The sequence below is a fragment of the Urtica dioica genome, chromosome 11 (genome assembly GCF_054948205.1).
Source record: "Urtica dioica subsp. dioica isolate 48M chromosome 11, U.dioica_male_clone48M_v1_H2, whole genome shotgun sequence".
Lineage (NCBI taxonomy): Eukaryota > Viridiplantae > Streptophyta > Magnoliopsida > Rosales > Urticaceae > Urtica > Urtica dioica.
In genome coordinates, this window is record NC_142766.1 from 12,802,467 (window position 1) to 12,944,819 (window position 142,353).

Sequence of the window (142,353 nt, forward strand, 5' to 3'; positions counted from 1 at the left end):
TAGTTCTAAACTCGTTAATGAAATTAGAGTGTTTCTCCAAAACTCGGACTACCCTCTTTGTTTGACTCCAAGAAGTGGATAGGCAACCTCGCATTAACAATCCACGATAAGCCGAGGCGTGGAGCAATAGTCTCTGCTTCTTTGACTATGAAACTGCTTGGAAGGTTTCCAGCCAAGACCGCCATAACAAAATCAGTCGAGTCGCGGATGATAGCTCCAATGCCGTTACAATTTGAGTCACATGGAAGGGAAGCATCGATATTAAGCTTGTAGTGGTGAGGCGGGGGCGGTTCCAATCGAATTTAGGAGCGATCCTGTTTAAAAGCAGAAGTCCTCAGAGGGTCGGAGAAAGCTGCAATTTTCACTTGAGAAGATTTATAGTCTTGGAAGTGTCTTTCTCCCCAAGCAGTAACTTGTTCCGCTGGCTCGCTCTTGCTCTCGCAAATTCTTTTGTTTGGATCATTCCAAATGCACCAAGAAATACAAAGAAACATAGAGAAAACATCAATGCTTAGTGCGGCATATATTGAGTTAATGGTGTCCGCAAAGTTTAGTTTGTAAATATATCTTGAAACGTAGTTTAATCCGGGAAGCTTTCCATATTTCTTTTGTAATTTTGCATTGTATAAGGACATGACTCACTAACTCCCATAGTGCTGAGCATAAATTGCAAGTTATTGTTTGTGTAATTTTCCTTATGTATAATTCAATTGATGTGGGTAGTACTTCGTGGTAGGCTAATGAGAAGAAAAATAATGTTAGTAGTGGTAACTAAACTATAAAATATATATATATATATATATATATATATGTATAAATAAAAAAAATATTATAAAGATAAGTCTTAGCATAAAGGAAACTATTAGCTAATATAACTTATCGAGCCATGCAGTGTTTCAATAATGATTTCCTTTAAGATAGTATATAATGTAAATGAGTAAAAATAATAAAATTTGACGCAAATCACAACAGAACACCACTATTATGCAACCGTGTTGATGTTATTCAAGTAGTCAGTAATACACTTTAAATTTTGTCTTAGAAATAACAGCATATATTTGGGAGCAATATCTGTGCTTTGCATTTAATACAAAATAACACAATTATAGTTGAAACAAAGAAAAACTGTTTTATAAGAAGTTCCATTAACGAAAGGGCAAGAAATACTTCAATGAAAAAAATATTGCTCATTCTACGGTAGACTTGAACTTGCAAAACTTTAAGTGTTTGATATAATTCACATAATTGATACTAAGAAAGAGAGATACCAAGGTATCAAGAAAGATTTGTATAACATTGTACAAGATATCAAAAAGCGTTTGACATAATTGATGAGACGTTATTTTGACATCCAATTAAAGATAACGCCCATTGTACTATAATGAGATTAATCAAATCAAGGTATCAAAAAACAAGAATTAGAGTTTGCAAGGGTTTTTTTTTTTTTTTTTTTTGAGAAAAACACTCCTTATTACCTTTAACATTCAAAAACGTAAATTGAGGACAACCTTCTTTATTAGTGTCATTTATTTTCTCACTGCAATCATACACAAATAGAAAAAATGAAAAGAACAAAAATTGAAATAGACAAATCGTTTCTCAATAGATGATGGACAATAAGAAAAAGTGCCAAAAAGATTTATAAAAAAAAAAAAAAATAATAATAATAATAATAACACTTTGGATTTGCAAATAATTTTCGGTACACCAGAGAGAGAGAGAGAGAGAGAGAGAGAGAGAGAGAGAGAGTTAAATTACTGTATAATAATTGCTTTTGATCATAGTTCAAACAACAGCAAAACTTCCATCCATATTTACAAGTTACAACTCAACGAGAAACAAGTAATTAAATTGCTCTCAGAAACAAATAACTTCCATCCACCAACAAAATGAAGTTCGAATAGAAAACTAGCAAGTGATGTCTAAAGCCCTCAGAAAGTCATTAAAACATACGCCTAAACTCATAATCCAACCAATTACCATAAAGTTATAAAACCTACAATAATCATTATATGGAAGTTTAGGAATTAAATAGTTGTGTAATATAATTTGAAATTCATTGTACAATGTGTTCCTCATCACAACAAAAAGGTTTGAACACGACGGTTTTTAAGCAAACCATCGTAAAACCTTTGAATTTTTATCTTACATGATGGTTTTTTACAACCGACATGTAAGATCTACGGTGTAAAGTAATGAAACTTAAACTTATAACAATATCATTATAAGGTACTCAATTAATAACAGTAACATAAAGTTAGTGATAAATTAAAAATATCCAAAATAAAACGTATTGATATTTTGATTTATTTCTTTGTCATTTGTGAATGTTGTGCCCAATTTGTAACGATATATAATATTGTATTATTGTTCTTCTTTTTAGTTTTTATTATTTTCATCGATTTTTCTTCTACCAAAATGTGGTAATGTTGTATTTCAAAACTATTATTGTTTTATGACAACCTTGTTATAAAATGATATTAGTTTTGGAAGAGAAAAACAAGTTTATACGTTTTGGTATGAAAATAATTTTTTGAAGAGAGGGCTAGAATACTTTTCATGTCCATTTTATTAATTATTTGAATGTACCTGTACATAAATTATTTGATGAGAGGGCTAGATCTGTTTTTGTATTTTTTTTTTTTTTTCATTTCCCTTGAATAAACGTGGTCATGGTTTTAGGGAAGAATGAGGAAAGAGAATTACCTTCTCTTTGCATTAAAGGGAAGAGAAGAGAACCCCAAAAAGCATTCTCTTATCGCTCTTCTCCTCAAAAAACCGTAGATTTTTTTTTTTTTTTTAAATCTGAGTCATTGGATTGTTGACCGTTGGAGATCCAATGGCTCAGATTTTTTTACCGTTACAGCCCAAATATTACCGTTTTATATCCGTTGGAACCCCAAAAAATTTTAAAAAAATTCATTTTTAACCCCCTCATTTCTTTCTCTATAAATACACACATATATCTCCAATCTTTTTTCACAAAACACTCTCAAATTCTCTCATTCTTCTACATCTCTCTCAAAATTCATTTTCCATAGTTATAAATTTTATCATATAGTAATAATTTTATCATACACTTCAATATCCCGTAAATCGTCTAACTCGTCCCGATCCCATCATCCACCTCCTCTACCCAAAACACACCTCACACAATTCCTCCACCACCCCAAGATTCCCCGACCATCCAATTTCCTCAAAATTGGTTAGGATTAAACCAAATTCCTAATTTTGAAAACACCGAGTTTGACCCGACTCCATTACCTTCATCTTCTTACCAACCTCCATCATTCAACATAACCCAATATGAAACCGAGTGTAACCCAAATCCCCCTTATGTTCAACCACCTAGTCAAATCCAATTTCAAGTCCAAAATTCCCAACAAGCTCGAATACCACAAGAGGATGATGATGAAATCCAAGATCTTTATATAGTATATCGACACTATGAAAGTCAACATTACAACCCCGAGGAGGAGGAGGAGGAGGCCAATGAGGAGGAAGAAGATGAGGAGGAGACCGAAGAGGTGCAACCACATCATCCTCCAATCCAAATACCACAACCAAGACAACAAGAGCAAAGGCCCTGAAAAAAAAAAAAAAAAAAAAAAAAAAAAAAAAAAAAAGAGAGCTCGATCCCACGTATGGCAATTCTTCGAGCAAATAGGCGAAGGCTCTACCCGTCGAGGAAAATGTCTAGCATGTGGAAATGTCATCATAGCTCAAAATGGCGTGCAAGGAACTTCTTGTCTAAAACACCACTACAAGAAGTATTCATCGATCAATTCTTCAAGTAATGTAAGTATTCACGATCCCTTAAAACATAAGTAACATTTAGTTGAGTATATCATTTCGACGAACCAATCGTTCTGCCACTTCCTTAATATTGGTACACTTTATAAATGCCAAGTTTATGTATCCTTCAAGGCCCTTGAAGGATTAGCAAAACGAAAAAAAAAACCGTGCCTAAACTTGGCGTTTATAAAGTGTACCAATATTCCTTCAAAGATAAAAATAAAGTATACCAATATTAAGGAAGTGGCAGACACAACAGTTAAAGATCATTATTAATAAATGTTATCTTTTATCTTTTTAGTAAAGCTTGCACGTGATCTCCTCGTCATCCATGCAATTTAAAATCATCAACCGGGGAAAGTAAATACGAGTGATTAAAATTTAAAAGTATATTCTTTCTCACCAAAATTAACAGAGCGTAACTTCCCAAGTCCCAACTGTGTATATTAAATTGCTTTCATATTCTTAACCCCAAAATTAACAACCCAAGCACAAGTAATTTCAACTTTTCCGTGCCTTCCCATAACAATTAAATCCAGTAATAACTCAGTTTGTTCTTTTTTTTTTTTTGTTCTCTCCTTGAACTCATTCCAATATCACAACACCGCCACAAACGTATTATTAACGTAGGAAACATATGTAGTCCACATGATTTTATTTATATAGAGAAAACCCAGCAGTTTTAGTAATATTGGACATAATTAATATTAGAAATACGTATTACAGGATATTTTAAGAACATATACATTATCACAACACACTTTATAATACAATATAGAAGTTGTCTTATAACTCTCAAGGGTTGTGTTGCTGAGTATAGATGTAGTCCAAATGAGCCTCTGAAATCAGCCTTCTCTTCAAGCACTCCTCGTCTTCTTTTCCACACTTTTCTAATCCCGTCAACTCCTATAATGCAATATTATAATAACTTTATAATTGTAGATAATCATTGTATATTATATATATATATTACATGAAGAAAAAAAAAGGAGAAAATAAGTCATTTCCAACAGAAAACATACATCAATAGGCTCAACGCCTTCAAACTTGTTGCCAAGAGAAACTTCATTTCTTTCTCCTGGACCTAATGAACCAAATCATGTCAACAAAAATAAAATGATAGTATGAGTTAGAATAATCAATAAGATCAAACGAAGAAAATAAAATAAAATAGAGAAGGAATAAGTGTATATATTTATATACATATATCTATATAAATTCACCATGTTTGGCCATCACGGAAGTGGAAGATAACTTTGAGGAAGAAATCAATAGGAGGAGGAACGAGAAGAGAAGGAGATGGGAAAAATATTGAGAGCCTTGCCTCATCATCACCATGGTTTCAAGTTTCAAGTTTCAAATATAAAATGTTAGAGCTATATGGGGTAATAATGAGTTGGTTTTATACGGAGGTAAGAGAGGGTTTGGACTTTGGGGTGGTGGGAAAGAAACAGATGGAGAAATGAAAAATAAATAGGTACATGCAAAACCATAATAATAATAAAAAGGAAACATAGAGTGTGACTATATATGTTGTGACATAAATGTCCACTCTAAACAAGGCAATAGATAGATGACCTCATGAAGTTGGGCAATAATATTTGAATTATAATACGACGCCGTCCATTCATATCTTAAAAATTATAACGTGAAGAGAGATAAAGCTTTGGTCACTGTCTTGGCATTATATATAGATATAGTGAGTGGTCCAGACTCCAGAGATTCCAGAAGAAGGCAGAGAGAGAAGCAAAGTCCAAAGTATGCTTCAAAAACCAATGTAATGTGGTGTAGTCATTGACAGCGTCAAACTAGTCAACCATGTGACAGCTGTTGCACATGATCAGTCTAACATGGTAATATAGATGCACTAGTCGAGTGCAGAAGATACTAAAATATATTATGATCGATTTAATCATCTATAAATTTAAACATTAGATATATAATTATATGGTTGTTAATCAAAGTTATATATGGTATATACTATTTGTTTGTGTTAGGAAATTGCGGAACAGTCAAACAAATAACGATCGGCCAAACACACAGGGACGGAACGAAAAGGAGCAAGAAAAGAAAACGACACAGGCAAATTTTACCGTGCTTCGGTGTAAAACACACCTACGTGCACGTTGAGCTCCGGCGGAGGAACTCGCTCACTAGTATCGGCAAATCTTACTCTCAGACCAAGTTTCTCAGTACACAATGAAAACAACAAAGAAGAGAGACCCCAGAAGATTACAGTAATCAAGAACACACAAGAACACTCAACCGTGTTTCACTCTCACCGATTACAACTTCACGCTCTCAATGTTTTCACTCAGAGAAACCCTAACGCCGCTCAAGATGGAGACTAAAGAGATTAATGGATCTCTGCCTTGATTCGTCCTTTATATGTGAATCTGAGGTGCTTTAATCCTGACCGTCAGATGTCAAACCCTTTCAACGGCTCAGCTTCTGCGGCACATGAAACGACTTCAACTGAGCGTCAGTTGGTGAACGACACTCTAAGCTTTGTCGTTTCTCCACCTGCAGTCAAACTCGCTGATGGGCTTACTCAACTGGGCCGGGACGTAGCATTATGGGCTTCACATATTCTCAACAAATCTCCACCTTGAAGTCTGAATGCTCGTCTACTCGATACTAGCTACATTCGCTCAACTCCGCCTTCATTGCTCACCCACCTGTGACTATCCAACAAACAACAAGTTCAAGCAATGCTCGAACTTAATGTTTGTGACAATCTTTGTTCCCATGTCCGCCGGGTTATCCTTCGTCGGAACCTTCTTTACCTCCACCTCACCTTCAGCTATCCGATCGCGCACAAAGTGGAACCTGACATCGACATGCTTCGTTCTCTCGTGATACACCGGATTTTTACTGAGGTGTATTGCACTTTGACTGTCAGAGAACACTGTCACTCTCCCATCCAGCAGCTTTGTTTCCCGGAGAAGTCCTTGAAGCCATATAGCCTCCTTTACTGCGTCGGCGAGGGCAACATATTATGCCTCAGTTGTAGACAGGGCCACCAGAGGTTGCAATTGTGACTTCCAACTCACACAATTCCCACCTAGTGTAAAATAGTATGCTGTAGTTGACTTCCGAGAGTCTCTGTCTCCTGCAAAATCTGAATCCACATACCCTACAAGATCAAGTGTGTCATATATGCGTTTATAGATCAAACCCATTGAAGGGCCTTCCAATGTTCATGACCAGGATTTGACATAAACCGACTCAATAAAGATATAGCAAAAGACAAATCAGGACGAGTACTAATCATAGAGTACATCACAGAACCAATCACATTAGAGTAAGGTACATTTTCCATTTTTGCAGATTCTGACAAAGAATTTGGGCACTGATGTTTACCTAGCAAGAAATGACCAGCCAAAGGAACCTTGACGGGTTTCTGATTCAAATGCCCAAATTTTTCTATCAGCTTTGTTAAGTAAGAAGTTTGATGAATTTTCAAAACAGATTTACTTCTATCACGATCAACAAACATCCCTAATATTTTCCTAACAGCCCCAAGGTCTTTCATATCAAACTCAGAACTTAGCTTATTTTTCAGCTCATTTATTTTAGACCTAGACTTGCTAATTAAAAGCATATCATCAACATATAGGAGCAAATATACGGGGATATTATCATGACAGACATAAAAACACGAATCAAACTGACTTCTACAGAACCCGATACTAATCACAAAATTATCAAACCTTTTGTACCACTGCCGTGGTGACTGTGACCATACAAGGATTTCTGTAACAAACAGACACAATCAGCAGATTTGCTTTCTACAAACCCCTCAGGTTGAACCATATATATGGTTTCATCAAGGTCACCATGAAGAAAAGCTGTCTTAACATCCATCTGTTCAATCTCAAGATCAAAGTGAGCAGCAATAGACAACATGATTCGAATAGTCTTATATTTAACCACAGGCGAAAAAATTTCATTGAAATCTATTCCCTCTCTTTGAGTGAAGCCTTTTGCAACCAACCTAGCTTTGTACCTAGGGGGTTCACTGGGGGTCATACCCTCCTTTATCTTATACAACCATCTACACTCAACAACTTTTCTATCCTTAGGTTTAAGGACAAGTTTCCAGGTGTTATTAACCCTAAGGGATTGCATCTCCTCCTTCATGGCATCAAGCCACTTACCTTTGTCTTTGGACCTGATGGCTTCTTGATAGCAGCTCGGTTCCACCACTTGGATCTCATGAGCTGCCACCAAAGCCGTGAAGACAAGGTCGGCATAGGAGAACCTAGTGGGAGGTCTAATTTCCCGTCTATTTCTATCACGGGCAAGCTGGTAGTTTTCTAGGGCTTCCTGGTCAGTTGGTTCAAGGTGGTCAACATGAACATGTTCTTCTTCACCATCTTGAATACCTATAGGATCAGCATGTTCATATTGAGGGTTTGGATCGGGTTGGGGCTGTATGGGGTCAGGTTCAATCTCCACCTCAAGGTTAGCTCTCACCGGCTGGTTATGCTCACTGGTGGTTTGGTTCTCAGGGTCTCCTAGGGTTTTACAAGGAAAAACACTCTCATTAAACACAACGTCCCGGCTGACAATGATTTTTACCCCTCTTGAACCTAGCTCCCATAACCTATAGCCTTTGGTGCCTAAAGGGTAACCTAGGAAAACACACTTAATGGACCGAGGATCCAGTTTTCCTTCTCTGGTGTGTGCATATGCAGCATAACCAAACACCCTAAGGTGACTTATACTAGGACTCCTACCAGACCACACTTCTAGGGGACACTTGAACTCTATAGAACTGGAGGGGCTAAGGTTGATAAGGTACGTGGCAGTTGCAAGAGCTTCACCCCAAAAAGACTTAGACAAACCAGAAGTGAAAAGAAGACATCTTACCTTTTCCAGGATGGTTCGGTTCATGCGCTCAGCTACCCCATTCTGTTGTGGTGTGAGACGAATCGTGTGATGTCTTGTAATCCCCTTCTCACTGCAGTACTTGTCAAAGAAATCATTGCAGAATTCTAGGCCATTATCAGTTCTAAGGGTTTTAACATGCTTATCAGTTTGGTTTTCAACTAAGACTTGCCATTTTTTAAACTGTTCAAAAGCTTCATCCTTAGATTTCAACAAACAAGTCCAAACCATTCTACTATGATCATCAACAATAGACATGAAGTACCTAAAACCACCATGTGTGGTAGTTTTATCAGGACCCCACAAGTCAGCATGCATGTATTCTAAAACCTGTGTAGAACAATGATTTCCTTTTGAGAACTTTTGCCTATGTTGCTTACCCATGATGCAAGTCTCACAAAAACTAATGTTATGAAACTGGTCCTTACCAAACTTACATTGCTTACCTAAGATGTCTAGACCTTCCTGACTCATGTGGCCGAGCCTCAGGTGCCATTTGTCGGGACCTGCATGGTTAGTACTAACAAGAGCAGCAGAGGTAACACATGAGCAATGAGCACCACTAAGAACATAAAGGCCATTCTGTTTCACACAGGTCAAGATGGGTTTGCCATATTTCCTGATAGTGGCTACACCATTTTCCAGACTGGTAGAGCAACCAAGATCATCAAGCCAACCAATAGAGATCAAATTTCGTTTCAAACAAGGAATTAAACGAACATCAGTTAGGACAACTTTCGTGTCATTCTCGAGTTTGAAAATAATGGACCCAATACCTTCAATCTTACAAGGATGGTTATTACCCATATACACAAGACCAGAATCAACAGGTTTCAAACCAACAAACCATTCTTTGTAAGGACACATGTGAAAAGTACAACCAGAGTCAATAATCCACTCCCTAGACCTAATCTGATCACTAACATTCAACACATCACAGCCAACAGACTCAACAGCATGATTCACAGCAACATTAGTTTCATGGGTAGTGTTTTTCTGTTTAGCAAGCCACTTATAACGGTCCTTTTTCACATGACCCACTTTCTTGCAGTAAAAACACTTCCTACCTTCAGATTTATCAGAGGAGTTATTATTAGCATATTTGTTCTTCTTTTTGTTTTTAGCAGGGTTATTAGAAGAAGAACAATCACTCTTTTCTTTCACAAACAGGTTAGAACCAGAACTTCTCTTTTGGTTTTTCAGATCAATCTCCCTAGTTTTCAAACCAGATATAACCAACTCAAGAGAAGGAACAGTGCCAGTATATTGAAGAGAATCTTTCACAACAGTATAAGAATCAGGCAAAGAATTCAACAAGATAAAAGCAAGACTTGTATCATCAAGGGATTGTTTAGACCCTTTCAACAACTGATTCATTTTCAAGAACTCGTCAAGATTTTCATCAATAGACTTAGTAGCATCCATTTTATAATTGAAAATAGCCCCTTTCAAGAAAGCAAGGTTTGGGGCAGATTGATCAGAATAAATGGATTTGAGTTTGTCACATACCTCAGTGGCCGATTCTAGCCCATCAACCTTGCGAAGCACGGCGTCTGAAAGGTTCAGAATCAGGAGGTTGTACGCTTCCTCCAGTATCTCCGGCTTCTTCTTGAGGGCTTCTTCGGGCCACTTCTTTCATCTGCTTCCAGGGCCACCAAAACTTTATTGTGCGACAGCAGAGCGCGAATTCTCTTTGACCAACTGTTGAAGTCGCCTTTTCCGTCGAACACGGAAAACTCCAGCTTGAACGAACCCATTTTTTCGTGAACCAAGGCGGTGCAACGAACAGATCACACGTGTGTTTCCCGACCTTCTCCAACAACCACTTCTCAGAACAAGAACCACCCTCACAAGACCGAAACCCCCAAAAGACTCGAAGAACACAAACCCAGGGTACAGGAACCAGAAACCCTAGATCAAGTGGATAAGAGAGAAATTTAGGGAAAAGAGGGAACGAGAGAGAAAAGGATCGGAGATAACTATTGACCAGAAAGGCTCTGATACCACTGTTAGGAAATTGCGGAACAGTCAAACAAATAACGATCGGCCAAACACACAAGGACGGAACGAAAAGGAGCAAGAAAAGAAAACGACACATGCAAATTTTACTGTGCTTCGGTGTAAAACACACCTACGTGCACGTTGAGCTCCGGCGGAGGAACTCGCTCACTAGTATCGGCAAATCTTACTCCCAGACCAAGTTTCTCAGTACACAATGAAAACAACAAAGAAGAGAGACCCCAGAAGATTACAGTAATCAAGAACACACAAGAACACTCAACCGTGTGTCACTCTCACCGATTACAACTTCACGCTCTCAATGTTTTCACTCAGAGAAACCCTAACGCCGCTCAAGATGGAGACTAAAGAGATTAATGGATCTCTGCCTTGATTCGTCCTTTATATGTGAATCTGAGGTGCTTTAATCCTGACCGTCAGATGTCAAACCCTTTCAACGGCTCAGCTTCTGCGGCACATGAAACGACTTCAACTGAGCGTCAGTTGGTGAACGACACTCTAAGCTTTGTCGTTTCTCCACCTGCAGTCAAACTCGCTGATGGGCTTACTCAACTGGGCCGGGACGTAGCATTCTGGGCTTCACATATTCTCAACAGTTTGTTTGTTATATCTAAATATTTTGTTCGTGTATTTAATGTTTCCTAAGATATATATATATATATATATATATATATATATATATTATACTACAAATTCATTTTAATTAGTGTTTTTTATATTCATTGCTGATTTGATTTATTTTATACTACGTAAGAAAAGGATTACAAATTCATAGGGCTAGTATATTATATTGATTGCTATTTGTTATATGTTGCAAGATTCTTTTAGAATGTAAGAAAGCAAAGCTATGTAAGACTTTGCAAGAGACTTACTTAGACTTTGTTTGAGACAAAAAAAGAAGGTGAAACGAAGTGTCTTAATCGGGAAAAAGACTGACGGTGTAAGCGTTTTCAAATGAATTTAAAAAAAAAAAAAAAAAAACTAGTTAACCGGACTTGAGTTGTGGTTAGTGGTGGTGAAATGTTATTGCAACATTGTGAGCACTTTGTCATAACATATTCTTTAACCCTAACGTGGACTTGAGTTGTGGTTAGGGGTTAAATGTTTATTGCAAGTTGCAACCATCTATTATTGTCTTGCACTTTTGGTTTTACTAGTTAAGCGCATACCGTCCGTGAGATATTATGATATTTCGCTGAAATTACAGATAATTGCTATAGCATGATAAATTATTAAGGTAAAGATAAACCAAAAAAAAAAAAAGTTAACGGTAAAGTATTCAAAAATAAATAACATAAAAAGAGTTTTTATACATATAATAAAATTACTCAAATCACATACAAATTAATATTAATGTGTAATTCGTTACATAAAATCAAATGCAAATCAATAATAATTTAGATTAAATTCAACGTAAACTAAAATAAACTCCAAATCAATCAAATCAAGTCAAAATCAACCAAAATAAACTGTTTGTGCAAGATTAATACACACCCCTCTCTCTCTCCCTTTGCGGTTATGCATCCTTGACTCTCTCTCTCCCTTTGCGGTTATGCATCCTTGACTACGTTGTTGTGAATTCATTGGTATATCTCTTTAACTAATAACACATTGTGTTGCCAATGGGATATGACTGTTGACTTTTCTTTTTAATCTAACATAAACTTCAAGCTAAGTAAAATTATTTCATATTGGACGTACATAACTATATGAAGGCAATATTGTGGTAGTTAGTTTGGTCTAGCGGTAATCCCACACACACCTCGACGGAGAGGTCATGGGTTCAAGCTCCCATGTGATGCAGAAATGCATGCCCCTAGGATTTATTCTAAAAAATTATGTAATCTTGACCGATAGTATCACATGCGCTTTGCACTGTTAATATATCATGTAATCCTGGCCGATAGTGCCCCTACTAAAAAAAAAAAAACTATATGAGGGCAATATAGTACTTTAAATGCCTCAAATAACAAGAACAAAGTTATTGTTGAAAATTTGTGTGTTTTAATGATATTAAAGAGTATTTAATATCATTGTATGGGCTGATTTGTGACAAATATTCAAGTGGGATCCACACATCGAAACTGGAATGTTATGACTGATTTTTATTCCTCATTGCGAGAGGTATAAGATCAAGTATTTATTTGCCAAAATCGAAGCTAAATGAATGAGAAATTGATGCTCAAAATGCGTTGAAAAAAATAGGATTTTGTCTGTTTTTTGAAACTGTTTCACAAATGGGCTGATAATTAGCTTTAATGGGCTATTACTTTGGTGCTCTTAAATGAGCATAACTGAATGTTTTTCTTCCTTAAGGCTGATTTAAGTGCTATTTAATTGCATCAGTTTTATGTACAAAAACGGTCAAGTTGGTGCCTATAAAAGGCTTAATAGTTTTCTCATTCAAGAAGCGAAAAAGAAACTTTGCCATGGCTGAAAGTAGGGGTGAAACTGGGTCGGTTCGATTCGGTTTTTGACATTTTTAGTATCCGAATCCGAATTTTCGGTTTTTAAAAACTCGGTCCAGTATCCGGTCCAATTTAGTCTAAAACCGAAATTCGGTTATCCGAATATTCGGTTATCCGATTTCTTAAATCCAGTATCCAATCCAGTATCCAATTTTTAAAATTCGGTTCTCCACTTGTAAAATTTCAGATCCAGTTTTATAAAATGATATCAAGTTTCTAAAATACAAATCCGGTTTGTAAAAATTCAAAAAACGAGTACAAACGACTCTTATAAAGCTCCAAAATGACAATACATAATCTAAAACTGAGTAAAATAAATAAATTCAAAAGGACATTCGTCTCCAACTACATGCACATGTAAATATCGTAACATAAAATTAAAATTACAACTCTAATGATCATAATAAACCATACAACAATTGAATTTGTATGTTACCTTTATATATCACATAATCAAGTTGTAGTAGCAGTAGGAGTTGATATATGAGAAGTTTGTTCTTCTATGACAACTTGACCATCATCTGTTAATAATAATGACATAAATTTAAAATAAATTTGTTTTAATAAGCAAACAACAAATGAATATGTCAAATAACAATATCAAATTAATTATCTTACCCGAAACAACTTGTTTAGAATCATTTAGTGCTTCCACTTCATCCATGTATTCTCGCAATACAACATGATCTTTGTACGAGCTGAACCAACTTTCACTGTAAATCAATGCTTCCACCATTCTCGGAGACAAAGAACTTCGAAAAGGATCTAGAATGTGACCATTCTCTTAAAATATATATATATATATATATATATATATATATATATATTAATTAAAAAAAATGGTTAAATAACCGATATTCAGATTTTCCCAAAATCAAATCCGATATCCGGTCCAGTTTTGTAAACCGGATCGGTTATCCGAATCCGAATTTCGGTTAGCTGACGTGGCTCCAAATTTCGGTTTCGGTTCGGTTTGGATATCGGTTTTATCCGATTTTCGGTTCGGTTTTGTACAGCCCTGGCTGAAAGGCTGATTAGAAAACACACAACATATAGCTCTTTTCTTGAATTTTTTTTTTAATTTTTCCAATTTTTCTCTCAATTTTCTCGGTGGTAGTAGTTTTCTGGCATACGTTCAAGTTCGCCGGAGTTGAACACGGTGATGCTTTGTTCATCTCGTACGTCGTTGTACCATGTGAGACAGTTGCTCATGTTATTCCAACACTCGGTGGGAGAGTAATAACACTTTAAGGAAATTGTCAAAAAAGCCTCAACGTGTTCTTCATTTCTCTTCTTTACCAGTTTCTTGGTGATATTCGGTTTAATTATTTTATTTTGTTCTCTTGTCTATACTTTTATATATTAATTTCGTTGTTTTTTTATTTAATAAAATTTTATTACGACGCCTATTATTAGCAATATGGAGGACCGTTATTACATATTATTTTCACCATACTAATAGTAGCGGCATAGCTCGCTGTTTCAAAATACTCGCATCTAATTGTCTCAACCATTCACCATTGATCTTGTGATAGGGATTGACCATCTCCCCAAATGAGCTGTATAGTTTATGCACTGAATAACACCTCGTCCTGCGGGACCATCGGGAAAATCAACGACCGTGATACTCCCGGCATCAAGATGAAATGATCCCATCCGTTCCTTTTGCAAGCTAAGGCATTGTCCCATCAGCGCTACGTGAATCGCCGGATCACCGACCACCACAACAACTTTCTCGGTCTCTGCAGATTCGCTACCAAGCTCTTCCAGTAGATACTGCCAACCCTTCTCCGACTGATCCCACAGCTCCGATAAAACTGTGTGCTCGAGGGAATTTATCCAACCAGGCTTAGTTATCGGGAGCGAACTCGAATCCTGTGGGTCAAAAGAAAAGTGAATCAAGTCGTGTTTGGCGATTTTTTTTCCCTGCTTGGTATGTCTTGCCTTGTTTTGTTTCTGAAGAATGTGTTCCACGTCAAGATTCTGAGTCTGCTTCATCTTCACATAGCGTGGCACACTATCAGCGCCCAAACAATCAGCGGCTTCTTGTACCTACACTCACCACAATGTCTTCAAGCCAATCTAACGCAAGAATATCTGATATTCACTTGCGACATAAATGATGATCGACTTACTTTGGAGATAGCCGATGCGGTATCGATACAAGCTTTCTTTCCACTGCTAACTATGGAAGTAACTCTTAAATCAAGAAGCAGCTCGGCAGTCTTTTGAGACTGCAATAAGTCCATGGTAGCACATCAGATTCTGACGTCAGTTAAATAACGCAGATAAACCATTCACCTGTATAACCCCAAGCATGTTCAGCGTTCGATCCCCAGACAGAGCCGCGTCAGACTGTTGGTAATTGGCAGAAATCTTAGTCCCATATGAATGCTAATCATCATCGTGCGTACCCAAAAAAGCTTCATATCCTTACAAACCTCTGTGTTTATATTCGTTGATCCATGACACACCAGTACAATCCTGTTGCTGGCTTTCCTTCCGGCAGAACTTCCACCAGAAACAGGTGAGTTCGGTGTCTGCGTACCGTAAATTATTACGGACAAGTACATCAGCAAGTCGAAATTTGATACTGAAATCAACGTACGGTATGCTTTAAATAGCAATCCTAGCACAATTGATCAAGAACTAAACCAACTACTCTCAAATACCAAATGATAGTATAATTCTCCCCACAGTTTCAAAGTTAAACCGCTACTCTCGAATTATTTCACCTGATTTAAACGGTTGAGACAAATATATGGCGATCCATCCTCAATTTGGGGAGTGAAATCCAGCACACTCACTCCGCAATTGCTCTGTAGCAAAACCCTAAAATACTCCGTCCCTAGTCCTAATTATTGAAAAATAGTAGAGCCACGTAACCCGATGTGAGAAAAAACACATAAATGTTTTGATGATAAGAGAGAGGAACAGTACCAATAGCAGTAGCGATGAGAGCCTGATTGACAGCATTATGAGCAACCACGAGAACGGAGCGGCCTTCTTGAGCAAGTATTTTGTTCCAGCAATTTCGAGCCCGGTCCCATAACTCTCTCACCGGATAATGACCGTCGATACTGAAATTCGGAGCGTCTATCTGCCATTCCCGATAAGCCTCTCCGAACCTTTCTTTCCCTTCAAGTTTTAAGAGCCCCTAAACATACAAAAAGCACTGTTATAATAATATCGACCACCAATACACAAACCTTTTTCACAGTAAGCACAAAAAAAGCTTCACCTGAAATGAATACAAGTCGATTTCTCTCAAATCAGAGTCCGTGATGATGTCCTCCTCGCGACTATTCCATATTATCTCAGCAGTTCTCTTTGATCTTCTCAGAGGACTAAAGCAAAAATGTCAAAAAATGACAACAAATACTATTGACCAAAAATTGTAAAGGAATCATTCATTACAAGTATAAAAAAAAATAATAAAAAAAAAAAAACACTCTATTCAAGTCCTGAATCTCACAAAATTTCTCATTCTTTACCTGAGTAATTAGCTAATATAAGTAGTCACACATCATCTACATTGACTCAAATTGAACACGGATTAAGAATGGTAAAGAAAGACCTTGAAAAGCAAATGTCGAAGGAATCTTGGATGAGCATTTGGCGAGAAGTTTGGGCCTGAGTCTCGCCTTTGTTGGTGAGGACCGAGAAGTCTGAGCTTCCCTGAATCCTTCCCTCCTCGTTCCACGTGCTTTGCCCATGTCTCACCAGAACTACTCGCTTCGCTGTCTTTATCTCCGGCAGCGATGATCGGACCGAGAAGCTACGCTTCGATCGGCTATGGTTAGTAGTTTTAAAGACGAAGAAGCATGGGAGAGACTGAGTGGACCAAGAAGAAGCAAGTGATATCATTTTTGTTTTTTTAATTCACTTTTTTTGTGTTTCGCGGTATCAGTTTGTTAAGATGATGATCGAATAAAAACGTTTGTGTTTTTTTAGAAGACTCAGTCGAATGCTATATTTTTTTAAGAAAGTGGTTTATCATAAATTAAATTAACTCAAACAAATTACACCAGTGTAAAGAGCAAATTTTTGTATTATCATAGTGAATGAGCTTTTGAAAAACGAGCTTCCGTTGTTGAAAATGAATCTCTTGATTTCCGAGAAATGATCCAATGAGTTTATTGAAATTAGTTAAAATATATTTAAACTTATATAAAAATCTTGGAACGAACGAATGAAGTTTCGAGTTTGTCTCAAACGAAAATTATTTTCGAATGAAAATTTCGAAATAAGTACCCGAATAAATAAGTTCTCAAGAGTGAGAATAAACTCCGAGGCGCCTTGAGCATATTTAAATTAATTAAAATCGAATGAGAAAATTCTTGGTTTTACTCTATAATTATTTTCCATTTAGTTATGGATAGAATATGAAGGTATTTATATAAGAGGACCTAATTTGCAACAAGAAAAGAAAAGAAACAATGCTTTGTGGTAGAAGTTAAAAGAGCCAACGTGAAGAAGGACTCTTTAGCAATTATTTTCATATTTATCCACTCCACCGCCCTAAGCTATCTTCATCTAACCTCATCAACGCATGAAATAAGAGAAGCAAAGGAAATAAAAATAAAATAAAAAAAAAAAAAAAAAAAAAGAACGTAGAACCATAAAAGAGAAGAAAAGAGACGCGTGCAGAAGGAGAGAGAAAGAGAAAATAAGCGTTTTCTCACTGGAGAAGAAAGGAAATGGATGCCTGAACTTCGTGTTGGGGTGGGTAACGTTTCTTCTCATTCTCTTCTTCTCTTCTTCTTTGGATGTTGCTCTGATACCACTTTGTCACGCCCCACCGAGTCTTTTATTAAATACGAAATTTTATTATCAACTTTTTTTTTTCTTTTTACAAAACGATCAACGACTCGACGCCGCAACTAACTTGATTACATAACAAGTGAAAAATTTATAATAAAAAAAAATTAAAAAAATTAAAAAAGGTTTCAAAACTTGATATCGAATTTTAAGAAAACAAAACTGAAACTGCGCACACAGTTTTCAGAAACGTTTATTATAAACAACGTAGGCCCGACGGGTCAAAAGGTCCCATATACAAGTTCTCGTGGGCGTGGAGACATGCATTAGTCAACAGTCTAGCATATCAACTATGCTTGTTCGCATCAGTCCAGGTCCGGCCCAAACTCACGGGGGCTCCATGGGTTGCAGGTTGCAGGCTATTCAATATTTTAGGCTCCTATAATACTAATAAAAATTTAAATTTTCAGGGTAAAAATGTAAATTTTTTAAAAAATGAGTCAAAAGTATAAATTTTTAGAATAAAAAATGTAATTTTTTTAAAAATAAGTAAAAAATGTAAATTTTTGGGGGCCCTGGGCCTAGCCCGCCTTTGCCCAAGGCCAGCAGTGCATCGGTCACCTGCGTCACAAAAACGGGTGAGTCAACTCCCAGTAAGTAGAAACATCTCAAGTGTATCACAAAAATAATATGGTGTGTGCTTGCATTTATGTGACATTGTACTTGATGTTTGTATTCACGTGACATTATGCATTTGGGTGTGCATAGCGGCATTTGCATTCATATACATCATATCTAAAAAGAGAAAAGAGATTCTATACGAGAAACAAGGTTTATTAAAATAGGTATTGTTGTGGGTTCCCATGGATGGTTCGGCTGAATTCGGATCACGAAATGGGCGCACCTTTCGTGGTCAGGGCTCGTGAGTGGGAGCGCCCTCACGATGCTCGCGGAATCAGTTTCATTGACTCCTGGGTATGGGGGGGTCAGTCCTAGGTTCATGCGATGGGAGCGCCTCTTATGATCGGGGCTCGTGAGTGAAAGTGCCCTCACGATGCGAGAATGGCCGAAGTGGAGACTTACAACAGTATTGGGCGCGCGATTAAGCAAGAATTTTATCTCAACTCTGGTGATCTCGACCAATGGAGTGCTCTCGACTTAGGAAAAGTATTTTTTATCTTTATTTTCTTCTTTATATTTTGCTTTTTATTTTAATTATGTTTCAATAATTCAGACTTATCAGATCTGGTTTTTGTACCGTCCGATCTTTAATTGGAGTGATTTTGAATTTTCTTCAAATATGAATATCAGATATAAGATATGGTTTTCCTTTTGCGTGGATCACAATCGGGCAAGACCCCTAAAACCGCAATTTTCAACAGGCGAAGACGGGCATATCCGCTCGTGATTCGTGTAGTAATTTGATAATGACGAGTTACCTGAATAGACGGTAACCCATAAATTATTTTGTTGTATTTATGAATGTTTGTAGTCCATTTTTCATATTTTATTGTAGAAGTTTTTGAATTTCCTTTGCGTTATGCTTGTAATCTAAGACTTTGGTTTATATATATAAATATATATATATATATATATATATATATATATATAATTACTTAAACTAAAGGAATTTTGTATGAAGAAGCCAATTTAAACTAATTCCTTAGCAAAATGGTCAAGGCTTCATAGATTATTGCATAGTAGTCACTTATAATGTAGAAATACTAAGATACTCACTCATGTTTAGGTATATATTATTTTATTTTGAAAAAAAAAAAACAAATCGCAAGTGATTTTGATGAATTTCTTTAGCTCTCAAACCCAATTTCGGTCCATCAATCATTCGAAATTATCTGTTTTGATTTTCATCAAAATTTCTCAAGTTTTATATTTTTGGTCTTTATGTTCGTGCTCACGTTTGTGAACCAGTATTTCCGGGATTTCAAAATAATTAATCCAGTGTCCAAAATTTTAATTCATTGTTTTTTGTTTAGTTGAGTTGTTTGAATGATTTCATTTTGAAAAAGAAATCGTACGCACTAGAACAAATATAGGCATCCAGTGCGACGATTGTCGCACCAAATACCTCAAAAGTTGCACCTAATAGTTTATTAGGTGCGATAAAGTCGCACCTAAAAGTCCGTCGCTAAAGGTATTAGGTGCGACATGTCGCACCTAATGGTATCCATATTAAAACCTTTAAAATTAATATGACAAAGTCCGTCGCTAAAGGTATTAGGTGCGATAAAGTCGCACCTAAAAGTTCGGGGGAATTTTCCTGACCGTTTTAAATTTTAAAACCTTTAGGTGCGACACGCATCGCACCTAAAAGTATTAGGTGCGACAAGCGTCGCATCTAAAAGTATTAGGTGCGACAGACTCATATCCGGTGCGACACTGTCGCACCGGATACCACTAAACATTACCAAGATATTTAGTCATCTGGATGAGTATCCGGTGCGACATGTCGCACCTAATATGTGCTTAGGTGCGACATTTAGGTGTGACATGTCGCACCTAATACCATTCCGCATCAGAAATGTGAATTTGTAGTAGTGACGTGATTTTGATCAATTTCTTCAGCTCACAAACTCAATTTCAGTCCATTAATCGATTTTGAAATTGTATGTTTTAATTTTCATAAGAATTTCTTAATTTTTAAATTTCTGTTTTTTATGTTCACGTTCATGTTCGTCAACCAACTTTCTCATTATTTTAAAGTAATTATTTTGTGTCCAAACTTCTTATCCATTTTTTTTTTTTTTTTGTGAAGTTGAGTTGTTTGGAGCCATCGGTTATGTAGATAATTGTGCATCTTTATATAGTAATTAGAACAAGAAAAATTTGTAGATGAAATTGAATTCTTTAATTTCCCTTAAAACAAGCCACGGCCATCTTTGATTACTAGTACACGTCAAACAAGTCTTCCATTTGTATGTTCAAGATCTAAAATATTAATCTATCTTTCCAAAATATTAAGTGTTTGGTAGTTAACTCAAAAAGTTTTTGTTTTCTATTTTCTAATTTTTGTACTTAAACTGAAAAATTATTTTGCAGTTGTTTTCAAAAAGTTGTTTGGTACAGTTTTCATTTTTGTTTTTGAGAAAGTGAAAAAACTGAAAAAAGTGTTTGGTATAGTTTTCATTTTTGTTTTTGAAAGAATGAAAAGAGAAGATGAGGAGAAAGAGGAGAGAAGAGAAGAAATTTTTTTTCAAAAACACCTTTTATTTGTTTTCAGTTTTCTTTACTTTTTTCCAAAACAACTTCAAAATTTTTTGAAATTTTTTTCCGAAAACACTTTACCAAACACATTTTCCAGTTTTGTTTCCTATTTTCACTTCTTGAAAACTCAAAAACAGTTTTTGAGTTGATAACCAAACGCATAATCTTTTGGTCAATAGCACACAAACAACCAACAACCATCTTTGATTACTAATACACAACAAACAAGTCAATGTGAAAACTCTAATGAATGAAACAAGTCTTCTTTCCGTGTTATACTTTGCTCGTAGAACGCATCTTATTTTTCATAAGCCTTCCAAGAAGTGTCTTTATAGTAGGAGTTTGAATAGAACTCTCACGAGCGAAAAGAACCGAAGGCCTCAAACAAGTCAATAACACACAAAAACAGTGGATTAAAATTTTGGACACCTGAATTAATTATTTTGAAATCCCGGGAGAACTAGTTCACCAACATGAACACGAACATAAAGACCGACCAACCGAAATTTACCTTGATTAACCTAGTTCGACGGCGATGGTGATAGAGATTAATGGTGAAGGTGACAAAGACCGAAGGCGATGGCATCGGAGATCGAAGGTAAGATCGAGGATACTCGAGGTACGGTGGTGGCGACGGAGATCCACAACGAGGGTGAGTTCAACTACGACAAAGACGACGGCATTTGGGCTAGGGTTTTTAGCTTCGTATTTTAGGTGTATTTGGCGTTTTAGGTTATAGTGCAATGATGAGATTGGTATTGGAGAGTACCTGAAAATGTATTTTGGTGATTTTTAATATTTTTGGGTTGTTTACCTCAACTTTAAAAATTTTGACTATTTTGGTAAACCTAAACTATAAATTTGCTAGATAGTCACATCACCATGTCTTATTTGGAACCGGAATTAAATATGAGAGATAAGTACGTGTCCATGGATTCAAAATCAAAACATGTATCGAGACACGAGTCTGAACAATGTCCTGTAAAAACACAAGCAACTAATCCTCCTAATAGAAGCTTCAAAAGAACCGAAAAAGCGCATTCAAAGCATTAATGTCCACGGTCCAAATGCAAAAGATGAACATAGGAAATAAACACAACTACGAGAAGAGTCTGAGCTCTCCGAGCCTTGGCAACCGTTACCTGTTACCCTGGTCACGTCTCCTTTTGTTTGTTCAAACTTCAAAGTCACCAAGTCAAGAAAATCAGAGTATAAATAATGCAACTAGATTCTAATTTCGAAAATTTGGAAAAATTAATCAACAATAGAAGAAAAAATACTATTTGACACGTTAAATTCTATCCAGCGTGGTGTTGAGGAATCTGTATTTACAAACTCAAAACTCTACAACACGTATTATGAATTGTCATTGTTGTGGTCGTTGTCATTGTCGCCATCATAAAACTCGTCTTCACGTTGGATTTGCTTGTCCCGTGTGTGCTCTGCACATCAAAAATTCATAAATATCAGAACTAAAAAAAATTACGCAAAGACAAAAAAAGGCTTACGATCCACGCGCTCGTCGGGGTTTTGCTCATCTTCATTGAAATCAGGGATGTAGAAGTCCGGCGGAACCTAGGGATTCGAATTCACTAATCATTAGCACGAACATGAATCACTACATGTTTCTGTGTCACTGACTCACCTCTTGCATTTGCACACTCGGAGCATGTTGAATGTATCGGAGATTTTCCAAAACCTGAACTTTTATCGTGCTCAGGTACGATTTGCTATTGAAGTTCTCCTGCACCATCGAAAAAAATGTTGTATAAAAATAATCACAGAAGCAAAAAAATGGAATACGGATGCAAAAATGACGTACTATGTGGCCGTGTGGGATCTTTAATGAATATTCTGGCCCAAAGTACTTGATATACTCGTTGTCTGGGATTTCTGCAAAAAAAATAAAAATAAATAAATAAATAAATTGATAACGTAGTTGATTTAGGAGAGAGATGGGCTATTTGTTGGAATACCATTGGGAAGTACGGTGTCGAGAAGAACCCCCGTTTCAACAGTCCAACACCGAGCAACGTTCTCTTTGGTGTATCCCCCGCCTCCTGTTACCTACAAATGATGTGATTTTATGATGTTGTGATTATGATTATGATTATGATTATGATTATGATTATGATTATGATTATGATTGTGATTGTGATTATGTTCATACCAGTAAGGGCAAATTGAATTTCTTCACAAACCCGACACATTCCGCATGACCTGAAACAAATTTCCGCTCAGAATAACCAACTATTAGGCTCCGCTTGGAACCCGGAAAACGCGACGAAAAAGGAAAATGGATGGGGAAAATAGGAGGGTATATCAAAATTCTATATTGAATTTACAAGTCATGGAAAATGAGAGAGAAAAAAGGGGAAACTGAGGATACGGACACAAATGTGGGCCCTACATGTACGAATTTGGATGGATTTCATTTTCCACCCAATTTTTAAATGAAAATGGAATCCACTTATTAGTAATTCTCCTACTTTCCTTTCTATTTTCCTTCATCCAAACAAAAGAAAAATGGGAGGGATTTCCTTTTTGTTTCCTTTATTACTGAAAAAACACAAAAACAGATTGTACCGTCAATGGATAGATTGAAGCAGCCCAAGCGGTCCCCGGCTAGTGAATCTGCTCCGCATTGGAGAACTATGGCTCCGGGGAGATATGTTTCCACAACCTTGGAAATAATCTGCAAGCAAGGACCGAAAAAAAAAACGGTTAACAAGCATACAAGACATCCTAACATCACATAACAAAACTTACGGTTTTGAAAAGTCGGGTGAAGCTTGGGTCATCGATTCCGTCTTTGAGTGGAACGTTGATGGCATAAAACTTTCCTTCTCTTTCTCCTATTTCCTTTTTCAACGATTATAAAAAAAAAAAAAAAAAAAAAAAAAAAAAAAAAAAAAAGCAAGAGCAATGAGCAATCGAGCAGTCAGACAAAACAAAGCGTGGGTGGGTCGAAAAGTGAGTCACCTTAACATCCCCTGTTCCGGGGAAAAACATGTCTCCGAACTTGTGAAAACTCACAGTCATAACCCTGACACGACACGTTCGATATCAAGTGCGGAGATTATATCAGAGAGTTCAAAGGCATTGCAAGAGTGTTATATCATATCTTTATATAACCCACCTGTCGGTAAGATAGAATGCTTCTTCGACGCCATCACCGTGATGCACGTCGATGTCGATGTACAAAACCCGAGCATGGTGTTTCAGAAGCTCCAAGATCCCCAAGACAAGGTCATTTATGTAGCAAAAACCGGACGCTTCGCACTTCTTGGCATGGTGTAATCCGCCCGCCCAATTTATGGCAATGTCGCAAAGCTGGTTGTTCAATCTCCGTGCACCATCTGCTTCCAAATCACCCGATTCATTTTCTACTTAGTAAAAAAAAAAAGTGTGCTATCCTAGATTAGAGCTAGGCCAATCAATCACCTAACGTTCCACCGGCATAAATTTGACAAAACTCAAACATGTTGTCAAACACGGGGCAGTCTTCTCCGAGATTGTCTGGGAAAAGCGAGAGATATGACGAGTCATAAGTTGTGATAAGAACTAACAAGCAAGGTCAAGTGTTATGATGATGATGATACATTTAGCGAGCTCGTTGGAGAACAAGTGTTGAGTGTCGGGCGTGATCCGATGTAGAAATTCGACGTAGTCATCGGAGTGGAATTGAGCGAGCTCCGCAGGGTATGCCTTGTGTGGCCGCTGATGAAACCAAATGAAGTGCTTAGTTTATTATCTCGAAAAAAACAGCAAAGGGAACAACACACTTTGTATGAGAAAGAGAGTGAAGTGATGTGATGTGATGAGAGCACCAAACAGTACATAAATTTGCATCTTGGAGTGGAGATCGTAGGAGAGGACGAGATGGTGAGTCATACAGAGACGGTGCGGTTTCATTGGATGGTTTGGTCCGAAGTAAACATTGCCCACATCCCCTGCAAACCCAAACCCGACAATAAAACTTCCATTTCTAGTCTGCCCAGAAGTTTTCTTGGCATATAAACGCCAAGTACAATGCGAATCATAATAAGAGGTGAACCATATTCTTTGGGTAGAAGATTAAAGCAAGTTGAAATGAGAAAGCAATAGACGGAGAGGTAGTGGGAGACAAACCGTCGTAGAAGTAAGATATTCTGTCTTTGGAGCGCATTGTACCGAGTGAGAGAGAGTGCGCGCGCGAAGAAGAAGAAGAAGAAGAAGATTGGTTGGGTCAGTGGGAACGTTGAGCTTCATCTTTCGCCATTCTGAGAGAGAGAGAGAGAGCGCACCGTATGGGTTACGGTGTAGCGGCACATTTCACGGCCCAATACTACGCCCCCAGCCCTCGGGGTGTCTGGGCCTCATAAGGTTTCAGTTTGACCTCTTAAAATAGACGGGAATTCTACAAATATGTCTTTCGAAGATGTTAATGTTTACAAAATTCCATATTTTCAGACCTTCTTTCTATACCTCGTTTTTTAAAAAATTTCAGACAATTTTTCCCTATTTTAAATGCACTGTGAACATGAAAAGAAAAAAAAAAAAAAAAAAAAAAAAAACCCTAAAATGAAACAGTAAATAAAATAGGTACAATAAAAGTGTAAATAACAAAAAATACTAAAAAAAAAAGTATTTATGTTAGGGAGAATATGAAAATAAAAAATAAATGAAATTGTAAACCGTAAAAAATAATAAGTAAAATCGAAAAAGTAGATCTAGTGTTTATCGTGATGTTTCTAAAGATGTAAAACACGTAATGACACGACTTAGCAGTTTTAGCAAAATATCAAAAGCAAATAAATTGTAAGTAAAGAAACAAGAGAGTTGGTAACTCAATTCGGCCAATCGTTCCTACTTTGTAAGGATAATACTCTCAATGAAAAGATAACTACACTAAATGGTAGAATAAATACAGCGTCGGACAATCATGGATGATCAACTTACAGGTTTTCGAGACTTCAAACTACACTATAGATTTCTAACTCAAACTCTCCTTATGTTTGAGCTCCATCACTTTTACTCACACTCTCCAAGTGTTTTCAACAATGTTGATAACAATATGTGTTTTACAATATTCTGAATAAACAAAAACAACAACTTTGTGACAAAACTCTAACAACGACTGTCAACTATAGAGTATAAAATCACACCTAGGACTTGTATTTTGGCGATGGCGAGAGCAGGGAAAATACCTAGAGGTATTGCCTAACTAAAGAGGGAAAACGTCCCTTATATATGACACATTCCAGCGTAGTGTCATTGGTTAGGGTTTCCCAATGCAAATGGTGAACGCTCATTAGACGATCAGCAAAATCGCGGAAGCAAATCAGACAAAAAAACCGTCTGCAAAAATCCACGTCACTATACTGGCGTGTAAAACAAATGTCTCATGTTGTAGACTGATGTTTTTCAACATCATGTAGAACAACAGTTTTTCCATAACATAAACAGCAAACTCAAAGTAACAACAAATATAACAAAACGTTCGCCTCTAAAGACAAAGGCGAAGAACACACCGCTTCAAAAATATTAGGATAAAGTGAATGAAAAAAGACGCGTAAAAAAGTGTCAGCCTTTGTGAAGTAAATGTTGTCACAAGAAATACATCGCTCATAGCATCAAAGGAAAGTAATTTAGGTCTTAATTTCTTTGGTTAATTGCTTTTAATTCGATATTATGGTCTTCATGGTATAAAATTATTATTTAATTAAATTTTATGCCCACATGCAATCCCAGAGTCAAGAATTGCAGTCAGAGGGAAAATTTTGAAAGAAAAAATAATTGTTGATAAATATATTATATAATTTTGAATCTATAAATTGATAAAATTTTATGATAAAAATTACAATTTTTAAAAGTTCAGAAAAAATTGTGATTTTTTTATTTAAAGAAATTACTATAATATTTTTTTTTTAGTGTGCAATCCGAAGGAAAAAAAACAACAACAAAAAACTGGCATAAATGCATGTTCTACTAATTTGGCAAGTTTTTAAAGATTTATCGGCAATCGCATCAAATAAATTTCACAATTGTCATCATCTTTAATTAAATCTTCAAAGATGGCTATAGCATTGATGTTGGACATGTGGCCTTCGAGGATGGTAGCGGCTTCAGCGATGTCTGGTTGTAGAACCTTCATCGGAACAATTCGGGAAGCAATGATACTTCCCTCTAAGGAGACTAGTTTAAAAAACGCGCTACGCGCGAGTCAGCAATATTTAAAAAAAAAAAGTGAAAAAGAAAAATAAGTAAAATAAAGTAAGTTTAGACTTTTAATTGTATTAAATATAATATACATTAAAAAATTATACAAAATATATTGATAAGAGAGGGATGAAAGAAATTAATATACATATAAAAATTATACAAAATATATTTATGAAAGAAGGAAAAAAAAATTCAAAATCGGAAGTAAAAAAAAATCAAAACCGGAAGGGAAAAAAAATGGCTCCGCGTGTCGTTGCCTGGCGGCACCAGAATTGAAGTTGAAATAAAAATATATACAAAATATATTGATGAGAGAGGGGAAAAAAATTAAAGGTCGGGAAAAAAAATAAATGTTAATAGATGTTATTGATATAGTATAATATAGTATTAGTAATTATGATTATAATATACATAAAAAAAAAGATACAAAATATATTGATGTTTGGAAGGGTAAAAAAATCAAAATTGGAAAGCAAAAAAAAAAATCAAAATCGGAAGTAAAAAAAAAATCAAAATCGGAAGGAAAAAAAATGGCTTCCACGTGTCACTGCCTGGCGGCACCAGGATTCAAGTTGGGAAAAAAAAATACAAAATATATTGATGACAGAGGGAAAAAAATTAAAGGTCGGAAAAAAAATAAATGATAATATATGTTATTGATATAATATAATATATTATTAGTAATTATGATTATAATATACATAAAAAAAATATAAAAAAATCAAATTGGAAAGAAAAAAAAAAATCAAAATCGGAAGTAAAAAAAAAATCAAAATCGGAAGGAAAAAAAAAATGGCTTCCACGTATCGCTGCCTGGCGGCACCAGGATTCAAGTTGAAATAAAAATATTACAAAATATATTGATGAGAGAGGGAAAAAAAATTAAAGATCGGGAAAAAAATAAATGAAAATATATGTTATTGATATAGTATTAGTAATTATGATTATAATATACATAAAAAAATTATACAAAATATATTGATATTTGGAAGGGAAAAAAATCAAAATTGAAAAAAAAAAAAAAAAAAAGAAGAAGAAGAAGAAGAAGAAGGAAGGCTCAGGCAAAAAAAAAAAAAAAAAAAAAAAAAACACCACGTGGCAGAACGTGGTTAAAAGTTGAAGAAGCTATACTTCTTATTAACTATGCTATGGATTCCTGAACTTCAATAATAGTTGTCTTTAGAACTTATCTCACTAATTTATTTTTAATTAGTTTAGGTCTTTTTTTTTTTTTTGTTAAATGTCCACTTAAGTTGTGTGTACATGTGAACATATAATTGGTCACGTTATATGTGCTTGAAGTTAATCCAAAACAAAGCATCCAAACTTTTCCTTTGCGTTATCCAGTTGACTTTTAAAACATTAGATTTTTCATATAAAGAGTAAAGCTGGAAAATATATAAATTTTTTATTGAAAAAAGGGTATTTGTTGGATGGATGTTAAAAACTTAAAATTAATTCACCTATATAAGTCAATACATCTAGAAATCGGTTTGGCTGGTCTTTGCGGAAAAAGACCAGTTTTTCTAGTAAACTGCTGATTGGGTTCACAACTTCACATATTGTTGGTAGAGTTATTGACTTTTTTTTTTTTTGGGTTAAAATCCTTGTCAGGAGCTCAGGACATCCTTTACATATAGTTGTCATACTAGTTTTCTAGTTTGAAAATAATAGTTTGAAAATAATATTCAAGATGTCAATGATAGATGATATTGTGATAGTACTCTCGGATTAAAAAAAATATATAAACGGAACATGCGAACGAATGTCGTTGAAAAAATAAATTTCTTACCAAAAAAAAGAAAAGAAAAAAAGAATCGACGAAATATAAAATAATAATTAATATAATAAAAAGAAATACGTATATATACAGATAAACATCATAATGTAGACTATAAAACTATTAAAAATGGACATCCTACTTGCAAAATATCGAAAACGAACTTTTGACTCCAAAACAGACAAAAATACTATTTCAAAGAATTTAAACTTAATTTTTATTTTATAAAAATTAATTTATGTTTAAATTTCTAGCCAAAGTTTAATTTTATTAAGAAAATAGTTCATCCGGCAGAAGTAAATTAATTAACTGTTTAGGTTAATTTGATTTACTTCGGCCTAGTGGACTATTTAATTAAGTAAATTAAATTAGTCTAAACAATTAATTAATTTAATTCGGCATATGGCTATTTTCTTAATAAAATAAAACTTTGACTATTTTTTTAAAAGCAAGGTGGGCTATTGGGCTACTTGTTTAATTGTTCAATTAATTAAAATTAAAGTAAATTGAGGAAACAACGACTCTTTTTTGCAACAACGATTACAAAAAGAGTCGTTGTCGCTTTTAAATCAAATTAAATTCAAAAAATTATGATAATGATATTTTTGCCGCGAAAAAAAAATATTTAAGTATATATTTCTGAAAATATTAGGACTTATACCGCCATTTTCTCAAGTAAAATTATACATCATCCTTATGTCCCATTTGACTTGCATCATATCTTAGATAAAATTTCACCATAAAAGTTATATAACATAGTTGAAGGCAATGCCTTGAAAAAATAAAATGTATCAATTTGATCTTACTTTCAATTAAATTATAATCTTATTATGTAAATATTAAATAAATAACTTTTTTTTTTTTTTTTTTATAAAAGTGGACGGCACCACGAGAATTTTATTGATAAGCCCTCACTTGTGGCGGAGGAAAACCGTGGTTACAATATAAGAATTTTAACCGTGGTTACAATATAAGAATTTTAACCGTGGTTACAATATAAGAATTTTAACCGTGGTTACAATATAAGAATTCAAAGATACTGAAAAAGGATAAATAAGAAGGCAAAAGGCATAGATTACACAATTTTTTTATGATATCTATATCCCGTGCAATCTTTTACAATTAAAGAACGAATATGAACGGGTAAACTATCAAAATCAAAAATTGTAAAACAAGGTAGAGAAAAACCAAACTTGCTAAGAGAGTCAGCCACCATGTTCTCCTCCCGATACACATGGCTAATATCAATGTTCATTATAGCCCCCCTAATCATGTTCCAACGACACTCGATGTACCAAGGCGTTTTAGTTTTCCCAACCAGAGAATCAACAAGGATTTTTGAATCACTCTCAATGCTAGTGATATCTGGCCAAAGATCCGAGAGATTAAGAATGCTAGTAACGAGACTTTCTGTCTCCGCGGCCAGGCTATTTATTACCTTGGCAGGACCTGCAAATCCACAAATAAATTTACCTCTTGTGTCTCGGATGACTCCTCCAACAGCCCCGCATCCATTACGAAAAGCACCATCAATGTTCAGTTTAAGGCCCTCCTTTGGTGGCTTCCAGCAAAGCCATGCATCGCTACGGATTTTCTTATCAGTTCCCTTCGGATTAGCCAGAAGTAGAAGAGAAATATATTGCTCAACGCTGCGCTGGGTTTTGTCCCTACTCATGACTCCATCGTCAAAGTGGCTAAGGCATCGTGCCTTCCAAATTTCCCATAACGTCACACATGCTCCCTGAATTTTGCTTTTAACCTCTTGATTCTTTACATTGCCCATGAACCAGTTTTCAAAAAAGTGGGGAATAGTAATCTCTTTGTTCAGATGTTTAAAAATCCCACTAAAAACTTGCCATAACTTCTCCGCAAACTCGCTAGTAAAGAAAAGATGATTAATCGTTTCAGTCTCATGTGTCTCACAACAATGACATTTAGAGGCCAGCGGAATCCCCAATTTATTAATTCTATCATCCGTAGGAATGGCATGGTACCACAATTTCCAAACAAAGAAGCAAATTTTCGTCGGGGTATGTGATTTCCAGAGTTTGACATTCCACGCGAAGCTACTCAGATCTGTTCTCGGATAGAACTTCCAGTAATAATATTTGGAGGCGGAAAATTTCCCAGTCTCGTGAGGTTTCCAAATAAGATTATCACATTTATCAGAAAGACGCGTACACTGGATTTGCAACCAAATATCAAAAGGGACAAAAGACTTTACCCGATCTAGTAAGGGTTGATCTTGGAGTCCATCCGACACGGTGAGCTTAAGATTATCAGAGTCCGCAGTCAGAAACTTGAGAGTTAATCCACACCAATTGTCCATCCAAAAGAGGGAGTTTCCACACCCAATATTCCACTGAGAATTATCCAACAAATCAGGGATAATATTCTTAATTTTCTTCCAAAGACTAGAGCCACCGTGTCGGATTTTAGTCACACCCTCTGCATGGTTAATATTTTCATATTTATTCCTCATATAGTTAGTCCACAAGCTCTTCTCTGTAATATATTTCCACGCCATTTTTGCTAGAAGAGACTCAGCCATATCACATGTTCTCCTAATATTCAATCCACCATAGGATAAAGGTCTACAAATTTTGTCCCAAGCCACCCAGTGGTGTCTATTGCTATCTTTGTCATTCCACAAGAACTTTGCATAAAGTCTATCAAGCTCGTAATGGACTGATTTAGGGACAGGGAGAATGGCAAGAGTGTAGATGGGAATATAGCGTATATTTTTTTATCTTAAAGGTAATTAGGCCAATAGCTTAATAGCTCACACTTTTTTTAAAAAATAGCTCATGTTTCTTTTTATTAAGAAAAGAATTCACCAAACCGAAGTTGATTAAATTAATTATATAGTTAATTTAATTAATTTCGGATTGATAGATAATTTTCTTAATGAAATGAAATTTGAGCTAAATCTTAAAAAAAAAAGGTTAATGATTGACTAGTTGTATTGTATCGTATACTTGTTATCTTAATTCAGACTATTTTTTTAGTTTTTAAATAATGAAAGTAGATTTTTAACTTGGGAGATTTAAAGAAAAACTTGTAGTTGCCAGAGTTGGCCTAAGCCGTAGTATAATCATGACTACGATTAGCCATTTGATCATGGAGACCATTCGATATGAATTCAGTACTATTTTAACGGTATCTTTTTGTTATATGCTTTATTATATACCTATGCTACAGATTGTGGTTAATTAAAACTTATATAATAATAATAATAACCACGTGCATGTATATGTTGGCAACTTAGGCATATTATCTATCCGACTATTAGAGCATCTTCAATGGTTAGCTAATGTCAAATTAGCTTACCATGCCACATAAGCAATTCAAGCTACAACAATATTCTTCTCCATTGGTAAGTCAATTACTCTCCTAGCTAAGCCATCCGGATGGGTAACTTTAAAAAAAAAAAAAATGCTAAAAATATCAAATCATGGTTGTTGCTCAAATTCACTTCCAAAACTAGAGAGTGAGATACACTCACATGGAGAAAGTGGAGTGTGATATACACTTGCTACATTTCTCATTTGTTTAAAAAAGAGTGGGACCCATTTGTTTTGCTAGAGCAATTGGCTCCATTGAGCTACTTTGCTTAACTAAGCAAATGAAAAAAAAGTGCAACAATGGTAAGCAACTAGCTTTAATTTTTCTAAAATTGCTAGCAAGTCCTTTATTTGCACCGTTAAAGTTGCTCTAAGGTCAAGTACCTCGGATTGGAGCAGACATATTATATATATACTACTTATAGATACGCGTTACACGCGTAGTTATATAATTTTTGTTTTAATAATTTATTTCATATTTTGTTTTAATAATTAAGAAAAATTGTATGAATTAGTCGATGCAAACTATGAATTTTGCAAAATAGCCATAATTTTATTAGGTATAGCAAAATAACCAATTGCTCGGATTTATTCTCGCGTTCCTTCAGTTTCGAATTCCTATGTTTTTTCCTCGATCGTCAATTTCAGTTTCGACGTCCCTTCTCGTCGTCGACGAATTGCTCCGATTCTCGCATTCCTTCTCCGAGTTTGCGTTGATTCTCAGTCGTCGGCAAATTCATTAACGAATTCCTACAGCGATCTTCATTAATACAGCTGAATTCAAAGTTCGTTCGTTTTTTTTCTCTGTTTTTCTGATCTCCTATATTGCTGAGGATTTTTTTATTTTATTTTGTTGTATTGAATCTGTTATTCAGGCGATTTTCAATGACATTGGTGCCGAGTTCTATTTCTCTACCAGATTTTGCAAAAACAGATCAGTTGTGTTCTTAGATTGAATTTTTCCAAGTTGTTTTTGTTTTTGTTTTGTATTCAGTGTTTATGAATTGTATTTTCCAGTTTTCATTAAATTTAATCATGCCTCGATTAATTTTAATTCAGCATTCATAAAGCTTACATTTTGCCATTAATTATATTCCAGGCTATTTTTTTTTTAATGTTTTTGACCTTTGTCTATACGAGATAGAGAGAGAGAGAGAGAGAGAGAGGGAGAGAGTGAACGTGAAAATAGAGAGAGAGAGAGATATATATATATATATATATATATATATATATATGAGATCCTAATAATTAGGGATTTTGAATAATAAATTAGATTTTATTAATTTCGAAAATAAATTATATTAACTAATTAATAAGGGTAAAAATGGTATAAACAATGTGCCACATAAGCAGAATGACTAAAAATCAAAATAATCTAAGCAGAATGACTAGAAATCAAAATAATCTGAAATGTATGACAAAATGAAATTCTTAAATTTGAATAAGCTTAGTCAACTACAAATCTCTTTATTTATTTCATAGAATATGGATTAAGCCTTAATGTTGTTGTCTATATTATGAATATATTATTGACAAAAAAAGAATTCTTGGGTATAAAAAAGAAGTTCATTTTTGTTAAACAATGAATAATTGTAAAAGAATACCATATTTTGAGTGTTATTTAGTTAGTCTCGGCTATTTAGTCTCTTAATATTTGTCTTTTTTATCTTTGGAATGAAATATCTATATATCATAAAATTGTGACTTAGAATTTATTATTAATAATGGACACGCTCCCTGTGTCTCGTCGTAGTCACAGTCACAGATACTATCCTTAGGCCTTGTTTGGTATGAGAGAAAATATGAGGGATGGATTATATAGGAGGGATTTGGAGGGATGGATTATGCATTTTCTTTGTTTGGTAGGAAGAGAAAAAAATGGAGGGATGGATTTGTATCCGTGGGACCCACCAAAAAACTTTCCCCTCCATTTTGGAAGAATTGTAGAAATCCATTCATGAAAATTACATTTATAATATTTATTGATGCAATTTCATAGTATCTAATTATTTTATACACAATTTATTTTCTAAATTATTTTGGATGTGAAACAAAAATGAGTAAAAATTAAACATAATTTTAAAATTAATGTTATATACTTTTATTTATGTACCTTGATTATATATTTGATATGTAGACAATATAATTATTTTACTCACATATTTTATAATATATAAATATTAATATATATATATATATATATAAATATATATTATATTGTTCAAATTATTTTTGGATAAATTACACAATTTGGTCTCATATAATAAAAGAGTTATTAATGTCATTAGTATAATAAAAAATAGTCATGTTTTTCTTTATTATTTATACCAAACAACAAGTGGATGGATTTTAATCTTTCCTCTTAACATACCAATCAAGTTTTTGGAAAGATACAATCCATCCATTTCTTTTCCTTCCATTTCCTTAGTGTTTCTTTAATGGTATCTCTCTTATGAGATGTAAATGAAAGAGCTACGAATTTCAAGCATCAACGTTTGTAAAAAAAAAAAAAAAATGATAACTATTAATATTTATTATGAATAGTCTGCTATCAAGCCATGAATTCCACTCGTTTCCTCTAATGATCTTTCTCTCCTCTAAGAAGTAAATGAAAGAGCTATAAATTATAATTATTAATTACTTTCAATATTTATTAGCAATTTGTTTGCAATGAATATGAATTCCAATCGTTACTAATATTATAGACTAATAATAATAATTAGTAATTGTTTAAAAAATCTATAACATAGATAATAAAGAGGAACTCCACTTCCCTCTTTCATTCTGGGGCCGTCACGTGTTATCGCCAGGAGGCGACACGTGGCGACCTTTTTTTTTGCTTTTCGGGGGTTTTTTTTTTTTTTTTTCCCTTTGCTTTTGCCTTTGCCTTTGCCTTTGTTGTTCAGGTTTTTTTTTCTTTGTCTTTGTCTCTTCGTTTTTTTTTTTTTGCCTTTCGGTTGGTTTTTTTTTTCAATCTATTTTGTAAAAAAAAAAAAAATTATGTATATTGTCTTTTTTCTCCCTCTCTCATCAATATATTTTGTATAATTTTATTTATTTATTTTATAATCATAATTACTGATGCTATATTATACTATATAAATAACATACATTATTTTGAGTGTACGTTAGTTTTATATTTTCTTTATTAGATTCTCTTTCTTTTTCTCTTTGATATTTATTTCCCTTCACCTTATATGTGTCTCCATATTTAATAGGTTCGTTTTTTTTTAAATTTTTTTCCAATCTATTTTGTAAATTTTATTTTTTATATATATTGTTTTTTTTCCTCCCTCTCTCATCAATATATTTTGTATAATTTTTTTAATGTATTTTATAATCATAATTACTGATGCTATATTATACTATGGCCCCGTTTGATATAACTTTGTTTTTAAAAAATTTTTATAAAAAACATTTTTTTTCAAAAAATAACAAAGTGTTTGGTAAACTGTTTATAAAACAGTTGTTGCTAATAACAAAAACTGATTTAGCGTTTGGTAAAATAAATATATTATAGTAAAAAGACTAAAATAGACATGTTCTTAATAATTAAAAAATAATTGTTGATATGCTTTTTATATACATATATATAAATAATATTTTGTACGATGATATTACAGTAATTTATATAGCAAACTTAAAAACACTTTTTCTAAAAGCTAAGAATCCTAGCTTTTCCATCTCATGTACAAAATCTAAAAACGTTTTTGAAATTTTTTGTAAAAACAGTTTTGCCAATCACCGGATAAACAGTTTAGTTTTTTCTAAAAACAAAATCAAGACTTTTTAATCTCAACAAAACGTAACCTATATCAATAACATACATTATTTTGAGTGCATGTTAGTTTTATATTTTCTTTATTAAATTCTTTTTCTTTTTCTCTTTGATATTTATTTTCATTCACCTTATATGTGTCTCCATATTTCATTGGAAAGCGAACGCAAGTCTTATTTACCCATGAAAGTCTAATTAATGTACAAAATACATTTTTTACATTTTATTATTCGCTCATGATTTTTAAGGGTTTTTTCTTAATTGTCGGTTTCTTTGGTGCCCATTGTTTACAAATCTTGATAACACAAATTAACTTCTACAAATTTTACTTTCTATTATCATTTATAATATGCTAAAATCATTCGCGCGTAGCGCGATGCTAAAACTAGTCAAGTTAATAAAACACCACATGCCATATCACACGAATACACATGTAGTAGCAAAAAATGAATGGGCTTAAGTTCTTATTAACTATGTTACATGGATATATATATATATATATGGACGAACCAGAAATTCAAGTTATGAGGCTAATATGCGAAGAAAAAAAATCGAGGGGTGATTGATTTGTAAATTTTTAAAGTAAAAATACGTATTAAAAAAAAAGCTATATATAATGACGAAGCTACAGCCTGCCTTCAAAAAAAATTTGGTACTTTTTCATTTTCATAAAATTTTTTATTTTACCTTAATAATTTATAAATTAGCCACCTCTGAACTTTTTTTTTCATATTAACCCCTTAGATCTAAATTCTCGGCTTCGTGTGTGTGTGTATATATATATATATATATATATATATATATATATATATATATATATATATACATATATCATTAACTTGGGACAGTTAAAAATCAATTATATTCTTGAACTACTTGGCAAGTCTGGGTTGTCACACTGAAGCCAATTTTCCACAAATGGAAAATGGCATTTTTCTTTATTTTGGTAGATCCCACCTTATACGAAAATAAATAATAAGTTAATTGGAAACTTGCTGGCGAATAATTCAGAAGACCATCTAGATGAAAAACGTACGTGACCGGCGGAACCCTGTATATATATTATACGGTCAAACTTGGCCTAATCAAGTACCTAAGAAAAATATAAAGGAATTCCTAAAAATAAATTATACGATAAGGTTTACTAAAAGACATTCTAATAATTTGAATAGACATTGATAACTGCACTGGTATCAAAATTCTTCTAAATTTTACAGCACTTTTTTGGCACATCGGTGTTTCTTTTTCTTTCTTTAAATCTTGGCACTACTAGTTCTTGAACTTTGAAAATTAGGCACTTGCTAATATACTTGCCTAACTTTTGCAAATTTTTATAGGAACTGAGAGTTTTAATAACTATATTTAAGTTATTATTATCAGATTTATAAGTCGAGATTTTCATTCAAAAATTCATTTTTCGCGTTACAAAAATTGGTTTTCATTCTTTTTTCCTCCAATTTCTCATTTGATCGGTGATGGAATGTCGTTCTGAAGTAAAAAAAAAAAAATTAAAAAAAAAACTCTTTCAGGATGTAACAGTGATGATTGATCCCAAAAAAACGTAATCTAAATATCGAATACACGTATATTTATCTACAATAGCAATATGTGGTACCTAGCATAGTCTAGTGGTAATTCCACACCAGCTCTTGTGTGAAGGTCGTGGGTTCAATCCCCTGAAAAAAAAAAAAAAAAAATCTACAATAACAATATAACTGATCGCAATCATGGAGTGAAAAAAAAAGAGCCACAATTTGCAAAATACGTACGATGAGGGGTAACGTAAAATCCTTGCCAACCGGTCTATTTCTGCTTTCTAGAACGTGTTGAAAATTTCACTCGAGGCTTTCGCTGTTTTCAATTTCTCTTAAAATAAATAAAAGTTAACTTTCTTCCATACTTTGAAATATCCGCAAAGAAAATGTTTGTGCTGAACATCGAGTCTCAAGACTCTCAACGTAAACTTTGTATTACAGGTTAATAATAGCATGATTTCTCCACAAAAAATAAGCTAATAATACCACGATTCCAATAAATGTTTGTCAGAAGGATATTACGTCTACAAGTAATCTTTGTTTGTTTTGATCTTTTGTCACATTGTGGAAACTTGATAAACTCTCTCTAATTTTGATTTGCTCTCATTACAAGTTAAAGCCTTTACAGCAACGAAATGTCTTCATTAAAAATAGTTATTCTTTAATTGAGTTTCATAACTTTACAGAGGAAAAAATAATGACATATAGAGTGGTATGTCCACTTATATATATATACATAATGGGTCGACTTCCAACTGAACAAACTTCAAATGATAGCTTTATTTTTTTAAAACTCAATTTGCATAAATATAATGTAATAAATCTGTAAAGCAAAAAAAAACTATATAATAAATACAGCACTTGTATTCTCTTTATGCAAACGAGTCTTAAATTCCAGAGGCATAATAAGTTGACCTAAAAACATAAGAAAACGCAAAATGAACATTCATAAAAAAGTTTAAATCAAACGGTCAAAAAAGCAAGACTTCGCCAAGCCAAAAAACACTAGCGAAACGCGCCAAGCAATTGTTAAAGAGATATCTGCGTCTTCTATTCACGTTTAAAAAGTTAAAACAATTCACTCAGCGCTCTCATTTTGACCAAACGATTTCTAGAAGGAAATGTGGACCCAAATAAAATAGTCTGTTAACAAAGCACACGTTTATTCATACTTTTATGATTACAACTATCATTTCTAATTAGGTCCCTTGTCCACTACAAAACTTTCCGGATTCCTTCCTCTCTAATCACTGAAACTCTACTCATCTATAAATAAACAAACCCTTTTTTCCCATTCCAATCCTCACCTGAAAGTGAAACACCTCTCTCTCCCTCTCTGTCTCAACTCTCAACAAAACAAAGAAACAAATAAACAAGTAGAGTCTGTGTGAAGAAGAGAAAGTAATATTAATAATTATTAATGTCGGCGGCGGCTGCGTTGGCCGGGGATGACCTGGCGCGGCAGACGAGCAGCCGGAGCTGGCGGTCGGGCAGCGTGCGGGAGATGTGGAGCGCGGGCCCGGACGCGTTCACACGCGGCAGCGCCCGCGAAGACAACGACGAGGAGGAGCTGCGGTGGGCCGCCATCGAGCGCCTCCCGACCCACCACCGGATGCGGCGCGGCATGCTCCTGTCCGAGACCGGCGCCGTCCGCGAGGAGGTCGACGTCTCCAAACTCGGGCCCCGCGACAAGAAGCACCTCATGGACAGCATCCTCAAAGTCGTCGAAGACGACAACGAGACCTTCCTCAAGAAGCTCCGCGGAAGGTCCGACCGCGTCGGGATCGAGGTCCCCAAAGTCGAAGTCCGCTTCGAAGGGCTCACCGTCGAAGGCGACGCGTACGAGGGCTCGCGGGCTTTGCCGACCCTCATCAACTCGTCCCTCAACATGGCCGAGTCGGCGCTCTCGCTGGTCGGGCTCGCTCCGTCCAAGAGACGGCCCGTTCGGATCCTGAAAGACGTCTCGGGGGTCGTGAAGCCGTCGAGGCTGACTCTCCTCCTCGGCCCGCCCGCCTCCGGGAAGACCACTCTCCTTCGAGCCCTCGCGGCGAAGCTCGACGACGATCTCCGGCTCGAGGGTAAAGTCACGTACTGCGGCCACGATTTCGGGGAGTTTGTGCCGCAGAGGACGTCAGCGTACATAAGCCAGCACGACCTCCACCACGGGGAGATGACGGTGCGAGAGACCCTCGACTTCTCGGGGCGGTGCCTCGGGGTCGGGACCCGCTACGACTTGCTGGTGGAGCTTTCCCGGCGGGAAAAGGCCGCCGGGATCAAGCCGGACCCAGAGATCGACGCGTTCATGAAGGCCACTGCGGTGGAGGGCCAGGAGACGAGCCTGATCACCGACTACGCGCTCAAGATCCTGGGGCTCGACATCTGCGCCGACACGATGGTCGGGGACGACATGAGGCGCGGGATCTCGGGGGGGCAGAAGAAGCGAGTCACGACCGGGGAGATGCTGGTGGGGCCCGCGAAGGCGTTCTTCATGGACGAGATCTCGACGGGGCTGGACAGCTCGACGACTTTTCAGATCGTGAAGTTCATGAGGCAGATGGTCCACGTGATGGACGTGACGATGCTGATCTCGCTCCTCCAGCCCGCCCCGGAGACCTACGACCTCTTCGACGACATCATATTGCTGTCGGAGGGCCACATCGTGTACCAAGGGCCGCGCGAGAACGTGCTCGGGTTCTTCGAGCACATGGGATTCCGGTGCCCGCCGAGGAAGGGCGTGGCGGACTTTCTCCAGGAAGTGACCTCGAAAAAGGACCAAGGGCAGTACTGGCACGACCGCGACCGGCCTTACAGGTACGTCTCGGTGGAGGACTTCGTGCGGGGATTCAAGTCCTTCCACGTGGGCCAGAGCGTGAGCGAGGAGCTGAGAGTGGCGTTCGACAAGGCGTCGGCGCACCCGGCGGCGCTGGTCAAGGAGAAGTACGGCCTGTCGAACAAGGAGCTCTTCAAGGCCGGGTTCGCGCGGGAATGGCTGCTCATGAAGCGGAACTCGTTCATCTACATCTTCAAGACGGTGCAGATCACGATCATGGCCATCATCGCGCTCACGGTGTTCCTGAGGACGGAGATGAAAGTGGGGACCGTGGAGGACGGAGGCAAGTTCTGGGGAGCGCTCTTCTTCAGTCTCATAAACGTGATGTTCAACGGGATGGCTGAGCTGGCGATGACCATCTTCAGGCTTCCCGTGTTCTACAAGCAAAGGGACAACTTTTTCTTCCCAGCCTGGGCTTTTGCCTTGCCCATCTGGGTCACCAGGATTCCCATCTCCGTTCTCGAGTCAGGGATTTGGATCATCCTCACCTATTACACCATCGGCTTCGCTCCTTCGCCCGCCAGGTTCTTCAAGCAGTTCTTGGCTTTCTTCGGAGTCAACCAGATGGCTCTCTCTCTCTTCCGTTTCATAGCCGCCCTCGGGAGGAACGAGATCGTCGCAAACACCATCGGATCTTTCACTTTGCTCTTGGTCTTTGTCCTCGGCGGTTACATCGTCGCCAAAGGTTTGATTTTATACTTTCTTCCGTTTGCAAAGATTACAAGCTGTATATATAGTATCTTAGCTCTTTTTTTTTTTTTTGTCTGAGCAGATGACATCAAACCGTGGATGATTTGGGGGTACTATGTGTCTCCTATGATGTACGGGCAAAACGCAATTGCCATAAATGAGTTTCTCGATGAAAGATGGAGCGCTGTAAGTTCTCTTAATGGACGGGAATTGATGTTTCCATTCTAATAATCTAAGCTAACTTCTTGTTAATGTTCTTTTCACGTCACAGCCCGCAGGCATAAACAGCACGGTGGGGAAGGTCCTTTTGGACCAGAGAGGATTGTTCAAAGAGGAATATTGGTACTGGATTTGCATCGGAGCTCTCATGGGATTTTCCGTTATCTTCAACGTCTTCTTCGTCCTCGCGCTCACCTATTTGAGCCGTAAGTATATAATACACAATATATTGTACTTTTTTTCTTCAAATGTTCATCCTCTTGACTTTTTCTTTCAAATGATAATCCTCAGCTTTCGGAGACACGAAGACTGTGATTACAGACGAGGAACCGAAGGAATCCGAGAAGAAAGAAGGGTCGGCGGTGCAGGGCAGGGTCGAGAAAGGGATGGTACTACCGTTCGAGCCCCTCTCGCTGGCGTTCGACCATGTGAACTACTACGTGGACATGCCCGCGGAGATGAAGGAGCAAGGCGATCGGCTCCAGCTCCTGAGGGACGTGAGCGGGGCGTTCCGGCCAGGTGTCCTCACGGCATTGGTGGGCGTGAGCGGCGCGGGAAAGACCACCCTGATGGACGTGCTGGCGGGTCGGAAGACCGGCGGGTACACCGAGGGGAACATAAGCATCTCGGGGCACCCGAAGAGGCAGGCCACGTTCGCCCGCGTGAGCGGCTACTGCGAGCAGACCGACATCCACTCGCCGCACGTCACGGTCCACGAGTCGCTCCTCTACTCCGCGTGGCTCCGACTCCCCTCGGACGTCTCGAACCAGACCCGAAAGATGTTCGTCGACGAGGTCATGGAGCTCGTGGAGCTCAAGGCCATCGGGAACGCCCTCGTGGGGCTCCCCGGAGTGGACGGCCTTTCCACCGAGCAGAGGAAGAGGGTCACCATCGCCGTCGAGCTCGTGGCCAACCCTTCCATCATTTTCATGGACGAGCCCACTTCGGGGCTCGACGCTCGGGCCGCGGCCATCGTGATGCGAACCGTCAGGAACACCGTCGACACCGGACGCACCGTCGTTTGCACCATCCACCAGCCCAGCATCGACATCTTCGAGGCCTTCGACGAGCTTTTGCTGATGAAGAGAGGAGGGCAGGTGATTTACGCCGGCGAGCTCGGACGCCGCTCCCACAAGCTTGTTGAGTATTTCGAGGCTATCCCCGGCGTCCCGCGAATCAAGGACGGCTATAACCCCGCCACCTGGATGCTCGAGGTCAGCTCCAACGCCATGGAGACTCAGCTCAACGTCGATTTTGCAGACATCTACGCCAACTCTGACCTCTACAGGTTGGTTGGAATGTTTCTTTGTTTCTTTTGTCTCTTTTTTGTTTTATGTGCATCATTACTGAATGGATGGTCTTGTTATGTTTTTTTTCAGGAGGAACCAAGAGCTGATAAAGGAGCTGAGCACCCCGAAACCGGGCTCAAAGGATCTATATTTCCCGACAAAGTACTCCACGAGCTTCGCGACTCAGTGCAAGGCTTGCTTCTGGAAGCAACACTGGTCTTACTGGAGGAACTCCAAATTCAACGCCATTCGGTTTTTCATGACAGTCATGATCGGTGTCTTGTTCGGAGTCATCTTCTGGGACAAAGGACAAAAAGTGTAAGGACTCTCTTCAGCATCACATCTCATCACACATATATGTACAAACAATCACCAGACTAATGGTAATAATTTGTGTTGACAGTGACACCCAGAAAGACCTGATCAATCTGTTGGGAGCGACGTACTCGGCCATTCTGTTCCTGGGAGCCAGCAACGCGTCGGCGGTGCAGCCCGTGGTTTCGGTGGAGAGAACGGTGTTCTACCGCGAGAGAGCGGCGGGGATGTACTCGGAGCTACCGTACGCCTTCGCACAGGTGGCGATAGAGACGATATACGTGCTCGTCCAGACGTTCGTGTACTCCATCATCCTCTACTCCATGATCGGCTACGAGTGGAAAGTCGAGAAGTTCTTCTACTTTTACTACTTCATCTTCATGTGCTTCACGTACTTTTCCATGTACGGAATGATGGTCGTCGCTCTCACCCCGGGCCACCAAATCGCCGCCATTGTCATGTCCTTCTTCCTCAGCTTCTGGAACTTGTTCTCCGGCTTCATGATTGCCCGCCCGGTACATACCATCACTTCTCTTTCTTCTCTTATTTAAATTTTAAACCACAGACACTAACGAAACCCAAAAATAATAATTTTTCAGATGATTCCGATCTGGTGGAGGTGGTACTACTGGGGATCGCCCATCGCGTGGACAATCTACGGAATCTTTGCGTCTCAGCTCGGCGATATAACGACCCGCGTTGAGCTCTCCGGCGGCGCTCAGAACCCGCAGGTGAATGAGTTCCTGAAGAACAGCTTGGGGTACGACCACGATTTCCTCATCCCGGTCGTCTTAGCTCACGTCGGTTGGGTTCTTCTCTTCTTCTTCGTCTTCGCGTACGGCATCAAGTTCCTCAACTTCCAAAGAAGATGATCTTCATCAACAGTTGTACTATACGGACAACAGAATAGCTGATGTCGTCGATTTTTTATTGTTCGTTTCGTAAATTTTGCTTGGATTGAATTTGTATTTAAATTTTGTCTCTGTACAGAACATCTACAGTTTTGTGTGAAAAAAAAATGCTTCGATATACCAAATATAATAATAAGAAATGCTTCAATAGTCACCAACTGTGTTCATCTTTATGTTCCCCTGAACTGATTCTTACCAGTAAAATGCTTGCTACTAAAGACCAGAAACGGAAAAGTCGTCTACAAAATCGAATCAAACAACATTGTTGTGAAAATTGAATCAATCCAAGCCTGTTACGCAAACAAAAGGCGTAGAAATAAAGGAAGGAGGTCTGGGAATGGCGATCTTGGTATTCATAATATCAAAATAGATGAACAAGTACAAGATGAGAGAGAGAGAGAGGTAGGGATTGCTTAATACTAGTACATGATGAGAGAGAGAGAGAGAGAGGGAGAGCTAGGGGTTGGAGGAGGAGGAGGAGCGAGAGAGGCGGAGGCACTCGGACTGGCAGCGGCGGAGGCAGATGTCGTTCCAGTTGGGGACCTGGTGGGGGATGAGGCAGACGCTGCGGGCGCAGGCGTCGGCGCAGGCGTCGAGGAGGGAGACGCCGCAGACGGTGGCGCAGGTGTCGGGGACGGGGTCCTTGGAGAACGACGACACCTTGTGGAGCATCCGCTTGGAGCTGCACACCCTCTCGCACACGAACGCCTCCTCCTTCTTCTCCCGACCTCCGCCGCCGCCCCTCTCCCTCTCCCCCTCCCCCTCCCCGGCCTCCTTCTTCCGCCTCCCCCGGGCCGCCTGCCCCGCCCACACCACCGCCGGTATCGCCGCCGCCAAACCCCACCACGCCTCCACCATCTTTTTTTCTTTCTTTTCTAACTTTACTCCACTTCACTCACCCACGCCCACCTTGTTTAATTTCATTTCTCTCCTTTCTCTTCTTTTTGCCCAATTTACACCTATATCCCTTGTCCCTAAACCTTTTTTTATTTTTTCCTTTTCTTTATTCAATCAAAATAGTTTCAGAACTTCTCTAAACATTTTCTCAGATAGCACTGTAAAGCATACTACTATTTGCAAAACACATGTGATACTTGTTAATCGCGTTTTTGAATTAACATGCAGAACCGTCCGTGGTTCAATATAGGGTCGGACTCTATGACCGCACGTAGGTTAGGTGTGGTGAAGTTCTTCTATTCTCGTCGTCTTTGTCTCACCGGAAAGTTGTTTCCGACTCCTCGCCACTTCGCCAATAGTCGGCCTTCGTGTTCTTCACTCTTTTCGTGTTCTTCACGTTCTTTGCATTCTTCGCGTTCTTCATGTTCTTCGCGTTCTTCGTGTTCTTCACGTTCTTTGTGTTATTCGCGTTCTTCGCGTTCTTGTTGAATTTTTCATCTTCTTTGTTGTTCTTGATCTTTTCCGATTTTTTTTTTGTGTTTTGAGAGCTTTTGGAAATTTTGGGAGATCTGAGAGTTTTGAGACCTTCTGGAGGTTTGTGAGATTTGAGAGCTTTTTGTTCTCTTGGAATTTTTTTGGCTCTTCTTTTCTGAAAATGTGAAGGGGTATTTATAAGATTTTGAATGTGCAAAGTTATGGAAGCTTGGTCGGAGGGATTCTCCGGTTTTGTGGATTTTACCGGAGGGATCCTCCGGTTTTGTAGGTTTTACTGGAGGGATCTTCCGGTTTTGTGGGTTCTACCGGAGGGATCCTCCGGTTTTGTGAGCTTTACCAGAGGGATCCTCTGGTTTTGTGAGTTTTACCGGAGGGATCCTATGGTTTTGTGAGCTTTACCGGAGGGATCCTCAGGTTTTGTGAGCTTTACCAGAGGGATCCTCTGGTTTTGTGAGTTTTACCGGAGGGATCCTATGGTTTTGTGAGCTTTACCGGAGGGATCCTCAGGTTTTGTGAGTTTTACCAGAGGTGTCCTTCGGTTTGGTGGGTTCTACCGGAGGGATCCTTCGGTTTTGTGAGTTTTACCGGAGGGATCCTCTGGTTTTGATGGTCCTGACGGAGGGGTCATCCGGTTTTGCATCGTTTTTGCATTTGGATTGTCGTTTTTCCCATACGAAAAATGACGCCATAACATTAACCCCTCAAGTTTTACGTGAGACTCGTCGTACGTGAAACTATAATTTTTCGGTACCATTTCAAACATTCCGGTGAACTTGGACGTGTAAGCTTTAATTACCCAGATCTTTTTCGAATTTTTGCTCACTCTTTTTTTTTAAACACAACTTCTGTGACTTGGCGAGGCGGGCCGAGACATCGTCCGAAACCCTCCACCTTGCGAGGCGAGGTCTCTTTTTTTTTGTGAGTCTCGACGGCGCGAGCTCTTTTAATTTTTTTTTTTTGTTAAAGTCTCGACGGCGCGATCTCTTAATAAACTTTTTTTTAATTTTTTTTTAGAGTCTCCACGACGCGAGGTCTCTCTTTTTTTGTGAGAGTCTCGACGACGCGAGCTCTTTTTTTTTGTTAAAGTCTCGACGGCCCGAGCTCTTTTTTTGTTAGAGTCTCGACGGCGTGAGCTCTTTTTTTGCGAGAGTCGACGGCGCGAGCTCTTTATATTTCTTTTTTTAATTAGAGTCTCGACGGCGCGAGCTCTTTTTTTAGTTAGAGTGTCGATGGCACGAGCTCTTTATATATTTTTTTTATTAGAGTCTCGACGGCGTGAGCTCTTTTATTTTATTTTTGTTAGAGTCTCGACGGCGCGAACTCTTTTATTTTTTTTGTTAGAGTCTCGACGGCGCGAGCTCTTTTTTTGTGAGAGTCGACGGCGCGAGCTCTTTTATGTTTTTTTAGAGTCTCGACGCCGCGAGCGCTCTCTTTTTTTGTTAGAATCTCGACGGCGCGAGCTCTCTTTATTTTTTTGTTATTAGAGTCTCGACGGCGCGAGCTTTTTTTTTTTTTTTTTTTTTAGAGTCTCGACGGCGCGAGCTCTTTATATATTTTTTTTATTAGAGTCTCGACTGCGCGAGCTCTTTATATATTTTTTTTATTAGAGTCTTGACGGTGCGAGCTCCCTTTTTTTGTTAGAGTCTCGACTGCGCGAGCTCTTTATATTTTTTTTATCAGAGTCTCGACGGCGCGAGCTCTTTTTTTTTTTAGAGTCTCGATGGCGCGAGCTCTTTATATATTCGGCTCTGAGCCCGTCGATGAAGGCGTAAATTGCATTGCTGTCATCATAATCGTCTACCTTGTTTGATTCTTCGATGAATTTGTTTAGGTAATGCTGAAGGGTCTCATGGCTTCCTTGTTTGACTGTTAGGATATGTGACTTATCTTTCTTTCGAACACATGATGTAGCGAACCGTGTTAGAAACGTTTCTTGAAGGTCCTCGAAAGATTTGACCGATCTTCGTGGTGCTCTCTGACCACGTCTTCGCGGTGCTCGCCAGCACGGGTTTTTGCTCGGCTCTCCGGACTGGTTTTCGCGGTGGTCTCCGATCACGTATTCGCGGTGCTCGCCAACCACGTCTTCGTGGTGGTCTCCGACCACATCTTCGCGATGATCGCCGGCACGGGTCTTCGCTAGGCTCTCCGGACCAGACTTCGTGGTGGTCACCGACCACGTCTTCGCTATGCTCGCCGGCACGGGTCTTCACTCGGCTCTCCGGACCGGACTTCGCGGTGGTCTCCGACCACGTCTTCGCGGTGCTCGCTGATCCCGTCTTCGCAGTGCTCGCCGACCCCGTCTTTGCGGTGCTCGCCGACCCCGTCTTTGTTGTGCTCGCCGACCCCGTCTTCGCTCGGCTCTCCGGACCGGACTTCGTGGTGGTCTCCGACCACGTCTTCGCGGTGCTCCCCAACCATGTCCTCGCAATGGTGGTCGACGGCGTGGCTTGGCCGTGTTGGTCGTTCGCCGGTGTGGAGCGAAATAAGATTTTTCTTGTTTTTTGGTTCTTTGGTTTTTTTGACGTGAGCATGGCTTTTTGGAGGAGAAGATATTTTATTTTCTTTTTTCTTGTCTGGCTGTTCAAGCAAGTGGGAGAAATAGGTGATGATGATGTTTTTTTTTTTTGTTTTTTTATTCCCACTTTGTTTGTGTAGCCGCGGGAATGGTTTGAGAAGGTGAAGATTTTTCTTTTTTGTGGCTTTTGGAGAAGAAGTGCTCGTAGGAAAATATTTTTCTTCTATTTTTTTTTTTGGTCTTTTCTTTGTACTCCAGACATTGAGTTGTATGAAGAAGAAAGACTTTTCTTCCTTCTTTTTTCCATTTTTGCTGTGGGAGTTGAATAGAGGAGATAGTTAAAGACCTTTTTTTTCTTGTTTTTTATTTGTGCGGCTGTCTCATTTCTTCCGCCCCTTGAGTTTAGGATTCCTAGGCGGATGTAGGCTTTTCTTTGGAAAAAGAGTTACTGGCGGGAATGTCGTGGTTGTTCTCGAGATCCCCTCCTTGTAGCGCCAAAATGTTAATCGCGTTTTTGGATTAGCATGCAAAACCGTCTGTGGTTCAATATAGGGTCGGACCCTATGACCGCACGTAGGTTAGGTGTGGTGAAGTTCTTCTATTCTCGTCGTCATTGTCTCACCGGAAAGTTGTTTCCGACTCCTCGCCACTTCGCCAATAGTCGCCCTTCGTGTTCTTCACGCTTTTCGTGTTCTTCACGTCCTTTGTGTTCTTCGCGTTCTTCATGTTCTTCGCGTTCTTCGTGTTCTTCACGTTCTTTGTGTTCTTCGCATTCTTTGCGTTCTTCGTGTTCTTTGCGTTCTTGTTGAATTTTTCATCTTCTTTGTTGTTCTTGATCTTTTCCGATTTTTTTTGGTGTTTTGAGAGCTTTTGGGAATTTTGGGAGATTTGAGAGTTTTGAGAGCTTCTGGAGGTTTGTGAGATTTGAGAGCTTTTTGTTCTCTTGGAATTTTTTTGGCTCTTCTTTTCTGAAAATGTGAAGGGGTATTTATAAGATTTTGAATGTGCAAAGTTATGGAAGCTTGGTCGGATGGATTCTCCGGTTTTGTGGATTTTACCGGAGGGATTTTCCGGTTTTGTAGATTTTACCGGAGGGATCTTCCGGTTTTGTGGGTTCTATCGGAGGGATCCTCCGGTTTTGTGAGCTTTACCAGATGGATCCTCTGGTTTTGTGAGTTTTACCGGAGGGATCCTCTGGTTTTGTGAGCTTTACCGGAGGGATCCTCAGGTTTTGTGAGTTTTACCAGAGGTGTCCTTCGGTTTGGTGGGTTCTACCGGAGGGATCCTCCGGTTTTGTGAGTTTTACCGGAGGGATCCTCTGGTTTCGATGGTCCTGACGGAGGGGTCCTCCGGTTTTGCATCGTTTTTGCATTTGGATTGTTGTTTTTCCCATACGAAAAATGACGCCATAACAATACTATTGATCAAGTATTATATAATTTATGATAAATTCTAAGAGGTATGCATTTTTGCAGCCTATGAAACTTGAACTCAGGACCTCTCGATCGAGATATGTATGAAATGACCACTATATCAAACTAGTCACCATCGGAGATATGTTTTTGTTTCTAAAATATATGCGGAAATATATATATATATATATAATTGTTCATTATTTTTAAGAAAACTGTTAAACTCAATCAATAAATACATAAATGTGTTAGCGTGTCATCATGAAAACCACAAACAACAACAAAGAAGGATGGCTTAAGCCCAAGAAAGTTTAAACAAAACCCATTTTCAGGCCAAAGACCCTCACTAAGAGACTCATGCCTCCCCATCAATCTGTTCACTCAAATAAAAAGAGCCTATGTGCATATGTGTCACGTCTCCCTATCTGCTCAAATGACATTCTCTCATTGAATGCCATGTCCCCGACAAAGTTAAAAGATCTCCACATATGCTAGTTACCCTCTTCTCGCCCACATGCACAAATTCTACATGCCTATGACAAAAATGCCCCTGCTTTAAAGAACCTCTCCGCCGATAGAGGATCAAACAAGACATGGAAAATTCTTCTCACGTGGACCGCGTGCCTAAGGATCTTTTGAGCCCATATTTGCTGGTACCCACAAGAAAACACCCTAGACCACTCATATAATACTAAAACGCTATAAATACTCCACTACATCAAGACATTCAAGGTAAGTCTCTCTCTCTCTCTCTAATTAGACTATATTAAATTTTTTACTCAACTATTTCTCCCATAAAAAACACTTTTGAGACTAAAATCAACTTAAATCAAGGTCATCTCCACTCAGACAAATGTCACCAAAACTAATGTTGAGTGTCGGAGCACGCGCCGAGGAGAAACCCTCCGCGTTCTTATATAACACGTTTTTCTCAATTTCGTAGGGTTCAAGGACGAAGAATGATCTCCCGATGAAGAACAACGCGAGAGACCATTTTTCACTCTGCAATTCTAAGATCATTTGATGCTCTCGGATGCTTTGGGCCTTGTCCTGAACTTCCTTTCGCCCTTTGAACTCTTGAAAAGTGATTATGGCCTATCCGATACTAGGCACGTGACCAATCCAAGCACGCAACGTGTCCACGAACGTTAAGTCCAAAAAAAGGCTTAACAATATGTAAATACAATTACAAATTTAAATAAATGGACGTAAATCTTTAGTCGTTGATGTTTGGTTGGGTATTAGTGATTTCGACTTGGCGAAGACTATAAGTCCCTCGCCGTCGGCTCTAGCTCTCGAAGGTGGCCCCCATCTTAGAATTATAAAATATCTTAAAAGTGGTTGATGTTTGAATTTTCTTAGAATTATACTTGTCTCCTAATTAAGCTCTCGTTAATTATTTCGTTAAAAATACTGGATATTTATTGGGAAAATTACATAATTATCTTAAAACGTGTGTCACTTTTCATATCTCACTCGTGTTTTCAAAACATATCGACAGTAACCGTTACTTTTTTATGCGGGAAAAAATATTTTTTTGTTCCAAATATGGTCAACATTTATTGAAACATGATTAACAGTTATTTAAATTTGGTTAAAAAATTTGATATATTGAAATCTGATTAACAGCTATTGGAATACTGTTAATAGTTATTGAAATTTGATTAACAGTTATTAAGAACAAAATTGACTCTTCAAAAATTAAAACGGTTATTTATAGAAATAAAAGGTTCAGCGGCTAATATTGAAATTTTTTAGGAAAAAGGCTATTAGAAGCTATTTTCGCAAATGTTGTTATTTTTTAGAGGATCTCCAATGCCAAGTTTGTTGGAGTGCTCCAATAAAATTTAAAGATAACAATGTACGTAGCTAATAAACATACATGGTTCTAAATGTTTTTATTTTTATATTCTGTAGTGTAGTGCAAAAAATACTCATTTATATCTGTTAATTAAATTTTATGAAATTTATTTTTTTATAAAATATTAATTTGCACATTTTTTAGTTTTTCCACATGTACAGCATATTTTATAATATATGTATTGTCATTGTTCTTAAGAAATACAACTAAAATAACTTTTTAGATCAAATAGATGGGAGTATAATTAATCCTAAAGAATAGTGTGGCCAAGAGAAAAGCGATATGATTACTTAAATTGTTTTATACTTAAACTAGCATCGATAAACCGTTACTTGTTTAAAGCTGTCTTTTTTAAACGTTACACCGATATTATTAGACCGTTGAATATATATAACGAACACTCAAAATTTAACTATAAAATTCCTACTTAAATTGTCTAATACTTGAATTAGTATCATCAAGCCGTTATCTGTAACTTCGTCTCTTTTAAATGTCACGTTGATATAATTAGACCGTTGACAAAAATATAACTACCATTCAAATTTAACTACATAATTTTCACTTTTGAACAAGCATCGTCAACTTGTTATTTGTTTAACGACTTTCTTTTAAACGTTACCGAAACAACTAGACCGTTGAAAAAAATATAGGTAATACTCAAAATTTAACTACAAGATCTTTACTTAAATTGTCTTATAATTGAATTAGCATCCCGTTATATGTTCAACGTCGTCTCTTTCAAATGTTACACCGTTACCACGAGACCGTTGAAAAAATATAACTAACATTCCAATTTTAACTACAAAATCTAGACTTAAAATTGTTTTATACCTTATATAGCATCATCATACCGTTAATTATTTTATGTTGTCTCTTTTAAGCGTTAAACCGATATTACTTCACCATTGAAAAAAATATAACTAACATTCAAAATTATTATTAGACCGTTAATTATTTTATACTTTAACTAACATTATCAAAACCATTAATTATTTTACGCCGTCTCTTTTAAACGTTACACCAATATTATTAGACCGCTGAAAAAATATAACTAACATTCAAAATTTAACTACAAAATCCAGGTCTCTTTTCAGAAATAAGAACAATGATAACCACATCCATTTCCAGGAATTTTTTTTTGGTCGTCATTATAAACAAAAATGGTGATTAATAATATTGCTTCATAATTCATAGAATAAGGTGTTATAATGCATAGGGATATGATAAAGCATAAGGTGTTATTTTTTTGGGGGGGGGGGGAAGAGATAGGAGTTACAAGTCATTGCTCTTATCACTTTATTTAAAGAAATACAACTAAAATAACTTTTTTTAAAATCAAATAGATGGGAGTATAATTAATCCTAAAGAATAGTGGGGCCAAGAGAAAAAGCGATATGATTACTTAAATTGTTTTATACTTAAACTAGCATCGACAAACCGTTACTTGTTTAAAGAGTTACAAGTCATTGCTCTTATCACTTTATTTAAAGAAATACAACTAAAATAACTTTTTTTTAAATCAAATAGATGGGAGTATAATTAATCCTAAAGAATAGTGGGGCCAAGAGAAAAAGCGATATGATTACTTAAATTGTTTTATACTTAAACTAGCATCGACAAACCGTTACTTGTTTAAAGCTGTCTTTTTTTAAACGTTTACACCGATATTATTAGACCGTTGAATATATATAACGAACACTCAAAATTTAACTATAAAATCCTTAAATAAATGGTCTAATACTTGAATTAGCATCATCAAGCCGTTATCTGCAACGTCGTCTCTTTTAAATGTCACATTGATATAATTAGACCGTTGACAAAAATATAACTACCATTCAAATTTAACTCCGTAATTTTCACTTTTTTGAACAAGCATCGTCAAATTGTTATTTGTTTAACGACTTTCTTTTAAACGTTACCGAAACAACTAGACCGTTGAAAAAAATATAGGTAATACTCAAAATTTAACTACAAGATCTTACTTGTAATTGAATTAGCATCCCGTTATATGTTCAACGTCGTCTCTTTCAAATGTTACACCATTACCACGAGACCATTGAAAAAAATATAACTAACATTCCAATTTCAACTACAAAATCTAGACTTAAAATTGTTTTATACCTTATATAGCATTATCATACCGTTAATTATTTTATGTTGTCTCTTTTAAGCGTTAAACCGATATTACTTCACCATTGAAAAAATATAACTAACATTCAAAATTATTATTAGACCGTTAATGATTGTATACTTTAACTAACATTATCAAAATCGTTAATTATTTTACGCCGTCTCTTTTAAACGTTACACCAATATTATTAGACCGCTGAAAAAATATAACTAACATTCAAAATTTAACTACAAAATCCAGGTCCCTTTTCAAAAATAAGAACAATGATAACCACATCCAGTTCAAGGAATTTTTTTTTTGGTCGTCATTATGAACAAAAATGGTGATTAATAATATTGCTTCATAATTCATAGAATAAGATGTTATAATGCATACAGATATGATAATTAAATGAATTTGATTTTAAGAAAATCTATAAAATTTTCACAAATTTTAGTTTGGCGCCAAGTAAATAGAAGTCTAAAAATCTAAAAACATCAACAAATCCAAAAATCTATTCAACTTCCCGCCACTAAACCCTCGTATCTCTTCATATACCCGCCTATTGGTGTCGAAAAAAGGAGAGAGAGTGAGAGAGAGAGAGAGAGAGAGAGAGAGAGAGAGAGAAGAGAAAACCCGTTTTGTTTTTCGTCGCTGGGACTGTTCATTCCAATCAGTTTCGTTCTAGGGTTCCGATTCCCTTTCCGATTCTAAGGGCGAAAATGGGATCCGCCGCTCTGTTGGAGTCTGACAAATCCTTGCCTTCAGGTATCAAATTTTCCGATCTTTTGTCATTTCTCAGATAATTTTTCTTCTGGTCTAGGGTATAGGATCCTAATCGACCATGCATGTTTGATATCATCTATACCTTTCATTTCGCCGATGTTATAACTTTTATCCATTTACATCTAACATAAAGGGCTTACTAGGACTGTTGGAAATTCAGTGATTGAGCTTTTGGGTGTTTTTTTTTTGGTGTGCTTTTGATATCCCGATTCAGATAGAATGGTATGATGAGCTTTATTCAGTTGATGGTGTTTCCGTTTGAACAGGGACAAAGAAAAAGGGAAAAGAGAAGATGGCGAAAAACGCCGGAAAAGGGAAAAAGCGCAGCCCACCTCAGAGCGATGACGCTTCGGGCGGTCGGAAAATGCCGAGACGAGCGGCGGCGTGCTCGGACTTCAAAGAGAAGTCGGCCATAAACCTGTCCGGAAAATCCTCGCGCGTGGAAACAAAGAAGGAGCAAATCGCAGAAGAAGAGATCGTCGCTCTGCACTTAACTCCGGGGCCGAACGACGGAGACCGATCCAACAGAAGGCTCAACGATTTCATCCTCCACGACGAGAACGGAGTCCCTCAGCCCCTCGAGATGTTGGAGGTCAACGACTTGTTCATCACCGGAAACATATTGCCTCTCGACGAGGCCTCCAACAAGGAAAAAGAGAAGGAAAAGGGCGTGCGGTGCGAGGGTTTCGGGCGCATAGAGTCATGGGACATCTCCGGATACGAGGACGGAGCTCCGGTGATATGGCTCTCCACCGAGGCCGCGGACTATCACTGCCTCAAGCCCGCCATTACGTACAAGAAATTTTACGACCTCTTCTTCGAGAAGGCCCGGGTCTGTGTCGAGGTTTACAAGCAAGCGTCCAAGTGCAGCGGAGGCAATCTCGATTGCAGCCTCGAGGAGCTTTTGGCGGGCGTTGCCCGGTCGATGAATGCCAGCAAGGCGTTCTCCGGCGGGGCTTCAGTCAAGGACTTTGTCATTTCACAGGGAGAGTTCATATACAACCAGCTGATCGGTTTGGACGAATCGCCCAAGAAGAACGAGAAGATGATCGCCAACTTGCCCGTCCTCGCTGCCCTCAGAGACGAGTGTTTGAAGCGTCGAGATTTTGTTCAGCCAAACGCCATTTCCTCCGGTGGAACTCTGCGGATAGGCGGTGCGGGGAATAGTTCCTCCGAGCCCGTGGCGGAAGAAGATGAGAACGTGAAGCTGGCGAAGCTGTTGCAAGAGGGAGAGTATTGGCAGTCGATGAAGCAGAAAAAGGGCCGGGGAACGGCGCCGGCTTCGAGCAAGTACTATGTGAAGATCAACGAAGATGAGATTGCGAATGACTACCCTCTGCCCGCTTACTACAAGAGCTCCACCGAAGAGACCGACGAGTTTGTGGTCTTTGACAACGATTTTGACATGTGCTATCCAGATGAGCTTCCCCGGAGCATGCTTCATAACTGGTCTCTCTACAATTCCGACCTGAGATTGGTCTCGCTGGAGCTTCTTCCGATGAAACCCTGTGCGGATATTGATGTCACCATCTTCGGGTCTGGAATTATGACCGCCGACGATGGAAGTGGTTTCTGTCTTGATGATGATTTGAGCCAGTCCTCGAGTGGTTCACAAGCCCTGAATGTTGATGGGATGCCGATATATTTGAGTGCGATAAAAGAGTGGATGATTGAATTTGGATCATCCATGGTTTTCATTTCAATCCGTACAGACATGGCTTGGTACATTAATTCTTTCGTGTGCTCATAATGATGTTGCTGCTGTTAGTTTATCTAGAAATTTAAGTATTTACAATGTGTATGTGTCTAAAAATCTTTTCAGGTATAGACTTGGGAAGCCATCAAAGCAATACGCACCGTGGTATGAAACAGTTCTGAAGACTGCAAGGCTTGGGATCAGCATCATTACTCTGTTGAAGGAGCAAAGCCGTATATCGCGACTCTCTTTCATGGATGTCATAAAGAGATTAGCAGAGTACAAAAAGGATGACCGTGCTTACATTTCTTCAGACCAGACATGGGTCGAGAGGTATGTCGTTGTTCATGGGCAAATCGTGCTCCAGTTGTTTGCAGAGTTTCCAGACGAAAATGTAAGAAAATCTGCATTTGCGGTGGGTCTTTCCAACAAAATGGAGGAGAGACACCACACTAAATGGCTAGTGAAGAAGAAAAAAGTTTTGCTGAAGAGCGAACTGAATTTGAATCCGAGAGCGGCCATGTCAGTGGTATCAAAGAGGAAGGCCATGCAAGCAACGACGACGAAGCTGATAAACAGAATCTGGGGCGAGTATTACTCGAATTACTCCCCTGAGGAAGCGAACAAAGAATCTCAAAACGAAGTGAAGGAAGAGGATGAAGCCGAGGAGCAGGAAGAAAACGAGGATGAAGACGTTGAAGAGGATTTGCAAGACGTCGAGAAAGTGGAGAAGCCTCGTTCGAGTCCGAGAAAGACTAGAACTGATTCCGACAGAAAGGAAATAATATGGGAGGGGAAGACCGTGGGCAAAACAAAGCTTGGACAAAAGCTCTACAGACAGGCTGTTCTTCGCGGAGAACCAGTTGTTGTGGGCGGTTCTGTTTTGGTGGAAGACGGAGAAGAGTCAGATGCCATATATTTGGTCGAGTACATGTTTGAAGCTTCTGACGGAACCAAAATGTTTCATGGGCGAATGATGGAGCGAGGCTCTGAGACCGTCCTTGGAAACACCGCCAATGAAAGGGAGGTTTTTCTGACGAATGACTGTTCGGACATGAAATTGGAGGACGTGACTCAGGGTGTCGTAGTGGACATCAAGTCAGTGGCGTGGGGACACGAGCACAGGAAGGCGAATGCAAATGCCGACAAGCTCGAGAGGGCAAAGGCGGAAGAAAGAAAGAAGAAAGGTTTGCCCATCGAGTATTACTGCAAGAGCTTGTATTGGCCCGAGAGAGGAGCTTTCTTTAGCATATCTTCTGACACAATCGGGCAGGGCACGGGTCTATGCCCCTCCTGCGAAACAAGGGAAGCCGAGGAAGAAAAACAAGCATTCAAAGTGGACTCGTCTAAGAGTAGCTTCGTCTACGATGGAACCACGTACTCTGTTTCCGATTTTGTCTACATAAGTCCCTACCATTTTGACAACGAGACGGAAGAAAACGGAGCACTTTTCAAGGGTGGCAGAAATGTGGGTCTACGAGCCTATGTTGTGTGCCAGGTGCTTGAAGTGATTGTCAAGAAAGAAACCAAACAGGCTGATATTAGGTCCACACAAGTTAAGTTGAGAAGATTTTACAGGCCAGAGGATATATCCGCTAACAAGGCACACATTTCTGATGTTCGAGAGGTAACATATTTGTGCTATTAGTTACCTCTACCAAAAGCTTCTTTTCTCTAATCCTATAAACATTAAAAGAAAAAAAAAAATCTGACCTGGATGGTGCCAATTTACAGGTGTATTACAGTGAAGAAACACAATGCTTGAGTGTTGACTGCATAGAAGGAAGGTGTGAAGTCAGGAAGAAGAATGATATTCCACCAGTGTCTAATGAACCTTCCACATTTGACCATATCTTCTTTTGTGAACGTTTGTATGATCCTTCTAAAGGATCGCTCAAGCAGGTACTTGTTTTTCCCTGAGTCTCACTCTCTCAATTCTCTTATCTATATTTTAGTTTTAACACTCCTGACATTTTTTTGGCAGTTGCCGGCAAATACCAAACTGAGGTATTCAAGCGGAAACACTGGGGATGCTGCGATTAGAAAGAAGAAAGGAAAGGGCAAAGAGGGAGAAGATGAAGATATGGAGATCAATAAGCAAAGAGAAGCGTCTCAGCAAAAGGGTTTGGCCACATTGGACATTTTTGCTGGTTGTGGTGGACTCTCAGAGGGTTTGCAAAAAGCTGGTTAGTTAGTTGCTACATTCTCTCTTGAATGTCTTTGTTTACCAATAATAATAGGCGTAATCATCATCATCCATTTGGTTTGTATTTATTTACAGGAGCTTCGGAAACAAAATGGGCCATTGAGTACGAAGAACCAGCTGGAGAAGCCTTCAGACTTAACCATCCAGAAACATCGGTGTTTGTTAATAACTGCAATGTCATCTTAAGGTAGCAGATTTCACAATGACATAAATCTCTCTTATTCCTGAATATCAACATGCTAATGGCATTGGTAATACTTGACACGCAGGGCTGTGATGGACAAGTGTGGGGACACTGACGATTGTATCGCAACATCTGAAGCAATAGAATTAGCTGCTTCGCTTGATGAGAAGGTGATAAATGATTTACCGATGCCCGGGCAAGTGGATTTCATCAACGGAGGACCTCCATGCCAGGTATGCCGATTCTCGATTTCCTTCCTTGGGTCACTCTAATATGGTGGATCTTGAATGAAGAAAAAAAATAAATTATTTGTTTGTTGTTCAGGGGTTTTCTGGGATGAACAGGTTCAACCAGAGCACTTGGAGTAAAGTCCAGTGTGAAATGATATTGGCGTTTTTATCATTCGCGGACTACTTCAGACCAAAGTATTTCCTGTTGGAGAATGTGAGGAACTTCGTTTCCTTCAATAAAGGGCAGACTTTCCGTTTGACGGTTGCTTCGCTTCTCGAGATGGGATACCAGGTTCTACACCAACTGATAATAATATACATTATCCATTGGTCTTGTAGTTCCTTAAAGTCAATGTATAATTCAAATGCAGGTGAGATTTGGGATATTGGAAGCTGGTGCGTTTGGGGTTTCACAGTCACGGAAGCGGGCATTCATTTGGGCGGCGGCCCCGAACAAGACACTGCCGGAATGGCCGGAGCCGATGCACGTGTTTTCGGCGCCGGAGCTGAAGGTGTCGTTGTCGGGGAACTCGCATTACGCAGCCGTTCGCAGCACTGCCGGTGGAGCTCCTTTCCGGGCAATCACCGTCAGAGACTCCATTGGCGATCTCCCACCTGTTCAAAACGGAGCCTCCAAAATTAATCTAGAGGTACTTGCTTGTTCATATCTCCTTTTTTAAAACTCGATTCGTATTATAATACTCATCACGTCTCTCTCTCTCTCTACAGTACCAAGAGGATCCTGTGTCATGGTTCCAGAAGAAAATAAGAGGGAACATGGCGGTTTTGACTGACCATGTGTCGAAGGAAATGAATGAGCTCAATCTCATCCGATGCCAAAAGATCCCCAAGCGAGCTGGCGCAGATTGGCATGATCTACCCGATGAAAAGGTACATGCACAATATAATAATAAAAAAAAATTATTTTAAATCTTTTATAAGATTGTAGTCTCATAATGAAAAAAAATATTTGTAGGTGAAATTGTCGAACGGGCAAGTGGTGGATTTGATACCGTGGTGCTTGCCAAACACAGCAAAGCGCCACAACCAATGGAAGGGTTTGTTTGGAAGGTTGGACTGGGAAGGGAATTTCCCAACTTCCATAACCGATCCCCAGCCGATGGGAAAGGTTGGAATGTGCTTTCACCCGGACCAGGACAGAATTCTCACCGTTCGAGAGTGTGCGAGATCTCAAGTATGTCCAATCCAATGCTTTTAATATATAGACTACAATAATATTGTAATGTCCATGTAATGTAAAGTGTTTGCTTAACATGAAAATCAATGCTCGCAGGGTTTCCCAGACAGCTACCAATTTTCGGGAACCATTCTTCACAAGCACAGGCAGATCGGAAACGCAGTGCCTCCTCCGCTGGCCTATGCTCTCGGCACAAAGCTCAAGCAGGCCATCCACGGAAACAACTCTACTTAAACTTGTTTATCTCTATCTATCTATTTTAATTTTATAAACTAAATCTGTACTTGGTCTTGAACCCTCGTATTTTCATTTCCTTGGAATTTAAAAAAAGAAAAATGTGAATTGGATTCCAATGCCTTGCTTACTTTCTCACATGATCATACCATCAATGCGTTACAAGTTTTTTGGAACATGAACTATGATTTGATGGGTAATGTGGTTGAAGAGTAGAAACAAATCAGAAAAATGTATCTTCAGATGCTTTTGGATTCAGCAAAAGGCATTAGGTCAGATGGTCTCAATTGTACACATAAAATCCATGCCAGATTGACCCAAAAAAGTGTGCAAGGAAAATCAAAGCGGGGGTGTAAAATATGCCTGCCAGCTCACATGTGTTCACAAAAGAGAAAGTTGGGAAATGACAAATAGGATAATGTAAAAAGTAAAGAATTTCTCGCTGGAAGAAGGAGGCAATTTCATGACGTCACAAAGTGTACTTACTATTCACTCCACGTAAAAAAAAAAGACTTGAATCCCAAGCACCTTACAAAACTCCATGAAAATGACAATAATTAGTAGTCACGAATACCCTTTTGGGACATACCAACAAATCATCTCTACAAATACAGTTATACAAACCTAAGTTATGTATGTACTTGACATTCGCATACGAAAGTTGTTGGCTGAATTTGCCAATATACCTAACGCCCTACGAAAAAAATTAGCTATCTAACCAACTTAAGATCCTTAGTAACAATGTATGTAAAAAAATTAAAAAACTTCCCACAGTACTAGATTTCATATTTATCTTCTGCATAGATTTATATAAATCTAATTGAGTGGTGGTGGTCTTCATTCTACCCTTTTTTGAACCTTTATTACCATAAAGGTGAGCGGCAATTTGGTCATTTCTGTTGTAAAGCAACTTCTTAAGCTTTTTAAAGCCAGCTTTTGTTTGTCATCAATCATTCTTTCAGAGAGAGAGAGAGAGAGAGAGGGAGAGAAAATGGCAACACCAAACAGACAACAGATTCAAAGAGCCAAGAATGACGAGAGAGAGGATGAAGAAGACCTATCGATGTCGACTTTGGCTATGTTTCGAGCCAAGGAAGAGGAGATCGAGAGGAAGAAAATGGAGGTCAGAGAAAAAGTCGAGGCTCAGATCGGCAGAGTTGAAGAAGCTACAAAGCGCTTGGCTGATATTCGAGAAGTAAGTCAAAACTCAAAACTAGACTAGACTAAACTTGTAGGCCAAGCAATGATTTAACAACGATTTTGTATTTTTCAGGAACTTGAAGCTCTGAATGATCCGATGAGGAAGGAGATTTCGATGATCCGAAAGAAGATAGACGTCCTTAACAAAGACTTGAAGCCTTTAGGACTCAGCTGCCACAAGAAGGTGACAATTCCACTTCGAAATAACACCTTTAAATTTCATCAAGTTGCTATATTATAATTATTTTATTTTCATTATTAATTCTATAATAATTATATTGTCCTGTCCACTACTAAGCTTGCTGTTGCTCACAGGAAAAGGAATACAGGGAAGCTGTTGAAGCTTTCAACGACAAGAACAAGGAAAAATCTCAACTACTCTCTAAATTAATGGAGGTAATGTTATATTCATTTTTATTCCTATTTTATTATATGGAAAGGTCACTTTGAAAAATAACAAATATCGCCCTTTTCCCTTGGCTAGATGGTGACTGAAAGTGAGAAATTGAGGCTGAAGAAGCTTGAAGATCTCAGCAAAAATATTGCATTTCTCACCTGAGACCGGTTATAAAAATGACAGGAGAGAAAAATAACCAGCTGGGTTTTGTGTGCTGTACTAATTTGGACTCACTTTTTACTTGATTGCGTTTGTTGTGCTCTATTATTATTATTTTTATTATTTTTTTAATTCAATATCCTGATTTGTTTCATTGTATGTGGGGGAATGAGAGCATATAATTCTCATATAGGAAGAGAAATGCAGTACAAAATTTGATATTCAGTAATTAACCACCTCAACCCTCAGGGCATTTAATGTTGATGTAAAGATTGATTGTATGTTTTTTTTATGTATGTAAAGATTGGTTTGTTTTTATTTTTATTTTTATTTTTGTATGTATCACTAAAAGATTGATGTGTTACAAAGAATTTAGTTGCCTTGATATTGATTCTTTATTTTTGAAAATTCAACCATTATGCATCATCATAATAAAGGAAGATTGAAATATTGAATCCCTCTTGCGTTATAGTTAATGAAAAAAGAAAAGAAAAGTAAATATAGAGAAGGAATCCCCCAATTAGTCATTCTTCCTTTTGAAAAGAAGAGCACCATAGTTTGTTGGGTGATTTGATTGCTTTTTTGACTCACATCTTTGATGAGCATCTAATAAAGAAACGGACAATTTTTTAACCAGCATATAATTTCCCTCATTAACCCTTAGTGATTCAAGAGGCGTATATAATAATAATAATAATAGTATTGTTGTATCAAAAGCAAATGTGCTAGTTATTAACACACACCAATGCAAAACACATTTGAACATAAAGGCGAACATAAAGGTTCCACAAATCCAAACTGTTAACAGTAAATAATGATCATTGAGCTCATCTTGCTTGGTGATCTGGAAAGTATAAAAGATTTGTCTCCAGACAATGAAGAGGTCCACTTCGCAGCTGTGGTTTGATGACAGGCTAAAAATGAAAGCAAAAAAAAAAAAAAAAAGAGCAAGCAGATGGAATGATCAATGCGTGAAAACGGTGTCGTGTCGCCTGGGCGGTCTGTCGGGGACGGAGCCGGGCTTGAACTTGGAAGCCTCGTGCTTGGCGAGCTCGTGAGGCACGGGGCTGTTACTGTGCACCAGCATCTGCTTGAGGTCGTAGAACACGTCCGTGTCGTGCATCGTGAGGAAAGTCGTGGCGAGCCCAGTTTTCCCGGCCCTTCCCGTGCGTCCGATCCTGTGAGTGTACATCTCGATGTTCCCGGGCATGTCGTAGTTGATCACGTGGGCCACGTCCGGGATATCAATCCCGCGCCCCGCCACGTCCGTTGCCACGAGCACATTGTACCTCTTCGATCTGAAACCCTCGAGGCTGATCTCTCTCTGCTCCTGCGATTTCCCTCCGTGCAGGCTCGTGACCCTGTACCCGCCCTTGTCGAGGCTCTTGGCCACGTAGTCCGCGTTCTTCTTCGTGTTCACGAACACGATCGCCGTCTTCTCGCCCACCTCGTCCAGGAGCCTCTGAAGCCGCCCGAACTTCTCCGACTCCTTCACCACCGACACGCTCTGCGTGATGAGCTCCGTGGCCTTCCCGGCGGTCCCGATCGTCACCACGACCGGGTTCCTCAGGTACTTCCTCGCCAGCCTCTCCACCGCCGGCGGCATCGTCGCGCTGAACATGTAGGTCGTCCGGTATATCCTCTTCTCGTCGAGCTCTTCGTCCTCGTTCTCGGGTTTGAGGTTGCTCGAGGGCATGGCGTCGAGCACGCCCATGACCTGGGGCTCGAACCCCATGTCGATCATCCGGTCCGCCTCGTCGAGCACCACGTAGTTGCACTGGTTCAGCACCGCGTACCGCCTCTCGAGGCAGTCGATGAGCCGCCCCGGGGTGGCGATCACGACCTCGCACCCTTGCCTGATCTTGAAGCCCTGCTCTTCGATCGACTGACCGCCCACGATCGACACCACTCTGATGCCGAGGTAGTGCGCGAACTTGATGGTCTCGTCTTCGATCTGCTGGGCGAGCTCGCGGGTCGGCGCCATCACCACCGCGTACGGCCCCTCCGCCTCGTTCTCCTCGCTGATCAGCGGAAGCCGAGATATGTACGTCAGCATGGGAAGAACGAACGCGGCCGTCTTTCCCGACCCGGTCTCGGCGATTCCGATCACGTCTCGCTGCTGCAATCCCAGCGGGATCGCCGCCATCTGAATCGGGGACGGTTCTTTGTAACCCGCTCTCTCCACGGCTTTCAGGATCTCCGGGGTCAGCTTGCTCTCCTCCCACTTCCTCATCGGCCGAGGGATCTTCGAGCCTTTGTACGAGATGTTGAAGTCCTCGCGGAAGATCCGCCAGTCGCGCTCGCTCATCTCCTCGAGCTTCTTGTCGCTCCAGTGGCGGTCGATCCTCATGTCGAACGTGTCGTACATGTCCGCGGCCTTTTCCTTGAGCTTCTGCGCGGCGGCTTCCTCGGGAGCCTCTTCGACGCCGTCCTTGCGGCGTATCTCATCTCTCATGTCCTTCTCGTTCTTCGCCGCCAGCTTCTTCTGCTCGCGCCGGTCCATCCCAGCGCGGAACCCTCGCCCGAACAAGAGCTGAGCCTCGTGGGGGTTCTGGTACAGCACGTTCATGTCCCGAGACGTGTCTTCTGTGTTTTCCCAGTCGAAAGAGAACCGGAACTTCTCGCTGGGCTTGATCACGCGCTTCTTCGGCTTCTTCGACCCCAGATACTGCTCCTTTATCGCCGCAAGCTCTTTCTCTTGCTCTCGCCCGATTTGCTTCGCCTTGCCTTCGTCTTCGCGCTCTCTCTCGCGATTCTTCCTATCGGAATCCCGGTCTCGATCTCTTTCCCTATCCCTGTCTCTGTCTCTGTCTCGAAAAGACCTATTATCCCTATCTCTTTCCCTATCCCTATCTCTATCCCTTTCCCTATGATCTCTATCTCTTTCCCTATCCCTATCCCTATCCCTGTGATCTCTATCGCGGTCACGGCGGTCGGAATCGGACGGTTTGTGAGAGTCGTTGAAAGAGGAATCGGAACTCGAAGAAAGCAAAAGTTGTTGACGGCGTTTCTGTTCCTGGAACTCGTCTTGGCGGCGCTGGAGAGCCAATTGCTCGCGCTGTTCCTTCGTCAGGAACACCGGCTTCGGGAGTCCGCCGGCCGAGGTCGGCTTCGACGGGTCTTCCAACGGTCGTTTCATTGGGGGCTAGGGTTTGCTCTAAAGAAAATCTCTGAATCCGACTTTGCTCTGTCCGAATCGAACAGAGAGGATAAATGGGGATCTTTTTTGTCCGAATCGACTTTATAACCCTAAACTATTATACATTTCCTTTCGACTCTCTCTCTTAGTTAAAAACTCCACCAAAAAAACATATTTCTATTTTAATTACTTTTATCAACTATATATATATATATATATATATATATATATATATATATACCCACATATATTTAACGTATAAATTTTGTACTTGATACAATCATATCATTTTATTCTCTATTCATTTTGCATAAATTTAGAATAATTTATATTCTCAAATAAATAAATAATTTTTTTTTATAGGCACACTTGATGGTGCTGTTAATTGGCTCAACCATCTTTTTTAAAGGTTTTGGGCAGATTCGGCCCTTTTCGAAAAATAATCGGGCCAAAACGAGCTTGTTAAAGGACCTGGGCTGGTCTAGGGAATAAGCCCTGAAAATGCATAACTCGGGCTCTAATTAGTCACGGTTTAGACTCAATTCTTTTTAAATAATATAGATATATTTTTTAAAATTTAAGTTTTATGTATAAAATGTTATTTTGACACGTAAATTAAATTTTATTATTGATGATATAAGATACCACAAAACCTGTCACGACCCGCGACCTCTCGTCGCCGGTTCACGAGTCGCGACGGTGGGTTACATCACAGTTCACAATATCAATATAACAATATATCTCATATCAAACAGATACATAATTAAATAAACATGATAACCATAACACTTATATAAAACATAATACGATAATATATAAGTATTAAAAGTGGTTATATGAAAAACCCGGATAAATTTTTCTTTTTTCTCAATTCGAATTTTGAGTCTCATAACGGCTCTTTATATATATACATCAGCTCCTGGGTTTGCGTATAATTACAAGAGATAGTTTTAGGAGCGTAGGGTACGGAAGGGGTTCAACAAAATATAGATATTACTATTTAATCGGTTGATCCCAAGTGAGTCAAGAAAAAGATTCAGATCCCGTTACGCTCTTCGTGTATGAGTTTAACGTGTACGCTGCTAGCCGCATGTTACCCAAACTTTAATTAATTTGATGTCGGTGGTACCCACACGTCAACGACTTGTGTTTGACGGGCCATGTCGGTCCGTGCGCCGAGTATTCAAAGCAATGGGTGAAGGTCGCGCATCGCGAGCTCATTCTTTTTTACTATTTTTTTTTTTATTTTGGTTAAAAGTGTATTTTTTGAATTTTTAAAATATTTATGTATCATCTTTTATTATTATTATAGTTTGGGCTTTTTGAGGCCCACTCTAAGCCATTTTCAAGTCAAGCACGGCTCTCGGCTTCGAGGGTCGAGGCTTGATCTTGAGTTTGGCTTAAGATCCTATTTCTTAGGCCTGGCCTGGCCTGACCCGACCCTCTAATAAAAAAGTTTGGGTCGGGCCTTAGCCCAAACCTCTTTTGGGCTTGAAATAAAAGGGCCGGGCCGATCCGACCAGATCCTTTTGACACATTTACATGATTGGTTGGAAGAGCATGAAGGCCTAGCCCGCGGTGTTAATTTCCACTATAAATTCTTTGTTTGTTTCCAATTGCAAAGTTGTGCACTTACAAACCACGGACTTCGTGAGTTCCTGCTTCTCCATCCCCACAACGATCACCTTTCTTATGTCGGATTTCACGGCGGATATGATCTCCTCAGCCAGGTAGGAGTGGAGACTTGCTTCTCCGCGGCTGAGGAGTTTGAGCATGTTGAAGAAGAGGATCTTCATTATACTACATGAATATAGGTACATGACAAAAAGGGGAAAAATCTTGAGCGGTTGAAGAAATTTTGTCTACCAGGCTCTAACAATTGGGAAAAAGTAATTTATGGTTCGTTTTTTTGTCATCTGCACACTGCCCCAAAATATAGATTTATCAAGTTTTTATATTTTTTGTTTGCTTAATTTTCATTCAAATAAGTCTCTCTTGAGATTTTTTTTTTCAAATTAGCCCCAGTAAAAATGTTTTATAACCGCGTCGTCCCTGCACAATCTTTTGATTTGTTTCCAAATTGTACTCATTGGGTTGTTGTTTCAAAAATGTAAAGGAAAGTTTATTTTATGGGTTCTAAGAATGGAAATAAAATTGTCAATTAGTTCGGATCACTCGTAGATCAACTGACCCGACCTTGTTTTTAGAGGTTATGGATCGGAAAAGACGGCCCAACTCGGGCCGTTGAAGGGCCGGGCTGCTCTAGACTTCGTGCCCCTCAATAAGGAAAGAAAGAAAGTAGAAAGAATTACTAAAATGTGCAAGTACAAAAAAAAGAGGGTCAATAAGGAAAGAAAGAAAGAACAAAATAAATAAAGAACAAAAGAAATAAAGAAGAAGGAGAGGTAAATGATTACCCTAAATTTATAGATGTATTATTCAAATATTAAAATAAATAGCATAACTCATGCTGCAAAAAAAAAAAAAAGGAAATACATTAGAACATGCAAAGGTTATTGTTAACAACTATGTAAATAATTGTTATCAATTGTGGATATAGATGTCAACAATTGATATCAGTTGTTGACATAGTTGTCAATAATATCCGTCAATTGTTGACATCTATGAGTAAATAGTTCTTTATTTGTTGACAATAATTGTCAACAATTGATGACAATTGTTGATATTTAAAGTCAACAAATAATGAACTTCGTTCAAAAACCTTTAAACATACTCAGACCAAACCGAACCTTTAAACAACCTATAGGTTTGAAAAGGCAAAAACAACGAACCTTGAGCTTTAGCTTGGGCGAGGATCTGGAGTCGTACCTTGTGCGCGGAGCTTGGTCTAGGTTTCTGAGTTTGGGTGAAGGAGACGGGATTTACAGCAGACAGAGGGAAAGCGAGAGAGAGAGAGAGAGAGAGAGAGAGAGAGAGAGAGGAGAAAGAGAGAGAGAGAGAGAGAGAGAGAGAGAGAGAGAGAGAGAGAGTGTTTCAGAGTTAATTGCTCAACTCACGTTATTTCTCTATTAAATGTCAATATTAAATGCTCATTAAAAGAGTTGGTGTGAAATTATAAGAAAAATTGTGGTTGAGGGTAGTAATTATTACAAAATAGTCTCTTTCCAAAATTTACTAGTATAATTGACCAAATTATGCTTTTGGTGGAAAATAAAAAATAAATTATGAAATGGTAGTATTTGAGGTAATTTCTCATTACAAAACTTTTAAAAGTCTCACATTGAACAAATCCTACAAAAGGGAAGAAATGGATGTACTATAAATTAAGTTCTAAGTGGTTAGAAGCATTGGGTCAATCATCAATTTTGGGCACGATGTTTATTAAAATTTTATCTAAATTTTGTCTTGGTCTAAGCACTCTTTCCTTGGGTAAGCCGCGCTCTCGGCCGCGTGGCGGAGCAGGCTAGTATATATAAATTATTTTTATTTTAAAAATATATTTTCACACTTAAATTAAAATTTATTAATGATGATGTATTTATAATTTTTAAATAATTTTTTTAAGATTAAATAAATATTTAAACGGAAAAAAACCACTCATATTTTATCAATAGGCATTGAACATCATAAAAAATTACTCTTCAAAACTAAGTAGCCGGTACGTGCGTTTGGTGGTGGAGACAACACGTAGCCGGTACGTCGGCAAGTTCACGACGGTGGTCTTCGTGGTGGTCTGGGCCAGTTTGACGGTGGTCTTTGATTCACCGGTGGTCTTCATCGTTGATCTACGTTTTGAGGCAGTGGTCTTCACCGGTGGTTAGCGCTGTGTGACACTGGTTTGTGGTTCGCTGCGACGGTCTTTGGTGGGATCCCGGGGATGACTTTTGGAAAACGTCCAATGGGAGTTACTTACGGCTCGTGTACGTGGTGGCTTATGTCGTCTCTTGCAATTTACACGCAAAGTAGTATAATTGGTGATGAGATCTTACTTTGTTTATGCTTTTTATATTTTGATGGTGTTTGATTTCATATATTTTTGTCTTGTGTTTTCTGTTTTGTTTTGTTTTGGAGACGGATTAGCACCTCTCCACTATCCCTGTTTGGGTATTCTATTAGATTTGTGTCTATATAGGCTGAAGAGTCGAATAGTCATATTTTTCATGATCATTGGACTGCGGTTGATCGTGTTACGAATAATATTGCCCACTTGAAGATAATGAATAAATGATTACTAAATTCGATAATAAGATTACTTTATTAGCATTATATGATTAGTGGGTTGAGTTCTCTAAACAATTAGAATCAATAACAACTATCTTCCATGGCCTCCGTATTAAACTGAGTCACGTGCTGGGCACCTGAGTTTGGACGGTGAACTAAAACTAGGTCGATGACTGATATACGCCTGGAAAGCTATATCTAAAGTCATATATGTGGAACACATAGGTGAAGGCTGATCACTATGTGAGAGCATTCTACACTTGTGGTAAGTGTACGACTTGGACAGATCTTGGTTGTAGATGTATCGTTTAAGGACCGTTACGACACACTAACCGAGGCCACTATGATGGTCACAGTGAGACTTGATCTAAATCCTGAAGTGATCATGGACACTGGGTTATGTTACTGAGCTCTTTGACTCATTCGCTAAAAGGCTATTCATGCTAATCACAACTTATGTCTTGAGAGTTTTCTCAGAGCATAATTCGAGTGAGAAATGATTTACAGATACGGAATCTAGCCTTCCTGAAAGAAGGTTAATGTTCTCTCACCTAAGGGTTGATTCCAGAACCGATAGATTGCTAGCACTTTCGAAGTAAGTAACGTTCGAAAGAATCTTTCGCTAGGGAAGCAACAATGCTTAGGGCTGATATGTATCAAGAGAAGTATAACGGAAAAATTGACTTCTCTTGACACGGGTTGAACCTGGAGGATCTTGATCACGAACTGACTATATCAGTGGACACTCGTCGCGATGAGTAAATATAATTATAGTATAAATGAGAGTTCAGTCTTGGCTTACAAGGTGGAGTATTTGACCAAGATTAAACGAATCGATGGAAAAAGAGAAATGACTATTTCGTTTTTTTTCATCGGATTTGTTAAGCTTCTATTACTAGGTCCATAGTCCCCGATTCGACTCTGATAAAAGCGGATAAGAACTTTCGTATAATAATGTTTATCATTATTAATCTCATTTGCTGTAATTGTGATTGACAGCATTAATTTTGGAAAACGGGTATTCGCAGAATTAAATAAATATTTATGGTAGAATTGTTTATTTATTGTTTGATCAAGTAAATAAACAATTATTAATTATTTGTTTATTGTTGGACCAAATAAATAAATGATTAATTGGGTTTTAAGCAATTGGGCCTTGCACACATGGAAAAGTCGAGTTAGGATTTTTGGCACTAGGGTTTGCGCAAATCTCCTTGGCCGTGTGCCATCAAGTTCGAAAATTCAAAATTAGTATTTACCAATATTTTCTCTTTAGTTGTTTAAATAAAGGAGAGAGAATAATATAAGATATTGTCCTATATTCTCTCATTATTTAAAGGAAAATATTTAGGAGAATATATGAGAATATATTTAAAGGGAAATAATATATTCTCCTTTATTCTCTCAATAAATAAAATATCATCTATTTAAATAGAGAATAATATCCCATAGATATTGAATATCTGATGGATGAGAGAAAAAGTAGGATTCACTTGTTGAGATCCAATGGCCTAGATTAAATCCACTAGTATGAACACAATAAAAGGAAATAAAATATTCTGGAAGATTCCATGAATATCTCATTTTACTACTATAAATAGGGGTTCATGAGAAGGCAAAAATAAGCAATTATTTTGTGAAAAATTTCGTGCATTCTAGCCTTCTTGGCCGTGCACTTCTGCCTCTCCTCCCCCTCGGAATTTTTTTTCCATTCTTAGTAAAATAAGAGATAGATCTTGAAACACTTAGTTTCGTGATCTAATGAGATAAATACTGTGCCCACTCATCTTTCTTATTCGCCTCGGAGATTACGTTTCGGAAGACTAAGGTGTCATCCTCGAGTCCTTCATCAAGACGACGCAAGGAGTACGCGATTGGTTCAGGAGCGTTCTGTAGTTGAACCGAAAATCAATGTAAGTACTCGTTTTGTTTTCGCTCAAATCGGATGCTTGATAAATATGCTCTCGTGAATTAAATTAATTAAACATAACTAGATCTTGTTAATTATAACCATAATTTAATTAGCTTATGATCAGCGTAATTAATTATTTTCCGCATTAATATGGTTATATGGTGGAATCATCTCAAACGAGTAGCATCAGAACGATTGTTCGTGTCTGATACGCGCTCGATTCCCCAACAGATCGGATCTTTCCATCAACCATTATGAGTAATTTGAACGAGCCTCGTGTGCTTGATTTTTAATGTGTTTTATGTCTTTTCCTTTGTCGGAAGAGTGCACAAGATGAACCATCACTTGTACATAAGATTAAATTTGTTTCGATATGAGTCCAACATTTATCTTGTTTTATGATGTTATTCTTCTTTTACAATGAGTGTTTCGCCCTTAATCCAATGAAACGCTCATAGCAATTTAAAAAAATATTACCCATTAGTTTCAGCTTCAAGTTGCGAAGCCCACCTTTTAGAGCGAGAATGAGAGACTAAAAAAGAGACGTGAACGAATGAAAAAAGGTTTATAAACATACTTTTATCCAAAAAGTGGTAAAAATTTGATTATGTAACTATATAACGGTCCCGTTTGACATAGTTTTGTTTTTTAAAAAATTGTTTTTAGAATCAGCTTTTGAAAAAAAAAACTGTTTTTTTTTTCAAAAACTGACAGGTGTTTGGTAAACTATGACAGGTGTTTGGTAAACATATCAAAAACTTTTGTTTGGTAAAATAAATATATTACAGTAAAAAGACTAAAATAGACATGTTCTTAAAAATTAAATAAAAATTATTAATATGTTTATTTACATGCATATATCTGAATAATATTTTTTTCTAAAAAAAATCAAAGAGAAAAAAAGATAACGTAACAAGACAAACTATTATTGGACTCCAACGGCCAATGACATTCCAATAAAATGTCCAAATTATTTTTGAACAAGTTTCACTCTTAGATAGAAAAAAAGATGAGACAGAGAGAAAAATGATGTATTATGGTATAAAAATTCTCACAATTTATGAAGGGAGATAGAATTTAAAATATCATATAGATTACTTAGAAACACTTTGTACGATGATATTATGGTAATTTGTATAACAAACTTAAAAACACTTTTTTTTTTCCAAAAACTAAGGATCCTATCTTTTCCATCTCATGTACAAAATCTAAAATAGCTTTTGAAGTTTTTTGTAAAAACAGTTTTGCCAAACACCAGATAAGCAGTTTAGTTTTTTCTAAAAACAAAAACAGGGCATTTTAATCTCAACCAAACACAGCCAACATTAGGCTCCTCTAAAAAAAGAGAAATTGTTTCAACTACTGTCATTTGATAAGTTTTTTCCAATTTCTCATCGAAAGGTTAATTTGGCAAAAAATACTACTAAACTACTTGTACAAATATAATTTTACCTTCAATAATTGATGTCAACAATATATGTCAATTATTGACATTTATGTCACGAACAGAGAACAAAAACTCAAATATGTTAACAATAAATATCAATTGTTGACATCACATTGAAGATAAAATTGTATTTGTATAAGTGATTTATTAATATTTTTGACCAAATTAAAACTTTGGTGGAAAATTGAAAAAAAACTTATCTATGGCAATGCTAAGTGTAATCAATCAATTACTCAAAAGCCGAAACCAATGAAATTAGGGCAATCCATTTTTTCATATTTTTTTTTTTCAAATGGGGTCTCTGTCGTTGTCTCAATTTATAAAGAAAATACGACAGTCGCACTGAAACGAGAAGCCAAAGCCCTAGCAATGGCGTCGGAGAAGAAGCGGAAATTGGTGGTGATAATGGGGCCCACGGGATCAGGAAAGTCAAAGTTGGCAATCGATTTGGCTGCTCGTTTCCCAATGGAGGTCATCAATGCTGATTCTATGCAGGTCTATCGAGGCCTCGACGTTCTCACCAACAAGCTCACAACCCATGAACAGAAAGGTCTTTCTTCTTTCTCAGTCATTACTTATCTTAGTTTATTATATTTAATGTGCAAAATATTGACTCTTTATTTGACGTAGGAGTGAGGCATCATCTTTTGGGGACAGTGAATCCGAAAGTTGAATTCACGGCCAAAGATTTTCGTGATTCTGCTATTCCCGTATGTATTACTACTAAGATCACAACTTCAACTTTATAAGAGCTAACGTGAATGAACTAGGAACTTGTTTATGTTTCAGTTTCACGTAATCTGAATTTGAATTGAAGACGTTTGAGGGTTTTTATTTTCAGATAATTGATGAAATCTTGTGTCGTAACAACTTGCCGGTGATAGTGGGCGGTACAAGTTACTACATACAGGTAAACTTCTGCTTCATAATTTGATTCCTGGCTTGTATTTCCATTAATCGATTGAGTGAGAGTTGTTACCGAGTTGTGTTCGTGTTATTGGCAGGCTCTTATAAGTCCTTTTCTTCTAGATGAGACCGCAGATGACATAGACGAAGCATTTTCTTCAGGCAAATAGCAAACCTCTTATAATGAATTTCCACATTTTGTTTTTCTTCTTTCTGGATTTGAAATTTCAATTAGTGTATGTTGTGTTTTGTTATGTTATGTCGCACAGGAGAGGCAGAGCCAAATTGTAACGAAGAGACTTGTGATTGTTACGACCGTCTTGCCAGTATTGACCCAGTCGCCGCTAACAGAATCCATCCAAATAATCATAGAAAAGTAGGTTACTATTAGCTTACCATTGCGTTGTGTTGCTAAATTTTGGTGAATAATTTTGTGTTGACTATTTGTAATGCAGATAAATCAGTATTTTAGCTTATATGCTCGTTCTGGCACGCTCCCTAGCAAACTTCTACAGGGAAACGCAGCGCAGGTTTGTTCAGAGCGATTAACTAATGTTCTTCTGTAAAAAGAAAACGTAATTATGGACCATGTGTCAATAATTTTTTGGAAGTGGTAAAAATTTCTTATATATAGGAGTCAATATTTTTAATGACAGGGTCACAACAAATTTTGGAAACGTAATTTTGGTGATTGTGCTAAAAGTTTAAAACTTTGGCTATTTTACTAATCAACTAAGCTTCAAATGGGTACTTCGTAGAATTTTTTCCCAGAAAAATGGGTTGGTTTTGACATTATGGTTTGTCACATTTGTCTTGACCCTATCAAACACGTGTATGCCGTGCCGTGTGTGTTTTCTTCTCTGTTTTTGCACTGAGCTATGGCTTATAAATGAATTCTTATTAGTCATTGAAATTGGATAGCCAAATCTTAATTTTGAAATCGGAAAGAGGAAGCTAAGTGTTGTAGTTATGAGATATGATTGTGTATGTGGCAGGGCAGAATTGGGGTCGGGTTGACAATTTGAGATACGATTGTTGTTTCATATGCATGGAAGCATCTCTCCCCGTGATTGATCGCTACGTCGACCAAAGAGTGGATTGCATGGTCGATTCGGGGTTGCTTGACGAAGTTTGCGACATTTTCAGCCCCAACGCCGATTACACTCGAGGTTTGCTTCAAGCCATTGGCGTCCGCGAATTCGAGTCTTTCCTCGGCTCTGAGGAAGAAGAGAGTGCGAGGGCAGCGATGCTGAGAGAGGCTATCGAGAAAGTAAAGCTCAACACTCGAAGACTAGTTCGGCGACAGAGGCGCATGGCTTTTAGGCTCCAAAACTTGTTTGGATGGAACATTCATTTCGTCGATGCAACGGAGTCCATATCAAGTACCGTGTTTGTTTGTACTACTGTTTTTTTCTTGTGGTTTCTTTGTTTGATACTATTTTGTGCTTGTAGGTAAATCGGATGTTGTATGGACTGAAGAGGTTGTTGAGCCGGCTGCCGAAATTGTTAGGGCTTTCCTTGATCAAGATTCTAACAACGCTCCGAGTTGCAATGGAGAGAGAATACTCGAAAGGGAATTGTGGACACAGTTCACATGCGAGGTCAGTAATGCTTTTTATGATTCATATCTCGGATCTACTCTGACAATAACTGTGTGTGTGTGTATAGGCTTGTTCAAACAAAGTTCTTAGGGGAGCATATGAGTGGGAACAGCACAAACAGGGTCGAAACCATCGCAAGCGAATCTCCAAACTGCGAAAAAGGTCTCTGGGGTTTTTGTCAACAAAACCTCCCCAAGATTAAGGAGCTCTCTCTCTAGTTTTATTTTTTATTTTTTTTACTTTTTTTTTAAATCTGAAAAATCAAGTGTACCGTCTAAGCATTTGATAATTTCGGCCTAGAAACCCCGGAATCAATAATATTATTGCTATCATTAGAAGATGCTATATGTTTCTCTTTTGTACATTTCGTACCTTTTTTTTATATTTAAATTGTCACTACTGTAAGTATAAAATAAAACCATATCATGCGTTATCATTTTTGTTTAGAAGATGATAATAATGCATAAATATAACAAATAATTGGTTGCAGTGGCGGATCCAAACTCGGAAGGGGGGGGGGGCAAAACTGAAATCAGGCTGTAAAAAAAAAAAAAAAAAAAAAAAAAAGGGGGCAAAACTGAAATTAGGCTGTAAAAAAAAAAAAAAAAAAAAAAAAAAATGGGGCAAAACTGAAATTAGGCTTTAAAAAAAAAAATTTTTTTTTTTTTTTTTTGAGGGGGGGCCAGGCCACTTGAGCCTACCACCTGGATCCGCCCCTGATTGATTGTGTAGTCATCTAAAACACTAGCAATTTCGTTTTAGCCAACCTTTCGTTAATTTTCCGTAAAGAGCCATCTTGCTTACGTGGTAGTTTATTAATTGAATTAATTTTACATTTTTGCCCTTACGCTATTTTAAATAGGCAGTTTTTTTTTTTTTAATTTCGAATTAAATATTGAAACTGAATAGGGAAGTTTTCAAATTTGAAATTTGAATTTTGAGCAGATTTTGAAAGTTCTCAGCCCATTAATTGTTACGTATTTGGAAATTTTCAGCGTTGACTTTAGGTAATTAGTTTCTATTTTTGTTGCAATTCATTATGGATAAAATATGTAAATATATTCTTCATTCATTGATATTATTTTGTTTCCATATATTCATAATTTCAAGAATTTTCGTGCCCAAAATATTTTCAGAATTTTTTTCAGTTTATTTACACGATTATACTGTAAATATGCTTTGTATTTACAGTGAATATACTGTAAATATGCTTTGTATTTACAATGAATATATTGTAAATAAGATTCGTATTTACACGAATATACTGTAAATATGATTTCTATTTACACGAACATACTGTAAAAAAAAAAAAAAAAAAAAAAAAAAAAAAAAAAAAAAAAAAAAAAAAAACCCTGTTCTTCGCGGAGTCCATAATATCGATCGGGACCTTTGGACGCAAATTCTTCTCTTCTCGGAAAATTCAAACAAGGAGCACGAGAGAAAAAAAAATCAGAGCCTGCGATTGAAATTAAGCCTTCAATTTTAACCAACAAAAATCAATTTAACAACTTCAATTCATCCAAACCCATCAGACCAAACAGGGAGCACGAGAGAAAAAAAAATCAACGACAAAGCTTAACCAAGCAAGGACGATACAATCATTATCGAGAAAGCCCCAATTTTATTGCAATTCGGAACCCAAACCCTTGGGTTCAAGAGATTCACGGGAAATACCTTCTCAATTTGATGAATTCCGACGGTCCTCTTTGATTCCAGCCGAACTCTTCGTCAATCTTTTCTCGGCAAATCCCGGCGACTCCCCGGTCCGAGCGCGCGCGGGTTTTGGGTCCGCTCATGACAGGGTGTTTGGTGGTGGTCCGGTCGAGCGTTCTCTTCTTCCTCGAGCTCTCACTCCCTCGATCTCTCTCTCGGCTCTCTCTCTCTCTCTCGGCTCTCTTTCATCTTTTTTTTTTTTTTTTTTTGAAAAACAATAAATGAGAGCGGTTGCGTGTGAAGTGTGAACGCAGCTATACGATTTTAATTACCTCCTCGATTTGCGCGAGCATTAATGACGAAATCTTTGAGCTTATTATGTGTAAATGCGCTGATACAAAATGAGCGGGAATAACAAAGGGCAGTCTCGTCCTATTTTCGCTGTAAATAAATCCTCATGGCTATTTACCATTAATTAACAAGATGTGGGATAAAAATAAATTGCTTATTTTTAGGAGGCTATTTAGCTTAATTACCCCAAATAGAACTTAAGCTTTTGCAAAATAGCCATAATTTGCCAACTACAAGTAAACTAGCCCAAGTAAGATTAATCTAGGCTGGATTAAATTTAATCCCAACGAACTATAAAGACAATGTAAGATTTATGAAGACTGGATTAAAATTAATCGAGACAGGATTAAAAGTCATAGTACTCTTAATTGGCTATTTTGCTATACCTAATGAAACTATGGCTATTTTGCAAAAGTCATTGGCTACTTCATACCATTTTTCCTATAATATATTACATATTAGTATTTTTTTAGTTTATAAATATTTGTTCACCGGATACTTCTCAGTAAATCCATTATTTGTCGGTTTACCACGTCGATAACAGTAATTTTGTTAGTATAATTTACCCTTATTCTCACTGTTAAATCATTGATATCTCCCAAGATACCAGTAAAATATGAGTCTTGGTACAACATCGGTAATGGTATTTCGATCCTAAAAACGACCCAGATGGAATAAGAAACCCAAAATGCAATCAGGCAAGATTTCACCCCTCATTTTTATTCATAAACTTTTTAGGACTTCTAAGATCTACCCTAGTCATTCTTCAAAACAAAAACAAAAAAAGATGAACTAGTCGACCGTTTCACTCTCTATTCACCTAAAACAAATTTGCCAGCAATCATAACATCGTGATTGGCACTTGATAACAAAGTTTCATTGCAACTTTACAAACAAATTAAGCAATAATCAACCGTTTGAATTTCATTGTTTTCAGAGATTGAATCATTCTGATTTATCAGGGGGAAAACTGGAAGCACATAGATTATGATCCTCTTTTGCTTCGCAAAATATTACAAAAGATGTTAAAACCAAAAATTGCAGTCTTACAAAAATTTAACATCACGAGAACATGAAATGAGCTTGCAGCGACTCCACTGTATTATTGCTCAATAGAGAGTCTCGTTTGAAGATCCAAGCTACTCATCGTCTTCATCTGCGTTTCAAATTATTTTTAAAAAAGTTAACATAGCAACATAGCAAATCATAGATAAAATTACTTATAACTCGTATAAATAAAAACAGATTAAATGAGCTCCTCGAAATCCCACTTAATTTTGTGAGCACAATTCAATAATGACTACAATTATATTGACTTTGCCAATGCCCTCACTGATAATATAGGTTTTCAAGAGTATACTTTGTACACTATCAACTCTCCGATTTTCATATACAACCATCAAGAGAAGGCATTTTGAGATTACTTATGAAATATTCACTCTGAATGAAAACAAAAACCAACAAGATCACATGAAACAATAGACTGAAAGTGATCCAAAACCAGTTTCAAGCAATTGTTTCATGTGTTCTTGTTGGCTTCTATTTTCATTTTTTTTAATTTGATAACCGTGGTTTCCGGGTTAGATCCGACAAAATCCACGAGGCCCTGGCACTATCAAGGTCTCAAGCATCACCCTTACCAATAGATCTTTTAGAGTGAATTTCTCAACGCGTGATTATTTCAAGCTTGAAAGTGATCTAAAACCAACCTCAAGGGCTGATTTAGTGGTAAAGGCGGTTCTTGGGACCTTGTCTGTCTCTGGTTCGATTCCCCCTGGATGCTACGATTTTGGCCACTGGGGTAGTTTCCCGCTCGATAATTCCAGGGAATCGTGGATTTTAGTCGGGTTTAACCCGGACACCACGTTTATGAAAATTAAAAAAAAAGGTGATCCAAAACCAAATTCTAAACCTCTCATGAAGTGTTATGGTGACTCAAAAAAAAATTTCAGAAGCTATTGGAATGGAAGGTGATATATTGTAGTGTGGCGTTTTTCAGAGAGGATATTTGTATTTCGGTGATCAATCGTTATAAGTGAAGAAGCTTTAAGTCTGCTTCTGGAGTTTGGGACCATTCGTCCAAGTTTAACTCCCTTACGGATCCATCTCAGACTTAACTATATAGAGATCTAAAACATACCAAACAGTATGATCAACACGCCAGGTTTTTTTGGGACTGTTAAGGACTTTCCACATTTTTCTTCCCCGGACTTCGCTAAAGACTGGTCTAGTGAATTGTTTGCTTCACAGTGTTTTTGTAGCCTTATAATTAATATTTCAACAAGTAATTTATTGAACCCTTCACCCAATGAAAGAACCAACACACTTAAAACTAACTGACTCGTGAATGGTTGATTTTAATCGTTCAGCATTGTGCCCCTCCGATTCAAAGCAAAATCTCAAAAGAAACGCATCGGGGTAATCTAAATCAGATGCTAGCCCTAACTATAAAATCTATGGAACTATCAATCTCTGAACACCTATAAAAGTAACCATTTCAAACAAAAAGTTGAAAGAATTTACCAAAGTAACGGCGTTCGTTAGCGGCTTTGGCCTTTTCAAGCATCTTGTCGAGGTCTATCTGGAGTTGAGCATCCCACTTCACGAGCTCGTTCACAAACACCGCTCCGAGTCCCATTCCCAGAACGTGTTCCCAAGGATCTGTGAATCAAACAGAGAAAATTTGGGAACTTTAGGATACACACACACACACACACATATATATACATATATATATATATATATATATATATATATATAGAGAGAGAGAGAGAGAGAGAGAGAGAGCATACGACGCATGTAAGGTAGCTTGCGAAGGGCATTGGAGTACATCTGGGTGCCAAGTCCCAGAAGAGCTCCGATCATCGTCGAACTCAGTGGCATCTTTTTCTTTTTACTTGCTTCACTCACCTGAAATATCATACTTCATCATAAGTTTTTTTTTTGGTAATAGTTTTTACAAATAGCCCGTTTACACTGCCGTAGAACAAACCGTAAGCTTTACAAACTCTGATCAATTATGTTATGTGAATTTGGATATGAACTTGAGATCCTCACTGTGATCAAATTAACACCCGTGAACAACTACCAAACAATATAAATTTATATATTCCTAAACAGATAGAAAAAAGGCCATCGCTGAGAGTTTCAAGGTGAATTGCAAATATGTTTTTTTAGTCACTATAAAAAAAATGAATTGCATCAGTCAAACCACGGTTTTAAAAAACGTACATACTGAGGCATGGAACGGTAAAACGCCCGGAAAACGCCTCAGTAACACACGTTTCAGGTCTGGAAAATGAGGCGTACGCCTTGCTGGATTTTTTACGTGAATGATCTTGCTTGAACACCACTTTGCAGATTTGGACTTGTTATAAAGACTTTTATTTTTCATTTACTTTTATTCGGTTTCAACTAAGAAAAACGAAAAAAAAAAATACTAAAACATCCTTCTTTTTTTTCCCCTAAACTTCTAAGTCAAAACCCAGGACAAAATTCCCCAAAATCCAAATACACGAACAAAAACCATCAACTAAGCCCTAAAATCAGGGATCCTGGAATGCTCTACCCGTATATCTTGATTAGACTTTGCCAGAAACGGAATTTGAATTTTAGACGATTTCAAATTACATAAACTAAAAACAACAAAAACTCTCGAGTAAAAAACACACCAATTATATATTTTCGCAATGAAATAGGGAATTCAAGCAATACTGATCAAGACGTCAACAAAATAAAATAAAAAACTGAAACTAAAAGTTTGAGAATTACCTGGTGTTGTGACGATGAGACGGTGCGATACGGTGGGAGAATGCGAGACGGCGAGCAATTGGGAGCGACGGCTACAGGGTTTTCTAATTGTACATATAGACATGTTATAAAGTGTTTTATCCTTTTAATTTATTCAAATTTTTATCAGCAGTTCTCATTAATTTTTACTTTAGTACAATTTTTTTTTGCTCGACTTTTTTATTTTTTTTTATTTTTTTACTTCTTTCAATTAGTCTTCTGATTTATAAATAATGGTAAATTCTATGTAAGTAGTGATTTAATAATCATGTGTAGTTCTTTTTTCTTGATTAAGCGAGACGATGCATATTAAAATAGATCTCATTTTTTTGTGTATGTGATACTGATTTCATAATGAAAGTTTTTTTCTTCTCTAAAAAACGAGGTGATCACATACATCACAGATGTTTATAGCAATTTGAGTTTATTAGACTTAGTAATATCATATAAACATAAAATTATAAGATACATGTTATCTCTAACAATATGATTTTTGTATATTTATGAAAAAGAAAGGATATTATAGGGACGTGATATATCTCATTAAAGGAAAGGGTCAAACTGTTTACTTAAAAGGCACTAGTGCTAATAAAACTCTTCATACTGTCTAATACGCAAAGGATCCGCCTTGCTGGATCAAGGCTTATGAGGTGTGGTGTCGAAAACGTGTTACGCTAAAAATGTTTATATCGTTTTTAAAGTATCGCATTGATGCTTACACCTTGTACGTACTAAGGCACAATGCCTCAGATACGGAAAGCTCATGCTTTAATACTTAATTACGTACATTAAATCTTTGTGTCAAACAAACCAGACTACATATGGTATTAAATAGAAATAAAACTCTTCATACGGTCAAATATGCAAAAGATCCGCCTTGGACAAAAAATATGGACAGACGCTGTCCAAAAAGTTTTTCTTAGAATTTAGATAGTATAACATATTGATTACTATAAATATATTTTACCATATTGTATAATATATATAATATTTGAACCAATATTAATAAACCTAATTATCAATATATTTTGTATAATTTTTTTTATGTATATGTTTATATATATATATATATATATATATATATATATATATTCTTGGAAAAATTATGTGGTATTAATATTACACGTAGATTTTATATGTTATTGTTTGATATATAATACACTTTTATAATTTAACATAATAATATATATTATTAATATAAATATAAGGCGTTCTAGAAATACGGTAAAAAACAAACCTTCTTTTTTGGTTTTAACCAATGTTTGTCAAACTTTAGAAATATAGTTAAACGGACTAATAAGTAAAAAAAAAGTTTGATTTGCCCTCATCTATTAACAAATTCGTCACTTTTTTTTCCTAGTTTTTTTTCCTACACTTTTTTTTTCATAAAAACTTCAAAAAAACCATATCTATCTCATATGAACTCGAAATTGAGTGATTTCAAATCCTACGGATTCGTGACGCCGAGATCTTTAAAAATAGATCTATTGTGTTTGATGAAAAATCATGTTTAATGCTATAGATGTAGAAAAATCACGTTACTGCTTTAGATATGAAAATAACTGAATTTTTTTGAAAATCATCTGGAAATAAATGGAAACATAAATATGATGTATTAAACATGATTTTTCATTAAACACAATGAGTCTATTTTTGAAGATCTCGACGTCACGAATTTGTAGGATTTGGAATCACTCAATTTCGAGTTCGAATGAGATATATATGTGTTTTTGAAGTTTTTATGCAAAAAAAATGTTTGAAAAAAAGTAGAAGAGAGAAAGTGACGAATTAAAAAACAAGATAGAGAAAGTGATGGATCTAGAAGGAAAAAAAATGTTATATTTATTTAAGGACAAATATGGAATTTTAATCCATTACCTCTAGTGCCACCTAATATAGTTGGCTATTTTTCTAAAACTCTCAAAACGTGGGCTGAATCCCAAACCATGAGTTTAAGGTGACCTAGTTAGTTATAAAATTCATAAATATAAGAAACTTTTCTTACTTTCTATTTCTCTATAATTTTTTTTAATTTCTTTTATCGAAATTTAATTTCAACTTTTATTTACCTAAATTTTTTTTCTCCATAATACTTCTAAGAAATCTGACAGTTAAAAAAACATGCAATATTTTGAAAAACTTTGAATCATAATTGTTAAGCCGTTTTTTGGTTCACCACTAATGGACACGTGACGTGAGCGGACTTGGCCATGTGTCTTCGAGTCTGTGAGATTAGTAATGGGATATTCCTCTTATCGAATGAAGAACGAGAGAATTGGTTTCTCAAGCTCTTGGACACGATCGTAGAGGGAATATAATTTGGCTCGAGGGCCTCGGGTTTTGAGAGAGAGTGAACTTATCTCTCCCACTCTAGAGAGAATGGAAGGAGATCGTTCCTCGTTTTTTTTTGTGTAAATGTGTGAGTGGAGTGACTTTGATTCTCTTTGTTCTTGATTTCGGTCTCAAAGGTGTTTCTAGTGAGAGAAATAGCTGAATGGAGGTTTTGACAGAGTCTAGTTAGAGAGAGAAAAAAGCCAACCATTGACAAGAGTTTGTCTTGGGTATTTATAGTAGAGTTGTGAGGGTCGGGGTAGTCTCGTCATTTGGTTATTATTGGAGGGACGGTCCTGTTTGGGAGGGGACGGACGAGACCTACCAAGGGGTTACGGGACGTACCTACGGGTCACGGGACCTGTCGGGGTCATGGGACTCGCCAGGGGAGTCACCAGAAGTACCCGCCTGTCATGAGACCTGTCAGGGGGTCACCGAACGTACCCGTTGGTCATCGGACCTGTCAGGGGGTCACCGGACGTACCCAAGGGTCACGGGACCTGTCAGGGGGTCGCCAGACTCGCCAAGGGGGTCACTGGACGTGCCCAAGGGTCACGGGACCTGTCAGGGGGGTCGCCACACTCGCCAAGGGGGTCACTGGACGTGCCCAAGGGTCACGGGACCTGTCAAGTGGGTCGCCAGACTCGCCAAGGGGGTCACTGGACGTGCCCAAGGATCACGGGACCCGTCAGGGGGGTCGCCAGACTCGCCGATGGGGTCACCGGACGTGCCCGAGGGTCACGGGACCTGACAGGGGGGTCGCCAGACTCGCCGAGGGAGTCACCGGACGTGCCCGAGGATCACGGGACCTGTCAGGGGGGTCGCCAGACTCGCCAAGGGGGTCACCGGACGTGACGCGTCCTGTCCGGCCGGGTGGCTTGCCTCGTCCTTGTCCTGTCATGGGTGGTCGGGCGTGACGTGACTTGCCAGGGTCGTAGGGTATAAAACTACCGATGACGTGGCGTGACATGACTTGCCAGGGTCATAAGGTATAAAACTACTGATGACGTGGCTCCTTGCCTTGTTATGGTTTCCCTTGGGCCGGGCCTTGTGTGCATCTTTTTTGGGTTGGGCTGCAGCATTTCTTGTGAAGGAAAAATGGCCCATAACATTATTATTATTTTTTTAATCTTTTGTTACTTTTAACTATACTAGTGGTCAATCGAGTGTGTAGTATATAACTATACTAGTGGAATATATGCGCTTGTGAATGAGAGATAGAGAGAGAGGCTCACGTGAGAGTAAAGCTGGTCATATGGAACTCGGAAAATGGGATCGCCTGGTCCCGTCCCATATTTTGCGGGAAATTGAACTCCCGGAACCGTAAAAAATGGTACCGGAAAATCCCGGAACCATTTTCAACGGTACCGAGAATTCTCGGTACCATATTTTGCGGTTCCGGGATTCTCATATTTCCCATATTTACGGTACATTTAAAAATAAATAAAAATTCATATATTTTCAATTAAAAAATACAATATTAAAAATATGGTACTAAATGGTGCTAAACGGGGATTCCAGTTCCGTCTTATTTCCCGGATGGTTCTGGGACAAAAATCCCGGTACCATATTTTCTAATATTGTTTTCTATATAAAAAAATAAGGGAAACGGGGTCCCGCGAGATCTCATGTGCTACGTTTACGTGAGAGTGAGACTTTTTTTTTGCTGCAAACGTGAGAATGAGAGAGAAAGAGAGAGTGGGAAAAAAAGCAACAATGACAGTCATTTAAGTGCCACATGTCACAGTCAGGATGAAAGTTAAAAAGCTTTTTATTATCTATGTTATGCCATATGTCGCAGGCAGAATGAAAGTAAAAAATGCTTTGTTTTTTATTATCTATGTTATGCCACATGTCGCAGACAGGATGAAAGTAAAAATGCTTTGCTTTTTATTATCTTATGGATATATCATATATATGTCACACATACAGACGCAGAGACGGAATCAAAGTATCAATGGCTCTCACTCCTCCTTCTTGTCCTCAATCATCACCGTCACTGCTCTCGGCGGCGATCGACATGGGAACGAACTCCTTCAAGCTCCTCATAGCACAGCCCTCCGCCGCCACATTCGTCCCCATCCTCCGCCGCAGCGACCCCGTCGTCCTCGGCCGCGGCACCGCCTCCTTCGCCGCCGCCATCGACTCCCTCCGCAGCTTCCGGGAGATCCTCCGCCTCCACGGCGTCTCCCCATCCAACACCCGCTGCGTCGCCACCTCCGCCGTCCGCGAGTCCCCAAACCGCTCCGATTTCCTCGCCGCCGCCGCGGAGGCCGCGGGGATCGAGATCCGCGTGATCTCTGGTGAGGAAGAGGCCGATCTCGCCTACCGAAGCTCGCTCCATTCCTTCCCTTCCTTCCGGTGGAGCCTCACTCTGTGCGTCGACATCGGAGGCGGCTCCACCGAGCTCGCCGTCGGCCTCGGAGGCGCCGTGCTCTTCGCGCGCTCTCTCACGCTCGGCCACGTGACTCTGACCGAGGATTTCAGGGGGAAGAGCGTGGAGGAGATGAGGAGCCACGTGAGGTCGGTGATAGCCGATTCCGGCGTGGTCGAGGATGTGGAGAAGCTAGGGTTCCACGTGGCGGTTGGATCTTCCGGAACAATCCGGGCTCTGGATAAGGCTTCTTCTTCTTCTTCTGGAGAAAGAAAGTGGAGGCTGAGGAGAGGGGAACTGAGCGGAGTTGTGGAGAGGATCGGCGGTTACTCGGAGTGGGAGAAGAGGAGAGTGTTCAAGAGGCGATCGGAGACTATCGAGGCCGGGGCGGTGCTTCTTGAGGAGATCTTCGAGTCTCTCCACGTGGAGGTTATGGAGGTTTCGCGTTTCGGGATTCTGGAAGGTGTGATGGCCGGGATCGTGAGCCGATCCGGCCATGGAGATGAGGGGTTGGGTTCGGCGGTGAGGTCGGCGGCGAAGCTTGGAGGGAAGAAGAGGATGGTAAAGGCTTCAAACTGCGCAGCCCTTGCTAAGGTTCGTTATTTACCACTCTGCCACACTGCAAAATGACTGCAACATTATTAGAAACGTTGTTAGATTAGATCATAGGCAAAACTAGTGTAAATGTAGAAAGTTTGTCCAGATTTGAATTTCTAACTCGAGAGTCTTGTGCTAATTATAGTAATTATTGGAGTATTTTATGTTTTCTTGGTTGTTATTGTTCTGTTTTACTTGTCAATGGGGCAATAAATTTATTATGACTTAGAGTTTACTCAGCTCTCAATCTATGCACACTGCTTCAAATGATTATCATTGAATGGGGTAGTATTGGTGAATATTGCAAAAATAAAATAAAATAGTGATTATTGCAGTATTTTTAAAATGGTGATTGGTGGCTCTCAAGAGCTTTGTGCTAATTATAGTAATTATTGCAGTATTTTTATGGTTTCTTAGTTATTATTGTTCTGTTTTACTTGTCAATAGGGCAACAAATTCATTATGGCTTGGGTTTTACTTAGCTCTCAATTGATGCACACTGTTTCAAATGCTTTTTATTGGATGGAGTATTGTTATAGAAAATGTTATTGAAAATTGCAACAGTAAAATAAAATAGTTCCTATTAGAGGTTGGCACAAAAACGATTAATGTTCAAAAAAATGGCTGGCCGTTTAGGAGATTTTCGAAGAAATCATAGAGTGCAATGAAGTTGGAGTGTCCTTGGACGATAAGGATGTCGAGTATCTCGAAGCAGCGTGTTTGCTACACAATATCGGGATGTGCGCTGCAAAGAAGGGCTACCATAAGCATTCCTACAGTATGATCATGGTCAGTATTTCTCGATTTTTGACTTTGTAGCCCTAGTGGGGATACAGATTTTATTGATTTGTGGGATTTCTTTGATGATGCTAAATAAAATGTTGTCACACTGCAGAGTGGCGATCATCTTTGTGGTTACACTGCCGATGAAGTCAAGGTACGCCAATTAACTTTCTCAGCGTATCTCAAAAGTTCTGCGGCGATGAATCTTGCTTCGCTAATTGGCAGCTGATAGCACTGCTAGCAAGACATCACAGAAAGAAGTTTCCGAATCTCGAACATCCTTCTTTCCATGAACTCTCAGAAGAGGTGCGTATATTTGTTATATCGCACACACATAAACAAATAAATAAACGAAAAAAAAAAAAGTTATTTTTTCCTTAGGCAATCTCCTCTACTGTTTTGAGCAGGTTAAGAAGAAATTCAAATTCCTTTGCGCAATTATTCGAGTCTCTGTTGCATTATGGCAACATCAGAGAAAGAATGTTCAAACAGCGAAACCTTCGTATTCTTACAAAGTTCTCGACGTCAGATCGGTAGGCAATTCTAGTCTTTGAGCCTCTTTTGTGATGCACGTCATGCTTATAAACGCATTACTAGATTTAGAGTTAGATCCTTAGCAACAAATATTCTAGCAAAGGGTTTTTTTTAGGTGCTTGAAGAATTAGATCATCGAAATCTAGCCGAATCTGATAATGACAAGGGAGATCCAAGGCGAGAGTTGGAGTACTTTAAAATGGTGAAACCCTCACTTATTCACATATCTCTTAATTTTTTTTTATTGTTCTAAATCATGGATGGTGATTATTCGGATCTAGGTCTTCAATCGAGATTTATCCTCTATGCTATCTTCAAAGAAGAATGAACACTAGCTTGTATCGTAAAAGGCAGTTCTAGCGGATCCCTCGGCGCAAATGCTTACTAAATGTGAGGAGGACTTGTGAAGTCTCACTTGGCTAGATTTTTCTAAAAGCAATTATTAACTGATTTTTTCCCCTTTTTTTAAAAAATTAAACGCTAATATTTATATATTATAAATTTGTAATTCAAAATATTAATTTTTAGAAGATTTCGGCCCTTTTTTTAGGTAACAAAAGTTGGTAAAGAAGTAGAATTTGAATTATTTTCTTAAGACATAAGTACTGCAATGAACCCAAAAAATCGATTAGATGAATAAATAAAATCATGAGATACCAAATATTTAATAACATTCGATTCTATTTCTCAAAATAAAATATAAATTTCCATTAATAAAATATTTAGATTAATTCTATTTTTAATTTTAATTTAAAAGTTCAAAATTTTAACGTGAGCTAATAAGCAGCTAAAGAGGCGCCTCTCTCTCCGGAAAATTACTCATTTATATATGCAGCGAATTCGTCAGCACATACACACCGTTCTCTGGCTTCCCCATCTTGTGTTTGATCTTCCTCATTCCTCTACCGCGAGAGTGAACGCTCGAAAGTCTTACCCCAAGGTCCGATTTCTGCCACTTTACGATACATTGATGTTGTTCTCCACGTTTTCATAAGAGATGATCATTTGGCTTTATTGATGTGCTTTTTTTACTATTGATGGACTAGCCCTCGCCTCTGAGTGATGCCAGGTTGGCAGCTGAGTTGGCCGCCTACTCAACGAAACACTGCTCCGAACTCATTCCATCAGTCTCTGCCGCAGCCTCCGCAACAAAGGCAAGAAATGGGCCTCTCTTTATGATTTGGATTATTTTTCTTAGTTTTGTTTCGCAAGGAAGAAAGTATATTTATAGCAACTGGCTTCATACTATTGAATATCCCGGTCATAAGATTTTTACGTTGATAGAGGGGCATAACTTTGAGCTCTATTGTTGCATCACATGCATTAAATCTTGACAATTGTTCTCTTATGTATAACCAAATCCTAGTTTATCATCTAGATACGCTTAAATGAGTCAATTTGGTTCATTGTTTTCTATTTTCTTTTCTGACAGGATTTTTTGGGTTTGGATAAGAAGCAGGCACAGAGGAAGCATCTCCTTTCAAAGAGCTGGCTTAACTCCTACTCAAAATACAATGCGGTTTGTGCAAGAAGTTTTACTATGGTGTTTCTATTTTTTTTTCTTACAATGTTTCTCTTCATGGTTTGAGCAATGAAGCTTGTCAGTGCTGGAATTGTTCCGTGCAGAAAAGAGTAGTTGAACAATGATTTACTTTGTCATATGCGTCTTAGTTTCATCAATTTTGATTTTAAGTTCCCTCTTTTCCAAACACAAGTCGCGCTTTTCTTAAAATACATATGGGTTTGCTTCTAAAAAGCCATAGCTTAATTTTGAGAAACTATGTTATCCATTCCCATTGGATGAGGCAGTTCTTCATGTAATTCCTCTGTGCTTTCAAGACTTGGCTGGTTTTCAATGAAAAAGTCACAGTTCAGATCATAACCCCTTTTATATACATGCAAGACCAGAGCAAACAATTATTTTATTCAATTATGTGAGGCGTTGATTATATTATAATAGCCTCAGATTAATCACAGCCGTGAGATCAAACTTTAAGTTAGAAGAAGAGCAGGGAGTCGACCGTTGGATCATCAACAAGGTAGCTTAGGATACACGTCATTATTGTAAACGCTTCCTTCAATGTATTATAGATGGAGGAACGTGGTAAAGGTTACTCTCTCATCTCTCCAAGAAACAAGAAGTTCAGAAATTCGAAGTTAGGTTTGCTAAGAAAATGGGATTTATGAAGAAGTTGTAATTGGAGATTAATCATGTATTCATTTGGATACAATAGTGGATTGGAACTTATTGCTCGACATAGATTATATCGATCGAACCAAAGTAAATTTGTGTCTTGTCTAATATCTGCTTATTTTCGTTCCTTGTTTGATAAGATCAATTGCATGTTTCACGAACAATCTTGTTTGACTATTTGAAAACTGGGCCTAAACTCTACAAGATATATAGGCCAAATTTTAGACCTATATTATGTGAATGTATATACCCATTGTTAAGTGTGCGTGGTCTAAAATTTTAGATCTATTTTCTCTTTGCTCTTTTTTTTCCTCTCTGCAACAAAAAAGTAAGGTTTTTTGGTTCTCAACCACCTTTTTAAAAGGGTGAGACGACACTTTTAAGTATTTTTCGATCTAAGAAGAGATGGGGGTTTTGATCATCTTCTCTAGACCATAATTTTTGGAGCATTTCACGCCATTCTCGTTGGATTCCGCCTCCCTCATTATGACGGTGCTTGGATTCGGTCTCATCTTTGCCGCCTCCATCTCCGACCCTCTCGACGACGTCGTGACGGTCATCCTCTCCTTTCGCTTCCTCCGGCTCCGTGAGCCGTTTTGCCGCGACTCCCCCCGTTCGCTGGTGGTGTTTGTTGTTTCATGTGGTGTCTTTTTTAGAGAAGATATTAGTTTTAGCTTAGTTTATCTTTTGCATTATTTAGGATATTTAAACTTTGATGCTTTGTCAACTATACTAGGATGGTCTTTGTGTTCCAAAGATGACTAAGCCATCTATTGGGTGCTTAGTTGGAGTTTTTTGGCGGCGCAGACACTCGAACGTCTTTTACTACAGTTGGTGGTCCTTGATCACTTTAATTCGTTCACTAACCTTTGAGAATTTTTTGAAATAATCAATGTGTTGCTCGAATATTAGTGTGGTCTATATTCCGGTCATTGAAAGTTTCCACACAACGTGCTTTCATCTGATTCTTGAATGAAATCATTGTTGTCTTGAGGTCCTAAGCGCAAGGAAAAAAAAGTCCCTGAGGTTCTCAATAGTACCGGCTGCCGCCGCCACCCTTCCAAGCATCGAACGCCGCCATTGCAGTGAGTTTCGACCTGGATGGAGCCCTCTCTTTCTACCATTTTCTTTATTTGCTTTATTTATTCACAGCTTTTGAATAAATTCTACCTCCCACCATGGTTAAGCCCGTTCATGGCATATTCTGGCGACCTCTTTGCCTCTTTGTGTCAGGATAGCCTCATTGTTTTTCTCCATTCATGTTGGCGCCGTGCTGCATCATTGCCAATCTTTCGCTGCTCGTCTCAGGTCGCTGACTTTGGGTGGACCTCGGCGATGGTGGTCTTCAACGGCGGAAGGTTCGTCTTCTCCGACGTTATCGTCGACATCATTCCACTGCCACATTTGGTAGGCGTTTTATTCTCCGGCATGCCTGGAAGCTTGATTCAAAACGCTCATTTTGTGTTGTCTCGACGGCCAGCTCTGATCTGTGATGATGGCAACGTCGAGTTGCAGGTTGGTGAGTGGGGGAGGGTATGGTCGGCTGCATGGTTTGCTCGGTGGTGGTCTCCATTTTCGTTGGGGCGGACGACGCTTGTGCCTTTCCTCTGTCTCCTTTGGTGTCGAGAAAGAGTTCTTCTATTTTGTAATTCATTTTTTGTAATTTTATTTCTTATGAGGGTTGTGTAATTTTATTTCTTATGATGGTTGTGTACTTCTTCATGGTTAATGGACCACGGTTGAATGAATCTTTCCTTCGACTAATATGAGTATTTTGAAAGAGCCTTATGTGTGCTCGATTTGTATTGTGATTTCTCGTTTTTCCGTTGTCAGAAACGTGCACAAAGTGAACGATTATCTGTACTTAGTGTTTGATTCACTTCGTCTGAGGTTTGTGGTGTATCTTGTACTAAGATGGATTCTTCCTTTATCGATGAGTATTTTACCCTATTATCAATAGAAGCTCCGTTCTATACTAAAAAAAATTGCTTGCAATATTTTAAACAAAAAATTAGCAAAATAGCCAACTCAAACGTTGAGATTTACTAAATAGCCAATATTTTGTAGGGAAATGGCCGGATCTAGTAGTCATTTCAATGATTTGGACCAAAATATAGGGTAGCTTGTTTTTGGACACTTTTAGTAGTGTTTGAGGAGAGATAATAGTTTGATACCGGGTTTGCCCTTGAATTTATAATTTTGTTCATTCAAGCCCCCAAACCAAAACTTGTTCAATAAGACTTCTCATACGGTCTTGTTTATTGTGCCATGTACAGCTCTCTCTCTCTCCTCTCTTTTTTTCTCTGCGTGTGAAGGACGTTTCATCTCCCTTTCATCATCCTCCATGAGCTGCGTGTCTATGAAGTGAAGCTCAGCTCTCCGGCCACCTCGTCCTTGTCTAAAAGTAAGCTTCTTTCGTTCATCGTCGTCGTCGTCTTCTCTCCTCTCTTTTTGTTTCTGGGCTTTTGTTCATCCTCGTCGGGTTTTTGAGTTTATGGGTTTCGGATTCATGTTTGTTCAACGTCATCATCGTGCATCTTTAAAGAACGCTTCTTTTTCGTCGTTCATCTTTGTTTTCGTGCGTTTGTTTGGGTTTTAGGTCTGTGTCGTTCTGGGTTTGTTGGTGCCATTACCCGCCGTCTCTGTGTTGTTTGTTGCTGGGTTTGTTTGTGTGTTGTTCTTCATTGTTTTGAACGTTTGAGTTTTTCGCGTTCTTGAATTGTAGACATACATGTCTACAGTCTCTAAAATTGTAGACTGTAGACATGTTGTAATTGTAGACATATAGGTCTACAACTTCCGTTGTTGTAGACGTATTAGTCTACAACAGCTGAAGGTGTAGACCTATATGTCTACAATTACAATAATTGTAGACAGTTGTAGACAGTATATCTACAATTACACTTCATTGGTGTAATTGTAGATATACATTTCTAAAAATATTCTCATTGTAGACATTTAATTTTTTTCATACATGATAATAACAAAATCATATATGCGTTTCTCCTATGCAGGAATGTCAGAAATATATATATTTTTGAAACACAGTGGTACATGGGTCGAACCCAAAGTATTCGGAAGATTTCATATGATTTTGGAAATATATGAAGAGCCACGGGAAGGGCATGAGGCAGTAAGTGAGAGTCTAGTTTCTCCAGGATTTAGATCAACTCCTAACACGGTTGAGTGTACGCCTTTGAATGTGTATTTAATATCTTTTTGGAATTTGGAGTGTATTTACTCTGTTTTGAAGTTTGAATGATGACTTATATGATAGAAGTATGTCTTTTTTACGTCTTGAATGCATTATATGATAGAAGTTGTTCAAATTATAGACTTCATTGTCTACTAGTTGTGGTGATTGTAGAGATTTATGTCTACAATTGTTGTGATTATAGACATTAAATGTCTACAATCAGTTCAAATTGTAGATATATATGTCTACAATGACTAAAACTGTAGACATCACTGTACACATCTTTAGACACGGCCATAACAAAACAAAAGCTACCAGTTGTGGTGATTGTAGACATTAATGTCTACAGTTGTTGTGATTGTATACATAAAATGTCAAATTGTAGATATATATGTCTACAATCACGATAACTGTAGACATCACTGTATACATCTTTAGACACGGCCAGAACAAAACAAAAACATACCAAAACCATATAGCCATAACAAAAAAAAAACCATACCAAAATAGATAGCACTGTTTAGGCATTCAAGCTTCAAATTGTCATACAAAGCCATACAAAAATATAAAACATAGTTTTAAAAGTAACTTCATAGTTTGAGATTGAGTTCATGTAAACATAAAAATCTAGTCCAAAGATATCGGAAACTCGTCGTCATATCCGTAGCCGGTCGCAAGTTTCACCGCCCCATGACGGAATAAATCAATCGCGAGCTTCCGTCTAAACATGTTCATGAGTGATGCGTCTAAACCAGACATGTGTACGCCGTGGCTCAAGTACTCAACTGCCTTGATCACGAACATGCCACAATCCCCGCTGCAAATATATATGTTCTAGTATAAAAAAGAATATGAAATACACAAGAATTCTAGCGAAGAGCATTACAAGTTTACAATTATAGGAACTGTAAATATAAATGACTACATTCACAAAACTTTTAGACATAAAAGTCAACAATTTCAGACATTGTAGATGTCGAAATTGTATGAAATTGTAGACATAAACATCTACAATTCTAGTGACTATAGCTTTATATGTTTACAATTACATCCTTATGGCCTATGACGTCTTCCAAACACAGAAAATGTAGATCAAAGAATTCTACAATCACATACATAATCACCCAATATTGTTTACATAAATAATAACTCAAACTCACTCGGCATGCAATCAAAAAGTTACCCAAACGCTCAAAGTGAAGAAATGTACCTCATTTATACTTGCTTTTCTCTTTCGGACCTTCGACTCGAATGGCGATGTCTCTTCTTCATCTGACGCCGGCGATTCAATCACTGGCTTCGTCATTTTCTGCGATTTAGGTTTTTAGGTATCCAGAAAACCAATGGAGAAGAAAGAGGGCTTCGTAGAGATATGAAAAAAAATTATGGAGAATGTAGAGATATACTTGAGAGAATGTTTTGTTGATGTTGTTGTTGATTTCCCGACGATTTCGGCGACGTGGGTGTGATGGTTTTAGAGAGAGAACCCGTCGGAGGAGAGAGAGCGCGAATGTAGAAGAAAATGAAACTCAGTTTTTTTTTTTTAACTTGAACCAGCCAAAATTGTGGGTATTTTCAACATAAAAAATCAAACTAAAGGGCAAGATTGTATTTGCTCACATGAGCAACTACTAAAAGTGTCCAAAACAAGGAACTCAATATTTTGGTCCAAAATATTGAAATGACTACTAGATTCGGCCATTTCCCTATTTTGTAAATATTAAGTAAATGGTCACTCGGATGACGTGGCCCAATTAGATTTTTTTCATTCCCGAAATTTGTCCTTTTAGAGTTTTGAATTATGAAATTATTTGAAATTTGAATTATTTAGGCTACCCAGAAGTTTATATTTGAATTTTCCGAATTTAAGTGTGAACATGGTTTTGATGTTTAATTATTTCCTTATATGTAGCAATTGAATTGACGTGGCTATGCATTATTATTTTTTTTTCCTTATATATTTGATTTTTATTCATTATTTACTGTTCCGATTATTTCTTTACTTTTTAGTTTTATCTTCCTTAATAGTCGTTATTTTTCCAAGCGCTCATATATTATTCAAACGTCTGAAAATATCACCGATCCACAAGATGTCTGGATTTTCTCTGAATGAATCAGGTGGTATGTTCTTCTTTTTTTTTTTTTTTGAAATTTTAGGCTGTTTCGCACAGGTTTACATAAAATTACTATTGTATTTACGTATATTTACTGTCGTTGTTATGTTGCAGTTAAACTTTTTGAATGTTAATGGATGGAAAACCATAATCCGTTGTCAAGTGGTGTAAATACAGAATGTAATCAAAATGATTTACAAACTGTTATTTACGATGATCTTGATTTGAAAAACTTCCCCATGAATTTTGATGTTAATGTCAACAATGTTTTTATGCGAAAGGATGTTCTTGTGTCGGCTATGATCATGATTGCACTTCGCGGTAACTTTGAATTTAGTAGCAAAACTTGATATAGTATTGTTTGTTTGAATGTTGGATGTTGTTGGATGATGAGAGCGTCTGTATGTTCTAGATCAAATTTGTGGGTCATAAGGACATAAAGGAACATAATTGTTATGGATCATCCATTGTTCATAAACATATGCAAGCGTCATCGTCTTTGATTAGCAAGTGTGTTAAAGATGATTTCATGGGCTCAATGACCGATAAAATATCAGCCAATAAAAGATCCATATTTTGCAGTAAATACATGGAAATATCTTATTAACAACTTTTTTATTGACATTTTCAGCAGTAAATACATGTTTTTACAAAGAAACAATAACATGTAAAATACCTAGACATCATATTCTTCAACAACATCACACCTAAATCATTGACATCTACATGCAAACATATTTCCATTTAATTACACCACAAGTCATGTATAACTCATCCACTTGTTATAACAAATTCAGGACTTGACATATTATGCAGTAAATATATGTAAATTTGAACACAAATAAAAAACGTCAATCTTTCCAACGCCATTCACAAGAACCATACACAATTCCAAAAACTAAACAATCCATCTATTATTGATATGAAGGCATCATAACAAGATTTACACCTAGCCATTTAAAACCCGAACCCCCAAATCTTGTCTGCAAATTTCTAGGGTTTAAGGCAAAATCTAAGATTATGAATAAGCAATACACGAATATTAACAATACACGACCCTTTATCCCAGAGGCAGATGACTAACACAAAATCCATGTTATTCAATAATTCTTAAAGGTGTGAGGTTCCATCTAAAACCAAGCTAGGTAATTAGATGAGTAACCCACAAGCCTTATAAAGAGCTCAGGATCGTAATACCCAGTCGATGTGGGACTATCCTTGATACACCCCCTCACGCACACAGACACATGCACACATTGGCACAGGCACTGGAAGCGTGAAGTATAGGCCCGATCAGGTAGCCCACAACCGAGAATGGGTCCCGCTCTGATACCATCTTAAAGGTGTGGGGTTCTATCTAAAACCAAGCTTGGTAATTAGAGGAGTAACTCACAAGCCTTATAAAGAGCCCAGTATCGTAATACCCAGTCGATGTGAGACTATCCTTGATAATAATCGATCCCAAAAACCCAGTTTTCTCTTTTTATTTTGTGTAAATCATTGACGAAAAATAGTAAATACTAGTTAAATTAGCAAGAACCTCTACACATGCATACCAGATATATTTTCTGCAGCCGAAATCGCTCGTCGGGGAAGATGAACAGATTTTCGTCGGGGAAGAGAGCAGAGGTTTCCTTTTTTTTTGAGAGCTTTTTTTTTTCTAACCGAGAGATAATAAAGGTAAGCGGTTATGAATGTGTTTTAATTACCTCAATTCTCGGAAATCCCGATTTCCCTTGATTTTTTTTTTTTAATATTAATCAGAAATGACGATTCGGAAGGAAAATTTTTGGTCATTTTAGTAAACTTGGATGGGTAATTAAATACTGCTGGTTATTTACTTAATATTTCAAAACCTTGGCTATTTAGCAATTTTTATGGTTTGAGTTGGCTATTTTGCTAAATTATCCTATTTTAAATCTATTTCCAACTGTGCATTAGCTAATTAGCCACAAAAGATAGTCCGATAAGATGTTGTTATATTTTCTACTATGAAGCTAGAAATATAAACTAAGCGATGCTAATATGCAAAAACAAATTTTAAAAAGGAGTTAATTTGTAAATTTTGAAAGTAAAATAAAAAAGGAAAAATTTAAAACTAACAAAAAATATAAAAACAAATTGAGGGGGCTATGGAGTACAGTGTGTAGTTATGTCACATGCATGTACTTTCTAGTTTGTGTACGATCAACATGCTTTAAAAACATGGGCCGTTTGGTTTAGTTTTCTAAACTCGTTTTCTGTTTTTAAATTCTGTTTTCTGATTCTAATTTTAAATTTAAAAAACAGATTTAGAATTACGTTTCAGATTATTTTAAATGTTGTTTGGTTATGTTTTCCATTCAATTGTATAGAGATAAAATAGAAAACAACTTTTCATTGTTTTCTGTTTTCTAAACAAATTTCAAAGAAAACATAAACATGATTCTAAATCTGTTTTCTAAATTCATAACCAAACAATTTTTCTAAAACTGTTTTCTAGAATTTAGAATCAGAAAACAGAAAACGGGAACAGAAAACATAACCAAACGGCCAAGCGATGCTAATATGCAAAAACAAATTTTAAAAAGGAGTTAATTTGTAAATTTTGAAAGTAAAATAAAAAAGGAAAAATTTAAAACTAACAAAAAATATAAAACAAATTGAGGGGGCTATGGAGTACAGTGTGTAGTCATGTCACATGCATGTACTTTCTAGTTTGGGTACGATCAACATGCTTTAAAAACTAAGCGATGCTAATATGCAAAAACAAATTTTAAAAAGGAGTTAATTTGTAAATTTTGAAAGTAAAATAAAAAAGGAAAAATTTAAAACTAACAAAAAATATAAAAACAAATTGAGGGGGCTATGGAGTACAGTGTGTAGTTATGTCACATGCATGTACTTTCTAGTTTGTGTACGATCAACATGCTTTAAAAATAATTAATGTAAATATTTAGTAATTTTTAAAATAATTAGAGAAATAAAAGGCTAGATGGTGACCAAACATCCCTCTCAATAAATAAAAATAGCACAACATTGGTTCGCTGTCAAAATGATAAAGGTAAGGATGTAGTCATTTGTCAAATAATCAATTAGAGAAATAATAGGCTACATAAGGCGAAGTGCGAATAACCCTCCCAATAAATAAAATGATAGCTATGAAAAGTAGGGGTGGCAATTTGGGCCGGACACGAGACACGGCACGGTTACGACACGGTTTAAATGGGTTTGGGTCGACCTTAAATGGATCTGGATCCATCCGTGTCGAACACGATTAACACGATTAAATAACGGGTGAACACGACACGAACACGACAACCCATTGGGACCCGATTAGACACGAATATTAAATGGGTAAACACGATCAAACCCGTAATGACCCAGTTAAAATATTAAAAACAACTATCAAATTAAATTATAAGAATAAATATTATATACAATACAAATTATAAGTGAAGTGTATCCACTTTACATAGAATAATCTCTAGTTAATGATCTGTTGGAGATATATACATTGCTTTTTGAAAGATTGTGTTTGAACTTCTCTTTTGTATTGCAAATATTATGTTGGTGGCTTAGTTGATTATATGGAGTATTTTTATTAATTACTTATTATGACTAATTTTTTAATTAATTTGATTTAGAGAATTTTAATATTTTGAAATAAACATGTGTAAGGGCCTAAACCGATTCACGTGTTCAAACGGGTTTAGTGGTCTAAATGGGTTTGTGGGTCTAAGTGGGTTCGTGGGTTACATGGTCCATTAAGACACGATTAATAAATGGGTCTTAATGGGTTGGGTCTGGGTTTGGCAAAAACATAGTGGGTCGGGTTTGGGTTTTGCTCCTAGACACGATTAATAAATGGGTCGGGTTTGGGTCTGTCAAAAAATACATGAAAACGAATAGGACACGACACGAACACGACACGTGACCCGAATTGCCACCCCTAATGAAAAGGGTTCCAGGTTTTACGAGAAAAATGTTAAAAATAAGTGTATTTTTGTTCCTTGTTTCTACGTCTACGTTCTATTCCAAACAAAATTCGCATTCGTCTCTAATTGTAATTTTAGTGGTATATATACATAATATTTTCACAAATATATATTTAAATATTTTTTTTCACGGAAAAAATACTTAATATTGAGTTTCAATTACACCGTTAAATAAAGTCAATTAAATTTGACGAAAATACACGTAACAACCTCAGATTAAACACGATTTAATATTTTTTTCTTAAAATTAATTAAACATTAATATTATCATTTTTATACCAAAAAATTAACTAAAAACGACTTTAATATTATAATTAAACATTACTGATATTATTAAAAACGTTTTTAATATTAAATAACTTAATTAAGCACTTTTCTTAAATAACTTAATTAAGCACTTTTCTAAAATTGATATTATTAAGAGATTTATCAATAACTAAGTCACTTCAAACGTGTGAATTTCAGTCTCGCCATGGTTTATAAAATGTTAAACAAATATCCAAATAGTTATGTGACATATTTTTACACCGTTATTATCTTTATTTAATTAGTTAATTAGATTTTTTAAAAATTAAAAAAAAAATTCAATTTAAATTCCTAATTCATAGGGTCTCTCTCTCTCTCTCTCTAATAACTTTTTTTTTGTTTCCCTCTCATTTCAATCGATCCATATTCTTTCTCCCTCAATTTTTGGTTTTTTTTTCCTTCCAAACTTCAAAAATCCATATCTTCCTCATATAAACTCGAAATTAAGTGATTTCAAGTTCTATGGACTTGTGGCGACGAGGGCTTTAAGAATATACCCATTTTCCTTGCTAAATATTCATCTCTACTGTCGTGAAATTCTGCCGGATTTGAGATCCGAGCGAGGACGGTGGAGCTCTTCGTCTTCGTCGAGCGTCGTGCGGCCAAATCTGGGTTCTAAGATAGCGGAGCTTTCCGCATTCGTCGAGCGTCGCCCAGCCAAGAGCTTCCAGCCCTGCCGCATCCCTCCGGCTACTGAATATGTGTACATTCCTCACTCTCAAACTTTGATTCCATGTTCCTCTTATAATCATCCACGTTTTTCGAGGCTAAGGCAAAATAACACATGGTCGTCATCATTATCGTCTTTTCCGCTCAGGGTCGCGCGGTTCAGAGACTCCAAGTATCTTTGGAGAACTGAAAAATTCTGCATTTTTTTAATAACTAGAAATGTCTGGATATTTTCCCTTCTATAAATAAGTGAAAATTTATAGAAATTACATTATGAAACTTTCTTCGTCTTTTTCTTAAAGGTTTTAGTTGATATACTACGCTTTTATTTTTATTTTTCACCTGAAATAAACGGTTACGTGGGATTTAAAATAATTAATTGATATTTATTGAGTTTGTTTACATTTTAATAGAAATCAGTTACAATTTTAATAGTTTTTAATATATGTTAATAGTTGTTAATATCGGTTAATAGTTGTCATCACGTCTTCATCTTCTTCAACCAATTTTTTTTTACTTCTCGATGTTTTTTAATGAAGAATCACGATTTTTTATTTATTTAATTTGAGTAATAATCAATTGCATGTATTGAAGAAGTCGTTACTTAATTTGTTGGATTCAATTTATTCTGCTTTTTATTTTTTAATTTCTTATAATAAATAGATAATTAAGGTATATGGGTAAAAGACTAACACGGTATGACTAATTATCATAAATTAACCAAACTATGGCTATATTGCAATACCCATGTTTCAATTTGGCTAGATCCCTACATCGCCATATTACTAATGTTTGATTAATTTTAAGAAATTAATATTAAATTATTTTCAATAATATATTTTTATTGATCAAAAAATTAATTAATTATATTCTAAAAAATATATTATTGAAATAATGAATCGTTTTTAATATAAAAACACGTATATAATATTAAAAAAATGTAATTAAGTATTTTTCTAAAAAAATTATTATTAATGTTTGATTAATTTTAAGAAATTAATAATTATTTCCAATAACATAAATATCGTTTTAAATTAATTTATTTAGTTAATTTGAAGAAAAAAATATTAAATCTCGTTTAATTTGAGACTGCAATGTGTACTTTCGTCAAATTTAAATAACTTTTTTTTTAATGGTGCAAAAGAAATCTAACATTAATAGTTTTTTTCCGCAAAAAAAAAAAAAAAAAAAAATTAAGTGTATGTTTCAGAAAATAAATACCACCATTTTCAAAATATCTATCACAATTATCCAAAAAAAATTGTAAAATAATATATCATTTTAGAATAATGCTAAAAACTGAACACGTCAATGCATTGACACCACACTTATACTGGAAATGCAAATACAAAAACACAAATAAAAATTGTCGTAATAATCATGGCAAATTTTCTTCAATTGTACAATAATGAAAACATATGCTAAATAAAATAAAATAAAAGATAGAATAAAATAAAGAATGAGGGGATATGCCATAACGCATATCCAAAAAAATAATAACAAAATTAGGTAACGCGATTTTGAATTTATGTGCGGTCCTTCCAATTTCATATAATTAGATATTGGTTGGTTCTTTGCAAAGATGAATACACCATAGACTAATTTTTGCATGACTTATGAGTGAGCCCCATTGTTTTTGCCAAATGTTGGAAAAATGAAAAAGACAAATACAAACAAACCAAGTGAAGTTGACATGTCAGCCGAAACCGACCTTATCCATGCTTACCCATGTTATTTTTTTATTTTTTTATTTTTGAAATGGACAAGTATAAAAATCACGCCATTACGTGTAATGGAAACAATGGAAACGTGTCTTCCTTATATGATGGTAAGGCAAGCAATTCATAAATCTGTGTTGTCTATAGATTCAAACTTATTTCGCAAATGTACTTGATAATATAAAGGGTTTTGGACACTTCATTGCTAAACTTAATAATTAAGTAGGAATATAGAATTTGAAACATTAAGAGCTAAGATTATGTAGTGTATTAATTGATTAATTAATTTCTTAAAAGTTAGAATTGATTACGAGAAGATCTTTCAACAATGTGATATGGCGGTCGTTATAATGCTACATAAGGATATTTTTATTGCTTCTTATTTGAACACTTTATCTTCTATTTATTATTTATACGAATTAAGTGTATCTTTCATATTTTGTGTACTCACATTTGTCAATTATCTGTTGTTTATTTGCTAACTCAACACCTAACTATTCATTTTATATGATGTTTGTTTACTAACTCGTTGTCTAATTATTCATCTATGTTGTAAATTTTACTTTGTTTGGATTAATGCAAATCATATTATTATTTTCAAAATATATTTAAAAGTTTTTTTTTTTTTTTGTGTCGGGTATTGAATTTCAGTAATTTGTTTTTTAACAGTTTGATACTCTTTAATTTCTATAATAGATTCAAGATATGCTTGTCGTTTCTTTAGTTTTCGACAAGACATTTGATAATCAACAATGCATAAAATCAAGAACAAATTATTGTCTAACTAAGTGACTATCCTCTAATTATATTATAGCTTAATTATTCAAATATATAAGAAATAACTCAATTCATGCTTACATCTTCGAGGCATGCATCTTGGTTTAATTTGGGCTATTTTCTTTATTTTTAGATAGTTTAGCTATAAAAATTTCGTATGAGAGTTTAAATAAGCTCTATAACTAACTTTATCTAAAATCAAATAAAATACATAAACATGCCAAAACCTAGATAATTGTTTTTATTTGTATTTTTTATTATTATATAAAACTAACAAGGCATTTGACATTTACTATGTAAAGCTTATATTGGTGTATCACCTCTCTTCCAATTTTAAATAAATTTATAAAATCTCGAGCTATATATATATATATATATATATATATATATATATAACTAGCCTGAATTAATGTTTCTTAAAACAAATCATAGTACACAAAACAATAATTTACCTATGACTAAATACATTATTGTTACAATATATATTAGCAATCCGGTATTTAGTGTCAGTAATTATAACAAATTACTAAGTAACTAAAAATTTATGAATTGATAAAAAGTCAATTTTTCGCTTATTAAAGGTAGATAGTCATTCGGGTGATAAGTCATAATGTGGGAAATTTGAGTATTTTTTATATATACCCTTTTGTATATTATGTAAATTTAGTTGTTTACGTAAATTTGACCATGTTAATAAAAGATATGATTATATTTTATTATGTTTTATATATTAATTTTATTATGTTTATAATACTGTATATCTAACGAAACCTAATTATAATTACTTGACCAAATGAGGTAACTTGACTCATGTCGTAACCATATCCTCTCATACAAATTAGATCCTAAATTGATAGAATTATGTACTTAAAATATACAATACTTTAAAGTCATATCTAGTTAAATTTGTAAAAAAGTAAAATCAAAACTAAAATGGTCTAAAGCTTAAACTCAGATTGATCAGATTGCGTTAAGTTTTCTTATTTGATATGATATGATATTAGTTTTTTCAAACCGTTTAAGATCTATATGAAAATCGATGTGGTGAACTGGATTACGCAAAAAACCTTATCAGTTTCCTATATTTTGATATGTCGTTTTATAAAAATTATATAGACTAACCGGCCATTTCAACTTAAACTAATCAAACATTTTTTTTTTGGTCATTGGTAGCTGGTATCTCAATAAATTCAAACCACCAATATTTTGAATCATAGAAAAAACTATCAAAACATTACTGAAAATTACCCTTATAAATACTAAAGTTACGTTGTCCATTTATAATGATATTTATTGTGAAGTATTATGAGTTCTATCTCAAAATCATCGATTATGTGAGGACTCGTGACCGTCATAAACAAATTCTATTAGTTTTCATCTATATTAAATATGGGATTCCTTATATACCCTCTTAAAATAGCGACTTTATACACTCGTTAATTCTGGGCCGAATCTCAACAATTGTAATGGATATCCGTTTGGGTTTAATGGCTCTGATACAACGTGAAAGTATCATTGACTTTCATCTCAAACCAATTGGCACTGAGATGAATAGCCCGTGACTTTTATTAGGCCTGTACATCGGATTGGGTTATTTGAGTTTGTACTTTTCATGAATCCGATCCGAAATTTTCGGTTTGTCATTTTTATAACCCAACCCAAACCGTTTATGGTACTGAAACCAAACCAACCCGAACCGATATTAATCGGTTTGGTTTGGTTTGATTTATTTGGGGTGGTTTAAGTCGGGTTGTTGGAGTTAATTTGTCACAACAAATGTACAAAATAGAATCGTTGAATCAAATTCATATAAAAAACCATGCAAATACTAAGAATAAATAAATTATGTCTCATCTCAAATTTCTCACTCATAAAAATCTAGACCTCGTGAAAAATCTGTAAAGCAATAAAAAAAAAGAGTTATTAAGTTATATAGCCACACGGATATAGTGGATTGAGATATAGCCCACCTTTGGTTAATTTATTGTAAATAGCCAAGTAAACTTATTAACAAATTAATAAAAGCCTTATTTAACACAACCAAACATATATTTTAGGTAGTTAATTGGCTGCCACGTATGCAAGTTGGCTATTTACAAATTATTTACCAAAGGTTGACTAATTTACAATTCCTATAGTTTAGGTGGCTTACGTAGCCAATTTTTTGTAAAAAAAATGAGTTGTTGAAACTAATATAAGTAAGTCTTTATGATCATATTGAATCTACTTATATTATCTATTTGTCAACTGTCGTGAGCATAAAGATACACCTACAAAATAATTAATTAATTTAAAAATGCATTTATATTCTTATTTTTAAACCATAAAGCATATCGTGTATTTTTTTTTATTTTATCTTGATAACATTTTTCATTTTTTTAGAGAATTTTTTTTTATTTTAACAGGATCGGGTTGGTTTGGTTCAACCTGAAATTCTGATTAGTTGCACAGGCAAGATGTCGCACACAATGTGTTGACAATGTGTCCGACAACTTGCTTGAACACAGATATGGATAAACAACAAAACAGTGCAGTAAACAAAGTACACAAGATATGGTTACCCAGTTCGGTGAAACACACCTACATCTGGGGGCACGCTGCCAGTGGAAAGGATTTTCACTATCTTGTAGTCAATAGTACACACAAGGTTTATATCTGATTACAATCAACAAATCAATAAAACCTAGAGACTATTACTACCAGTGATCACCTAGACAGGGACTCCCCCTGAATTTGAGCTCCGTCTCAATTCCACTCTTCGAGCAACCTCCTGGCTCGGATGACCTTCAGTCTTCAGCAGTACGTGAACCTTCAATCACGAGAACACAAGAACCCAACTCTCACATACACTCAATCTGTGGAACAGTGTTTGAGAGAATACACCACTTAAAACCAAAACACACAGCCTCCCAGTCCGTCGGTCTTGCACGTCTAAGAGCTCTGAGTGTTTGATCAAAAGTGTCGATGCTGCTAAGGGAGAGCGCATGGCTTTTATAGCAGCTGGACAATCCTGTAAGATATCTCGGGTTTCCTTACCCGGCCTCAAGCGAATAACACAGAATAAAAACTCCATCAAAGCGAATATTATGCAATGAAAACAGCAGCGAAAGATATCTTGTAATGAAGGCTCCAGCGAGGCAGATATCTTGTAATGAAGACAGCAGCGAGGCAATAACACGGCAATAAGTCACCAGCAAAGCAATCTGTCAAAAGTGGAAACTTGCAGGAAATACTGTCTGCACACACGAGGAAAGATGTCAAACCAGAAGTGAAAGCATAACACCCGACATCTTTCCATACCACTTGCACTAAAAAATAAAGCCAACAAAACAACGTATCAACAATCTCCCCCTTTGGCTATTTTTTTTTAGGCAAGCACTTCCAGGACCAGTTCTCATACAAGCATCATGACCAGAGAGAGAGTCAAAATAAATGACCTCATGACACCTCTCCCCCTGATTGCCTCAAAAAGATACCAAAGACAAGGATCGACCAACACAGAGGGAGGAACAACAGCAAGTAAAGGAAATGAGAACTAGGAAAACAGCATATCATTCATCAGAAAGTACGAGAAAGCTGTCTTACAAAACATCCAAACGAAACACATTAGTTTGAAGCACACAAGAGCAGTAGCAAAAGATGTCTTGAAAAGAGAATATTACAGACCGAAAAAAAAAACCGGATCAACCAACAATATCCTGATCATTCTCAGAGACATAATCATCGTCTTCAGTTTCAGATTCTTTAGCGGCTTCAGAAACAAGAGTCCCAGCGGCTTGACCTGGCTGAGAAGAGGTAGCAGAGCTCGGGGCAGTAAGGTCTTTGATAAGAGCTTCATACTAGATTTTCCTGGAGGAGAGAGTCTCGATGGTCTTTTTCAGAGTCTCAACTTCTTCAAGAAGTTCATTCACCACTTTTCTCTGAACATCTTCAGTCATGGATCTCAAGTGAAGATCGCTCGCAGGGGCGTCAGATGTCTCGTCAGAAGGTCTGACAAGATCCTGAACATGTTTCCCTTCAAATAATTTAGGACTGAAGGTAAGAGCACCAGGACGTTTACCCACCACATCTGAACTCCTCAAGATGTTCTTGTTTTGATCAAGCAGGATCCCAGTGATAAGAGAGGGAAAGCCGATGGGAAGCTTTACTGCAAAAGACTTGACATGTTTTGCCAAGTGATAAAAAAAAAAATCACCAAAGTCAAATGAGGAGCGAGTACCTATCTGGAATATGAGCCGAGCGAGATCTGCCGTGATGCTAGACCCATGAGAGGAGGGAGCCCAATTGGCGATGCCAATGCGATACAGGATGGAATATTTGACAGTAAGCTCGGCTGAAGGCAAAGTTCCCTTTGAAGGCCAGACCTTGGTCTCGTTTCCAGTGATTTCTTGCACGATGATGTCCAGAGAAGGTACCCGATCAGCTGTGATGATCTTCCCACGACCCAAGAACTTGTTGATCACATCGGGAGAGATCTCAAAGCAGTGACCTCTGACAAAGACCTTCCTGAACTCTGGGTCTTCTGGAGAATCAAAGGAAGGGGAAAGATTAACAATGAATTCCTTTACCAGCGCATGATAGAACACCCCAATGCTAGTGACAGTCCTTAGCATCTCGGCGTCGTGAAGGAGCTCCATAATCGCATCAACTTTCTGCGCCTCAGGGGATAATTCCTTTTCAGGAAAAATGGCACGATGGTACACATATCTCCACTTGAGGACACCATCTTCTTTGTGGAAGGAGACATTATCCATGGGAGCAGCGGGGATATTCTTCGGGAGCTTTTGCCCTCCTACAGACCTCTTGTTTCCCAAACCAAGAGGGATAACAGATTCTTCTTCTTCAACCACCTGGTCCTCAACAACCGGAGACAAAGGAGTCTGAGCCGACTTCTTAACCCGTTTCTTAATGATGCCCATCTTTTCCTTTTTCTTTTTCTGGACCGGGATGAGGACATCTTCCGGAGACTTCTTCTTCTTCCTCTTCTCCGACAGAAGAGTGGCTAAGCAAACATCATCATCTCTCTGAATCTTCTTCTTCAGAGATGCGAGAATGTCCTCTGCATCATCCTGAACATGATCTCCCTTCCTCTTTTGCCCCAGAGAAGATGTGGGCACATCTTTCGTGACATCTTTATTCAAGCCCATCATGCCTCCAATGGCATCCTCAGGAGTAGGCTCATGAACATCGGGAAGCGAATTCCTATCCCTAGAACTATCAACAGGGATATTAGAAGCTTTAGGGTTACCTCGAACAATCTTGTGAAGACTCTCGATAGGGGATTCTCCAGAACGAACTTCTTCTTCAGGATCAGCTTTGTCTCGTGTCTTTTCTGTGGAAGAACTGCTGGAGCTTGCTTCCCCAGTGATGTCAGTGATGGAAAGAGCAGCTTTCTTGAGGATTGCGCTTCTGGCGGCGGAAATAGATGGGTTCTTAGGAGGATCCGATGACCCAGCGATCGCACCTCCAGCCTGACCATCGGCGCGTATGATGGGTCTCAGACCTCGAACCCTTACCCCGTGCATGTTGCTTTATGCGCCAGGTTTCTTTGTTGCGACATTTTTCTTCTTCATTGTGGCTTTCTCTGAGGGAGTGGTAGTACTGATCCCACTTCTTGTGCCAACCATTTTGAATAAGATTTTTGGGAAACTGCCACACAGATAACTGTCAAAAGGGGTAAGAAAGCAAATATGGGAAACAAAGCTTAAGAGCGCTGAAGAAGAATAGGAAATTTCGAAATTCAAGCAAGAAATAACTTCCCCTTCTTTCTCGGGAGAGTAACCGTCTGCATGAGTGAGAACATGGCATGGAGAAATACGACGTCGTGACATGTAGTGGGCCTTGATCGTTCTTAGGCCCAGAGAGACAACAATTTGCATTTTAGCCCGGCAAACCAGTCGAATGGGCCAACCAGATACATGGGCCCATGAGAGAAAAAACACAACAGTAATGTGAACAAGAATCAGCGAAGGATTAGCACATAAGTTAAGACCAAAAAATCCTCCGAAAAACAGTAATTGCTATTGATCAATAACACATAACCCAAGAGAAGATCTGAGATTTTCAAACCGGTTAGCATCCAAAGCCTTGGTGAAAATATCTGCAAGCTGTTTCTCGGTGTGAATGTATTCGAGTTTGATCTTCTTTTCTTCTACAAGATCTCGAATGAAATGATGTCTGATCTCAATGTGCTTGGTCTTACTGTGTTGAACTGGATTCTTTGAGATGTTGATCGCGCTAATGTTGTCGCAGAACAATGTCATGACATCTTGTCCAACATCATATTCAGCGAGCATCTGCTTCATCCAGAGGAGCTGAGTGCAACTACTCCCAGCAGCGATGTATTCAGCCTCAGCTGTGGACAAGGAAACACAGTTTTGCTTCTTGCTGAACCAGGAGATGAGATTGTTTCCAAGATAGAAACATCCACCAGAAGTACTCTTTCGATCAACCGTGCTACCTGCCCAGTCAGCATCACAGTATCCCACAAGCGTAGAAGAAGTATCATAGGTATACAGTAAGCCAAAGTTAGCAGTTCCTGAGATGTACCTTATGATTCGCTTAGCTTGAGCCAGATGACTAGCTTTGGGATTGGCTTGATAGCGCGCACATACACCTACTGAGTAGGCTATGTCTGGTCGGCTGGCAGTGAGGTAAAGAAGGCTGCCAATAATACTCCTGTAGAGGCTTTGATCAACAGATTCTCCATGCTCATCCTTAGTGAGTTTGATGTGAGTAGTGGCAGGGGTCCGCTTGTGAGAAGATTTTTCCAGGCCAAACTTCTTCACCAAGTTTTTGGCATACTTACTTTGGGAAATGAAGATACCATCACTCATTTGTTTGATCTGAAAGCCCAGAAAGTAGTTTAATTCGCCGACCATACTCATCTCAAACTCTGACTGCATTTGTCGAACAAAAAGATCCACCATCTTGTTTGACATTCCTCCAAAGACGATGTCGTCAACATAGATCTGAGCTATCATGAGATTGCCATTCTCCTTTTTCACGAACAAAGTCTTGTCAACGCCACCTCGGGTATAACCATTCTGCACAAGAAATTGGGCCAGTCTCTCATACCACGCACGAGGAGCCTGCTTAAGGCCATAAAGAGCTTTTCTGAGTTTGTAAACATGCTGTGGAGAGCTGGGATCTGTAAACCCTTTTGGTTGAGCTACATAGACTTCCTCATTCAGGTACCCATTGAGGAAAGCATTCTTAACATCCATCTGATAGAGCTTGAATTGCAGGTGACATGAGATGCCAAGCAGAAGTCTGATAGCTTCTAGTCTCGCAACCGGGGCAAAGGTTTCATCAAAGTCTACGCCTTCCACCTGAGAATAGCCCTGCGCCACAAGTCTAGCTTTGTTCCGAGTTATATTACCATGTTCATCAGATTTATTCTTAAAAATCCACTTAGTTCCTATGACATTTACATTGTCAGGTTTAGGAACCAGCTCCCAGACTTCGTTTCTTTCAAACTGACCAAGTTCTTCTTGCATAGCATTAACCCAGTATTCATCATCAATAGCCTCATTAACATTCTTAGGTTCAATCTTAGAGACAAAGCAGAGATTACCAATCATCTCCCGGTAGTTAACATGAGGTTTTGGACGAGTCTTTATTCCTTCACTGATTTCGCCAATCACCTCATGAGCTGGATGATTTTTCTGAACTCTTCGGGAAGGAATTCTCTGTTCAGTCTCAGGAGAGGATCCTTCATCAGGAACAATGTCGCTTACTTTGTCATCAGCATCAGATTTGGATTTCCAGTGGAGATGTCGTCCAAAGAGATTTCAGCGTCTGTCCTGACATCTGTGTTACTAGGAAAAACTTCATCCTCATCATTAGGACTGTTAGTAACATTATGGTCATCATTTATCACCACATTTATGGATTCCATCATAGTCTTAGTGCGTTTGTTAAAAACACGGTATGCACGACTATTTCTAGAATATCCAAGAAATATACATTCATCACTTTTCGGGTCAAATTTACGCCGAGGATCTCTGTCAGTAAGAATATAACAAACAGAACCAAAGACATGAAAGTATTTCACATTCGGCTTTCTCCCCCTCCATATTTCATAATGAGTGCTGGAAGTACCTGGACGAATAGTAACTCTATTGTGAATATGGCAGGCAGTATTGAGAGCTTCAGCCCAGAAATGTGGTGGAATATCATTGGCCAACATCATCACTCTAGCCATCTCTTGGAGGGTTCGATTTTTCCTTTCAACAATTCCATTTTGTTGTGGTGTGATTGGAGCAGAGAACTCATGAGCTATCCCTTCTTCAGTACAAAACTTAGCAAAACTCATGTTCTCGAATTCCCTCCCATGATCACTCCGGATTCTGATCACTTTGCCTATGCTCTCTCATTTTTCTCTCTGAACCTTCTTACATAGAGCTTCAAAAACAGCAAAAGTGTCAGATTTCTCACGAATAAAATCAACCCAAGTGTACCTGGAGTAGTCATCCACACAAACGAACACGTATCTCTTCCCTCCAAGGCTCTCGACCTGCATCGGTCCCATCAGGTCCATGTGAAGAAGTTCCAGAACACGAGATGTGGTAAGATGTTGCACCATCTTGTGAGACGTCTTGACCTGTTTCCCAATCTGGCACTCACCACAAATTTTTCCTTCTACAATTTTCAGGTTTGGGATACCGATGATGGCTTTCTCAGAGACAATTTTCTGCATGCTTCTGAGATTTAGGTGACCAAGCTTTTGGTGCCACAGCTTGGTTTCATCAACTTTGGTCAAGAGACAATTGCTGTTTGGTACGGGAGACCACAAATAACAGTTGTCACGAGATCTGTTTCCTCGCATAAGTTCATCCTGTTCTTCATTAATCACTACACACTTATCACGAGTAAAGTTGACATGCAAATTCAGATCACAAAGCTGACTAATACTAATGAGATTAGCAATAAGTCCTTCTACCAACAAAGCCTCAGTCAGACAAGACATACCAGGATAGTTTAATTTACCTTTACCCACAATTTTCGCTTTTACTCCATCTCCAAAGGTAACATGACAGTTGGAATAAGGTTTCATGTTAGTCAGGAAGGTGTGATCACCAGTCATGTGGCGAGAGCAACCACTATCGAAATACCAGTCATTCCCGGTGGATGCACTCATAGATGTGTAGGCAATATTGGCACGATAAGAGGCATTTTTCACTCTCCATTCCAGCCGAGTAGCAGGTTGTTGATGAGATGGGACATTCCTGTGGATGGACCTTTGCTGACGGATATTCCTCCCATACAACCGATAGCAAAAAGGGCAGATATGTCCCTTCCTACCACAATAATGGCATACCTAACGAGGTCTGTTGACAGGAGACTTGGTTGATCCAAATTGATGATGTCGAGAAAGGTCATGAGACTTGTTGTTACCAGATGGTTGAGGCATGTTTCGCGACATCTGGCTAGTCTGCTTTTGAGGAACGAACGTAGTCTGGGAAGATGAAGCTCCATGGGTATATCCAAGCCCCTTCATGTTCTTCGCAAGCTTGCCGATGGTGAGGATTTTGTCAAGGCTGTCAGTCCCAGAGTTCAGCATCCTGACAGTTTTAGTCATGTGCTCGAGTTCGCCATTCAGCCTACTGACTTCCTTCTTCAGATCCACAATCGTCTCCAGGAGCCTTGCCTTATCTTCAGTCAGGGTAAGGATAAGAGCACTCTGTTTGTCTAGAATCTGGGATTCCTCAACCCATTTGGTGTGCAAGGTATTGTATGCTTCATTCATAGCATCATCAGATAGTTCTTCATCTAGAACATATTTCTGAGAGCATTCACCAAATTCATTAGTAGACTCATGAGTATGGACAGAGGCAGTAAAGGCTACAAAGTTACTTATCTGATCTGAGTCGCTTTCTTCATCTTCTTCATCCGAAAGAGTAACGTTGTATCCCTTTTTTTTGTTTCTTGAGGAAGTTGGGACACTCCTTTTGAATATGACCAAAACCTTCACATTCGTGGCACTGAATGCCTTTGCCTTTCCTAGATCGTTCACCACTTTTACTATTCCTGTGAGGATAAGTGTTCTTCTGGAATCGTTGTTGGAAATTGTCCTTGACATCTTGTGGGACATTTTTCCCATTCATCTGGTTGAGTCTTTTCATGACCCTGCCATAGTTTTTTGCAAGCATAGCTATAGTATCGTCAATATCATTGTCAGAGTCTGAGTATACCTGATCCATTTGTTCATGAACAGAACTTTTGAGGGCCATTCCTCTTTGTTTCTTTTCCACCTTAGGAAGTGAGAGCTCAAAAGTCATGAGAGATCCCATTAGTTCGTCGAACTTCAACGTCTTTAGGTCATGAACTTCCTCAATGGCCGTGATTTTCATTTTGAATCTAGAGCTCAAAGCTCTCAGGGTTTTTTGAACAAGATCTTCATCAGTCATTGGTTTCCCGAGAGAATATGATTCATTGGCGAGGTCACGAATGCGAACGTTGAACTCAGCGACTGTTTCATCCTCGAGCATCGTGAGGGCTTCAAAATTGGTTGTGAGATATTGAAGCTTTTGTTCACGGACCTTTGTAGTTCCCTCATAGGCAACAACGAGGATTTCCCAGGCCTCTTTGGCAGTAGTGCAAGTATTTATCAACCTGAAGACATCTTTATCAACACCGTTAAATATAGCATTTAGAGCACGAGAGTTACCAAGGGCCGCCTCATCTTCAGTGGGGGTCCAGTCCTTTTCGGGTTTTGTGCCAGTACGGGCTCCTTTGTCATCAGTCGTCATAGGAGCTTCCCACCCGTGTATCACAGCTTTCCATGTTCGGCTATCAAGGGACTTCAAGAAGGCGGTCATGCGTGCCTTCCAATATCCATAGTTGGTTCCGTCGAGTACTGGAGGGCGATTGACAGAACCTCCTTCTCGGGAACTATCCATAATAGGCAATCAGAAAAAAATACAGGAAACCACCTAAGAGATCAAGGTGCCTGCTCTTATACCAAATGAAATTCTGATTAGTTGCAAAGGCAAGATGTCGCACACAATGTGTTGACAATGTGTCCGACAACTTGCTTGAACACAGATATGGATAAACAACAAAACAGTGCAGTAAACAAAGTACACAAGATATGGTTACCCAGTTCGGTGAAACACACCTACATCTGGGGGCACGCTGCCAGTGGAAAGGATTTTCACTATCTTGTAGTCAATAGTACACACAAGGTTTATATCTGATTACAATCAACAAATCAATAAAACCTAGAGACTATTACTACCAGTGATCACCTAGACAGGGACTCCCCCTGAATTTGAGCTCCGTCTCAATTCCACTCTTCGAGCAACCTCCTGGCTCGGATGACCTTCAGTCTTCAGCAGTACGTGAACCTTCAATCACGAGAACACAAGAACCCAACTCTCACATACACTCAATCTGTGGAACAGTGTTTGAGAGAATACACCACTTAAAACCAAAACACACAGCCTCCCAGTCCGCCGGTCTTGCACGTCTAAGAGCTCTGAGTGTTTGATCAAAAGTGTCGATGCTGCTAAGGGAGAGCGCATGGCTTTTATAGCAGCTGGACAATCCTGGAAGATATCTCGGGTTTCCTTACCCGGCCTCAAGCGAATAACACAGAATAAAAACTCCATCAAAGCGAATATTATGCAATGAAAACAGCAGCGAAAGATATCTTGTAATGAAGGCTCCAGCGAGGCAGATATCTTGTAATGAAGACAGCAGCGAGGCAATAACACAGCAATAAGTCACCAGCAAAGCAATCTGTCAAAAGTGGAAACTTGCCGGAAATACTGTCTGCACACACGAGGAAAGATGTCAAACCAGAAGTGAAAGCATAACACCCGACATCTTTCCATACCACTTGCACTAAAAAATAAAGCCAACAAAACAACGTATCAACACAACCCAATCGCACGACGATCAAAAACCAAACCAACCCGAAACACTTGCGGGTTGGGTTGGTTTCAACTCAAAATTTTTGGGGTTGTAATGGGGTGGGTTAGAAAATAGTACGGTTTGGTTTGGGTGATCTGGGTGTTTGGTTTGTCGGTTCTCATGAACACCCCTAACTTTTATAAACTCTTGTCATTTCTCATTCACTTTCGATGTAAAATATAAGTATTATATTTTCACTGCCAATATAAGAATTACAACAAGGGCATGTGAGTAGTTTTGTGAAAATACGTAGCCAAACTAAAAATTAGAATCATAATTAGGGGAAAACAATGTTCAAACGAAATAACATTGATTCAACATAGAGCAAGATCCTCTATGGCATTTTAAGTTTGAGAAAACAATTTGTAAAATTGTTTAAGACACGTTATAGCAAGACCCATGTTAAATAAAGTCATATGTTCTCCAACGCGAATGGAACTAAAAATATCAAAAATTTTGGATAGTTAAGATCGGATATTTGGTTTCCAGTTTAACAAATTTGCGGAAGATTTGGAATTGACCTACTAAAACTCTTGTTGGATTAGGTTAGTTATCTATTCTTTTTGGTCAACACCAGCTTTATTCTTAAGCCAGTCTTCTCTTCCATCGAGATCTTCATCAACAACTAGCTCAATATTGCTTGCTACTGTTGTACTTTATTTGCGTAGAGTTTGTGAGTACGCATTTTGCATTGATTTGCCGAGTCAATTTTCGGGAGAAGATTGCTTGGAAAAGAGAGGAAGGCTCTAATTTAAGGGAAGCTTAAATTGCAATATATTTGAAGAATCAAATAAGTTGGGCAGATAGAGTCTATAAACCTAAGTCATTGTACCTTTGATTGAGAATTAGTGGATTGCTTTTTACCACCGTGTATCAGCCCAGTGAGTAGTTTATCATCAAACAAGATTATCAAATATTTGTGTCCTCTATTGCTTTATATTTTTTTTATTGATTGTTTGATTGTTTTTTAATTGATTTGGCATAAACAATCAATTGTTCAACTAGTTATCACAACTAATAGTTGAACAACCATTTCATAACACGTTTAGTCATATTTGAAAGTATAAATATGTCAAATAACTTAGAAAGTTTATTACATAAGAGTAAGGCATGTTAAGAACCTAAAGTTATGAAAAAAACGAAAATAGAATCCCTCTTATTTTTATTGTGTTGTTTTGATTAAGGAACATTTGAGTGAGATGATAATAAGAAGGGTTTTGTAGCTAACTAGTTACGTACAAACTTAAATCGTAATAAATAGTCAACATTTTGTTAATATTGTAAATAGTCATTAACATAAATTAACGGTATATAAATATCTATAAATTAACATAAATTAAATTTGTCATGTCAGATTCAATGGCTATATTTGAAACATGCTTTAAACGTAAGCTAAGTAGCAATATTAATGTTTCAAGTTTTCTAAACCGTTATATTTCCCTAATAAGAATGTTAGATTTCATTTTTTTTTTATGCAAAATCGAAAGAAAATATAATTCATCCATTTTTTACAAAGAGAACTAATGTTTGTGTCTCATTTCTCGCGATCCATTTTCTATATTTGTTATATTTTTTCATGACTTCCAATCATAATACATAATATTATTTTATCCCCCATTATTTTATATAGATTAAGAATTAATTAGTGGTAATTCCACAAATACTTCAATGGAGAGGTCTTGTGTTCGAGTAATTTGGGCTGCAAAAATGCATGTCCCATACAGAGTGGATGATTTATCACATTTCAGCTTAATGTTCATCTACTAAATCATGTAATCTTAATCAATAGTGATACTTCTAAAATAAAAAAAAAATAAAATAAAAACAAACAAAAAGAATCAGTCACTCGAGATTGACAAAAATTGTTTACTTGGCAAAAAATTGACCAAATATGGCTCTTCCATTGACATAAAAAGAAAAGGAAAATCGATACCACCCATGCACATTTTTGGAAAAGATCACGTGGGTCATGCCTTGACCCAGCAGTCTGATTCCGGCCATTATTTTTTATTTTTATTATTACAAAATGTAAAACAGGAGAGAAAACATATGATAATAAAGCTTTGTCAATTAGTAATTAATAAGCTAATTACCAAATACGCTTGCTCGGTCGCGTGTGTATAAAATGCAGAGCAAAGATGAACGAATAGAGCAATAAGCGAAAGAGAGCAGCGGAGAAACGATTTCAAGGAAACCCCGTGAACTCACAAATTTGGTGCGTTTCTCTTTCTCCATTTCCATTCCTTGGTTACGCAGTAATTATGCACAGAAATATGTATATATACACATATAATATCTTTCTGTCTTTCTTTTTCATGTTTTCCTAGCAATCTTGTTGCATTTTCTCAGGAGTCAAACGGTGTACGGATTGTTGTTGAAATGTTATGAAATGTTTTCGTGCCGTGTTGTGCTAGGAAATAATTTTGATATTATTCTCGTTAGAGTTTTTTTCTTTGGCGCTTTGTTTTATGTTTTATATTTCTTCTTTGGTTGGTTAAAAGAGATTTTTTATTTGTGCGTTTCCGTTGATTGCTAGATCAATCTGTGCTTGATGTCGTTGTTGTTGAATCGATCTTTTTTTTTTTTTGAATAATGATACTTGTAAGTCTAAAATGGAATGTTAAATGGTCCCAAAAATGGTGTTTGAGAAATGGGTTTGTCGAAGTTCAAAACATTGAAGTTTTAGGTTAAAATAGAGATAAAATATTTGTTTTGGTTGAAATTACTCTCTCTTATCGTTATCATTCTCATGAAACTTCTAGCTTTCGGGCAAACAAAAGTAGATAAAAAAAAAAAAAAAAACCAAGAGATCATATAAGACAATGAACCATAATTTTACTTTGTTCTTTCTTTGAGCTTCATGAGTGGTGCGTTTTTAGTTTCATAAGTGAATGGTTGATCTTGATTCAACTTTAGGTTTAAATTTTCTTTAAAAATGGGTTTCATTTCATGTTATTTTAATTGTTGAATGAAAGTTGGTTTGGTCTTTAATATCAATGAATACCTTTTCCATTATTAAATCTTAGATTGATTGTAGCAAACGGATTGATCATTGTTGAATTGCAGGTTTTTTTTTTTTTTGTTTTTTGTTTTTTGTTTCTTCTGGGATGGGATTGGAAGAAAGTCTGGCAGAGCTGCACATTGATGATGATGAAAGTCAGCAATCGTGGGAAATTTGCAAACACGCCTTCTCTGACTTAACACACGTTTCTCCGGTAGTGTTCGTAAGCCTTCTCAAAGGATGTTATATCCACGGTATGCAAATCCTTTTTTCTACCACTAATTATCAATCTGTCACTTAAAAATCTTATGCCGGAAAATTAAAAAATGAAAATCGCTACTAGTTGTAGTTGAGCAATTTCATGCCCTTGTTTCTTTCTTAGTTTTATCATATTCTTGTTATCTTGTCATTTGAGTGCTTTGTCAACCCGTTTTGCGAATAAAAAAAAATTTGTCGATTTTTTTCTTCTCATTCACGATATTTCTTGCTCAGGGACGTGTAAGGCTACTAAAAAATTCCAAGCTCTCCAACAGCAAGTCTATCTGGCATTACACAACCGGCCTCCGAACGGACCGGCCGTGTTTATTCTTCAGTGCCTCTATGTCCTGCCTAATTTTGGATTGTTCTGCGAAGGATTGAGTCACTTGATAGTGTCTTGTCTTCGCCGTTACCTGAAACTAGCAAACGCTCCCGAGGAGTTGGCTGACGCAAAAGATCTAGCTGCCCAGCTTTTTCTCGATATTCTCGGCGGCTCTGTCAGCCACGAAGAGGGTGTGCTTTTGAAGATACTCGAAGCCTATGGTGTCCAGCTGGAAAATATCGAGAGAGCGATGTCCTCGTCGAAGAAGGACGATGGTCATAGTATCGATAAAGCGAGAGATGTTGTGGAGAGTTACATATATAAATTCGTAGAGTCTCAATCGTACATGGCTGCCGTTACTTTGCTAGAGCAATTCTCAATTCGCCAGTCTGGCCAGACTTTTCTTCTCAGTATGATGCAGATAAATCAATTCAAAGCAGCAGAAAAGTGGGCGACGTACATGGGGAAGCCATTATTGTGCCTTCTTGTTCAGGAATATCTTGATCGGAAAATGCTAAAAGCTGCTTACCAGATTATTAAGATAAACAATCTCCGGCAAGATTTTCCTGAGATATATCACAAGTACAAAGAGAGGTCCTTTCCAGTGACTCCTGATTAAAGCTAGTTACACAAATTATGTCCTCTTAACATTGTTGAGTAAAATCATTCTGAAAGATACAGCTTGATTGCAAATTTTGATCCTTCGACTATCTGTCTACTTGCAGTTCACTGAAGAAGCTTGCAGGAAAAGGATGCTGGGAAGTTGCAGAAGCAAGAACAAATAACGATAGACAACTTCTTGAATATTTGGTAAGCAGCTTGATTAAAAATTGATTCTATGGGTTATTTAAGTTTCTTTTTTGAAAAGTACATAAATGTTTCAACTGATATATATATATATATATATTTTTTTAATTTACTGTTTATTAAACCATAGCATGTTTCTGTGTTTGACAATTCCATCTTTTTTCCACCGTAAAAAGTATCCAATCGCAGAAATATCATGGCTATAGTAGTACCCCATTTTTCTTGTTTTTAGTAGCTTTTCAATAATTTCCTTGGCGAGTTATTGTTTTCTTTGCTATGAGCTGACTATATGCCAATACGTTATGATGAAAATAAATATTTATGCCAATAAATGAGAAGCAGTAGTAGTGGATGCTTTAAGCCCGTGTCTTATCTTGCTGACTGCGTATCTGATAAAATGAAATTGACTGGATTTGAGCCAGCCAAGTAGGGGAGAGTTGTGAAGGTCATTACTGTTAATACGATTTTTTTTTAATGAAATACGAGTCTGACCGAGACTGATTTCTAAAACTGGCTTTCCATTCTACTTTTTTCTAGGGAAATCTAGAATTGAGCTGGTTAGTTGATAGTGTAGAGCCATTATTCTGATGTGTTCAGTATACTTTGGTGAAACACCTGAACCCCGGGCATGTATGAATTGAGATAATTTGAAATGATTTCATCAGAGCCATCCTTGCTTCCTTCATTTAGTTGTGAAATGCAAGAGTATGACTATTAATATGTGCATGGTATGGACTGTTAGATTTTTATCCATCGATGTACAAAGATTCCATTGTTGTATATAAATGATTGGAGTCTAATTATAGACACCTGGTCTTTCATAGGCCATTAGCGAATAGTTAAAAAAATAATAATAATAATTGGAGCATCTACCTCAGTATTATTTCAGTGCTATTTCATTAAAGGGGGAATAATGAAACAAGCTTATTTATTTTCAAAAATATTTTTAAGGTTTTATTGGCAATGGAGGCTGGTTATGAAGAAAAGGTTGTTGAACTATGTGATCGTTACTCGCTTGAAGGGTTTTTGCTCTCTGCAGGTATGCCTGATACCTCATTTCCTTAATTGGTTGATCATTTATATTTTGACCCAGAAATAATTTCCATTTTCTGTTTTTACATTGTGCATTATCCCTGTCTTTCTTCACTCATAAAGTTTGCATCCATTAGAATCTCATCAACATTATAACTAGCAGCTTTGTTTGTTTATCTTGTTTTTGTTCATTTTTTTTTTAAATTGAATCACCCGTCTGTCCAAAGTACAGATGATTAGCTGTGATAAAGATAATGATGGTGATACATAGAGAACTAAGATAGAGAAATCTGATGCAACTCTCAACTTACGTAACTTGTATTGCTTTCACTTCATACAGGAAAGACGTAGCTGTTTATGATTCAATTTCTCTTATATTTGAAATGTGTGGTCCCTTGGACTTGGGACCATGCTGCTTTATTATTTTATTGGTATTTAATTTCATACGATGTAAAGCATTCTCTCGTATGGGTTTGCGAGTAACTTTCTTTGCTTCAGTAGTTTTCTTTCATAGTTGTGACTTACGAACCCTTTTCATTCCTCAAATATAGTTCCTGATGCGAGCCTTCTGAAAAGTGACTATCTGAAAATTGAAGAATTGGCCGTAGAAGAAATCATTTGGGTTGACGAGGTTGATGCTCTTCACAATGCTACATGTCACTTTGAGGAACGTAAAATCGTGGGTCTTGATTGTGAATGGAAACCAAATTATATTAAAGGAAGCCCTCCCAGCAAGGTACTTTTAATGTAATAATATATTGCTTAGTATTTTTCCCATGTTCAAATTCTGCCTTGGTTTGCACCTCAATATATACTCAATGTTAATGCGACCACGTAAAAATTACTTATCTTTGTCCTCAAGTTTTGTTTTAAGTCATCTATTATCCCGGTTTCAGGTTTCTATAATGCAAATTGCTTCTGATAGAAAGGTTTTCATCTTGGACCTGATAAAGCTGTCCAACGACGCTCCAAATATTATGGACAGCTGTTTATCCCGCATTTTGCAGTCCCCTCGGATTTTAAAACTCGGTAGATTCTCTGGCCTTTCTTCTTAACAAACCCACAAACCTTTTCTTGCTTTTCTGTGATTATACAAATATCTAAGCGGAATCTGCAAATGGTTTTTGCATCTCGAGTTCATTGCTTGGGTAGGCTCCTAGGGTGATTTGAATGAATAGACAGTTAGTATAAAAAGCTTCATTTGGCAAGTACAATTGTAGTGAATTTTTAAGTTTGTCGCATTTCGATAGATTACTTTAGAATAATTTAAAAAACATATCTTAGATCATCTCTTCTTTGGTGAACACACACATTGGAACAAATTATTATACTTGCCAATCATGGTTAGTTAAATATCTGACAGGGTCAATCAATGTCTGTATTAGCCATAAGCAAGACTCAAACTGTGGCTTATTCTCGTTACAGGTTATAATTTTCAATGCGATATTAAGCAGCTGGCTCACTCCTATGGAGAGTTTAGTTGTTTCAGGCACTATGAAAGGTTATTGGACATTCAAAATGTATTCGTAGAGCCTTGCGGTGGTCTCTCGGGGCTTGCAAAGGTAACAATACTCTCTGTGTATCTCTATGTCCTTGCTCTATAATCCCCCCAAGCTAGTCAGAATTTGGCTATTCGGATGATTTTCTCATGATTCTGATGGTTTGTGGCTTGCTAATGCAAATATATATTTATACTACCAGAAAATACTGGGAGCTGAATTGAACAAGACGAGGCGGAACAGTGACTGGGAACAGCGACCTTTGACTCAGAATCAGGTAAAAGTTTAAATTTTTTTAGGAATCATCGTCGGTACGATTTCTTGAAGTTGGTCGGCATTAGGGTTAAACAAGATATTACAAAGACTTAGAATTCCAAGCTTGTTGTATCTATATAGCTCGCGGAAGATTTGTCGAAACTTCGTGATCTAAATATTGTTTAATTTTCCCAAGTCCCTGACTAAGCTGACAATTCCGTGTTCATCTGGCAGCTGGAATACGCTGCTCTTGATGCTGTTGTCCTCATTCACATCTTTCAACATGTTCGGAATCATTCTCCGGGAAGCGGTGACTCCGAAGGGAACGAGAGAATCGAGTGGAAGTCATACATTGTTAGTAATAAAATGTCTCTTCAGATATTTATATGAATGAGTAGATTCATGCTGACTTGACTTTTTTATTTTTTGAATTCTAAATGTACACAGGTCTCTCACATGGAAAACCCGAACAAGAGGTCCAAAAGCAAAAGAAAAAAACGTTGACAAGTTTCTAAAATCCCAGAAGCAGAATGTAGTGTGTTGCCGATGTGGTAGAGCATCTTGTAAGTATAGTTTTCCCTCCGCTGTAAATATATCCATTTTAATAAGTAACGGTGAACAAGGAATTTCATTTTCCATGAGAAAATCTTGCTCGGGACTAGTTTGTAGTTAAGGAACTCATTAGGGTGGGAGAGAAGTTGGTGATGAGTTAGTGTCTTAGTCTAGAGAGAGACAGCTTTGCCGATTTGGTGTAATCGGGAGTTCATTATCAGTATTCAGTAAAGATTAAAAAAAGTGAAACTAAAAAATATACAGTATTCAGTAATACTATCTATTTCTTTTCTTAATGTTATGCGTACCAATTATCTTCCCATTTCTTCTTCTTCTTCTTCTTCTTCTTCTTTTTTTTCTTTTTCTTTTTTTTTTCCCCTAATAAAGGGTCTTCCTCTTTTAGCCAACTATCCATTACACACTATATGTGACCTCCCTAAATTTTGTATTTATTACTTAAAATACGTTATGTACAGTTTTTCTAAAATGTAATCCCAAGCACAATTTTGATGTTTTGGGGGTATAATAAATAGACATGCAACATAACTAAAACCCTTCTTAACCTTATCTAGTATATTTTAAGTCCAGAAATTAAGATGTTATATAGCTATGGTAATGTTGTAAAATTAATCCTTAAGATGCCACCAAGTAATGATCGGAAAGTGTAGCTAAATTTCTATTTCACACCTTTTTGTTATGGGGATTCGTTTTATTCAATTTGTAACATTCATGTGGAGCCAGAATCAGATTTAGGGGTTAGAATTCAATTTAAGATGAGCATAGCATAAATTTTTAATAAAGAGGAATTCAAAAGCAGTTAATTTTATCGTAAAAATTAATAAATCAAAAGCCTTCAAACTAAATAAATAAAAATATAATGGATCAAGAATTTTTTTTTTTTTTTTTTAAAAACGTTTTATTTATAATAAATTCAGCATTTGTTTCTGATATTTAAGTTGAATTTTAGTTGCTGATCATCATCACACAAAATCAATGAAAATTGAGCTACGAGGGGGTATGATACACTGAATATTTGTTTCGGATATTTTTCTCACAAAAATTGTATAATACTCCAGAGTTCAGTTGATTTAATGGCACTAGCTTTTAGTTTTTTTTTTGTTTTTTTTTTTTATTTTTTTTAAAGCTTAACCGTTTTAAAGTGTTTGGTAAAACATATTTTATTAAAAGTTGTAACAGCGTTTTTGAAAACTTTAACGTAACTAGGGAAAATTTGAATTCGTAGTTTTTTGAGAAACCGTTTTTCACTTTTAACACAATTACCTATATATCCTCGCTCATAAATTGATATGATAAAAAAGAAAAACTAATATACACGTATTTGCAGCTCCATATACGCATATCACAAAATACTCAGTCGCAATCCACACTTATCTATTATAATGGCATTGTTTGACATAGCTTTGTTTTAAAAAAAAAAACGCTTTTAGCTGTTTTTTTTTAAACTGACAGGTGTTTGGTAAGCTGTTTATAAAAAGTTGTTGCTGGTAACAAAAACTGATTTTGCGTTTGGTAAAATAAATATATTATAGTAAAAAGACTAAAATAGACATAAAATAAATATTTAACAGTGTTATGGATAATCACGTGAGGATATTAAAGTAATTTTATATCAAATACAAAAACGCTTTTTCTAAAAGCTAAGATTCGTAGCTTTTGTGACTCATGTACAATTTTTAAAATCGTTTTTGAAATTTTTTCTAAAAACTGTTTTACCAAACAGTAAGATTGCATTTTGGTTTTTGCTAACAGCAAAAGCAGGCTTAAAAAAGCTGTGCCAAACACGCCAAATATCTCTAACAAATCCATTTTATTTTCCATATAAACATATACGTAACAAACTCTGAATTTCTCCTATAATTCACGCAATTAAGTATATAAATATCACAAACCATGAGGTTGGAGAACGTAAGTAACTACAATTAATTTTTTTCTCTTTCCAAAATTCTATAACCTGCGTATACAACAAGAACTCCAGAAGCTTGAGATAAAAAAAATGTATTGTCACTATGTGGATAAAAAGATGGAAAATCTTGAAAAACATGCCGAGTTACCTATTTAAGAATCAAGTAAAAATAGTTATCGCAACTATGACACTACATAATTATATTAGAATGCATGCAAAACAAGAGCTAGATTTTGAAACAATCGATGAGACACTGGATGATGAGAAAGTGGATGAAAACGACGCAAGTGAAGATCAAGATGAAAAATGTCAGACTTCTACTAGTAGTATGGATAACTTAAGAGATGAGATTGCTGCAAGTTTAGTAAGAACGATAAATCCGTAGTTTAAATGTTTGTCGATAATTAAAAAAAAAAACTTTATATTAAAAATTAATAAATTTGGTTGTCCACTTTTGTATAATTTACAAATTATGATTAATATATATATGAATCACTACATTAATAATTATTATTTAATTTTTAAAGAGATGTGTATCTTGGTCTTTTTTTATAATCAAATTTATTTTATTAAACGTTAATTTTTTTTTTTGCTATTAGTAAAAGTTAATTTAAAAATAATTTATCAAACACCTGTTTATAATAGAATCTAAAAACACATTTTTTTTTTTAAAAACACGACAAACGAAACCAATAAATAAATCATCACGCGGATTGAATAAACAGCAAATGTCAAAATGAAAATAAATAATGATAAAAAATGTCAAAGAAGTAACCATTTCAAACTGCTGAGATGAGACAAAGAAGCCGAAAGCAAAGGAGATCACCCGGATTGAATTAGATCTACGACCATATTTCATGGAACCAAAAATTAAATAATAACAATCAGTAAAACCACAAAAGACCTTAAATTAACAAATTACCACAATCAATTCCAGCCACCTCTTTGTTGTTTGTTCACTCACACCTCGAAATTAAAGCCCAAAAAACCACCGCCTATTCCCTCCTCTCTCTCTCTTTCTAAAAACAAACAAAAAAGGACTTAGAGAGAGAGAGAGAGGAGAGGCGCGAAAATATGGGCGGAACCATAATAACGCGTCGGAGCGTGGAATCGGCGGTGAAAAGCGGAAGGATCTACGTGTCAGGGCTGTCGGAGCGGCGGACGATGAAAACGACGTCGTCATCGTCGTGGTGGAACGATCCTGAGAGGAAGAGACAACGGAGAATCTCGTCGTACAAGTATTACAGCGCCGAGGCCAATGTGAGGAACACTTTCAAGAAAGGTCTTCGCTGGCTCCGCAAGAAATGTTCCATCATCATCCCTAGGTTTTGAGTTTCACTCCCATTTTTAATTAGCCTAATTTGTAATTCCATTCTTTCTTTCTTTCTTTCTTTCTTTCTTTCTTTCTTTCTCTGTTCGTTACTCTTCGCAATTATGAAATTACTATTAACGCCCCTTCGTCCTTGTTTTCGTCTCGATTCATTTGCGAACGTTGGGTTTTCTCGTAGGCAAATACGATCATTTTCGCGGTTTAATTATTTTATTCATGATTTGAAAAAAGCGCCAAATGTTTTAGATGTGGACCGCTATCTTTAAAGCTAAACAAGAAAAAAGGAAAGAAAAAAAATGTAATATAAAAGAATTTTTCTAATGTTTATTTTCTGAAACATTCATGTAAACTGAAACTCTAGCTTCTCCCACAAACAACTTTGTCTTGTTACCGATTTGGCTTACCAAGCACGTTCGTGAACCTAATTAAAAAAAATAGAAAGATTTAGGAGCTTTTGTCCTTTTTTTTTTGCATGAATTTCTATGATTTCACAATAATAAAAGAGTTGGCATATAAGTAGGATAAAAAAACCTAAGAACATCACCGTAAACTTGACGGAATTACATATATACACATATACACATACACGTGTGCATGTGTATATATGTAATTTAATCAAGTACCAAACGTATAGTTCATTATTCATAGATTACATAGGAAGTAGAAACCTTAATTCATTAATACATTATTTGTGTTTGTGTAAAGCTTCAATATATCTATATGGCTGCCAGTTTGGGTTCCTCAAGGAAACCACGTATTCAACAATGAACCCAATAACGAGCCCAAATCCACACCCGATCACAACCGTTCTCCAGTCAAAGTCAAACCCACCTCCCTCAACATCCCTCGCCGGCTCTTCGTGGGTCCCACATTTCTCCGTCAACGGAAAACCGCACAGTCCTTCGTTCCCTCCGTAAGACGAAGTCGAAAACGTGTTCAATTGGCCTCCTTGCGGTATTTGTCCCTGTAGACTATTCTCCGATAGGTTCAGAGACGCCAGAAAAGTAAGATCCGATAATTGCCGGGGAATCTCGCCGGAGAGCTCGTTCTTCGAGAGGTCCAACGACTCGAGCGAGTTGAGGTTCCCGATCTCCCACGGGATTCGGCCGTGGAAGTTGTTGCTAGAAAGGTTGAGCACGACAAGCGATTTGAGATCTCCGACGGAGCTAGGGATTTCGCCGGTGAAATTGTTGTTTGAGAGATCGACGGCCATCAAGTTGGTCAAGATCTTCGCGTAGTCTCTGTCCGAGCCCTTGGTACTAAGAGTCATCGAGTCTTCGTAATAGTTGTCCGGGTCTCCCATGTACCTCAGCAACGACTTGTTCTCGCCGGGGATCTCCGAGTTGATCACCGTCCAGTTCTGGAAATACTCCGCCGGTAAAACTCCCGCGAAGCCATTAAACGAGAGGTCGACTATACGAAGCTTCTCGAATCCGAAGAACTTCCCTGGACGCCAGATCTCGCCGTGGAATTTGTTGTCTCTCAGGATGAGGACCTGTAGACGAGGTAAGGTCTGAGCCCAGAATGGAAACTCGTCGATTATCTGGTTGTGTCCGAGGTTTAGAACTTCGAGCTCTCTGCATTCGGTGAGCGATGTCGGGATGGTGCCGTGAAGCGCGTTGTGGCTGAGATCCAGAGTCTTCAGATCGCTTCCATGGCTGCAGATCGAGGGTATTTGTCCCCGGAGAGCGTTCCGTTTCAGATTCAGCACCGTGAGAGAACTGTTGAGACCAAAACACCGAGGAATTTCGCCGGATAATTCGTTTTCGGAGACGTGGAGGACTTTGAGATTGCGAAGCTTGCAAAACGACGGAGAAATTTCTCCGGTCAAGTTATTTTCGAAGGCGAAGTACTGCAGCGTAGAAGGCGGCGGCGGAACGAGCGAGCCTCGGAGGCTGTTCTTGCTCAGGTCCAAGTATTCCAACGCGTTCCATGGGAGAACAGAAGGTTCTTTTTCCCAGCCGGAGATCCGATTCTCCGAGAGGTGCAACCTCGCAAGAGTCTCGGTCCCCACATCGAGGAACCACCTCGGAATATCTCCACCGATTCTGTTTCCGATTAGGTCGAGATAATTCAGCGCAGTTTGCGTCTTTAAGAACTTTGGAAACTCGACGAGATTACATGAAGCTAATCCCAGACTCTCGAGCATGGGAATCGTAGAATTATGCGGTTGCTCTGTCATGGAGAGATTGTTGTAAGAGAGTTGAAGAGTTACGAGACCTGTGAGGCTTGAGAAGAAGCCGAGATCGATTTCTCCGGTTAATTCATTGGCGTTAAGGTAGAGCTCTGTTAGGCTGGTCAGCTCTGAAATGGACCTCGGAATCGCTCCGGTCAGGCGGTTATGTCTCAGGTAAAGAGAGCTCAACTGGGAGGAAGAGGCATTTCTGATGGTCAAAGGGCCTGTGAATTTGTTGCTGTCCAGATTCAGAATAAACAAAGAAGTCATTCTGAAAAACCATGTGGGAATTGTTCCATTGAAGAGGTTATGAGACAGATCAAGATTTCCGAGCAATGGGGAGTTGGGAAATAATTTGGCAGCATCGTCGAGGATTGGGCCAGAAAACTGGTTGTACGAAATGTCGAACAAGGATAGCTCCGTCAGATTCGCCTGAAAAATCGGAAACTCTCCGGTGAGTCTGTTGTTGGAGAGGTCTAGATTGGCGAGTCTTGTGAGGTTTCCGAACGAAGAAGGGATTTTTCCGGCGAGCATAGTCCTCGAGGCCGTCAAGGTTGTAAGCCTGGCTAGACGTCCAAGAGAGGACGGTATTTCTCCGGTGAACTTGTTGTTGGAGATATCAAGGATCGTCAGCCGCGACAGGTCTCCGAGAGAACTCGGAACTGTCCCCGAGAAGTTACACTCATGGAGATCTAACTCACTCAAGGACTCGAGATTTCCAACCGAACCTGACAACTCGCCCGAGAACTTCGTGTTGAAGAGAAGCAACGATTCGAGTCCGCTCTCTGGCCCGAATTCCGGTATCGAACCGGTGAGCTTACGGTTGGACGATAAGTTGATGGTTCGGAGCTTCGGAAGCCGAAAAACACTCTCCGGAAACCTGCCGGTTAATCGGCTCTGGCTGAGAGACAAAACTTCCAAGGAAGAGAAGTTTCCGAATACCTTGGGGTCCAAGGAAGAGAGATCAACGGCATCAAGACCGAGCTCTTTCAGACCCGTCAAGTTTCGCACAAGTCCTCTCATGGCTTCTCTCCCCAGAGCCAGAGGAGGAGACTCATCATCACCGAGACCCGCACCAGAGAGATGAAGAGAGACCAACTTCTCGAGCAACGAGATCTCGCCCGGGATTTGGCCAGCGAACATGGACAGAGAGAGATCGAGCCTCCTCAGCCTCGAAAGGCGGGCAAACGCTGCCGGGACGGGCGAGCCAGCGAAGTCGTTTCCGGTGAGATTGAGTCGCCGGAGATGAGTGAGGGCAAAGAGGCTACTGTTGGGCATCATTGGGCCGGTGAGAGAGCCGTAACTGAGGTCTAGGCCCACCACGCGGCCCAGCCCATCGCAGCTAACACCGTCCCACCGGCAGCAGTTACCCACGGAGTTCCAATTCTCCATCTTCGATTCCGACGAAGAATCGGCAAACTCTTGTTTGAATTGGAGGAGAAGAGAGCTTTGGTGGTGGAGACAAGAGTGTGTTATCAAGAACAGATTTGAGATTGCGAGCATAATCATCATTTTCATGGTTAGGGTTTTGCACTAGAAAAGGGGGTGTGTGTATTTGTGTGTATGTAGTATATACTATGCACACACACACATGTAATTCAGTTCAGAGATGTTTAAAATTATTGTGTGGATGAGCTACTTGGGAGACATGTTTTGTCACCCTAATAAATGATTGAAAGCGATTCATGGAAACCGGATGAAGGAATTGGTCAATGGATCAGTATTAAGACAATTTCGTTCATAAAATAGTCCAATGGCGATAATTTATTTTTCATGAGACCTAAACGTAAGTAAGAATAGGAGTTTTTTTTTTTCAAGATAAAATAGCTGATGAGATATGCCGGAGACGAGCAATGAGAAAAATCTAGTGGAAATCGGGAGAAATAAGGTTTGAAAGAATAAAAACAGTGAAGATTCAAATAAATGATGTAGGGTGTGAACACCACGCCTTATCCGAAGAAATAAATGTTGTTATTATTAAAATACACAGGAGAAGAGGAGCAATTATATGTGGGGAATTCAAATACCTCTGAAAAGACTTAAAACAACGCGCATTAAGATAAGTCGCCATTTTTTATATAGATTTTGTTAGAAAAAACAAGGAAGTAGTTGGATGAACATCTTTGACGAAAGCTTTTCAAGCTTTTAGGAGTTATCTTTGTAAAAAAAAAAAAAAGTTAAATTGCATTGCTTAAGTTAGAGCAGAGCTCAACTCTCACTCGGTAATGTTATGAATACTCGAAAAAATAGTGAAGGTGGCGTGAAAGCCAAGGCTATTGATTGACGGTTAGAATTGGCTATATTTTACTACGATTCGAACTCATTTTGAATTCCCTTTTCGAGTCCTAGTAAAGCCAATGAAGCAACTGTAACTGTGAATAGACGTAACTGATATGTAAACTGGAATCACCAACAAGACAAACTGAAATCACCAGCTAGATTGGGTTCACTAGAATTCAATTTATTATTTATGCTTGTATAGTAATAATTAGGGAGTTTTTTTTTTTTTGAAGGACAATAATTAGGGAGTGAGGAGGTTTCACGATTTCTTTCCCCCAATAGGGATACCTAAACTATCTCGAGTATAATAGATAGAATATGAATATCTTACATATAATAGATAGAAACCATAGTTTTTTTAAAAAAAATTTGAAATAGTATTCATATCTCTTCTTAACTTTTAAATTTTAAAAAAATCCTATGGTGAATTGATATTGTGCGTTTTCCCTTAAAATTTATCAGAATCATACTCTAAATTATATGTTAATTATGAAATTATGCTTTATGTTTTATTAATCTTAAAAATTTATTCCCTAGTCAATATCTTAGTTGATTTTACGTGGTCTTAATTTATTAAAATTGACTCCAACAAGATAGATATAATCTTATATGTGGTGTGAGTGTAGCTTGTGTCTTGTGTGGCCTTGTGGGAACAAAGAAAATAAAAGCTGTATCATTGAAAAATCAAGATTTTACAATTCAACGAATAAAAATAATATATATGTAGGTATGGTAGGTCGGGATGTCAAATATCTCTTCTAAAATTATGCGAATGGACGTCTTTGAAAAAAAAAAAAAAGTTATACTATTTTAGCACAACTAAAAAAAGTTAAAAGTGGCTATATGCTATTGACAATAAATTGGCTCTAGGGTATGACCCCTCAGTGAGAGAATTGGGCTGTTGGTATTGAGCATCTCTCTTCTTAGATATGAGATTTTTCCATTTTTTTTAGGACCATCTAAAGAGGGAGAATTATTTTTTTTCTTCCTAATCTTTCTTTATCCCATTTATATATTTTCTTTTTATGTGTAATGACCATTTTAATCTAATTTTTTCTTTTTATATTGAACAAATCATATTTTAATTAAAAATAAAATAAAAGTAAGAGAGGGAAATAATGAAAGAAAGAAATATAAATTTTAAAAGTCCATAACTCTTGATTTCGAATTCCGTTTTCGAATTTTTTTGTATCAACGCGAAGCTCTCACCGAGTGTTTTTATTTAAGACCAGTCTTGACCATATTTTGTTTAAGATTATATTTCGTGACAACATTGTCACGAAACTGCTAATAATTTAGTGACAACATGCTCATGAAATTTAATTTTTCTTTGACAAATTCGCCAAGAGTCATTTGATTCTTTGACAAATATTGGTTTACAACGTGGTATCATCTAGATGTTTGAAAAAAATTAGTGTTTCATTTTTTGGTTTTTAGATATTCAGAAGTTGACACAAAACCACTAATTTTCTGAACATGAGATTGTGGAATAATTTCTCGAGAAATTCAAAATTACGTGACAATGTCTTCAAGAAAATATTCTGTTTTGTGACTTCGTTGTCACAAATTTTTGGGATTTAGTGACAATAAGGTCATGAAATTTATGGATTTCGTGATAACATTGACATGAAATCTTGATATTTTGTGACTTTGTAGTCACGAAACAGAGACCATATCGTTAAAAAAATAACAATTTTGTGATAACATGATCACAAAATTTATTTATTTTTGGGCAAATTCGCTCTAGATAACTTGATTATTTGACAAACAGTGGTTTTCAATGTGATGTCTAGTCGAGGTTGGAATTTAAAAAAAAAATTAAGAACTATAAATGTCATCCTTACATGAGATAATGACTTGTATTAGTTTGTTGGAATAAATTTCCTGTTATTCTTTAAAAATTCAAGAAAATGATATTTAAAGGGACATGTAAGCAATCTATGTTAATTTTCAAATTTACGTAATGAAACATGTTCTTTTCGAGGACCAAGTTATTATGGTGCATTTTTCCTAGAAAATACAATATTTCGTGACCACAGTCATCATGAAACTGCTCCATTTAGTGACCACAAGGTCACCATATTTCAGCGTTTCGTGACCGCAAGGTCACCAAATTTCGGTGTTTCGTGACCAAGTTGTCACAAAAATTATGGATTTCATGACTACTGTCTTATCGATTTCCGTATATTTCGTGACCACATCGTCACGCAACAAAGACAACATGGTCACGAAGCGTCATGATTTCGAGACATCCTCATCACAAAATTATTATTTTTTCAAAATTCGACCAGTAATACCAATTGACATTATACTGAAAACCATTATTATTTCCCGGACCAAGTTATTATGGTGTATTATCTCTAGAAAAATACAACATTTCGTGACCACATTCATCATGAAACTGTTCCGTTTCGTGACAACAAAAACAAAATTTCATCATTTCGTGACCACAAGTTCACATATTTTCGGTGTTTCGTGACCAAATTGTGACAAAAATTATGGATTTCGTGATCACGGTGGTCACGAATTCTGCATATTTTGTGACCACATCGCCACGCAACAAAGACAACATGGTCACGAAGTTTGCTGATTTCGTGACATCCTAGTCACAAAAATTCGACTTGATTCGAAGAAAAGTAGTGGTTTCTAGCTTGATGATGAGTATGGGAATTTAAAAAAAAAATTACAATATGAACCATGTAATCCAATATTGTATGAGATCATGAGATAGGAACTTGTATAGAAATATAATTCCTCACAAATGTTATCATATAAAAATCAGTAAGATGATTTATTAAAGGTAATGGTTTTTTTTTTTTAAAGCTATCTACTAGTTTATATTATCCTGAAAACTATTGTACTTTCGCGGACCAACTTAATATCGTGCATTTTCTCTAGAAAACACAACATTTCGTTACCACAATCATCACGAAACTGTTCTTTTTGTGACCACAAGGTCGGAAAATTTCAATGTTTCGTGGCCACAAGGTCACAGAATTTTGGTGTTTCGTGACCAAGTTGTCACGAAAATTAAAAATTTCGGGACCATTGTCGTCACGAAGTCTGCATATTTTGGTACCAGATTGTCACACAACAGAGACTACATGATCACGAAACATAATATATGTGGGGAATTTATTTAGGGCAAAACAGCCCCTAACATATTATAGAAATTTATTTTAATCCTAAACTAAAAATTTATTATGAAATATTCTAAATTTTAAATCTTATACAAAATCAATGTGTACATAACTACATATATGTATTTATATGTGAGTGTGAGTGTATCCTTATGAAATTCAACCATTGCGCTACTTAAAACATATTTACAAATTTCATTAAAGTGTTAATGTTGTGTATATATATATATATATATATATATATATATATATATATATATATATATATATATCTTCATGTAATCCTACATTGCATGAGTCGTGACTTGTATTATATTGTAGAAATATAATTCTTAACAAATGTTATCATATAAAAATCAGTAAAATGATCTATTTAAAGGTAATCGTAATTAATCTATATTATTTTTCAAATTTACTAAAATTACATGTGAAATTCTGTTTAGAGGAAGAAGCAAGTGTTGGAAATATTGTCCACTTGAAGATAATGATTACTAAATTCGATAATAAGATTACTTTATTAGCATTATATGATTAGTGGGTTGAGTTCTAAACAATTAGAATCAATAACAACTATCTTCCATAGCCTCCGTATTAAACTGAGTCACGTGCTGGGCACCTGAGTTCGGGCGGTGAGCTAAAACGAGGTCGATGACTGATATACGCCTGGAAAGCTATATCTAAAGTCATATATGTGGAACACATAGGTGAAGGCTGATCACTATGTGGGAGCATTCTACACTTGTGGTAAGTGTACGACTTGGACAGGTCTTGGTTGTAGATGTGTCGTTTAAGGACCGTTACGACACACTAACCGAGGTCGCTATGATGGTCACAGTGAGACTTGATCTAAATCCTGAAGTGATCATGGACACTGGGTTATGTTACTGAGCTCTTTGACTCATTCGCTAAAAGGCTATTCATGCTAATCACAGCTTATGTCTTGGGAGTTTTCTCAGAGCATGATTCGAGTGGAAAGTGATTTACAGATACGGAATCCAGCCTTCCTGAAAGAAGGATAATGTTCACTCATGTTGTTGGCCCGTCTAGGGCCAACGGGAACAAGGGCATCTCTTCGACCCGCATGGCTGGTATGAGATCTTGGGCGGCGAAACCCTGACTCAACCAGGGGCCGGCCCAAACCAGTGGCCAAATCAAAACCCAGCCATGGGCCGAGTCAATGACTCACCCGGCCATTGGCTGGGTCAAATGGCTCACTCGGCCATTGGACAGTTCACTCGGCCAATGGCCGAGTGAATCCCTCGGCCACCAAGGCAGTTCACTCGGCCATTGGCCGAGTGAACCTTCCAGCAGTTCACTCGGCCAATGGCCGAGTGAACCCCTCGGCCACCAAGGCAGTTCACTCGGCCATTGGCCGAGTGAACCTTCCAGCAGTTCACTCGGCCAATGGCCGAGTGAACCCCTCGGCCACCAAGGCAGTTCACTCGGCCATTGGCCGAGTGAACCTTCCGGCAGTTCACTCGGCCAATGGCCGAGTGAACCTTCCAGCCGCCAAGGCAGTTCACTCGGCCATTGGCCGAGTGAACCTTCCAGCAGTTCACTCGGCCAATGGCCGAGTGAACCTTCCAGCCGCCCCTGCAGTTCACTCGGCCATTGGCCGAGTGAACCTTCCAGCAGTTCACTCGGCCAATGGCCGAGTGAACCTCACCACCATGTTCACTCGGCCATTGGCCGACCCAGCCTCCTCCAAGGCCGACCCAAACATTCTCACTCGGCCAAGGGGTCTTCAAACCACCCCTTGGCTGCCTATAAATACCAAGGCACCCCCCTTGGTCCAGGTAATCCATTCTTGAGTACTGAAACGCTGCCGAACTCGTACCTCGCTCGTTTCTCTCAAGCTTTGGCCTCTAAACACCCCTAAAACCTCTATACTCCACCTCAATCACACTAATGTTGAGCGTCGGAGAGGTAAACAGGGGCACCCCCTGTTTCCCCTTTGTAGTTCACGTGTTCTCTACTCCTTTTCAGGTACTCTGACGAACTCAAGGGACATCCACAGCTAAGGGACGACTCGGGATACCGGGTCCGACACGCTCGAGTCAAGACGAGACCACTTGGTCCGGCCTTGGGTCTAACCGTCTTTGGCTCCTAAATAGTTGTCCGAAAAACAGCGACAACAACTCACCTAAGGGTTGATTCCAGAACCGATAGATTGCTAGTACTTTCGAAGTAAGTAACGTTCGAAAGAATCTTTCGTTGGGGAAGCAACAATGCTTAGGGCTGATATGTATCAAGAGAAGTATAACGGAAAAATTGACTTCTCTTGACACGGGTTGAACCTGGAGGATCTTGATCACGAACTGACTATATCAGTGGACACTCGTCATGATGAGTAAATATAATTCTAGTATAAAGGAGAGTTCAGTCTTGGCTTACAAGGTGGAGTATTTGACCAAGATTAGACGAATCGATGGACAAAGGAGAAATGACTATTTCGTCTTTTTCATCGGATTTGTTAAGCTCCTATTACTAGGTCCATACTCCCCGATTCGGCTCTGATAAAGGTGGATAAGAACTTTCGTATAATAATGTTTATCATTATCAATCTCACTTGCTGTAATTGTGATTGACAGCATTAATTCTGGAAAACGGGTATTCGCAGAATTAAATAAATATTTATGGTAGAATTGTTTATTTATTGTTTGATCAAGTGAATAAACAATTATTAATTATTTGTTTCTTGTTGGACCAAGTAAATAAATGATTAATTGGGTTTTAAGCAATTGGGCCTTGCACACATGGAAAATTCGAATTTGGTTATTTGGCACTAGGGTTTGCGCAAATCTCCTTGGCCGTGTGCCATCAAATTCGAAAATACATAATTGGTATTTACCAATATTTTCTCTTTAGTTGTTTAAATAAAGGAGAGAGAAAAATATAAGATATTGTCTTATATTTTCTCCTTATTTAAAGGAAAGTATTTAGGAGAATATTTAGGAGAATAATATATTCTCATTTATTATCTCACTAAATAAATTATTCTCTATTTAAATAAAAGAATAATATCCCATAGATATTGATCTGATGGATGAGAGAAAAAGTAGGATTCACTTGTTGAGATCCAATGGCCTAGATTTAATCCACTAGTGTGAACACAATAAAATGAAATAAAATATTCTGGAAGATTCCATGAATATCTCCTTTTTACTACTATAAATAGGGGTTCATGAGAATGCAAAAATAAGCAATTATTTTAAGAAATTTGAGAGAAATTTCGTGCATCACTAGCCTCCCTTGGCCGTGCATCTGCCTCTCCCTCCCCTCGGAAATTCGTTTCCATTCTTAGTAAAATAAGAGAGAGATCTCGAAACACCTAGTTTCGTGATCTAGTGAGATAAAGACTGTGCCCACTCATCTTTCTTATTCGTCTCGGAGATTACGTTTCGGAAGACTAAGGTGTCATCCTCGAGTCTTTCATCAAGACGACGCAAGGAGTACGCGATTGGATTGGAGCGTTCTGTAGCTGAACCGAAAATCAATGTAAGTACTCGTTTACTCTTATATCGGTTGCTTGACTTATATGCTCTCGTGAATTAAATTAATTAAACATAACTAGATCTTGTTTATTATAACCATAATTTAATTAGCTTATGATCAGCGTAATTAATTATTATTCCGCATTAATATGGTTATATGGTGGAATCATCTCAAACGAGTCGCATCGGAGCGATCGTTCGTGTCCGATGCGCGCTCGATCCACCGACAAGTGGTATCAGAGCTAGTTGTTATGATTAATTAATCGATTCGTTCTTGTAATTAATTTAAATATGGTTTGAATGAAATTATATGTGGATGTGAATTTCATGCAATTCAATATATGATATGTGGATTGAGATTCGTGGTTTGATCGTAGAATATTTGATTCTCGCTTTTCTAGATTTTTTGTAAACCCGAAATTCAAAGGGTATAGGTTTTATGTAATTATTATTATTATTGTTGTAATCCGATGGTGCGACGTTCTTGATCACGACGATCGGCGAGAGACGGACACACAACGAAGAAGCATGACGGACGAAGAAAGCCTCCACGACTACGCCACAAGAAAACTTGTCACAAAATTTTGTGACAAGTCTCGGCTGTCCTCTTAGTGCCGGGCCGCGCCCTCGTGGCGGCGGCGGTCCAGTGCAGCCTCAAGTCTAATCTTGACCTAGGTCAAGATTAGAGGATTCGTCCGGGCCTCAGCCCGGAAACCCTAGTGATTCATTAAAATTAAGTTTTTAAATGTTTTATTTAATTAATTGTATGGGCTGAGCCCTAATGATTTTTATTTAAACAATTACAAAATAAATGATTATGACATCGATTTATTTTAATGGGACATTGGAATGGGCCATTACTTAATTAATTTTTTCGATAAAAATTAGAAAAATTAAATAATTTGGTATTGATTTATTTTTCTAAGGGACATAAGAATGGGCCCAATTGAATCCATGGGCCAATATGATTGGGCTCATCTTGATTTACTTTATAGAATCAAATAGGAAACGATCAATCCGAATCAAACCATTCTTACATGCTCTTGCTTGTTTATTTAATTACTATGCCGTGCTTGTATGCTATAACTTAGATCATGTATCGTATGTTAATGGTTGTCATGGGCTTTCATTCATTAAAATTGTCTAATTGGATTATGATAGTTAATTAATGAATGAGCTGAATGGATCGGAGAGCTTTGTCACCAAGCCGATAAGAGGCTAAGCTGAGAGGTACTTAAGAAGACCTAGTGTCTCACCTTCTCTACTGGGAGCTTTTCCGTGATGGAATACTTTTAGGATAATCAAGACTAGATGTCACGAATTCCTAATCACTAAGCTATATCGAAACATCTGTTTTTAAGGGTAGCTTAGAAACACTCGAGTTTTTAATATGACTTAGTTAACTCGAGTGGAACACCTAGATTAAAGTTAATGCTAGGAAAATTAAAATACTGAAAGTATATTGAGTCGTAGGTCTCCAACATTGACACAACACCGTGAGGATGAAAGATCCCCTCGTGACCGGCGGTTTTCTAAACATAGTGGTCAGTTCCATTCGGAAGGGCTTTTCTTATTCCAATACCAAGGTTGTGTCTCTGACGATAGGTGGGAGAGTTGATCTCTGTGTGTACTAGTTACGCTAGTGCGTATGAGCTAGATTTCTTTCACTGAAATTTTGGGTTGACTCATGCATGAACCAACCGGTGGTTGCTCATGTGGCCAAAGATTCCTATAAAATTGGTAGTTAGTGAGCATAGTTATGAAGGTGCATGTACTATGATTGCTCACTAATCTGAGATGGTTCTCATTTTCACTAGGTGCACTCCGTTACGTCACCAGAGTGAAACGGACTGTGACTATTAGTCGAATTACCTTGGAATATAAAAACTGGGTTCTTTTGTTTAGTATTTTATCCCGTGCATGTTTGCATCATAGTTTTTATTTCCTAAATTATATTGATGGTTGTTTCTTTTCATATTGCCAATAAATGTGCTTTTTATGTTTTTAGTAATCATGTCGAACCCTATTATGGCCCTGTTGTCGAAAGACGTCCTGACTGGAGATAACTTTCCTAAGTGGAAGTCGAATCTCAACATTGTGCTTGTGAGTGAAAGCATTCGCTTTATCCTCACTGAAGACAGACCTCCTCTTCCTGCTCATGGTGCCTCCAAGAACTTGAGGGAGGACTATGACAAGTAGACTACTGCCAATAACAAGGCGGTGGCCTACATGCTCGCAAGTATATCTGATGCGTTGCGAACTAAGATGGAAGGGAAGGAGACCGCTGTGGAGATCCTTGACTCGTTGCAACAAATGTTTAGGATGCAAAGCGAGCAAGCCCGCATTGAGCTCATCCGTAAGTGCATTGGCACTAGGATGACTGTGGGAACTCCGGTGAGGGATCATGTCATGAAGATGACTAACTACTTCACCGAAGCTGAACTCCATGGGGCACAGATGGATGAGGTTACTCAGGTGGGAATAATCCTGAATTCCCTTTCGAGTGACTTCATACAGTTTACGTCCAACTACATCATGAACAAGTTGACGTATGGACTGTCTCAGCTGTTGAATGAACTACAGACTTTCGAGTCTATCACTCGACATGGGAAGAACAAAGGGTCAGCTCTCTATGCTGACAAGAGTTCTTCGCCTAAAACCAAGAAGATGTTGACTTCTGGTGCTGAGTCATCTAAGGCACGTCCGAATACTTCAAAGGGGAAAGGTCCCTCTAAGAAGGAAAGGAAGAACTTCAAGAGAAGTGGAAAAGGAAAAGAGAAGAAGCGTGAAAGCATTGGTAAATGCCACCACTGCAACACTGAAGGCCATTGGAAGATGCATTGTCCTCTGTACTTGGCTGAGCTTGAGAAAAACAAGAAGAATGCTGGTATGGTACCTTAAAATTCATGATTAAAGATATCCTAAAAATGTTTTGAGGATAATTATTCATGAGCATACTTCTTTTCTTGTTGCAGAGCAGATCTGATGGAGCACACATGTGTAGACGAGCTTGCTGAGCAATGTCGGATTCAAGCCCGAATTGTAGAGAAGTTCATGCTCCGTTTGAAGATCTAATTTCCCGCTAGTTTTATTACTTTCATTTTTGGATTTATTTTTTGAACATGGGATGTGTCATTTAATAATCCGAGGTTTTCTGGATTGTAGCCTTTATGGCTATTCCAGAAAGGATGAATCTTTCTTTCTTTCTTTATGTTTTATTACATTATTTATGAACACATGGTTGTGTCTTTAAATATTTCCTTCTATTGAATGCCTTGATTGCTTTTATGATATTTGAATATGCATGAATGCTTATGTCCTTATGAAAAAGATATAGAATATGAAGGTCACGTTTTTCCGTTCATATGCTATATAGAAGCACAATAAATAAATATAAATATTTTCTAAGTTATTATCTCTGTTAGAATTTAATTAGCTTTTATTGCTTCATTAAATTCTTATGTTGAATATGTTTTATTGTTTAAGAACTATTTAGAGCTTTGAAAGCGTCTAAATAAATATTACCATTATTCGACAATGACTTGTGCGAATAATAAGTAATAAAGGAGACACAACTAAAAGTTAGTGTTGATGATGAATTAAATTAGTGGGAGCTTCCTTAATTGGAACCTAGTCACTAATATTCGTATTGATTGAGTGGGAGCATCCTTGAATGGAACCTAGTCACTCTAGATTTATTGATTGAGTGGGAGCATCCTTAATTGGAACCTAGCCAGTCTAAAATTCAATAATCGAGTAGGAGCATCCTTAGCTGGAACCTAGCTACTCTTATTCATTGACATAGTGGGAGCATCCATAAATGGAACCTAGTCACTAAATAACCAGTATTATTGAGTGAGACATCCTTAATTGTATTCTAGTCACTATTGTTCAATAAAAGAGTGGGAGCTTTCTTTAATGAAATCTAGCCACTTGTTGTTCAATAAATAGCAACATCCTTCACATGATTAAACCCATCATTGAAGATGGCATCCTTAACCGGAATGTATATGCTATTATTCAATAATTAAAGTGAAAGAGTAATCAATGATTACCTTGCCACATAAATCAATGAATTGAAAGGAAGGATAATTTTGAATTATCTTGTCGTTAAAATCAATAACCTAGTGGGAGCATCCTAGAATGGATCCTTGTCACTCTCATCAACAATAAACTTTCCTTAAATGGAAAGACATGATCTTGAGATATCGCTCTCGATCATACTAACTTGTCTGAAAGTTATTAGCCCATATTTAATAGATCTACCTGTTAAGCTATTAGCTTAAAGGAATATAGAGATCTATAAAAGGATTAATGAAATGGTTTAAGCTTTAATAAGATATAAGGTAAGGGATTGATCCCTTAAGGAGAGACATTATCATCAATGATACTCTTCTTTCTGATACCACGAACCACTTCATTAGGGATCTTCAAAATTGAAGATGAACTGTCCTTTGAGGTTGAAGTTCCAATAACATAAAGACATGGATCGAAGTAGTTATACTACTAAACCTTTTGAAATATGAAAGGTAGATCCTAAGTACTTAACAAACTAGTCATGATTGTACATGGATGTTTGTTATAATCGATATTTTGAGAATGATCGATAAGTATAGCTCCTAAACAAGTGTCGTGAATAAAGTCATTACTATTATAGTTCTAGACCTCATTATGACACAAGTAAATTGACTGAGCTAACAGTTTCTAAAATTAAATTTAGAAACGACATGCTCGTTCCATTATGTCTCAAACATACTTATTGATATAAGGTATGAGCTCAATGTTGAGGCTATCAACATTGTCTTTAAAAAGGACGACTAATAATTAGACCTTAGACAATGTCGTATTTCCGAGAATAATTACATGTGTTGTAAACACTGTAATTTCTGGAAGTTGTGAGATACTTAGTTATTTAAATATAGTAGATCCTTAAAGTCCTGTGTATATATTGAATATGAACACGACAAACAATGATGAACTATAAATAACCAAGTAATGGAAATAGGTCAATAAAGTTCTTATTTAAACACGTTCAATAAATCACACTATAGTAAGTGGTGATGAGATCAAACCATGCAATGGTGCAACCTGTTTTGGCACCAAAGGGATGTACACCTTGATAGGGAGACTTGTTATCTTTAGATATAAAGTCTGGTGTATAACCTAAAGGTATGCGAAGTGTTAATTTGTTCTAAAGTAAATTTATTTACTGTGAACAAATTGACTTGACCTTAAATGGTAAGTCAATCACTTGCAAAAATGCATGAACTAGAATAATATGAAAATGGGACATATGTCAGATCGACATAAATGATAGAGTATAGATAAAAGTGGGAATCCATATGATGGGAATCTCAATCCTGGGTCAAAGTCTAAACCGTCTATAATGATGGCAAAGAAGTAAATTGGCTGAAGGAAACTTATCTTCTCTGGTCAAAGTGGGAGATTGTTGGGAATATTGCCCACTTGAAGATAATGATTACTAAATTCGATAATAAGATTACTTTATTAGCATTATATGATTAGTGAGTTGAGTTCTAAACAATTAGAATCGATAACAACTATCTTACATAGCCTCCGTATTAAACTGAGTCACGTGCTGGGCACCTGAGTTCGGGCGGTGAGCTAAAACGAGGTCGATGACTGATATACGCCTGGAAAGCTATATCTAAAGTCATATATGTGGAACACATAGGTGAAGGCTGATCACTATGTGAGAGCATTCTACACTTGTGGTAAGTGTACGACTTGGACAGGTCTTGGTTGTAGATGTGTCGTTTAAGGACCGTTACGACACACTAACCGAGGTCACTATGATGGTCACAGTGAGACTTGATCTAAATCCTGAAGTGATCATGGACACTGGGTTATGTTACTGAGCTCTTTGACTCATTCGCTAAAAGGCTATTCATGCTAATCACAGCTTATGTCTTGGGAGTTTTCTCAGAGCATGATTCGAGTGGGAAGTGATTTACAGATACGGAATCCAGCCTTCCTGAAAGAAGGTTAATGTTCACTCACCTAAGGGTTGATTCCAGAACCGATAGATTGCTAGCACTTTCGAAGTAAGTAACGTTCGAAAGAATCTTTCGCTGGGGAAGCAACAATGCTTAGGGCTGATATGTATCAAGAGAAGTATAACGGAAAAATTGACTTCTCTTGACACGGGTTGAACCTGGAG

General features: G+C 37.5%; 12 protein-coding genes and 1 pseudogene across 24 annotated transcripts; 6 read left to right on the forward strand and 7 right to left on the reverse strand.

Moving 5' to 3' along the window:
• Positions 1-4,405: 4,405 nt before the first annotated feature.
• On the reverse strand, positions 4,406-5,411 carry PSK3 (PHYTOSULFOKINE 3 PRECURSOR). Its single transcript, XM_089601830.1, has 3 exons — positions 5,019-5,411; positions 4,818-4,879; positions 4,406-4,701 (listed from the first exon to the last, which is right to left on the reverse strand). The coding sequence occupies exons 1-3, from the start codon at positions 5,131-5,133 to the stop codon at positions 4,591-4,593; spliced, it is 288 nt and encodes a 95-aa protein (XP_089457956.1). The 5' UTR covers positions 5,134-5,411; the 3' UTR covers positions 4,406-4,590.
• Positions 5,412-14,578: 9,167 nt separating this feature from the next.
• LOC149381333 (phosphoglycerate/bisphosphoglycerate mutase family protein) lies at positions 14,579-17,071 on the reverse strand. The gene is made up of 9 exons (XM_089602114.1): positions 16,753-17,071; positions 16,417-16,522; positions 16,116-16,332; positions 15,911-16,029; positions 15,617-15,715; positions 15,477-15,530; positions 15,311-15,409; positions 15,120-15,227; positions 14,579-15,050 (listed from the first exon to the last, which is right to left on the reverse strand). The coding sequence occupies exons 1-9, from the start codon at positions 17,040-17,042 to the stop codon at positions 14,682-14,684; spliced, it is 1,461 nt and encodes a 486-aa protein (XP_089458240.1). The 5' UTR covers positions 17,043-17,071; the 3' UTR covers positions 14,579-14,681.
• A 5,299-nt stretch (positions 17,072-22,370) lies between these two features.
• HDA9 (histone deacetylase 9) lies at positions 22,371-25,451 on the reverse strand. Of its 2 annotated transcripts, none has more exons than XM_089630826.1 (14): positions 25,290-25,451; positions 24,999-25,111; positions 24,761-24,878; positions 24,603-24,677; positions 24,298-24,517; positions 24,141-24,204; positions 23,928-24,020; positions 23,745-23,853; positions 23,329-23,378; positions 23,135-23,225; positions 22,981-23,051; positions 22,804-22,888; positions 22,667-22,733; positions 22,371-22,600 (listed from the first exon to the last, which is right to left on the reverse strand). In XM_089630826.1, exons 1-13 carry the CDS (start codon positions 25,324-25,326, stop codon positions 22,708-22,710), a joined length of 1,152 nt encoding a protein of 383 aa, XP_089486952.1. In that variant the 5' UTR covers positions 25,327-25,451; the 3' UTR covers positions 22,371-22,600; positions 22,667-22,707. The 2 variants fall into 2 exon arrangements, with proteins under 2 accessions (XP_089486952.1, XP_089486950.1); XM_089630824.1 differs by having other exon boundaries at positions 22,804-22,902.
• A 13,550-nt stretch (positions 25,452-39,001) lies between these two features.
• LOC149381335 (pleiotropic drug resistance protein 2-like) lies at positions 39,002-44,207 on the forward strand. The gene is made up of 7 exons (XM_089600836.1): positions 39,002-41,314; positions 41,402-41,505; positions 41,591-41,744; positions 41,830-42,826; positions 42,918-43,145; positions 43,231-43,657; positions 43,742-44,207. The coding sequence occupies exons 1-7, from the start codon at positions 39,220-39,222 to the stop codon at positions 44,012-44,014; spliced, it is 4,278 nt and encodes a 1,425-aa protein (XP_089456962.1). The 5' UTR covers positions 39,002-39,219; the 3' UTR covers positions 44,015-44,207.
• A 163-nt stretch (positions 44,208-44,370) lies between these two features.
• Positions 44,371-45,005, reverse strand: LOC149381336 (thionin-like protein). Its single transcript, XM_089600837.1, has one exon. It carries the CDS (start codon positions 44,909-44,911, stop codon positions 44,510-44,512), a length of 402 nt encoding a protein of 133 aa, XP_089456963.1. The 5' UTR covers positions 44,912-45,005; the 3' UTR covers positions 44,371-44,509.
• Positions 45,006-53,913: 8,908 nt separating this feature from the next.
• Positions 53,914-60,007, forward strand: LOC149381337 (DNA (cytosine-5)-methyltransferase 1-like; annotated as a pseudogene). The gene is made up of 11 exons (XR_016293791.1): positions 53,914-54,111; positions 54,396-55,851; positions 55,952-57,452; positions 57,560-57,727; positions 57,810-58,011; positions 58,107-58,218; positions 58,301-58,448; positions 58,540-59,095; positions 59,175-59,336; positions 59,422-59,640; positions 59,740-60,007. The product of XR_016293791.1 is annotated as a DNA (cytosine-5)-methyltransferase 1-like (transcript).
• A 698-nt stretch (positions 60,008-60,705) lies between these two features.
• On the forward strand, positions 60,706-61,951 carry LOC149381338 (uncharacterized). The gene is made up of 4 exons (XM_089600852.1): positions 60,706-61,072; positions 61,151-61,261; positions 61,393-61,473; positions 61,562-61,951. Exons 1-4 carry the CDS (start codon positions 60,869-60,871, stop codon positions 61,634-61,636), a joined length of 471 nt encoding a protein of 156 aa, XP_089456978.1. The 5' UTR covers positions 60,706-60,868; the 3' UTR covers positions 61,637-61,951.
• Positions 61,952-62,378: 427 nt separating this feature from the next.
• Positions 62,379-64,883, reverse strand: LOC149381339 (P-loop containing nucleoside triphosphate hydrolases superfamily protein). The gene has a single exon (XM_089630806.1). The coding sequence runs from the start codon at positions 64,770-64,772 to the stop codon at positions 62,598-62,600; it is 2,175 nt and encodes a 724-aa protein (XP_089486932.1). The 5' UTR covers positions 64,773-64,883; the 3' UTR covers positions 62,379-62,597.
• Positions 64,884-72,582: 7,699 nt separating this feature from the next.
• Positions 72,583-75,262, forward strand: IPT2 (tRNAisopentenyltransferase 2). The gene is made up of 9 exons (XM_089602049.1): positions 72,583-72,863; positions 72,944-73,023; positions 73,155-73,223; positions 73,318-73,381; positions 73,489-73,595; positions 73,675-73,749; positions 74,220-74,601; positions 74,672-74,820; positions 74,888-75,262. The coding sequence occupies exons 1-9, from the start codon at positions 72,683-72,685 to the stop codon at positions 75,020-75,022; spliced, it is 1,242 nt and encodes a 413-aa protein (XP_089458175.1). The 5' UTR covers positions 72,583-72,682; the 3' UTR covers positions 75,023-75,262.
• A 2,417-nt stretch (positions 75,263-77,679) lies between these two features.
• LOC149381341 (excitatory amino acid transporter) lies at positions 77,680-80,739 on the reverse strand. Its single transcript, XM_089629863.1, has 4 exons — positions 80,596-80,739; positions 79,617-79,734; positions 79,348-79,485; positions 77,680-77,980 (listed from the first exon to the last, which is right to left on the reverse strand). The coding sequence occupies exons 2-4, from the start codon at positions 79,705-79,707 to the stop codon at positions 77,964-77,966; spliced, it is 246 nt and encodes an 81-aa protein (XP_089485989.1). The 5' UTR covers positions 79,708-79,734; positions 80,596-80,739; the 3' UTR covers positions 77,680-77,963.
• A 4,113-nt stretch (positions 80,740-84,852) lies between these two features.
• LOC149381342 (Ppx-GppA phosphatase) lies at positions 84,853-89,036 on the forward strand. 9 transcript variants are annotated; one of them, XR_016302060.1, is made up of 9 exons: positions 84,855-85,912; positions 86,552-86,704; positions 86,811-86,852; positions 86,924-87,004; positions 87,106-87,231; positions 87,348-87,434; positions 87,514-87,622; positions 88,068-88,172; positions 88,302-88,322. XR_016302060.1 is itself a non-coding variant. In XM_089630808.1 (8 exons), the coding sequence occupies exons 1-8, from the start codon at positions 84,902-84,904 to the stop codon at positions 88,818-88,820; spliced, it is 1,782 nt and encodes a 593-aa protein (XP_089486934.1). In that variant the 5' UTR covers positions 84,855-84,901; the 3' UTR covers positions 88,821-89,036. The 9 variants fall into 9 exon arrangements, 2 of the variants coding, with proteins under 2 accessions (XP_089486934.1, XP_089486933.1); XR_016302059.1 differs by lacking the exon at positions 88,302-88,322 and adding an exon at positions 88,279-88,299; XR_016302056.1 differs by lacking the exons at positions 87,348-87,434; positions 87,514-87,622 and adding an exon at positions 88,665-88,804 and having other exon boundaries at positions 84,853-85,912; positions 88,020-88,172; positions 88,302-88,386.
• Positions 89,037-116,206: 27,170 nt separating this feature from the next.
• LOC149381343 (uncharacterized) lies at positions 116,207-122,248 on the forward strand. 3 transcript variants are annotated; one of them, XM_089601934.1, is made up of 11 exons: positions 116,207-116,318; positions 117,172-117,357; positions 117,596-118,277; positions 118,409-118,493; positions 119,442-119,529; positions 120,074-120,258; positions 120,419-120,551; positions 120,948-121,084; positions 121,224-121,298; positions 121,511-121,630; positions 121,724-122,248. In XM_089601934.1, exons 2-11 carry the CDS (start codon positions 117,210-117,212, stop codon positions 121,778-121,780), a joined length of 1,710 nt encoding a protein of 569 aa, XP_089458060.1. In that variant the 5' UTR covers positions 116,207-116,318; positions 117,172-117,209; the 3' UTR covers positions 121,781-122,248. The 3 variants fall into 3 exon arrangements, 2 of the variants coding, with proteins under 2 accessions (XP_089458060.1, XP_089458059.1); XM_089601933.1 differs by having other exon boundaries at positions 116,207-116,317; positions 117,169-117,357; XR_016293895.1 differs by lacking the exon at positions 121,724-122,248 and having other exon boundaries at positions 116,207-116,317; positions 117,169-117,357; positions 121,003-121,084; positions 121,511-121,619.
• A 3,228-nt stretch (positions 122,249-125,476) lies between these two features.
• On the reverse strand, positions 125,477-129,130 carry LOC149381344 (receptor-like protein 7). The gene has a single exon (XM_089600711.1). The coding sequence runs from the start codon at positions 128,774-128,776 to the stop codon at positions 125,768-125,770; it is 3,009 nt and encodes a 1,002-aa protein (XP_089456837.1). The 5' UTR covers positions 128,777-129,130; the 3' UTR covers positions 125,477-125,767.
• Positions 129,131-142,353: the final 13,223 nt, after the last annotated feature.

Coding starts and splice junctions, on each gene's coding strand:
- PSK3 (XM_089601830.1), bottom strand. CDS start 5,133: ATGGTGATGATGAGGCAAGGCTCTCAATATTTTTCCCATCTCCTTCTC. Junction 4,880..5,018: donor TTCCGTGATGGCCAAACATG/GTGAATTTATAT, acceptor TTGGTTCATTAG/GTCCAGGAGAAAGAAATGAA. Junction 4,702..4,817: donor AAGGCGTTGAGCCTATTGAT/GTATGTTTTCTG, acceptor ATTGCATTATAG/GAGTTGACGGGATTAGAAAA.
- LOC149381333 (XM_089602114.1), bottom strand. CDS start 17,042: ATGATATCACTTGCTTCTTCTTGGTCCACTCAGTCTCTCCCATGCTTC. Junction 16,523..16,752: donor TTCGACATTTGCTTTTCAAG/GTCTTTCTTTAC, acceptor TTTTTGCTTTAG/TCCTCTGAGAAGATCAAAGA. Junction 15,051..15,119: donor TTCTTCAGAAACAAAACAAG/GCAAGACATACC, acceptor TTTGACCCACAG/GATTCGAGTTCGCTCCCGAT.
- HDA9 (XM_089630824.1), bottom strand. CDS start 25,326: ATGCGCTCCAAAGACAGAATATCTTACTTCTACGACG. Junction 23,379..23,744: donor CTTCAATCTATCCATTGACG/GTACAATCTGTT, acceptor AATTTGTTTCAG/GTCATGCGGAATGTGTCGGG. Junction 23,226..23,328: donor AATTCAATTTGCCCTTACTG/GTATGAACATAA, acceptor CATCATTTGTAG/GTAACAGGAGGCGGGGGATA.
- LOC149381335 (XM_089600836.1), top strand. CDS start 39,220: ATGTCGGCGGCGGCTGCGTTGGCCGGGGATGACCTGGCGCGGCAGACG. Junction 42,827..42,917: donor GCCAACTCTGACCTCTACAG/GTTGGTTGGAAT, acceptor GTTTTTTTTCAG/GAGGAACCAAGAGCTGATAA. Junction 43,146..43,230: donor TGGGACAAAGGACAAAAAGT/GTAAGGACTCTC, acceptor TTGTGTTGACAG/TGACACCCAGAAAGACCTGA.
- LOC149381336 (XM_089600837.1), bottom strand. CDS start 44,911: ATGGTGGAGGCGTGGTGGGGTTTGGCGGCGGCGATACCGGCGGTGGTG.
- LOC149381338 (XM_089600852.1), top strand. CDS start 60,869: ATGGCAACACCAAACAGACAACAGATTCAAAGAGCCAAGAATGACGAG. Junction 61,262..61,392: donor GACTCAGCTGCCACAAGAAG/GTGACAATTCCA, acceptor TGTTGCTCACAG/GAAAAGGAATACAGGGAAGC. Junction 61,474..61,561: donor TACTCTCTAAATTAATGGAG/GTAATGTTATAT, acceptor TCCCTTGGCTAG/ATGGTGACTGAAAGTGAGAA.
- LOC149381339 (XM_089630806.1), bottom strand. CDS start 64,772: ATGAAACGACCGTTGGAAGACCCGTCGAAGCCGACCTCGGCCGGCGGA.
- IPT2 (XM_089602049.1), top strand. CDS start 72,683: ATGGCGTCGGAGAAGAAGCGGAAATTGGTGGTGATAATGGGGCCCACG. Junction 73,024..73,154: donor TTCGTGATTCTGCTATTCCC/GTATGTATTACT, acceptor TTTTATTTTCAG/ATAATTGATGAAATCTTGTG. Junction 74,602..74,671: donor TGCAACGGAGTCCATATCAA/GTACCGTGTTTG, acceptor TTGTGCTTGTAG/GTAAATCGGATGTTGTATGG.
- LOC149381341 (XM_089629863.1), bottom strand. CDS start 79,707: ATGCCACTGAGTTCGACGATGATCGGAGCTCTTCTGGGACTTGGCACC. Junction 79,486..79,616: donor CAAGCTACCTTACATGCGTC/GTATGCTCTCTC, acceptor TTTGATTCACAG/ATCCTTGGGAACACGTTCTG.
- LOC149381342 (XM_089630807.1), top strand. CDS start 84,902: ATGGCTCTCACTCCTCCTTCTTGTCCTCAATCATCACCGTCACTGCTC. Junction 87,005..87,105: donor TCCATGAACTCTCAGAAGAG/GTGCGTATATTT, acceptor TGTTTTGAGCAG/GTTAAGAAGAAATTCAAATT. Junction 87,232..88,019: donor AAGTTCTCGACGTCAGATCG/GTAGGCAATTCT, acceptor GCTAATAAGCAG/CTAAAGAGGCGCCTCTCTCT.
- LOC149381343 (XM_089601934.1), top strand. CDS start 117,210: ATGGGATTGGAAGAAAGTCTGGCAGAGCTGCACATTGATGATGATGAA. Junction 118,278..118,408: donor TATCACAAGTACAAAGAGAG/GTCCTTTCCAGT, acceptor GTCTACTTGCAG/TTCACTGAAGAAGCTTGCAG. Junction 121,085..121,223: donor GTCTCTCGGGGCTTGCAAAG/GTAACAATACTC, acceptor TTATACTACCAG/AAAATACTGGGAGCTGAATT.
- LOC149381344 (XM_089600711.1), bottom strand. CDS start 128,776: ATGAAAATGATGATTATGCTCGCAATCTCAAATCTGTTCTTGATAACA.